The sequence below is a fragment of the Adiantum capillus-veneris genome, chromosome 30 (genome assembly GCF_014529385.1).
Source record: "Adiantum capillus-veneris isolate H3 chromosome 30, ASM1452938v2, whole genome shotgun sequence".
In the NCBI taxonomy this organism is placed as follows: domain Eukaryota; kingdom Viridiplantae; phylum Streptophyta; class Polypodiopsida; order Polypodiales; family Pteridaceae; genus Adiantum; species Adiantum capillus-veneris.
In genome coordinates, this window is record NC_140960.1 from 21,695,947 (window position 1) to 21,840,125 (window position 144,179).

The following is a 144,179-nucleotide window of genomic DNA, read 5'->3' on the forward strand; positions in this document are numbered from 1 at the left end:
ATTGAGACACATCTTAAATACATAAATACTTGTGCATTTGCATCAAAATTCAGATCTCCATTCTTACATGATTTTTGTAGCAACTAGTAACCTTTACACATTAAAGCACCACATTTAGATTTTTTGAGCTTGCACAAAAATCAGATGAGCTTTGACACTACATTATCTTCTCTTGGAAATAGTGTACATGTGAAGCATGATGAAGTTATCCATTCTACCAAAATGTCATGGTAAGTTTCAAATTTGGCTGCGTAGATAATTAAAAGGCTTTATAAAGGTCATCATGGATGCAAGTTTCTGTATATGTGAAATTTTAGTACTTCATAGTAGTGTCCTCTCTTATCTTAGCGTGATACTTTTTTATTCTTTCAAAACTTTCCATAATGATGTATGAATCTCAAGAACCTAATTCTCACTTAAGCCTAACTTTTTTATTTTGGGAGAATCACTTACAACTTTGAAATTACAACACACCCAAACCCCGTAGGTGGAGGCAAGCCGACTCTAAAGGTGAGTCTTCCTAGTTGGATAAGGTTGGCCAATGGACTATAGGAACAACCCCTAAGAGCTTCATGTCACACAAGTTGTCATTGGGGTTTGAACCCAAGACCTTAGACACAAGGGGTTCTTGCTCTACCAACCAAGGTAGCACTCGTTGACAAGCCTAACTTTCTTGCTTTGAGAATAGGAGTGAAGACATCGATAATTAGTTGTTGAGTTTTAAATGAAACTTTTTATCCAATAAAATACAATTGTTTTCATTCACTAAGTATAGCTTTTAACGAATATGTCATTTGAATATATATGAAAAGTACTTTTGTAGTCAACTAATTTCTCATGGTAAAAGCTTGATCCAAACAATATGTTACTTTGGAAAAGATGTAGGGACATATCTACCATGAAATTACCATCAAGAAAAACTTCGATAAATGTGATATTCTTATAATAGATAAGTTTGGACCAATAAAGGATTATCAGAAAGAAGGCCTACTACTACTAAAAGTAATGATTTCTTTCCTCCTTGGGTGGTTTTGGGACAGCAGGTCAAGATGAATACACTTGGTAGATGTACAACAATAGATCTTCTTTTACATAAATGGTTTATAGGGAGCATGTGTAGACTTCAATATGGACATTGAACAATCAAAGGTCGACGACAGACTTAGCAATTCACATATGCATTGTTCAAGCCCCTTTCACTCATGAATACCCCCTTTCTTCCTTCTCTTACTTAGAAATTTCACTCATTGCCTAGTCCCTTTCCCAACAAAACAGCCATTATTCAGGCCCCCACCTTCATTCTCTTCTTTCAATGATGGGCTTTCCTATCCATCTTTTTTTTTTTCGACACACCAAAGGGCCCACATGGGTAGGTGCTTATCCCTTCCAAATATTAGCCATCTTTCATAAAACTCTAATGATTATTATGCTCGTGTCCATCTTTCATTCTTTTATAAAACTTTAATGATTATCATGCTCCTTTCCGCCTCACAAGACGTTTTCTGCATACGTGTATCTGGCTCTTAATAAGAATGAGAACTCACAAGGTTGAATTCACTATTAAAAAAAGAAGGGGACACTCAAAACACTTCGTCAAACTTATCAAAGCCAAGAGTTTCTTTGCTCTGAAAAGAGCATCGATTTAGCGAATGCATGTAAGATAATTGAAGTGCATTAATGATATGTAAAGCTATACATTCAGATCTAGCAAAAAGTGGATTAATCTAGCAATTGTACATAAAGCCTATTTAAGTGCATCTAGATGCACCACAAAGTTTTGGAGGGATCCTCACAATAATTCCCACATTGTGAGTTACCTCAACATCATGAGCTTCTATGAGGGAGGCACTGCATACCTAGCTAGGTGCAATTGGAGCAAGGGACCGCCGGCCCAATCGTACCTAGCTAGGTATGCGGTGCCTCTCGAGCAAAAGCTCATGATGTTATGCATTGTATGAAAAACACTGAAAAAGACTCCATTTTCTGATATGAGAAAAGTTCTAAATTTTCTTGTGATGAGAGGCTCGTGTCTTTTGCACAGCAATAAACCTAAAAAAAAAAGTATAATTTGTCCCCTCCGAACACGAAACACTCAAAAACATTTCAAAACAAGCATGAAACAGACAGACCAAATGTGTCTCAGATATTGTAAAAATTTGAGGTCTAATTTCAAATGTTAAAATTGATCATAAAATGCAGTGTGTGTAGGAGTTTTGTTATGCATTTCAAAGTAGTCATGACACATTTCCAATCGATTACCTTACACTCTCTTACCCCTTTTTTTCAGTTTCTCCTGAGCCACTTTCCTCTGTTTCTCCTTATCTCCAAGTCTCTCTAACTGCCAAGTTCAAGATCTCCTATTTGCCAATCCTTGCAATTTGGGAAGTTCCCCAATTTCAATTCTCCAAATTCTTGCTTCCCTCCATTTTTCACTTCCAATTCCCAAAAAACACTCTCTTCGACTACTTCCCAATTCTATGAATTATTATTTCCAAGTTGTCTCTAAACTGTTCAATTCTTGCTAATTTGATGCCATTTATAGAAGGAAAAACCTAAATGTAAACTCTGTATTATGTTTCTTGTAACATCGTGGACTCTATGCGTTTAATCTTCCCCTTTGAAACGCCTCGAAACAATGAAACACACAAAATGGTTCTTGTGACATGACCTAAAGATGTAATAAATCTTGCGACAAATCCTCAACACTTGCTTAACACTTAAATTAGAAATACCATTCAGCATTACACATCCTGGTCCCAAAATCTACACTACTATTGTGTAGTTAGTCCATTTCTTGAAGCTGACCAGATGGATCACAAACGAGTAGAAAATGGTCAGAAATGTATGCCACTCACTGGATAATAAAAGCCAGCAGTTGCATTAGAGGCACTCAGAGAGAGAGAGAGAGAGAGAGAGAGAGAGCAAAGACAATATTAATTTGCATGAAGAGCCAAAAAGACTTTCTGGAGCAAACAAAATACATCCTTTGATTGATACATTCCACTTCCAGAGGCGTAAAACATAAAAGAACTCGAGCGTGCCCACTGCACAGAAAAGCAAATTGGGAGAGTTTTGGACGTGCTCCAACTTCTCCTCCATAACAGAAATAAAAATGGAACTTACAATTAGCTGCAAAATAATAGGCTCGTATCAGAAGAGGCGACAAGTTTACAAAACCATAAGTTCAAAGAAACCTCAAGTTACCGACCGTAAGAACGATCAGAGAACAAGTAGAACATGGTAATCATTGACATTTTACCATTCAAGGACAAGATTTCAAGACAATTGTACAGATAACAAAATTAAGATACATTTTACCAAACAAAGAAAGAAACGACGCCTGCATACGAATTTAAGTGAAATTTTCTGATTTCAATTTTTTTTTTTATCAAACAATATCTGTTTTATTGATGAACACAGAAACAAAAGGAATAGGTAAAATAAATAAAGAAACGGTATCTCGAGTAATATACAGCTCGCTCTTACCTAACAAATCTATGGCCAAATGAGAAAGCCTAATCATTATGCCACCACCATTGCTAAGCAGGCCTTCCCTAATGAGCTTCTTTTTTCCACTTCATCAAATTTAGAGAATGCTAAACCAAACCTAACCCCATAGCAGCGAGCAAAAACTGTATAATGAGGATTGACATACCTCAGCCCTTCAACATCTTTCTCCTTTCAGCTGCTTTCAATTTTTTGATAAATTCTTTCTTGTCAACTTTTGCAAAAATCTCATCAAGGTCGTCAAAGAGACCCTCCCACTTATCCTGAAACGCACACAGGGATATCAGAGCTCAAATCTATAGCTTTGAGCAACATCAACAAAGATACCTTATAATCGTTGAACCAAGCCTCATCATAATCGGCCCTCATTGTAAACTCGCTGAGCGGTTCACGATACCATTTCTCCCCGTAGGTAACCGACTCCATGATCTGCTCAATTTCAAACACCTCCCAGGGACGCAGTCCAGGAATGATCTCCGCCAATTCTTTCCTGAGATAAAAAAGGACAAAAGCAATCACTCTCTCTCTACTCTAGATTTATTGATTTTATGCAAATGATGTATGCTGGTGAATGTGCACTAGGGGGTTTCCTTTCATCAAGCGACATTTTGATCCCATTAGCTTCAACGCCTCCTCCAATTACTCTCTGTTATAGAGAGAGAAAATCTGCCAGAATAACCTACCCGTGCCCTCCCAGCAAAGGTGACAGATTTTGCAAGGCTGTCAACTGCTCCATGATTCAACATTTAGTCAAAATTCAAAATTTAGTCAAAATGCTAAGGACAGTTTCCACTGAATAAATGAGATTGTTTTTGAAAACAAGAGCATTCATGCATTCTATCTAATAGCATTAAATAAGCAACAAAGTGATCTTCATGTGCATGAACGTATGTGCACAACCCCATCAAGAAGGGGGAAGGACCGAACCCAATGGAGAGAGAGAGAGAGAGAGAGAGAGAGAGAGAGAGAGAGAGAGAGATGGATTCCCTAGCAAGTGATGCCTTGCACTGCTGCTGCAGCAGTGTCCTGCCGTATACTGCATTCCTGAACACTGCCGCACGCCTGGACTGCACCTTTGCCACTGCAGCGCTACCTGGCTGCCAGTCGTTGCCTTACCAGCACACACTGCAGATGCTGGCTGCCACACTCCTCCACAGGCCATCTGAGGCAGTCGGCTAGCTGCAGCTTTTGCTTCTCTCCGCGCTGGTGGTGGTTAACCCCCCCCCCCCCCCCCCCCCCCCCCCCCCCCCCCACGCCCCACGCCCCCCAAAGACCACCTTCCCCCTATTCTTCCTCTTTTTTTAACCTGTTTGGCTGCTTGTTTTTCAGTGTGCTGCTTTTCTTTTTTATATTTGTTGTTTTTCCTTGCGTAGGGGTTGAGTGACGGATGTGTGTGTGTGTGTGTGTGAGTGTGTGTACCTGTGTGCGGGGTTGTATTTTTTTCCTGTTTCTGTGTTGCTCATTTTTTGTGTTTGCTCATATGTGGGTTAGGTGTGTGGTTGTGTTTGTGGGGATGTGAGTGGAAGCAGGTGGAGTTCGATGTGGATGTTTGAGTATCTTGATTCTCAGGTACTTTGCAACTACTAGCTGCTTCCTAGTTTTATTGAGTCACCACTCGGGGCTTTGTTTATGGACTATGGATCATTAGATGTATTTTCGTTCATATGGATTCTATCATCTTGGTATTTTGATGAGATTACAATTTACCATCTATGTCATATCAGTACTTTTATGAATTGTATTGCCTCTCGGGTCTCGTTTGTCGCATAGTGTGCAAATCATGATTGATATGAAGTTCTTTGTAGTATCATGTTAAATTTCAAAATATTTCGTTATGTATATTTGAGAGAGAACTGAAGCTTATAAATACTTATGAATATATTATCAAGTATCAACCGTATTACAGGTTTTTAGCTTTTTTTTTCTTTAAACATACGGATTTTATGTACCTAACAACTCAATCCATTCGGTACTACGTACATGGCCGACCAAATACGTATTGTACCTTGCGTACCTTTCCACCTTGTAGGCCCCAAAGACTAGCACCCCTTTCAGTATTTCTTTATAATTGAAAACCAACAATCCAAACACTTAGACCAAACTCTCACCAAGCTTTCCGAACCTGTCAAGGGCTGAAATTGCAGGTTTTTGACCCAATTTCGGTAGCATGACAACGCCAAAATCTCTGCAAGTCGAAAGTGCAAGTCTAAGACGGATTCCCTTGCATTTTAGAAGCTTTCTAGTGAGCTGTAAGTAAATTTCAGCGTGCTGTAATTTTGTGTTTCGGTCACTGACAGGTGCCCAAACTCCTATATGACCACCCCAAGACTACCCTGGTGTTATCTTGCAGTTTAGGTGCGAGCCCCTACACCTGCAAATAAACGCAGCAAGCTGCAAATCTCTGTTTTGGATCATTTTGAGCGGAGCAAACACGTCTATGAGTGTCTCAAGAGCTCCCGCATACAATGGGGTACTTCCCCTTTGATTTGGACAAGTTTTCACACAAGAAAACTCTCCTGTTTTGCAATCTATTGAGACTACGTACCTGTGAGGCATTAGCAATTAGCTAATCCGGTTTCTGTTTAGAAAGCTCTTGCCTTGGCAAACGCACATAAAGCCCACAAGATTGTACATAGTCATCAAAGGAGCCCAAATAGTGGGGCGTTACCATGTGTAAGGGGGAGAGAGATGCACGAGAGTAGAATCATCGTGCTACATGAGACAAGGGAGAAGGCAAGCTTTCCATTAAAGTTGTGAACCGGAAAATCCTCACACAAATCTGAAAAATTTAGCCCCTTCTCTCTTTTGGGTGCCCCCAACTGGGAAAAGACCTTCTAGATTGTGTGTTGACGAGCAGGTTGACCTCCTACTGACATGTGTCCACCATGCCCCCCTTATAGTTCAATGTCCTACACCCTCCCAACTTATGAAGTTGTTAGTGACTTGCCAAGTGGCCAAATTTCATAGACGCACACATGCTTCCATACTCATCAGATTTTAGTGCTAACCGGCCCAAACAATCACCGATTGACTAACCACATTCGCGAAGTGAGATGCCCATTTCACTCTAGACGTTTCACACTAGCCAAGCAATGTCCACTTGCACCTTTTCAAGGGTCCGGGGGAAAACAAGCAAAAATAAATAAATAAAAATATGTAATACACATGTAGAGAAGGCGACAGGAAAACCACCTCCTGGTGACATACCCACCCTTGAAATACTGCAAGCGACCTCGCTTGCATGCCAATAATACATGTTGTTACCTCCTGATATCATATATATTCTATGATGGGAATCAGACATATACATGCTTCCGAAAATGTAGCGTTATGCTACCACACATATATCAAACATAGGAGTCTTTTGGTGTACTCTCAAGTACAAACTGTTGCACTCAAATTCTGTATGGAAAGAGTAGATAACAGTTGCTTAACTACTCCTTTAAGCATCATGAACCATGCTCTCACATTGACCCATAGAGCTACATCAAGTCAATGTGGGTTCCATTTGAAAGACTTCAAGATATTATTGCAATAACTGAGGTGAATCAACCAATTGAGATTCTTCCATCAATATGGCATCCAATGATGGATAGTTCTTGAACTTCACCAAGTAGCGTCGTGCAACCTTTCCTCTAATCTTTCGTTCCTTATGTGCCAATATCTATTCAAGAACAAAATCTCATTCAATTCTTCCACTTCCGGCTATTTCTCATCAAGCATATTCTCTGGCACATCACCAATGCACACATTTAAATATCCTAACTTCAATAATAAGAAATTACTCAAAAACATAAGAAAATAGTCCATTTAGCAACAATTGGTCCTCTGTTTTCTTGAAAGTTTCAAACTTCATTGCTTGCCCACCTTCCTTGTAATCCTTAGGTTGATTGAAAGGAGCCAAATTGTCATAAACAAGTGCCTGTAAAAGTGGTGCTCCCAAATTGACCATTCCAGCACTTTGGCTATGGAAAACATGCCAAACCAAATTGTGTTTCAAGCATTCAAAATGACCATAGGCACCCTGAAAACCTAGTTGGACACCTATGTTCCCATACATAGAATTAATCATGCCTGGTTGTATTGTCCCAAACACATTTCCTACCATATAACCTTGCAAACCTTTGGAAGGTCCAGCCATAGCTCGAAACATTGAACCACCTCCAAAATCGCAAGGTTATGAAGTAGGTAATGGGAGGGTCCGACACACCACCTATTCATTACTCCCTTAACAATTCACAAATGGTTCCTGTCCAGATAAAGCAAATTGCTTTGGATCAATGGACATCGCTGGTTACTCACCCGCATGAGCTTTCCCCTTGAGCATCAAGAGAGCCTTGTGCGTATATGTGGGGCATTAGCCCAATTAGCTAATCCGGTTCCACTCTTGCCTTGGCAAACTCACATAAAACCTACAAGACTATACATAGTCATTTGAGGCGCCCAACTCGTGGGGCATATTTAGAGAAGGCAACAGGAAAAATACACCTCCTGGTGACAATTTATGTGCTAAATGTCTGTTTTTGAAAGCTGAAAATTATTGTTTTGCTGTCCCACACCGTGAGGGCATTGGTCTAGCCGGCTATAGTGGTATTAAAGCACAATTCATCTCTCTTCTACAAGCAATCCATCCAGATCGGACATATTATTTTCACCAATGGAGGATTCAAGGGAGATTAGCATCAATAAACAAGCGGGGAAGTATGAGGAAGTGGAGAACGAGGTCCATGGTAGTGATGAAGATGGTCATGAAAAGTCTCTTTACAAAAAAGATGAGAGAGAGGTAGAAGCACACACCCTGTTGGCACACCTTACATCATGGGATGTCTAGAAAGACTGCAAGGAAGAAGGCCAAAATGTCAAGTTTGCACTTTTCATGGTTACAAGGACAAAAAGAAGGCCTTTGCTTTCATAGAACAGTTTGACACACGTTTTTTGGGGGGAAATCTCACAGAAGCCTCCAAGGTTAGGAAGGCTACATGTTTCTTGAAGGGGTATGCTTAGCAGTAGAGTTCAACACTCCTTTTGCAAGGCTAAGTTCCCAGAACATGAGGTGAACTCAAGCAACTTATTGCATCTATGTGGTTGACACTATCCTTCGAAGCAAATACTCTCTCAGCATCGAACCAAATTCTTTGAAGAGAAAGATACCTTTAAAGATTACAATCATAAGTTGTGGAAATTTTATCTTCCTGTAGATTCTTTCCGACTAGATACTCTAGAAGAGCAGTTAGAAAAGTATTGTGGTGGGCTGCCTAAGGACCTTGGAGGCTATTGCCTGAAGCAAAAGGTTACAAGCATTCAACAAATCATGGCCCATGCTCACTACCCGTACAATATCCTTAGATGAAAGCTTACTTTATGAAAAACTGGGGGAGTGGCTTCGGCAAGAAATCATCGCACATGAAAAGACCTTTCTACAGATTGCTAAGCTCAAGGGCTAGTCAATTCAGTTGTGTTTGCACAGGCAATTCAAAGTTAATGAAAGTATGTGCAAAGATACATCAAGGACTCTATGGGGTCCGGTTTTTCTAACAAAGAAGTTTCTATTGGTAAAAGCAACAAATACATACTAGTGAAGGACTCTCATTTTGTTTTGAAAAGAAGGATCATGACATATCCAATAATTCTTCTTGAAATACTTAGTGGTTATACAAAGTATCTACAAGATTACAAAAAAAGTAAAAGGGTGGATCCTTCAAAATTATTTGGAGGTCGACCAAGTGTGACTTGGTGACACCGAGAATAATTTGGATAGAGTGGAGGGTGAATTGGCAAATAACCCTCAGGTTTGGGATCTATACCTTATGCTTTGAATGCTTCTCTGTTTTCACAAGCATCTTGCATTTATGTTTTATAGCTAGAATCGTGATCTACACAAAAAGAGCTTTCATTTGATACCCCATATTAATATTTCTTTTTGTTAGAAGTTTTCCAAAGGAAGGTTCTAGAAGATATTCTAGAAGGAGGACACTTGTTGTAGAGCTTTTAAAAAGGCAAGACACTTGTCACACATGCCTCAACCTTTTTGACAGGTGGCTTGACACTTGTCCCCATGTTACCTTACTTATTCTCTTTGTTCATAATTCAACTCCACCTATAACTTCAGCCTCTTCCACCCTCATTTGAGCATCATCTACTTCTTGAATTTTCACTCTATCTTTAGCCCAAGAAGCCTCTACGCTATCGACATCATCTCCCTCTACATCTATCCTTAATTTCTCTCCAAGTAGACGTTTCTCTTTCTCTCTAGCTTGCTGATTTTCAGGGCAGCAAAATTACAAATCAGAAAATTCAGCTCTACTCTTGAACTTCAAGCTCTTTTTCTCAACATGAATGCAACCAAGGATTAATTGAATCACTCGACTTCAAAATCAGGCATTTGCATATCCACGCAATTTCTACATTATGAAGTTAGCAAGATGTGGTGTTTTATTGGGCATGCCTTGGTTCTACAAGTACTATGCCAAGCTCAACAAAAGAGAACAAAAGATTCAACTGAAGCACAAAAACAAGGAGTTATTGCTGGACTTGAATATACCAACAAATCCAAGCGCGTTGGCGACTTAAAAATAAATCCCATAATCCTTGGATTGCACACATGAATCATGAATGATTTATTTTATGAAATTTCTATGAATTTATGACAAAAAATGATGTCATCCAAGCATCATGTCCTTTTATAGGCATCGGCTATGATATTGGCCACATGACAGATTTGCAGATGCATTCGAGGTGTTTGTAGCTAGCTTATCCCTTTTATGCACACTACCATCACGACAATGAATGCATGACTGGATAATCACTCACGAGGTTTAATTTGGGGAAACGTTGTGTTAATGTTAAGATGTGTGAACATTCTAATCTTTCTTTTGCTATATCTTGCAATCAAGAATAATTGCTTTGATTTTAGAGGACATGTGTGTGACAAGATTTAGGGTTACGGTTTTTGTGTTGAGGTCATAGACGGAACTATTCATTGCATTTGTTTCGTCTCTCTCTCTCTCTCTCTCTCTCTCTCTCTCTCTCTCTCTCTCTCTCTCTCTCTCTCTCTCTCTCTCTAGATTCTCTCTCTCTCTCTCTCGATTCTCTCTCCTCACTATAGAGTGCCGAGTTTCTCTCACTAAACTTGATTTCATATTTTCCCTCTCTAGAATCTCTTGATTAGTAGAATTTTCTTTTTCTCTCTCCGAAAACAGAGATTTCTCTCTCTAACAAGTGAATTTAAAAATAGCATTAAGAAAAGCTCTTTTTTGGTTTTAAGAGAAAACTATTAGTGGCAAGAAAAAGCCAGGAGGGGAAAGGGAAAAGGAAGGGGGGGGGTGTCGGGGCGGGGGGGGGGGGGGGGGGGGGGGGGGGGGGGGGGGGGGGGGGGGGGGGGGGGGGGTTGTGCAACCCTTTGGGGCATCACTTCACACAAAAGACTTGCCGATTGTGACTGCGTGGTTGCTTGAGGACATACTCTCAGATTTCAGCTCTCCAAATGCCTATATCAGAAGAGCTCTAATCTATTAAAAATTCCGGAACCGGGACGCTAAGAGTGGTAATTCAAGGCCACCATCCTGCTTCGACATCGTCTCTCTCTTTCCCTTCACTTTCTACAATTGTTTAAAGTGATAGTGTTCCAGAGTGTTGCAAATTGTAGTCGTCTCTGTGTTTAAGTCCAAGTCCTTGTCGGGAATGATTACAGAGAAGGCGGTAGAGGCCAACACAAGCTCCTCCAATTGGGTTAGATAGGTTGAAAACGCAAGGATCCACCTCTTTAGGTTGCTCTCCTTCAACAAAGCAAGCCACCTGCTTCTCCTTAGCCCATAGGATTCCCGGGTACCTTCATGTAGTTTTGATAGAGATGATGTTTGTCACAAACTGTTGATGTGTCAAACCACTGAAGAACGGAGCCAACCTACAGATCCCGGCTGTAACAGACTTAGACACTCCAAGTCGAGAATCTACCGCGACACCACAATAAATCACTTCAAAACAGTACGCAGTTCACAGTTGATTCGACACTGGCCCGACGGAGTTTCGTGCCTAGAGATGTTGGCCCCAAAGACTGGCGCCCCTTTCGGTATTTCTTTTTGTATTAATCTGCAACTCAAAGTACAAAGGAGTGGTCAGGACTCACTCTCAGACTCTGCATCCAGATGCTCTGAAAGGGAGAGCCTAGGCCACTAATAAATAGGTGTACAAGGGATGCTAAAAGCAGAGCCCAAAAGCTTCAAAATCAAAGCCTGTCGAGAGAGAGAGAGAGAAAAGAGAGAGAGAGAGAGAGAGAGAGAGAGAGAGAGAGAGAGAGAGAGAGAGAGAGAGAGAGAGAAAAAAGCAAAAAAGCGGCCTCTCTCTCTCTTTCTCAAATTGCATAGCCCAAAGCCAAAAGTTGCCACAAACTGCCCTACTTTATTCCGTACACTGCTGCTACGTGTCAGCTCCGGGTTTTGCGCCGGAATTTGCGGGACCCTGTCCGTACGACAGTGCTACGTCAGCATTCAGCCGGATTTCGGGGCTTGTTCCATGCCAGCACTGGGTTGCCATTATGTGTACAATGTGGCCACGTCACCAGTTTGTGACATGTCCCCCCCTTGAAAACATTGTAATCGCCCTCGATTATGCCTGCAAAACAAACAAAAGCCATAAATTGTCTTAGCAGACACTGACTGTTAGTAGCGACGCACTAGGAACACACATCTAGCACATGTACCAATCAACAGTCACATCACACGACATCACAGGACATCACATGACAAATCACATTCAACATTCGTTCGGATCTCAGACCATGATTTATCGGCAATGCAATTAGCAATCGCATCTACATCCACTCAGAACCTCATAGATGCCCGATTGACTAATCCCTATTGCAACCATGTCTATCGAGATCATTCAGACCAAAAAATGTTGCAGTCATTTCGTCTATCAGTTCCTGCACTTAAAAAAGTCAAGAACAAATCAATTTCATATTTTCCAGAATTCCATTTCATAAAGTCATACAACAGAATACTGTCAGCTCTTAGTATCCCTGAAGCTCAAAGAGACATCAGTGACTCTAGTATTCAAAAATCGAGGCATCTGTTGACAAAGGAGCGGAGTAACTCCCCTACTGTGCAAACCCACTGCACCAGATATCCGGCCAAGTTGAATTCGGGGTTCCATTTGGAATAGACTATGCTAAACCAAAAGCTTCAAGGTAAAGTTTCACAATCTGAGGAGTATTTGCTAGGTCCTCCTCCTCCATCCACTTCGCATCCAATGCAAGATAGTTCTTGAATTTAACCAAGAACCGCCTTCTCACTTTACCCTTATTCTCTCTGTCCTTATTTGCCAATATCTGTTCAAGAACAAGGATCTCCTCGTTTTCTTCCACTTCGGGTTGCTCATCAGGCTCCCCATCTTCGAGCACATCACCTTTAAAAGGCTTCAGGAGACTCACATGAAATGCATTGTGAATCCTCCGAGTGTCGCGCAATTTCAGTCGGAAGGAGACATCATTGATCTTTTCGGAGATCTAAAAAGGTCCGTAGTATCGCATACTAAGCTTTGGAAAAAGCCTCTCCTTTCCCTTTTTCTTTCTCAGGCGTGCCTTCTCAAAACGTAAGAGCACCCAATCATTCTCCTTCAATTTCAAATCGCAACGATAGCGATCTGCTACCTTTTTCTGTCTTTCCTGAGATTCTGCAAAGCCTCGCGGACCTTGGCAAAAGCCGTGTCCAAGTCGCGCTTGTACTCATCGGCTTCAAAGATCTTATCTTTTGTGCTTAGGAAGGGTGGAACCTTCGTAACACCTTCAATAATCTCAAATGGCGCCTTCCCCGTCGAAGAGTGCATCGTGTTATTGTAGGCAAATTCCACCAAAGGTAGATACTTTTCCCATTGAGTCTTCTGATCAGAGATGTAAGACTTCAATAAATGTAAAACCACTGAATTGGCAATCTCAGATTGCCCATCAGTCTGCGGGTGGAAAGATGACAAGAACTGCAACAGCATGCCAATGTTCTCCCAAATTGCCTTCCAAAACAAACTCGTGAATTTGGGATCCCTTTCGGAGACAATCGTTTCGGGCATGCTATGTAATCTGAAGATCTGGGCCACAAACAATCTCGCTAAGTGATCCGGCTTGACTGTTTTCTTCATTGGAATGAAATGAGCCTGCTTGCTAAATCTGTCAACAACAGTCCAGATACCATCGTGACCACTCTGAGTTCTCGGGACATCAAAAATGAAATCCATTGCAATACTTTCCCAGGAGCGGGTGGGTATGGGCAAAGGCTGTAACAATCCCAGTGCTTTATGCTCTGATACCACTGTAACAGACTTGGACAATCCAAGTCGAGAATCTACCGCGATACCACAATAAATCACTTCAAAACAGTACACAATTCACAGTTGATTCGACACTAGCCCGGCGGAGTTCCGTGCCTAGAGATGTTGGCCCCAAAGACTGGCGCTCCTTTTGGTATTTCTTTTTGTATTAATCTGGAACTCAAAGTACGAAGGAGTGGTCGGGACTCACTCTTAGACTCTGCGTCCAGATGCTTTGAGAAGTGAGAGCCCAGGCCACTAATAAATAGGTGTACAAGGGAAGCTAAAAGCAGAGCCCAAAAGCTTCAAAATCAAAAGCCTCTCTCTCTCCTCTCTCTCTCTCTCTCTCTCTCTCTCTCTCTCTCTCTCTCAAATTGCGTAGCCAAAAGCCAAAAGCTGCCGCAAACTGCCCTGCTTCATTCCGTACACTATTGCCACGTGTCAGCTCCGCGTTTTGCGCCAGAATTTGCGGGACCCTGTCCGTATAGCAGTGCCATGTCAGCATTCAGCCGAATTTCGGGGCTTGTTCCATGCCAGCACCGGGAAACCATTCTGTGTACAGGGTGGCCATGTCACAAGTTTGTGGCACTGGCCGAGGGGCCTAAACCCTAAGAGAAGCAACAGAAGCAGCAGAAGAAGTTTTACCAACTTGCTAAGTCTTGCCGAGTGGCCTATGTTTAAAGAAGAGTTCCCACCAACTTATGGGACCCCGTTCGATGGGGCCCAGGGGACCTAAAGACATTAAAGTAAAGCGGACACGCATACACACTCAATTTTTGGCATGGAAACTGATGATGTGACACCTACTGTACGGACCCCCAACAAAACGCACTGACTTGCTAACGTGGAAGCCTGTACGGATTTCCGCAATAGCGCTGACATGATGATGTGGCAGTGTACGGATTTCCACACAACGCGCTAGCAGCTTTTGGGCACTAGTGCTTTTTGGGCAGATGCTTTTTGAGTTTCAAGCTTTTCATGTAATTGCTTTTCAAGCCCAAGGGCCTTTAAATATGTGTAGAGGGCTCAATCTCTAGCATGCTTCAGTGTGAAAGTGCAGGGATTGGAGTACCCGCATTGTACTCAGTTGAAGCAATATAAAGAAATTCCGAAAGGGCCGCCAACGTTTGGGGCCAGTATTCTCTCGGGTGGAATTCCGCCACTCCGTGTCGCGTGTGCTCTCTCTCTTTCAGTTCAGTTGTTATTGAAGTGCTAAAAGTCTATTCAATCTGTTCTCTTCTATTGGCATGTGGTGTCTGTCTTGTGACAATGTTCCCCTTCTTGTTCTCACGACGACGTACAAGGACAACTTTCCCCCTCTTGGTTTACAAAAAAATGTAAATGTTAAAAGAGCTGAGAGACTTCTTTCAAAATCCAAGATATACTTTTTGGTGGTGATCGGCTTTATACATTTATCTTGAGGTTGTACCCTTGAAATGTTTGCTTGAAAAGAAGATTGTATTTCGTTGTTTGGGGGGAGGGGGGGGATGAAATGATGTATTAACGTCTTCAAGAGGCCAAAATGACCTATGAGACCAAACCGGTCAATCTGATACCATGTCTCGGTACCAACAAGAGATGCTAAAATGAATCTAAGAGTGCTACTAGCTGGAACTGGGTGAGGTATGTGTTATCACTGATACAATGGGTGCCCAGTACAAAAGGGTGATATAATGCATCATGAGTCTATCCTTACTCTGGATGTCGAGAAAGTATGGCTCAATCCTCTGTTGCAGCTCCTCTCCTTAGTCGAGGGCGTCTCAATCTCCCTAGCTCTAATGCTTGGTCAATGAGAGTACAACGGGTCTGAGTATGAGTTGAGCTTTGCAGTGGTGGTTGCTCCTCTATCCATCCAGTGTCTGGTGTGAAGAAAACGGTGATCTGCCTCTGGGATTGTCTCTCTTCAGATCTCCTCAGTAAATTGTCTCTGTTCTGTGTAACTCAAGTATATACATTCCAAGGCATCTCTAGTCCTGATAGCTCATGACTCTCGAGTCTGGAGAAGGGTCCGAAGCTGTCTCTAAATAGACACTGAAAGCGACACTGTATCTCGTAGTACACTGTGCACTGACATATATAATGCATCTCCGTCTCTGGCTCTATATGGCATAGGCGGCATATCGTGCTGGCTGTTGGTATCCCTCTGAATCTACCAATCCCAATCTCAAGTTGGTAGGAAGATGTCCGTATTTGACCAATGGCACACCGTAACCCATAAGATAGATGTAAATCCATAAAGCTCGGCCGAATCACAAACCCATCCCTTGTGAGTTGGAGAAGATGCTCTTTGTAGATAGCCATCTTGGTACCCAACTCCTGTGTCGTTTCTATCCATGTCCTCCTGGTGTCCACTTGGGTCAAGTCCTCGCAAATGACTCTAGTAATCTCCACCCGTGTAAGAGGTAGCAATGGTGCATCAAGGGAGTACTCGAAGGGGATTAAGTTATCCATGTTGAAGCCATGTATTTGGAACCATGATGACATATGTGCTTACTAGCATGATGTGTCCACCTGTAAAGCTAACTATCTGGAGGACTCGAGGGCCAATATGGCATATCTATCTCTGGTAGTATCCCATAAGCTGTGCATAAAGGAGATTGATCTAGTAAGCGCCTCTATCTCCATGGGGGGGCTACAAACTCCGCTCTAATGATCTCATGTGGCACGGAGGCCTTGGCCCTAATCAACCGAGAGATCATAGATACCAAGGGTCTCTGTTAGGTGCAGCGGAATGAATGTTGTATTTTCTCAAGATTAGTGATCTTTATTGTTCAAGGTTCCTTTTAGTTCTTTAGGGAAAGAGAGAGCTTTCCGTCTTATGGAGAGTGCTATGATCACGAACAAAGTGAATGGATTGTGCGTGCAAGTGAATGAGAGTGAGAGAAGGAGAGAGAAGAGATACGACACCGAGAGGTTGTAAAACCCTCCTCCGAAGGCCCCACTCTCGTCGGCGAGAGTGGTCTACTTTGATTGCACAAAGGTGTACATGCGAATGCAATGGACTGATGCAATGGGACTATGCCGGTGATGACGACGACGACTCGATGGCTGAAATCTGTAGGCTTCTAATCGCTGAATTCGGGGACTGTTTCGGTGGCTGAAAATGACTGTTTTGGCTGAGTTTTTTTGGGCTAAACTTGGGGGATCATCTGCAATTGAATGGGGGCTGATCTGCTACGGTTCTATATGCTGAATTCTGCGTTTTGTCAATGCTGAAATCTGCAGCTCTCTTAGCGTTACTGTTGGCTGAAATCGCTGAGAAAGACTGAGGTCTTGCTGGCGTTTTTGCATCAAAAACACTGAATGAAAATGGGGCGTCTTGGCAATGAAAACGCTGGGCTGAATGGCCTGTGGGAAGTCGCTAGCAATGCCAATCGACGGCGAGGCTGAATGCTGTGGGGAAAACGCCAAGGGAGAGACGGGAGGTATGGCGATGGGGGGGGTACTGCTGAGAAGTTGCCTGTTGAGTGGGAACCTCCTGCTGCCTTTTTTGCCAGAAAGTGCTAACTTGGGTTTGCTTATATATTAACTTAGCAAAATTGCCCTACCTACTTTTGTTGGAAAGTCACTTAAACATAATAAGTGAAAATCCCAATAAATAGGAAAATAGGTTAAATGCACTAGAAAATTCCCCTAACTGATGCTACTGGATTCTGATGGGAATTCCGATGATCATGCTGTGTGCAACCGGAGGATATGCATCTATGCTAAGTCACCGGGCATGCACGGTCTACAAATAGACTCACAAAAGTGCCAGATCACTGCTAATCTAGACTGACTGAACACTGCTGTGGTGTAGCTTGTCCACGGACACATAGGGTTGGGATGTGTCACGTGAAATCCCCTCCTTTTCAAAGTGAGGTACTGGTACCGAACTGTATGGCGTCGAGGGAGATCGCCAACAGCATTCGGAATCCTGAAAGGGACTCTTCGCCGGCCCACTCTGATGTGTGGGTCGTGCGGTACTTGAACTTCATAAAGGTCTGCAACGCTTGCTTCTTTGGGCCGCGCCGAAAACGACACAAAGTCTTCTGTGGCTCCTTCCTTGCTTCAACTTCATCTAGAGTCTTGCTTCTTTCGTCTTCAAGAATCTCCATGGCTGAAAATTCCTGAAACCATCTCCAACACAAAACCATGAACATACCTATTCCATGTAAAGTGAAGGAAAAAAATCGTGTCTTCTCTAAAGACTGTGTATGCAATGCAGATGAATATAGAGACGGAGTTACAACCCGTTCATCAAACACATGCAAACAATGCGCTCGAATCTTTTCTGTTTGATCGAAATCAATAACTGTGGCAAATCACAATGGAAATGCCCATGCTTGGTACTCATACAATCATGTGCTCGTTCAGAAACTGTGTCATGCCAAGGAAGAGACATAGAATGTGACTTCCCGACATACAAACTTTTCAACTTTCATGCACAATTATACATTCGTGCTCATCCATGAGAGAAACGTGCTCAATATACACTATGTCATGCCTAGGAAAAGGGATCACATAACGATGCTGACTAAAATACAGGAAACCTTCACGAATGAAACACTCGAACAATACGTGCGTATCAATCATGTGAACAAATAATACATCCTGTGATGGTTCTTTGGACCAAGGCTCGAGAGCCAAGATCGGTTCGTCTTGAATGATCGAATCGTCCTATGGGGGTTCTTTGGACCTCGACTCGAAAGCTAAGATCGGATCTTCGTGATTTATCAAAATTACAACAAGGTTAGCTTCGCTAGGAAAAGCATCCACTAACACATCATCCTTGTGAACAATCACATCGTGTTCATGCAATTCATCATGCTTGTCTTTTCCATCCAAATCATCATGCAAATCATCATGCTTCTCATTCTCATGCAAATCCTGTGTGTCATGCTGTGGAGAAAAAGAGATGGAGAGAAACTCCTTATCCCGAATCCTGTCAACCTTGTCCTGCATATTAGCAATGAGCGATGGAGAAGAAGTATCCACTCCATGAAAGACAATAGGAGAATCACTGTCGGCATTGAGAGTTATGGTGTTAGCCGCAAATTTTATGACAGCATCAGTCTCACGAAACCACTTAATGCCTAAAATCATATCACATCCTGAGAGAGGAGAAACAACAAATCTTCTAGTGAAGGCGGTCTGTTGGATTGCAAACAACACATCAAGGCATTCCTCGGTGATGAGAGCGTCCATACCAGGACGAAAGCCAGAGACCTCGATAGGAGATCTCGGACTAACTTCAAGGCGGGCTTTCTCAACAAGAGAGGAACTGATCAAATCATGCATACTACCTGGGTCAAACAATATGACAAAACGGTGCCAAGACGTACGACCATAACATTTAATGAGAGAATCATCAATGGGAGGGTCCTGAGAAACTTTGGGCACAATCGTGTTATCATTCATTACATTGACAGATGTAGTGGGTGCTGTGGGTTCTTTAGATTCATTCGATTCAAGCTTAGGACATGTTCTTTTTATGTGACCCTTAATGTGACAATGAAAACAACGACCTTCCTTAGAATACGTGCTTTGTTCTTCCGACGTGATATATCCTCCTACAATTCCTTGTGCTACCTTTTCATCTGGAGTAAGCTTAGGTTTAGCAGTTGTGTTAGCCTTACCCTTAGATTCATTGGAAGAATTCTTTAATGAGAAACTGTTGGAAGATTGGTGAGAAGAGTTATCATTCTTACCGTTCTTACCGTTCTGAGAGGTCTGCGAGGTACTTGTGGAAGTCTTGTTCTCCTTAGGCTTTCCCTTGTTGTGCTTCATCTCCTGTGCGAGAGCAATCGCTACCGCCTTGTTGAGATCGATTGGATCGAGTACCTCGACATCGTACTTGATATACTCATCCAATCCAAAGAGAAAAGCCTCTTTGGGCTCATCATCCGACATGCGTAATTGGGTACCTAGCTGCAAAACACGATTAGAAAAAGACATAACCGGCATACCATTTTGCTTGAGAGCTCGCCGATCGCCATTCAATCGTGCAAGGTACTGAGGTGGCATAAACCGCGCCTTGAGCTTGTCTTGAAAATCAGCCCAACTAAAAGAGAGGAGCGTGAAATCGTCGGCTGCCTCTAGGTGCGCGGCTAGCTGTGCCTCTTGCCAAGCGTGGTACCAATTAATGGCATCACCGGCAAGGTACATAGCTGTCGTCAAAACTTTGCTATTGCTTGTCTTCTTAGTTGTCGCAAAATAAGCATTAAATTGATGCAACCAAGAATGAATAACTGTAGCATCCATCTTACCGTCATACTTACTGAAAATCAACTTTTCTGTAACTGGGTTGTTGGAATCCGCATCTTGGCTTGCACCACGAGAGGAACTCCCATGATCTTTGGGTGGTTTGGTCTTCAAGGCGAGAACTTGGGCAAGCAATTCTTGAGTACGAAGCTCTCGTCGAGCTTCACACTCGGCCTCCAATGCTGCGTGTCTTGCTGCCGCTTCTTCATTCCTGAGTTCTTTTCTTTCTTTTCTTGCGTCGAGCTCGCGTTCTAAAGCAAGGCGCTTGTCTTTCATTCTATCCATCATGGCCATCATTTGCTTCATCATTGCCTCCATAGGGTCTAGTGTAGATGGCCAAGGGGGAGGGTTGGAAAAATCTCCCGGTGAGGAGAATCCTTCGTCGCCTCTCTCATGCTCATCACCTAAATGCGAAGTATCCATGCCGCTTCGGGTGACGACCATGCACTATGATCTTGGGGTCTTAAGCTCGCGAGGAACTTGGGTTCTTGAGGGTCTTGAGGTTCTTGAGAATCTAGGGTTCTGGAGGTTCTTGAGGTTCTTGAGTCTTGAGGGTCTTGGGTTCTTGGGGTTCTTGAGGTTTTCTTTCGCTTGCAAATCGCGATCTTGGGGTCTTAAGCTCGCGAGGAACTTGGGTTCTTGAGGGTCTTGAGGTTCTTGAGAATCTAGGGTTCTGGAGATTCTTGAGGTTCTTGAGTCTTGAGGGTCTTGGGTTCTTGGGGTTCTTGAGGTTTTCTTTCGCTTGCAAATCGCGTTGGAGAAGGATCTTCTCTTCACCCGAGTTCTACCCTTTTCTGCGGACGCACCCCTTGGCGGCCTTGCGCTCACATCAAGGTTGCTTTTTCCCACCTCACGTTGATTGGCCGGCCGCTAAGTGCACGGTCCGCTCTCAATGAGTGAAAAGAGACACAAGGGGAGGCTGGACAAGTTCTTCTTTCTTGGGATTCCTGTCACTCTTCAACAAAACACGATTAGGAATCGCCACGCCCAAGTAAACTTGGGTTCGTGCGATCACAACAAGCAACAAAAAAAAATCTTGTGGTTCTTGTGGTTCTTTCCTCGAGTAATGGGGAACACTTCCAGAGCTCTGATACCAATGTTAGGTGCAGCGGAATGAATGTTGTATTTTCTCAAGATTAGTGATCTTTATTGCTCAAGGTTCCTTTTAGTTCTTTAGGTAAAGAGAGAGCTTTCCGTCTTATGGAGAGTGCTATGATCACGAACAAAGTGAATGGATTGTGCGTGCAAGTGAATGAGAGTGAGAGAAGGAGAGAGAAGAGATACGATACCGAGAGGTTGTAAAACCCTCCTCCGAAGGCCCCACTCTCGTCGGCGAGAGTGGTCTACTTTGATTGCACAAAGGTGTACATGCGGATGCAATGGACTGATGCAATGGGACTATGCCGGTGACGACGACGGTGATGACGACGACGACTCGATGGCTGAAATCTGTAGGCTTCTAATCGCTGAATTCGGGGACTGTTTCGGTGGCTGAAAATGACTGTTTTGGCTGCGTTTTTTTGGGCTAAACTTGGGGGATCATCTGCAACAGAATGGGGGCCGATCTACTACGGTTCTATATGCTGAATTCTGCGTTTTGTCACTGCTGAAATCTGCAGCTCTCTTAGCGTTACTGTTGGCTGAAATCGCTGAGAAAGACCGAGGTCTTGCTGGCGTTTTTGCATCAAAAACGCTGGCTGAAAATGGGGTGTCTTGGCAATGAAAATGCTGGGCTGAATGGCCTGTGGGAAGTCGCTAGCAATGCCAATCGACGGCGAGGCTGAATGCTGTGGGGAAAACGCCAAGGGAGAGATGGGAGGTATGGCGATGGGGGGGGTACTGCTGAGAAGTTGCCTGTTGAGTGGGAACCTCCTGCTGCCTCTTCTGCCAGAAAGTGCTAACTTGGGTTTGCTTATATATTAACTTAGCAAAATTGCCCTACCTACTTTTGTTGGAAAGTCACTTTAAAATAATAAGTGAAAATCCCAATAAATAGGAAAATAGGCTAAATGCACTGGAAAATTCCCCTAACTGATGCTAATGGATTCTGATGGGAATTCCGATGATCATGCTGTGTGCAACCGGAGGATATGCATCTATGCTAAGTGACTGGGCATGCACGGTCTACGAATAGACTCACAAAAGTGCCAGATCACTGCTAATCTAGACTGACTGAACCCTGCTGTGGTGTAGCTTATCCACGGACACATAGGGTTGGGATGTGTCACGTGACAGCCTCTCCATACCTTTCCAACCATTCTGACCTACAGAGGTCCCCAAACCTAAACCCCATAGAGCATAGCTGAAGCTACTAAGGTATCAAAGAGCCAAAGTTTTGTTCCGGGTTGCTAGAATTGAACCTGCAGACACATCCTCTCCAATCCTCCCAAGGCCGCATACGCTCGGGTCAGTCTAGTCTCTGTTGCTCTCTTCAAAGAAAACCTTGGCCCAGTGAAGACTACCCCAAGATAAGTATATGCATTTGTGTACTCCACGGCCTCCTGACCATAAGTGAATGTAGGAGATGATCTCCTGATCCACTACGGCATGGTGTTAAACACGATAATCTTGGTTTCTACCGAGGTTTACAGACAATCACTATCCTCTGCAAAGCTATGTAATGCATCCAGCTGTCGTTGCATACCCTCCAGTGTGTCACATATCAACACCATATCATCAGCATATAGCGACAATGGAATCCATTTCCCTGCCCCAAAAGAGAATCCTTTGAATCGGTCCACCCAGTAGTTTCTCTAATTGAATTCCCCACCTGGCGTAACTTCCCATATGCTACCTTACCTGCTTCTGCTGTCTTTAAAGCATATGGCCACAACTGGCCCTTTGCACCTGTACCTTCATCATCTTCCTTACCACAAACTTGCAACCCATATGTAGCTGCTTCCACAAGAGCAACATTATGATGTATTTCCTCAACTATCTTCTTCATTCCGCCTCTGCCAAATTTCAAGCGGAGAATTTCCCCTGTCGCCCTAAGATGAAACTTCTTGTCTTTCCAAAAAACCACACTCTTCTTATAAGCTTCATCAAACTCATTACACTCTCTCACATACCTGTGGTCTTCACTATCACACAACATGCATCGATCCCAATTTTTACGTGGTGGCTATGCACCTCTGTCACCCTCTTTGTCAATGTAATCAAACACCTCATCTACAGACATACCAAAGGACAATAAACAACCTTGTTTCACTCCAACAGTGGAGTGCACTAAATCAGATATCCCTCTGGAGAGTGTACATGTCCCACCATTGATTTGTATAGAGCCATGATCCCCCAAATCAACTCATTGGGCACTCCCATCTCCTGTAATTTGCGCATCGATCTGCCTCTAGGCACCATGTCAAATGCTTTTCAGAGATCCACAAAAGTACAATAAATCTATCTCCCATGAGCCCTACCCTCCCCGATAATGGCTCTAAGTGTCAAATACGGTCAAGAGTGGAGAAGTCTTTCTTGAAACCGGCCTGTCCCACTGCTCGTATGCCCTCACTCTCAGCCCATCTGCTCAACTGTTGCTCAAGGACAGATGCATACAACCATGCCAATGTGTGTCCAATCGTAATGGTACGGTAATTTCTAGGCTCCGTAGGATCACTTGACTTGAAGATAGGCACAATAGTAGATAGTCTCCGAGTCCCATGTGTCTAGACCCGCACACGTGACACGATGGAACAGGACTACAAGAACATCTGCCAACGTATCTCTAGCATGTATAAAGTGCTCTGCTACTAGACCATCATGATCATGTGCCCTCCTGGTCCTCATCCTATCAATGGCCGTCTTTATCAGCTCAGTGGTAAAGAAGGTACTTGTAGATGGGCATGGCTCAGGAGGATTTGGAAGGGGTGTCTGTCCAAGGACCGTGTAGGGGAGTGCTCGTGAAAGAGACGCCATGCCTCTCCTGAGTCTCTGTTCAAGAACAACTGGTATAAGTCTCGCTCCATCTCAGAGAGAGAGAGAGAGAGAGAGAGAGAGAGAGAGATGAAATGTTATATAAATGTCTTCTAAAGGCCATATTGAACTATGAGACCAGAGAGTTTCATCATGGTGAATCTGATACAAGGTCTGGATAAAAAGAAAGAAAGAAACCAACTAAACAAAAACACTACTAGAGCTGTAAAAGGGGAGAGAGAGAGAGAGAGAGAGAGAGAGAGAGAGAGAGAGAATCTAGTATCAGCTTAGTTGGTTGAGTTGAACACCTAGAACCATGTTCTCAAGAGAAACAAACCAAGGTGCGTTATCAATAAAGCATGTTTGCAAAGTGAGTAACGGGGCAAGAGATAGTCCCGATTGAGCCTATGATAACCCGATTGCTGGGATAATCCCCCCCCCCCCCACACACACACACACACGCGCGCGCGCGCGCGTGTGCACGCACAGAGCAAAGAAAAAACGTACGTCTTCCAAAAAACACAATGTCTGATGATACGTACCGAACCTCATAAGGAATAAATTTATCTGGCATAATCTTGTTATCATCTTCCAAAATTCTAGTAAGCTCTGAGCCACCTGCCCATAGGAATAGACAATGACTGGGAGTGCGCTCTCCAGGCCAAATTCCACCATTGAGCCTCAAAACAGCCTTTTCTTTCTCCTTTTTCTCAAGAGCCTCACTCTGTAGCTGTTTATAGCTTTTCCTCTCATGACCCTTCTTGGGGCCAAAAATAGGTAATCCTCTTGTAATTCTGTGGATAAAATCAAGCCCAGCTAAAGCAAGGCTCACTGGAGACGAAATACAAGTAGTTAGAAATGTGAGAGACAAACAAATACGTGCCATATACACAGCAGCAAAAACAACATCCTCCTTGCTACAACTTTACTCCCAATCAAGAAAGTGGGCCAAAACCATACAGAATACATTGATTACAAGTTCATTCACTTAACTTGGTCAGGCTTCAAGGGTGGAAAGAAAACAAAAAAAATGCACACCTTCAACTTAAAAAAAGTGCAAGTTATTAGCTCATGATAGTAACCGTCCAGTAAATTACGTACTCCTTAAGTCTGTCATGCATATCAGGCTGTTACTATTAAACCTATCTGGCCACTGAATTTGGAGGCAGCAAGACAAATGACAGGACATCCCCTGCCAAAATACTTCCACCACGGTGCAGATAACACAATCCAAAAAAGTATTGGGGCATTGAGCTGTATTACATGTCCACCAATTTCTAACAAGCTAGTTAGCTGTTTTCGCCCACACTAGGGAGGTGAAAGGGGGCCTAAAAAATGATCCATTCTTTAGGCAACCCCTTCTTGAGGCTATCCTCAATGATACCTACTCATGCATTACATATAGGGAGTAGCTTTAAATCAGCCGACCTCCTCACAGGCTGTCTCCTGTTCTACTTGAGCTTCTCGCATAGTAGACTTATTTAGAATAATGGAGTTAAATTTTAAAAAGAAGCGCCAAACTATATCAAGCACTTCGATTACACAAGATTTCTTTGGGGCATCCCACCTCTGTTGACAAACTGCTTTGATGCTTCCCATTTAAGCAAGAGAAAGTAAAGTGTGCACCACCTCTCAAGGCACACTGAGGTGCAATTCCCCCCCATGGGTTTTCTCCAACGTTATTCTGCAGAATCTCCCCTTCAAGCAGCGTTGCATGAAGTTTAAGGCACATGTTCAGAATCTTGAATCTCAGTGTGAAGACGTTAGAGCAACCTAATATGCATCAACTGTTGGCATTTTTGAATTACGCCTTACATTGAAAACTGAATCAACCACCTTCCAGAGCAATCAGCAGAGATTTAATTTTCACTCTTCCATTGCTTTCTTCTCTTAAGTTTATTCCTCTCCTTCCACGGGTTAATAGCACGCAAGCCAATCCTTAAGAAAAGTAGAAAGTTCTCGCCAAATTGACAAAACCTAATAGTCATACCTTAACACAAACCAACGAACAATCACTTCAAAGTCCCAAAAATAAACGTTCTCCTCAAGCCTTGGAAGTAAGTCAAATAAACCATTCATAAAAACAACATATGCTAAACCAAGAGTCCAGTGAAATTTCATTTTGAGCAGTCACTATCCAGCTAATTCTACTGAAAAAGCAAAAGCAAAAATGTAATTGCAAAAGCCTGCAAAAGCCATGATACTTACTATCAGGTCCGTCAACACATTGCTCAACCCCATAGACCATGCTGATAGGGGCCCATTCATCCATGTCATCACCCCATATAAAGGTATTTCGATCAATAACGCCGGCAGCCCATGCAGTTTTCATATTCACAAGTTCCATGGGCCCCCTTGTTCTTCCCAAGCGATCCTTGTAATACCATCCACCTGATCTCATTGTAACTGCATACAAGCAGAAAAACCTTTTATGAAGTGTCCCTAGCATATGACCCATCTAAGAAGAGGAGCGCAAGAAAACAAACAAAATCTCTCTCTCTCTCTCTCTCTCTCTCTCTCTCTCTCTCTCTCTCTCTCTCTCTCTCTCTCTCTCTCTCTCTCTCTCTCTCTCTCTCTCTCTCTCTCTCTCTCTCTCATAGCACACACACACACAGCATCGACGGAGGTTGCATCAGAGGATTCGGATCACTTTGGCCCAACATGAACGACACCCGTCAGGCTATTGACCATGGAGGAGATTGATGAGATCCGCCAGCGACCGATGCTGGATCTTTTGTGATCTGTGATTTAGCTATCCCACCTATCTGCTTAGATCACACCTAGCTGTTTCAGATTCCATAGCATTTTATTCTGTCATTTTTGTTATTGACTTTGTATCAGATCCACCACATTGTAACTTTCTGGTCTCATAATTCATTCTGGCCTTCTGAAGACGTTAATGTAACATTTCATTTCATTTCATCTCTCTCTCTCTCTCTCTCTCTCTCTCTCTCTCTCTCTCTCTCTCTCTCTCTCTCTCTCTCTCTCTCTCTCTGTGTGTTTTTTTTAGAAAAAGTCAGGGCTGTATATTACTGAGTACAAAATAATCCCAGCGGAAGCCAAAATAGCCTATCTCGTGGGGTGTACAAGCTGAATGTAAGGAGGAGAGCCACTATAGTGACTACTCGACTAGAACAATCTCATGGTGGTCGGTGTGAGGACTGGAGGAGAAACCACTGAGGGGGGGCATAATGCCAAGTAATCTGACCACCTGTCAGTGTGAAGAAGAGTGGGGATCTTGCCCAACGCCTAAGGAAGGCAAATCGACGAGCCTCGGCTACTCTAGATGTACCGGAGGAGGAATCCCACTGCCAAATCACGGTGTGAATGATGTCCAGCCAAATGGCAGTGAGGATATCCTGAAGCAGCTGTGGAGCCGCACTGAGAATGTGAAGACAACGAGCTCTCCAAATATTCCATAGTGTAATACTAGTGATGACTGAGAAAACTACATCACGTGTCTGCGTATCTCCCTGCCAAGCAACCTGTGGTAGCATAGCCAAAGTCCCTCATTGATAACCAGTGGACGTAAGCATGAAGGCTGGATCTGTGGCTGAGCCCTCGTAGCAAAGATGCGGGCCGGGCATCAGCATCATCCATGAGACAGATCCCCAAGTAAGAAATCCATGCTGAACACCTGTTCTGCTGAGTAGAGAGCAAACTGCAAGCCACACTACATGGGAAGCTGAGCATGACCAAAGACAGTGGGCAGGTGACTCAAGTTGGTGCAAAGGGCAGCGAGTACATAACGGATCATGACCCATAGTAGCTAGCCAAGTCCCAACTGGTAGTCCCGCATGAGCAATCATCCACATGAAAAAGGAAATACGACGAGCAACATGTAAATCCCAGATGGCGAACCAAAACTGCTGCAGATAGGCATGGGAGAGGCCTGAATGTAACAAGAAATGCATACGAGTGGGCTGCTGTGGTTGCTGTCTCATCAATGCTAATCTTCCAATCCTGACAATGTACTCAAAGAAGGATACAGGTGCACCTGTGGGGTCTGAGTGAGGCCAATGCCACTCTCCTGGGTCCAAATAAAGCTGCGATAGGGCACGGCCCTCCCACACCCAAAGCCTCCAAAGTGCAGCATCAGCGGAAGCAAAACGGGGGTCAACACAACGACGCTTCCCGCGTGAGCCAACTACTCGTATGGCCTCCCATCGAGCGCCAGGGGAGAGAAGTAGTGGAGAAGTGGCAGCATATGTCAATCTAGCATGAATCCCTTGAGAGTTGTCAGTATCAACTGTGAATAGCATGGTGTCCAAACGAACTAATAAGAGAGTGCTCTGGTCAAAGAGGCCTTCCCAGCCACAATGAGGGGGCATCTGAACCGTGCCTCGCATTACTGCATCCCACTGTGAAGGAAGGGCAGAATCAATCTCAAGCAGTCTGTCTGGCACCCCGCGACCAATGTCATAATGTTCTGCTACAAAATCTGCATCCAGCATACGTGTCTCATGAAACAACTGCATAGAGGCAGCAGGGCCAGAGTCCCAAGCAGCCCAATCAATGTGAGTCCTCTCTCCAAGCTGACGAGGTGGATTAACCGAAGAATCAAGAACTGTGGCATTCCAAATGAGAGGTTGGCGCTCAATCTCCTCACGACATGAGGGAGGTCAGCGTACGATAGCCCGTCTCATGGAAACCCAAATCTGAATGAGGGATCGGAGAAAGGGTGAGAGGGTGGAAGTGAACAAGGGGGCATCCGTAAAGAGAAAACGATACCCTGAATGCCAAGTATGACCGTCTCTAGTGCCGAGTCGTGGAGTCACTGTGCAAAGAGCAGCCTGAAGAAGCATCTTCCAAGGTTCTTGGCCGGGAAAAAGACCCCAAACAATAAGCTTGGTAAGAAGTGTGCGGCTCTGTAACTCTGGATCAATAATGCCAAGGCCTCCCTCTGACCTAGGACGAATGATCGTGGACCAGCGAACTCGAGCACGAGTATCAATAGTCCCATCTGTGCCACTCCATAAAAAGTTCCTCACTAGTCGGCGGAGCTGAGTTATCACACCGGAATGTGACATCCAACAAGAATCCGTATACCATACTGTAGCCAGAATGACTTGGTTGGCGACCAATGCACGGCCAGGCAATGACAGATGACGTGAAGACCAATGGCATAGCTTCCTGCGAATAGACTGTAGTACGGGTGCAAACTGCTGCTGTGAGGAAACATCAAATCCAACCTGGAAGCCCAGATATCTGCATGTCTGACCCGGCGGCAGCCATGTGAAACCATTAGCTACCCCCCCAGTAGGTATGTCATCACTGCCAACCAATAACCCATAGGATTTATGCCAGTTAATACGTGCACCACTGGCAATGCAAAAAACCTGTAGGGCCTCCCGCATTGCATCAAGAGCGGGTAGCAAATAGCGCAACATGAGCATAGTGTTATCAGCAAACTCTTGATCGATAAGGTCTGGAGCTGTAGGGACTGGCATGGTCAAGCCACGAAATGCACGACTCTGAGCACGAAGAAAGTCAGACATAGTCTCTCCCACAAACAGATACAGATATGCTGCTAAAGGACATCCCTGACGGAAAGATCGAGAAAGCTCAAAACAGCGACTGACACGGCCACAATAGTAATAGCGCTGCTGGCAGTTCTGAAAAGAGCGGAAATACCTGAAATCCATCTCAAAGGGAAACCCATCCTGGCTAAAGATCCTTCGAGGAAGTCCCAGTCAACACGATCGTATGCTTTCTCGATGTCAACGATGAAAAAAGCGAGAGGTTCAAAAGATGATCTTGCCCACTCTACTGCCTCATAAAAAGTGAAGATATTATCCAGGATGCATCGATCCATGACGAAGCCTATCTGAGAAGTATGAATAATATCTGGTAGGAACGGCCGCAAGCGATGGCTGATCAGTAACGCTAATATCTTATAGACCGAAGGGAGTAAGGTAATAGGTCTCCACTGTCGGAGCTGAGTGGTGTCACCCCCCTTCGGAATAAGAGATATGAGACCTGAACAAAGAGCTGGATGCATATATCCTGATGCAAAGATGTCCTCACAACCGCGAAGCAGTGGTATATGCAATACATCCCAATATGTCAAAAAGAAGGCTCTAGTGAGACCATCCTCGCCTGGACAGGAGGATGGATCAAGACTCTATAGCAGCATGGAGCTCTGTAAGTGTGAAGGGTGCCAACAAGATCTCTGCCATAGTGTCTGTACAACGATGTCGAGTGTGCTACCAGATCTGCTCACCGGCAAGTAAAACCTCAAGAGTGCATACATCAGCAGTGAACACTGTCTCAAAATAATCCGCAGACATATCAAGAATAACATCAGGATGCATATGAAGTGTCCCCTGAGCATCGCACAAAGTCCGCAGAGTAGTGCCAGGAGGGCGTTCTTTATGCGCCGCGCAAAAGTCTTTATTCATGCGATCAGCTTTAGCTATCCAATGAGACACTGAAGCATGATGCGTGAACTCAGACCTAGCCTCCTGTACGCGATGAATCTCTTCGGTGAGCTCTGTCTGTCTAGCAGCAAGATAAGCATCCTGAGGCCACTCCTCAAGCAAGCGTTGAGTGGAACCAAGATGGGTGTGAAGATCAGACTCGCGTACTCTCAACTGACGATGAATGAAGCAGTCTGGTCACGGCAGTAAATACTAGACTGAGAAATGCAATGAGCAAGAAACTCTCCAGGGGGTCCACAATAAGAAGCATCCGTGGACCATAAGTCACGAATCTGCTGCTGCAATACTTGAGCGGTGAGAACACTGTCAGCGATGCGGCAGCCTCGTCTCTGAGCAGAGGATCTGGTGAAGGAGATAAACAATGATGTGGGAAAATGATATGAGAGGCTGGTCCCTCTCCATATAGTAGTAAATCCGCCTAGAGCTGCTGCCCAAGGGTCTATGTAAAAACGGTCAAGTCGCTCTAATAATCTCCCCTGCTGTCCCTGAAACCCCCAAGAGTAATGAAGAGCAGCAGGGTGATGACCAAAAGAGGGTATGTGCCAGGCGTCAACACCTTGAATAGCTAGAAGAAATCGATCCCAAGCTGGCTCCTCATCGGGAGAAATGGATGATAGAACGGGAGGTGTGGTGGCTCGCCAATCAGAGTCGCTCTCAACGTTGTTGAAGTCACCTCCAACAACCCAAGAGTCTACAGCAGGTAGAACAACAGCCAACGAGGACCAAAAAGTAGCCCTCTCCCGAGGGGTAGTGGGTGCGTAGACTGACATAAAACCAATGATAGATTCCCGAATCCGAATAGAAACATAAATTGCTCTGCGGGGTACTAGTGTGCCATGCTGCTGAACTGAGGCCCAGTAACGTGGCCCCACTGAGATGCATACACCACAACTCTGACCATGAAGGCCCAGAGCAGGCTCCCAAAAAGTGCGAGCGCTCGATGGCATGAGATTGCCAAAAGGAGTGGCAATCTTATGCTCCTGTACTAGTAGTATATCCACAGTGCCCACTACATGAGTGTGTAAATCTCTGCGAAGTAAAAGCTTAAGGGACCCTTTTACCCGAGAAGTCTGTAAACCATTAGCATTCCAAGAAAGTACATGTAAAACCATAGACTGCATGAAAGAGTAGGTATAGTATCTGACTAACTGCGCATCTTCTTGGAGGCAGCTGGACCATCCAAGGGGTGAGCTTCAGGCGGTAGGAAAGCAACCCGCAAGCCCTCTCTAAAATATGGTGTCTCATTGCACCAACTGCGAACCTCAGCTTGTTTACATTGCATTACCGATGCTGCAGCCTTGACACCCCAAATGTGCATAGACATAGGAAGCACCACATCTGAGGATACATGAATGACCATAGGCAATGAATAGCAAGCATAAACATCACTCCACTCCATAGCACCAATACATGAAGGATAGTGAGGAGACAAAACATCGGGGGCAGAAGTAGACAACCATAAATGTAGCTGAGCCATAGTCTGGGCGTGCACAAAATGGAGAACCTGATCCTCGGACCATTCCTGAGCAGCATGGAATGGAAGGAAAAAGGAATGCGTAGGCTGAGAGCGACTGCCAATCAAAGAAGGAACACAACCTGGCTTGTGATGCATAAGGTAGAGTTGTACCCGCAATGGTCCGTCTGAGTCACCGCACATCTCAGCTCGATGAGTGCCCCAGGAAAGAGGGCAAGAGCTGAGAAAACTGCGTGGGACGTAAGTATGAGCTGCTGAGGGAGGGGGGGGACCAGAAGGTGGAGGGGGGACAGCAAGGACAGGAGGAAGAGGAGGAGGAGGAAGACATAGTAGCGGAGAATGATCCATCTGCATGGAAATAGGGACCTCGGGAAGAGGAGAAGGAGCGGGCGGGGGAACGGCACGTGAAGGAGGAGCTGGTAGTAGAGGTAAGTGATCCTGTGCTGAAGAGGAAGAATGGCGAGGAGAAGCAGGGGGTAATGGGGTGGTGGAAACTTGAGAGGGAGCAGGAGAGTTAACTGTGGGGGCTGCATGCGGTGAAGGTTGCTGACGAGGACGGAATGAATGGTTACGACCCACTTTCTGCCATGCATTCTCAGTAGGAACTGAAGCAGAGGGAGGGACATGGGGGGTCGGAGCTCGAGGAGCACCTGCAGGCTGTCGAGGTGCTCGAGTAGTAGCAGGAGGAACCGGTTGTTGACGCTGACCACGTGACTGAGCATGAGTGCCAGGAGCTGGCTTTTGTTGTCGCCGATGGCGGGGTAGAGTGGGGCAATCTCGTGCCAAGTGTCCCATCTCGTGACAACGTAAGCACTGCCCTAGGCGACCAGTGACTACCATTCGGCAAGAGTAGTCTCGATCGCGCACAGCCACAGTAACTGAATCTGGTACTGAAGTATCCCCAAACACCAAGACCTGAATGCGAGGTGGACCAGATGAGAAGATGCAGGATCCTGGAACTACAGTGCCAAAGTGAGCAGCAATCATCTGAAGGAGATGCTCATCAATAAAATGAAGAGGCATATCCGGGAAGGAGAGCGTCAGAGGGAATCTGGGAATAAGGTGTCGCCTGTCAAACTCCTCAGTAGTGAACTCAAGATACCACCTCGTCAAGTATATCATCCTGCGATCAGAGAGTATCGGAGAGCGAGCCAGGAGAGCTAAGGCAGCGGCGGGATCTGAAAGACGTACCATGAATATGCCTCTGCCAAGGAATGTAAGCTCCGAGATCCGTCCCTGAGTAGTGCCCAATGCAGTCTGACACCAATCACGTATAGAAGATCGAGGTGGAGACTGTCCAATCATCCGGCCAACCAAGGCATGCTGTGCCAAGTGTTGTACTTTGGAGTCAATGCGTGTCAACAGGTCGCCAGTACAGTCCACGCGACAGGCAAGTGGTGATGGAGCGCCGTGTGTAGCACTCGAGACCGGCAAAGCCGCCATGAAGAATGGGCGAAACTGGCAAACGGGAAAAGCACGACCCGAATTACTACTCTCTCTCTCTCTCTCTCTCTCTCTCTCTCTCTCTCTCTCTCTCTCTCTCTCTCTCTCTCTCTCTTCTAGCATATCTGTCTCTAGTAGTATCTCACAAGCTGTGCACAAAGGAGACTGATTTGGTAAGCGCCTCAATCTCCATAGAAGGGGCAGCTAGCATGGGTGCGGAGGCCCTACAGAAGATCCCCAATTCTGCACCGCATACAACATAGCTGAGGCTACTAAAGTAGCAAAGAGCCATAACTTTGTCCGAGGTTCCTGCAACTAAACCTGCGAACACATCCTCTCCAAGCCTCCCAGGGCCGCATAAGCTCTAGTCAGTCTAGTCTCTGCTGCTTTCCCCAAAGAAAACCTCGACCCAGTGAAGACAACACCAAGGTAAGTGTATGCATCTGTATACTCTACAATCTCCTCACCATATGTGAAAGTCGGTGTTGATCTCCTGATCCACTCTGGTGTGGTGTTAAACACCATAACGTTGGCTTTACCAAGGTTTACAGACAATCCACTATGCTCTGCAAAACTAAGTAATGCATCCAACTGTCGCTGCATACCCTCTGGTGAGTGAGAAATCAACACAATATCATCAGCATATAACAACAATGGGATTCGCGTCCCTGCCAGCTGAGCACCTCTATCACCCTCTCTGTCAAAGTAATAAACACCTCATCAACATACATACCAAATAGAGTAGGAGACAATGGGAAACCTTGTTTCACCCCAATGGTAGAGTGAACTAAATCAGATATCCCCTCCGGGGTGAGTACATGTCCCATCATTGATCTGTATAGAGCCATAATCCCCCAAATCAACACTATGGGCACCCCCATCTCCTGTAGTCTGCGCATCAATCGAGCTCTTGGTACCATGTCAAATGCTTTGCGGAAATCATAATGCTACAATAAATCCGTCTCCCATGTGACCTGCCCTCCTCAATGATGGCCCTGAGTGTCAAAATATGATCAAGAGTGGAGAAACCCCTCCTAAAACCGGCCTGGCCCTTTGCTCGTACACCCTCACCCTCTGCCCAATTACTCAACTGCTGCTCAAGAATGGATGCATACAACCGTGCCAATGTGTGCCCAACCATAATAGTGTGGTAATTCCCAGGCTCTGTAGGGTCACCTGCCTTGAAGATAGGCACAATAGTAGACAACCTCCAAGTCTCACGTAACCCCTCACACATGGCACGATTGAACAACACTGCAAGAACCTCACCAGCATATCTCTAGCATGTATAAAGTGCTCTGCTATAGACCATCATGATCATATGCCCGGCTGGTCCTCATCCTGTCAATGGCTCTCTTTACCATCTCAGTGGTAAAGAAGGTGTTGGTAGGTGGGCATGGCTCGGTAGGATCTGGAAGGGGTTCCTGGAAGGGGTTCCTGTCCAGGAACTATATATAACGATGTCGCATACTGGCCCCACACATCAGGAGAAGTAATCACTGGGGGAGGGGAGTGCTCTTCTCCACCTCACAGGAGATGGGTTTGTCATTCGACCCAGCTACATGGATACACATGTCTCATGGTTTGCGGTGTGCCATTGGTCAGATACGCACATCCTCACATCAGCTGGAGATTGAGACTGGTAGATTCAGAGGGATACCAGCAGACAACACGATATGCTGCTTATGCCAGCTAGAGCCACAGGCGGAGATACATTACATATGTCATTGCACAAAGTACTATGAGATACGGGGTCGTTTCCACTACTTATTCAGAGAGGGTTTCGGTCCTTTCTCTAGGGTCATGACTTATGAAGATCAGAGATGTCTTGGGCTATATCACTTGAGTTACACAGGTATAGAGACACTTTACTCGGGAGAGATAGAGAGAGAGTCCCAGAGACAGATTACTGATTTCTTTTCACTAGATATGGGACAGCCAGAGGAGCAGCCATCACTATAAAGTTCGGCCCACACTCATTCGACCGCTACTGGCACTCTCATCGACCGAGCACTGGAGCTACGGAGATCCAAACGGCCACGATTGAGGAGAGTAGCTACACTGCATCGACGGAGACTACAGCAAAGGATTCAAGCCATACTCTCTCGACATCCAGAGTGCAGATGAGGATGGATTCTAGTAGTAGTATCTTTGTTCTAGTTCTTTTTTGTACCCTTCTTATGTACCCAGACATGGTATCAGATTCACTATTTTGTAACAGATTGGTCTCATAAATCATTTTGGCCTTTTGAAGACGTTAATATAACATTTCATTTCATTTCATTCATCTCTCTCTCTCTCTCTCTCTCTCTCTCTCTCTCTCTCTCTCTCTCTCTCTCTCTCTCTCTCTCTCTCTCTCTCTCTCTCTCTCTTTTTTTTTGGGAAAAGTCAGGGCTGTATATTACTGAGCACAATATAATCCCCAGCGGATGCCAAAATAGCCTATCACGTGGGGTGTACAAGCTGAATGTAAGGGTGAGAGCCACTATAGTGACAACTCGACTAGAACAATCTCATGGTGGTCTGTGTGATGAGTGGAGGAGAAACCACCGAGGGGGGGCATAATGCCATGTAATCTGGCCACCTTGAAGTGTGAAAAAGAGTGGGGATCGGGCCCAGCGCCGAAGGAAGGCAAAGCGACGAGCCTCAGCTGCTCGAGATGTACCTAAGGAAGAATCCCACTGCCAAATCAGGGTGTGAATGATGTCCAGCCAAATGGCAGTGACGGTATCCTGAAGGAGTTGTGGAGCCGCACTAAGAATGTGAAGACAACGAGCTCTCCAAACATTCCATAGTGTAATGCTAGTGATTACTGAAAAAACTTCATCACGTGTCTGAGGATCCCCCTGCCAAGCAATCTGTGGTAACATAGCCAAAGTCCCTCGCCGATAACCAGTCGAGGTAAGCATAAGAGCTGGATCTGTGTCTGAGCCCTCGTAGAAAAGATGTGATCCGGGCGTCAGCATCAACCATGAGACAGAGCCCCAAGTGAGAAATCCATGCTGAACACCCGCTCTGCTAAGTAAAAAGCAAACAGGTAGCCACACTACATGAGAAGTTGAGCATGACCAAAGACAGTGTGCAGGTGACTCAAGTAGTCGCAAAGGACAGCGAGTACATAACAGATCATGACCCATAGTAGCTAGCCAAGTCCCAACTGGAAGTCTTGCATGTGCAATCATCCACATGAAAAAAGAAATACAACGAGCCGCATGTAAATCCCAGATGGCTGACCAAAACTGCTGTAGATAGGCATGGGAGAGACCTGAATGTAACCCAAAACGCATACGAGTGGGCTGACCTGGGTGCTGTCTCATCAATGCTAATCTTCCAATTTTGACAGTGTACTCAAAGAATGATACAGGTGCACCGGTGGGGTTAGAGTGAGGCCAATGCCACTCTCCTGGGTCCCAATAAAGCTGAGATAGGGCACGACCCTCCCACACCCAAAGCCTCCAAAGTGCGGCATCAGCGGAAGCAAAACGGGGGTCAACACAACGACGCTTCCCGCGGGAGCCAACTACTCGTATGGCCTCCCATCGAGCGCCGGGGTAGACAAAGTGCGAAGAGGTGGTATCATATGTCAATCTAGCATGAATCCCCTGAGAGTAGTCAATATCAACTGTGAACAGCATGGTGTCTAAACGAACTATAAGAGAGTGCTCTGAGCAAAGAGGCCTTCCCAGCCACAATGTGGAGGCATCTGAACCGTGCCTCGCATGACTGCATCCCACTGTGAAGGAACGGCAGAGTCAATCTCAAGCAGTCTATCTGTCACCCCGCGACCAATGTCATAATGTTCTGCCACAAAATCTGCATTCAGCATACGTGTCTCACGAAACAACCGCATAGAGGCAGCAGGGCCAGAGTCCCAAGCAACCCAATCAATGTGAGTCCTCTCTCCACGAGGTGGAGTAACCAAAGAATCAAGAACTGCATCATTCCAAATGAGAGGCTGGCGCTCAATTTCCTCACAACATGAGGGAGGTGAGCGTATGATAGCCCGTCGCATGAAAACCCAAATCTGAAGGAGCGATCTGATGAAGGGTGAGAGAGTGCTGGTGAACAAGGGGGCATCTGTAAAGACAAAACGATACCCTGAATGCCAAGTATGACCATCTCTAGTGCCGAGGCGTGGAGTCGCGGTGCAAAGAGCGGCCTGAAGAAGCATCTTCCAAGGTTCTTGGCCAGGAAAAAGACCCCGAACAATAAGCTTGGTAAGAAGGGCGTCGCTCTGTAATTCTGGATCAATAATGCCAAGGCCTCCCTCTGACCTAGGACGAATATCTCTCTCTCTCTCTCTCTCTCTCTCTCTCTCTCTCTCTCTCTCTCTCTCTCTCTCTCTCTCTCTCTCTCTCTCTCTCTCTCTCTCTCTCTCTCTCTCTCACACACACACACACACAAAGAAAGCACATCGCTAATTCTCTTTCACTTTGACCCCCTATAGGAAACCCACAAGGTGCTCACCTACAGGGAAGTAAAACCGATACCACCGTTCGAAGGAGAAGTACGAGGCTGCTCGAAGGCATAGAACCTGTAGAGAGCTAAAGCCCATCAGAGACTAAGATAAATCCTGTAAGCTGAAACAATTGTAACACTAAAGGAAAAACTCCTCCTAGTGAGGATAAAAGTGCTCTAGCAACTAGGTGGAGAGCTAAGAGGAGAAGATATCCACACATGCCTCTGGAAGATAGGCCCTCGTAGCTGTCGAGCGAAGAGTCCTCCAGGCTCCAAGTGGTAAGGGGGCAGCTATGCTACCCAAGACCGCCAGGCAACCGAGAAGAAACTAAACCAGCAAGGAGGAGGATGGGTGGGAAGAAGCACCGGTGGACACTTGACAGAGCTGCAGAAAACCATCACCCTGCAAAGCCATGCATGCATGCACAACACTCAAAACACAAACACCCAAACCTACACACACAGAGACACACGTTCCTGACACACACACTAGAATGAGGAAATTATGAGCCAAGTGACAAGCTTCTTGAAAAGGGTCTAATTCAGCTTAGCACATCACCTTATTGTTCACCAATACTTCTCGTAGGTGTGTGTTTTGTCTATGTGTGTGTGTCTTTTTTGGTTCTAGTCCGGGGTTTTGTGTGAGTTCTTGTCTGCTTGCGGTTTGGTTTAGGGCTTACTTTGTAAGGTGGTTGGTTCAGTGGCATGCCTCCAAGAATTCAATCAATCGTATGATCTTTAGGTCGCTAAGGAGGTAGCTTTCTAGGCAAACCCTCAAAGAAACAATCAACTTGAGCTTGCAAAAATTCTTGTCGTCCTTTCTCTAAGCTCAACATATTTGACGTCTTATTTTCATTGAGTTTATTCAAGTAGATGAAGTAAATAAAAAGACTAGATTTCATTAATTTTGAAACGGCCGAAGCCGATACAAGTGGGACAGACTCCCCTTTTAATTTTATATCAAGAATAATTTCCTTGCGCTTCTCATTCTTCAACGTGGCCTTTCTTGCCTAATAGTCGGCCACGACGTTGTTCTTGTGGTACCACGGGATCCCCAAAAGGACGTCACACCCCTCTAGAGGCATAATGTGAAAGTCCTCGTGCCCTAAATACCCCTCGCGAAGTTTTCCTATGATACCTGTAATGGCAACATCCCGCTCTAATGCCGCTAGAACTACCTCCATCGATGCTCCCATTTCTTCTGGTGTGATTCCAAGCCGAGCAACCAATTCAGTCGGGATGAAGTTGGCCTTGGCTCCTACGTCAAAGAAGATAAGGACTTCCTAATCACATACTTTGCCCCACAATCTACAGAGCTCCGTACTCTCGCGCATCTGTTTCTGGTTAGTCCCCACAAAATCTAGAGCCAGTCTTGCCTTTGTCTTTCCTTTCGTCGCATGCTCCTCTACCGCTTTGGAGCTCTCTGGTTTGTCCTTTGCCGGACCATTTGACGCTTTGTTAGGACATTTCACAAGAATGTGTCCCTGTTCTCTACAACCGTAGCATTTTCCCTCTTTGTAGTACTCAACACGCTGCTCAGCTTACATCCAAAGGCCGGTTGGCTTCTTCTTCTTCTATTGCTTCTTCTTCTTCTTGTTACCGTTGAATGGAGTTGGTCCCCTTTGAGCGGGCATTGGCCTGTCCGTAGGGTACGTCAGTGTGTCGGCATGCATACCAAATCCCTTCTTGGCATGAGCCATAAGTCTATAGATAGAGTCTGCCTTCTTTTATAGACAATATCACCCTATCTCCTTGGGAAAAACCACAACAAAACCAATCAGCTTGTTGCTTGAAGGTAATTTTCTTAAAGGAGAGAGTCTAGTATAAAGGTATTCCAAAACCTCTAACAATAGTCGTCCACGGTATCCTCCTTACACTCCCAGTCCCCCAATCAATAGTGCATTAAGTGGCTATCATCCACATGCGTCCTAGGTTTATATGACCTTCCATAGTTCCAACAGGCATGACCAAAAAGTCTTGAGCTACAAACCCGTTGTCATAACTGACAGAAGTGTGCCAGATACCAAAAATTGCAGTTTTTTATTTGTTGACACCCTTGACTTGGATAGTACTCTCAGATAGGGATGACTTTCCCAACTGACACCACACCCCATATGACAACAGATTATATTTAGCACCCGTGTCTAAAAAGGCGTTATATAGCACTTTCCCATAGGCGCTATTTAATTCAATAGGGTATCGTAGAGGTGCGCCAGAGTCCAACCAAACATCCTCTGTTTCAACATGGAATGCATGTGTAACTCTAAGGTTGGCCTCTCGTTGGCGTCTTATGCGTTGTTGTCGCTCCTTAGCCTCGGCTTGATGATTCCAAGCTGAGATAACATCGTCTTCATATTGTTCTCTGAGCCATGCGGAAGTGAAGATGCGTTTGAATTTTATCCACTTTGTAGGTGCTTCCTTACGCAAAAGTAAGGTCCACCACCAAGTCTGGGCATTCCCTTTCAATTAAGAGGACACTCTTTGTACTTTAGAATGTTCAAAAAACGTCCTCCCGAAAAGACAATGTTAAATTGTTGTATGGAGCAAGAGCTCTGTGGGTGTCCTTATAGCCCGAAAAGTGTCAAACTTGAGTGTTTGCCCACCCTCTCTAAAATCCTTGGTCTTCCCGCCTTTCTTCTCTAGATGGTCAAACTAGTTCAGACGGTACCGATGTCTTTGTTTCTTTCCAAACATTGACTCATTCGAATCAGAACTGTCCGAGGACAAAGTATCCTCGTCAAAACTCTCAAAAAAATTTTGGATGCTTCCAAGGTCTCTTATGGGATCTGAATTCCTGGTTCGTTTGTTCTTCTTGCTCTTTTGAGTCTTTCTCCACTTCTAGTGCTTCCCGTCCTCCTCGTTGGAGTCGACGGAAGAGGAACTCTCCATCTGAAGATGAAGACGAACTAGGGTCATCCGCAAAGTGTACACATTTCTTGGATTTGCTAAGTGCCTCAAACGTAGATTTCTGACCCAAGTAGCCGGGATAATCTGTTGCGCGACTCTACTTCTGAGAGTTGTTCGAAGCTTTCATTACTTTAGTGACCGTTGCTCTACACCGTTGTCAAATTCATCTTGCAAGTACAATTTTCGCTTGTCTGCACTGGGTTCGCTTTCTGTTTCATTGCCAACTTGAGAGGTGAGTGAATGACAGCCTGCCATCCCGAATAAATCTCGTCAAGTGGGTGATTCTTCGGAAACTTTGCGTACTCTGGATCCTCGGCGTACTTGAGCATTTGGTTGGCGCAAATGTCCACTTGCAATTGACGTTGGGATTGCATCCTCTCGAGGTTACTTGGCGGAAAAGGGCCATTGTTGGCTCCCGATTCCTCAGACTAACTTCCGCTAGAACCTTCGTTGATCTCTTCACTCGTGCAAGAAGATGGAACAATTTCCTCCCTGCCAGATTCACTGTCAGAATCCATGTGTGTTGCAGAAAAGGGATCTGATCCAAAGAATCGTCTGAGCTCTGATACCGCTATGATAGACTTGGACAGTCCGAGCCAAAATTATACTGCAACACATGTGAGGGACTGCAAATAACTATGCAAAAATTGAAGAGAGAGAGAGAGAGAGAGTCGACACGCCACGACGGAGTTCCGTGCCTAGATGCACTGGTCCCAAAGACTAGCGCCCCTTCTCGATATTTCTTTATTATTATGCTTCGCAAAGTACAATGTCTGAGGGTCCTCCTCTTAGTGCTCCCAAGCCAAATCTGAGCAGAAGTGAGACCCTCGACACACTTATAAAGGTCCCTAGCCAAAAGCGGTTACATGAGAAGCTATGTTCAAAAAGAAACTCGCCAAAAGCTAGCTCCCCAAAAGCCTTAGTGCAAAATTGCAAAAATTTATACAGCTACCACATCATCAGCACATATCGTAGAATTTTGTACAGCTACCACATCAGTAGCCTCCACCCAATTTGGATTCCTACTTTATTTTAATAAGGGTTTAGGCCCCTCGATCGAAGTCTGGAAGTTAGTAGGGTTAGGTTCCCCCTTGTTGGGCCACTCGACCGGCACTTGCAAAATGTTGAAAAATTCTACTCCTTCCATTAGGTTTTAGGCCCCTTGGCTGGGTCCTACCCATTCGGCCATGCCACATCATCAACTTGCAACACATGATCTCCTCTGGACAGAGCCTACCACTCTAGCAGGCTGCCAATGGGTAGTCGATTGTTCAACAGATGGAACCTCAACCTAAAACTCCAATCTAATGTGATGTCCATGTTGGCCAGTCTCAACAATATTAAAGACTAGAATCCTCTATTGAGTAGAAATCGGGTCTCCCAAACGAGGATGGAAGTACACCCGCCATCCTTGATGAGAGAGTAAAAGAGCATGTCCCCCGATGAAGGCATGACAATCAAGAGAAATAGCCTCATCAATCTCTCTCATACGCGTAGCAACCCCTTTGCGGATCCCGTAGGTAGCTCCTATAATATGTGCCTCAACCAAAGAAGCATCTGACTAACGCATAGTTACAATCTCTCTCATACGCGTAGCAACCCCCCTGCGGATCCCGTAGGTAGCTCCTCCGTTCCCCGTTCCCATCCCAATTTCCCGTTTCGAATCCCCATTCCGTGTTTCGGACATGAGTATCCGAAACAAGGAATGGCATTTCATGCATGTTGCTATTTCGTGTTCCCATTCTAATTGCCCGTTCCGGGTAAATATGGACCAACGGTGTAAAGAGCATGCTGGCCCGTCATCCCATCTAGCCCAACTGACGGCCTTCTGAATCTGTCACATATGCATTCCGTACAAGTGGTTGCCTCGCTACCTCCTCGACACAAGAAGGCCGGTGTCGAATCAAAGCAAGACATAATTTCTTCCAAATCTGCAACAAGCAACGCATAAATGGTGACAAATGAGATGTATCCAAGGGTGCATCTCTAGAGGTGAATCTGACTGTCGGGCGTTCTTGAGCACCAAACAATGACAATATCCAGAGATACAAAACAAGAAGAGGTATAGCATGGTGCAAAAACTGTTTCCAAGGCTTCGCCCTTTGAAACAATCTATGTATTACAAGCTTGGCAAGCAGTGCCTTGCTTTGCATCTAAAGATCAGTAATCCCCAATCCTCGCTCCTCTCTAGGCAAAGTGATTGTGTCCCAATGTACTCGAGGTCGAGTGTCAATAGAGCCATCTAAGCCGCCCCACACAAAGTTGCATACAAGGCGTCTCAAACGCACCATGATGCCAGATTGAAGAGTCATGCAGGATGTGGTGAACCAAGCCATCGCATGAAGAACCTGATTCACCACAAGTGCTTGGCCAGCCAAAGATAAATGCAAGGATGAACAATGGCAAAGTTTCTTCGTAATAGACTATAGTACACGTGCAAATTGCTTCTCAACTGACACGTCAATGCCACCATGGAAACCCAAATATCTGCAAATCTGCCCTTTAGTAGCCAAGTGAATGATCGTGCGCACCCCACTAACAACCTCATCCACTCATACAAGAAAACCAAAAGACTTGTGCCAATTGATGAGGGCACCACTAGCCAAGCAAAAGGAAGCAAAAGCATCACACAAACTGTCCAAGGTGGGTGTGTCATATAGTACAAAGAGCATAGTGTTATTTGCATACTCCTAATCCAACAAATCTAGCAAGTCAACCAAAGGTATATTAAGACCTCTCAACTGTGGGGTCCTATGGCGCAAGAAGAGACACATGGCCTCAACAAAGAACAGACAGTAGGCTGCCAAGGGACATCCTTGTCGGATAGAATGAGACAAAGGAAAACTCCGTCCAATGTGGCCTCTAATCATGACAACGTCTGAAGCAATACGGTATAATGTAGATACACCTTTGATGCACTGCAATGGGAAACCATAGTTACAGGGAATGGCCATTTTCATGTCCTCGTTCCCCGTTCCCCTCCTAATTTCCCGTTCCGGATCCCCGTTCCGTGTTTCAGACGTGAGTATCCGAAACAGGGAATGGCATTTCATGCATGTTGCCGTTCCCCGTTCCGATTTCCTGTTCCGGGCAACTATGTGGGAAACCCATCCTAGTGCCCCCAATCTACTGTATAATAAGCCCTCTCAACATCAAGAAGCATAAGCACTCTAGGGGGGTCTGTCTAACGGGCCCATTCGATTGCCTCGTAAAAAGTGAAGATATTATCCAAAATAAGTGTTCCTGCACGAAACCTGTCTGTGAAACATGGATGAGATTCGGCATAAAGGGTTTCAAGCACATACTAATCATGTGAGCAAAGATCTTATACATGGTAGACAAGAGAGTGATCGGTCTCCACTATCGGAGGGACGATGTATCTCCACCTTTTGATATAAATTAAATAAGTCCCGAGCACATAGAGGCAAGAATCACTCCTATGTCAAATATGTGTTGTAAACCTGAAACCATAACAGGACTAAGTGCATCCGAGAACTGCGAGAAGGGGGCTAGTAACGTATGGCGCATAGCCTCTGTAACCACATGTTGTACATGAGACCAAACCTCTCCTCTGGTACATAAGCTGACTAGCCGTAAACAAAAGCTCAAAATAATATGGATCTATGTCAAGGACCTCATCAGGATCCATATGTAACCTGTCTGCAGAATCGCGTAAGGCTCTACTAGAAGTCGCCTTGGGACGCTCCCAAAAGTGTGTGAAGATGTCCTTATTCATCATATCTTCTTTGGATATCCATGTCAAGACCGAGCATGATAGGCCAATTCTGATTTCTCCATCTGAATGTGACTGTCTCTCAAAATTCAACCTCGCCCTCACCCAAAAACTCGTCTCTTGGAAACTCCTCGAGCTTTCCGCATATGCAACTCAAATGGTCCGGTAACTCACGTTCCCTGCGGAACAACAAACCTCGCAAGACGCAATGATGCATGTAACCAAACGGGACGTAGGATCTGCACAACTAGTGTGTGTCCAAACTTCTTGAATCAACTCAAGCAATGAACCATCCTCTAAGACCAATTTAGGTATGCGTGGCATACAGGAAGTCTCAAATCTCAAATGCAAAGAAACTGGGGCATGATCAAAGAACAATATGCCAGGCCACATTGTAATTGTCCCACCATGAGATTCGCCTAGGCGCCCACATAAAATATATCTAGTCGCTCTAACAGACAACCTGACTGCCTTCTAAAACCCAACAAAAACTGCAATGACTGGAGTGCGAGCTATATAAAAAATATGCCAGGCATCTATACCAAAAACTACAAAAAGAAACTTGTCCCAAGCATCTCTCTCACACAATGATACGTATGGTTAAGATGGGGGCTGAATGGCTCGCCATTCCTCAGTGGTCTCTACATTGTTGAAATCACCGCCAACAATCCATGAATCCACAGTTGGCACTAGATTCACAATCTGTGCCGAAATTCGTCTCTCTCCTAGGCCAAAGTGGGGGCATAGATGCGCATCACACCAACCAAGGTGTCATCAATCTCTAAAGTAATCCACATCACTCTACCATGTACCAAAGTACCATGGTCACGTACACAATGACGCCAACAAGGTCCCGCAGAAACGCATACACCGCTGCTAAGAGTATTGTTGTCCAATCGCAGTTTCCTAAAATGTATGAGAATCCCCAGGTAACAACTTGCCACATCTATGATAATTGTCTATACATAACTTGTACTGTTGCACAAAGTATATCCACAACTCGATCTACATGAGAGCGCAAATATCTACAAGCAAATTCTAAATGGGACCAGCGACGCTAATGTGATGCAAGCCACTTAGCTCAAAGCATACATCAACCATGACAATAGCTAGAAGACCGAGGATCAGTGCCGAGCCCTCTTGATCCCTTGCCGAAGGCGTGGACCAAGAGCCAATGGAAGCGCATCCTCATCATGTGGTAGTGGTCGTAGGAGCTATCCTAGGGCAAAGGAGCGAGCGTCTGTAAACCAATAACCAAAGTAGTTTGAATAGCATCCTAATGCAGAGACTACTGCCGACTTCGACCATACTGGCATGGTGCGCGAGATCGGGGTAGTAGAGTCCACAATCAAAACCAATGGTAAACAGTAGCACTCCTCTGTATGTAGCCATTGTATAGCTCCTATGCTCTGTGCCAGTCTATCTGTAGCAATGCATGATGAAATGCAGCCTGCCCAAGTCTAGATACCTTGCAAGGTGTGGCAAAGAACAAAATCCATCATTGAAACCTCTCTCCATGTTCATAGCCACTTATGGCCACATTGGCCCTTAAGTGGGAGATTGTTGGGATAAAGGCCTATGGCTACCGGCCCATGACTACTAACTCACTAGCACTATTTTACCCTTCTCATATATACAATAAAGGCAACACACACTCTCCTTCTAGTGTGTTGTTTCCCCCAATTACTCCTTTCTCTTCTTCTTCCCCTTCCTCCGTGCCAATAAAAGATAGGGAGGAGAGCATGGGACTCTGCCTACTACCTAGAAGAGAGCATGCCTTTTGTGCACGTCGTAAAATGTACAGCCGAACCAATAATGGACCAATGCTATCACCGTTGTACTCAGCTCGAGAAAACTACCAAGCTACTGGCGCAAAAGTTATGAAGGATCGAGGAACATGAGGGGGGTGGTGGGACGCACAGTAGAGGTGGAGAGGATGAAGTGCCATGGGTGATGGTGCGTGGGTTGGGGTGGGTGGTAGGGAGTGATGGTGTTGCAGTGTCAGTGGGTGGGTGCGAAAGGGGAGAAGGGGCTGCTAAAGATGGCAGAGGTGAGAAGTCAGTCTCCAAAGACAAATGTGAGGTAGTCCAAATCAAATGCCGCGAAGTAGAAGGTATATCTCCGGCTAAGTAGCTGAAACATGTGAGACTATTGGGGAGATGAGTTGTTGAGGTGGTGGGACCGTGGGGTGGTGTAACGGGAGGGCACCACATGCCAACAGAAAAGAACAAACTTTAGACGCTTCAATACAATTGAATTGAAAAAGAAACACTGCACACGAGACACGAAGTGGCGGAGTTCCACCCCAAGAGAGCATAGGCCCCAAGCTCTGGCGCCCCTTTCGGTATTTCTTTATGTTGCTTCGACCTCGTAGAACACTTGTGGCTCTACTCTGCATCTGCACACGATAGAATGCCACAATTCATATTTAAAGGCCCTTGGCCTACCAAAAGTAGTTTACATGAAAAGCATCGAATCCAAAAGCATCTGGTCCCACAAGCTGCCAGCGCAATTCGCGGAAGTCTATACAGCTTGCCACATCATCAATCCACACAAAACATCGGCACCCGTAAAACTGCCACGTCATCAGCATGTCGGCACGATTTTCAGTCTTTCCACATCAACATCAACTTCGCAAGTTGTTTGTGTGTTTTAAGTCTGCTTTATTTTAGGCCCATCGAACAGGGTTCTAAGTTGAGGTTGGGTTAGGATTATTGTATTTTTAGGCCACTTGGCAAGAATCTCTAAGTTGGTAAACCCTTCTTCTTCTTCTGCTGCTTCTGTTAGGAGTTTAGGCCCCTTGGCCACGATCTGTAGGTTGGCTAGGGTTAGGCTCGGGGAGCCCTAACCTCTTGGATCTTCGATGGCTTGACACGTCAGCAATTGGCGACGTGGTGTTGCAGGAGGTTGTGCCTGTCGAAAGGTATGACGACAAGAGGCCTTCTACCAACCCTTCACTACAACCTCGGGTGGGAGATGTTGTGGCTCAAGGCGACAAGGAGGGTGGGAAGAGCAGTCTCTCACATTGTGCCAAACTGATGGCACCTAAGACATTGATCCAGGCGATCGGTAACCACCAACCTCTAGAGCAAATCCTGCTCTATGGTGGGATCACAGACTCGTATTGTATTTGGGAAATGGGTGTCTCCTTGTCCGATCTTTGCAGCCAGTGAACCTAGTATAACCAGGCCCCACCTAGCGGCTACACCAATAACACAACCTGAAAGTGGACCGGGAGCGATGGAGAGAGGGACCGAAAAACGAGGAATCTGTTGCTGGCAATCAAACTCCTCAATGTCCAAGTCTAGCGTCCAACGCTCTAAAATCAACAGTAGAGTCCCTGCGACAATAGGAGAGCAACAACAAAGAGACTTGGCACAACAGTCATCTGAAAGCTACACCTAAAAGATGCCACAGCCCAGCATAATGAGCTCCAAGAGTCTGCCTTCAGAGCCACCGAAGGCAGACTGGAGCCACTCTCGAATACGCCGTGTGAAGGGGAGAGTCCCACCATGCGTAGGTAATGTCTAGTGGCCGTCTCAATACTGCCTAGGTCCTTCGTTGTCAGGTCAAGGATGCGTGGGCACTCGTCCCGTGACACTCGGTGCAGGTGTGGTGGCCGCCATGGAGCAAGAACTGTGTAGGTAGAAGTCCTAAACCTCTCTCTCTCTCTCTCTCTCTCTCTCTCTCTCTCTCTCTCTCTCTCTCTCTCTCTCTCTCTCTCTCTCTCTCTCTCTCTCTCTCTCTGTGTGTGTGTGTGTGTGTGTGTGTGTGTGTGTGTGTGCATTAAGCACCCCCACAGTAGTTCAGTCTATACTCATCGTACAAACCACATGTCCAAGCTCTCTCTCTCTCTCTCTCTCCTCTCTCTCCTCTCTCTCTCTCTCTCTCTCTCTCTCTCTCTCTCTCTCTCTCTCTCTCTCTCTCTCTCTCTCTCTCTCTCTCCTCTCTCTCTCTCTCTCTCTCTCTCTCTCTCTCTCTCTCTCTCTCTCTCTCTCTCTCCTCTCTCTCTCTCTCTCTCTCTCTCTCTCTCTCTCTCTCTCTCTCTCTCTCTCTCTCTCTCTCTCTCTCTCTCTCTCTCTCCTCTCTCTCTCCTCTCTCTCTCTCTCTCTCTCCTCTCTCTCTCTCTCTCTCTCTCTCTCTCTCTCTCTCTCTCTCTCTCTCTCTCTCTCTCTCTCTCTCTCTCTCTCTCTCTCTCTCTCTCTCTCTCTCTCTCTCTCTCTCTCTCTCTCTCTCTCTCTCTCTCTCTCTCTCTCTCTCTCTCTCTCTCTCTCTCTGTGGAAAAAGTCAGGGCTGTATATTACTGAGTACAATATAATCCCCAGCGGATGCCAAAATAGCCTATCACGTGGGGTGTACAAGCTGAAGGTAAGGAAGAGAGCCACTATAGTGACAACTCGACTAAAACAATCTCATGGTGGTCGGTGTGACGAGTGGAGGAGAAACCACCAAGGAGGGGCATAATGCCACGTAATCTGTCCACCTGTAAGTGTGAAAAAGAGTGGGGATCGTGCCCAACGCCGAAGGAAGGCAAAACGGCGAGCCTCGGCTGCTCGAGATGCACCTGAGGAAGAAACCCACTGCCAAATCAGGGTGTGAATGATATCCAGCCAAATGGTAGTGAGGGTATCCTGAAGGAGCTGTGGAGCCGCACTGAGAATGTGGAGACAACGAGCTCTCCAAACATTCCAAAGTGTAATACTAGTGATGACTGAAAAAACCTCATCACGTGTCTGAGAATCCCCCTGCCAAGCAATCTGTGGTAGCATAGCCAAAGTCCCTCGCTGATAACCAGCCAAGGTAAGCATAAAGGCTGGATCTGTGCCTGAGCCCTCGTAAAAAAGATGGGGGCCGGGCATTGGCATCAACCATGAGACAGATCCCCAAGTAAGAAATCCATGTTGAACACCTGCTCTCTCTCTCTCTCTCTCTCTCTCTCTCTCTCTCTCTCTCTCTCTCTCTCTCTCTCTCTTCTCCCCCCCCCCCCCCCCCCCCCCCCTTTGTGTGTGTGCATTAAGCACCCCCACAGTGGTTCATTCTATACTCATCCATCGTACAGACCACATGTCCAAGCTCTCTCTCTCTCTCTCTCTCTCTCTCTCTCTCTCTCTCTCTCTCTCTCTCTCTCTCTCTCTCCATGGTCGGCCTCACCATAGACAAAGTGAAGGAAGTCGAAGAAAAAGTCACTCAAGTTCACACGATCGCACTCGCCAAAGTGGAAACTTGTGTAAAGACAGAACTGCGGGAACGTCAGCTTCAAGAAGAGAATGCCCTCAAGCTTCGCATTGGAGGGCTGCCCCAAGCATGGGACAAGTGCAATCAAGACTTCTGCAAATTGATTGACATCCTCAACGAAACTCTTAAACCGGTCCATGTTGACTACGATGTGGTAGAATGTATCGTCAACAAGTTCAACACCAAGCGCACACCTAGTGGACATGCCATTCTTTAGTTCAAAGACAAAGAGGAACGGCTCCGACTACTCCAGCAATCGCGTCTCCTTAAAGACACCAGGTTTTGGATCGCTGAAGAACTCACCCCGACACAAATCAAGCACAAAGGTGAAGAGCTGAAAAAAGTGCGTGAAGCACGAGCCAACGGCAAGTGGGCCGTATATCGCGGAGGGAAGGCCATCATCCAGGAGTTTCGAACTCCTAAACCGGCCCCTGCCCCATAGGACCTTAGGCTTTGTTTTTCTTTTGATGGACCCTCAGTCCCTAACTGATATGTATCGATTGCCCTCACTTAGAAAAAGCAATTGTAATGTTTTGTTTTTTGGTCCCATGGGTCATATCTGACCTCCGAGGACGATAATTCAATCTATCTATCTATCTATAAGAAAGAGGCTGAATTTTGTGTACATAAGAGACCTCTGGAGATGCACAATGGTCTATCACCGAGAGGAAGTACAAAAGTGGGCTAGCAAGGTGTGAACTATATATACATCAAGGTGGCCTATATGATGAATGTAAAAGGAACCACTGTGGGGATGCATGTGATGTGGCCATGATCTCGACGAAAAAGAACTGATGATCTCGCCCATCTGTGAAGAAAGACGCATCGACGCTGCTCCGTTGCCCTAGAGGAGCCGGCTAAAGAATCCCACTGACTACGAAGTCTATGTAGCAACTCTGTCCAAATAGTTGTCAAAACATTGAACGTAATTGACAAGTCAGATCATGACCAATGACTGCTGACCAAGTGCCTATAGGCAATCCAACATGTGCTATCATCCACATGAAAAAAACATATCCTACAGCTAATCTGGAGGGTCCAAATGCAAGACCAAAATTGTCGCTGGAAAGCTAGGAAGAAACGTTGATCCTGCCACACCTCTAACTGGCATGGACGACGGGTGGATGCCGGGTTCGCAAAAGAAGCCTCCTCCCAAGGGAGACCGTGTACTCAAAAAAGGATAGAGGGGCGTCATTATCGCTGAACAAAGGCCAGTGCCACTCTCCAAGACCCGAGTCCAACTAAACAAGGGGCTTGCCCAACCAAATCCATAGTCTCCAAAGAAGAGCCTCGTCAACAGTGAAAACAGGGTCGACACATGTTCTCCTCTAGAGAGAGCCAACCACTCTAACAGGCTACCAATGGGCAGTTAGCCTCTGATTGGGTGAAACCTCACCTGGAAAGTCCAATCTGATGTGAAGTCCATGATGGCCAATCTTGGCGATGGTAAATCCCTTGTTGAGCAACAATCGGGTCTCCTGAGATGGGATCGAAGTACACCCACCATCCTTGATAGGAAGGTAAAGTAGGCATGCCAACCGGGTGAACGGCCTCATCAATCTCTCTCATATGCGTAGTAACCCCTCAGTGTATCCCGTAGGTTGCTCCAATAACCTGTGCCCCAACCAAGGAAGCATTTGACCAATGGCGTAAAGAGCTTGTCGGTCCATCTTTTCGTGTAGCCCAATGTCACCAGCATGTGACTACTACCTATCCTTTTTGTTGATTTCTTTCTTATTATTTATTTATTCACTTTTTGGAAACACCCCTCTAGAAATCTAACTGCCCTGCATTGCATAGTTAGTGTGGAACTGTCAGAGGGAGTCCAGGCCTGAGGGCAAGAGAGCACTAAGGTTGGACAAGGACTATGGTTAACCAAAGTGGGGTCATTGACTAGCCAAAGTGGAATCCTTTGCTACATAGGCTACATTTCAATTCTTGATGTGGCTACAGTGTACAAAGAGGGTCAGATGACCTACAAAGATACAATGGCAGCATCTCCTACTAATTTAGGAAATTGCTATTTTGGACCTGAAAATGTGTTTGCATCATTAGCTCTGGAATGACAAGAGGAACCAGTTGAGATATTTTTAGTCGGGAATGCCCAAAGTCGGAAAGTGTGCCATGTGGCACTCCCAGAGCATTCTGCTAATCCTGGCCAAAGAGGGGGCACCTAAAATGAGAGAGGAGACTCATTTGCAGCTTTGTCACAGGTTGAGAGCTATGGAGTGCTTCCTTTCCCTCTTATGTTCAGTACAGTGCCAGGAGTGATGCCCTGCACGCTACGCACTGGTCTCTCTATCCCCTATGAGCACTATGTTATGCCCCTCTAGTGGGCTTTTCATTTGACCAATGTACAATTATGTGGGTTCATGCGCGATTGCCGAGGCAAGAGCCTCTTGCACAGGTACTGGATTAGCTAGCGGCGAATCCCCCGCAGGTACAGGTGAATTCGGAGAGGTTTCACGTGCGAAATCCCGTCCGATTCAAAGGGCAAGTAGCCCTATAGGTGCGGGAGCTCGAGGACTTGCTACGGATGCGACCGGCACGCGAAACGGAGCCCGAAACAGTAAATTACAGCCTGCTGTGTATTTTTGCAGGTTTAGGGTTTCCGCCCTAAACGGACCCTAATACCCCCAGGAGGTTCGGGGACGCGAGGGGACCGCAGTACAGGTGATCTGGCGCATTTTCGGGGCAGAAAAAAGAGAATTCAGCGTGCTGCAGATTCTCGCCAGGTTTTGCAAAGTGTCCGTATGCGTCGGGAAAGTCATCTAATGCGTGGGGATACTGACTGTGAAGGGTCCTAGTACAATTATGCTGCCGAAATCGGGCCAAAACAAATGAAATTCAGCCCAGATTGTGCGGGGCAGCTTGTAGGGAACCACAAGCTGCCCCGCACAATCTGGTGTCGGTCTTCTCATACAGGTGCAATCTAGCAACTTGTATCCCTTTCCCCTTTGTTGTGTCTTGAAAGTACAGGTAAAGTGGGCGCCTATTTAGGGGCCAATCTGGTGTCGGTCTTCTCATACAGGTGCAATCTAGCAACATGTATCCCTTTCCCCTTTGTTGTGTCTTGAAAGTACAGGTAAAGTGGGCGACAAATTATATGGGTGAAAGCAAATAAAGTTTAAGTCTAAGGTCTACTGCCCTTTTTGGATTTAACAGGCCGGTTTCACCCAATCAATGTGAGTCCTCTCACCTAGCTGACGGCCTTCTACATCTGTCACATATGCATTCCATACAAGTGGCTGCCTCCCTACCTCCTCGACAAAAGAAGGCAAGTGTCCGATCAAAGCAAGACGAAATTCCTTCCAAATTCGCAACAAGTAGCGCATAAATGGTGGAAAATGGAACGTATTGAAGGGTGCATCTATGAAGATGAATCTGATGGTCAAGCGCCAGATACCCGTAGCATCTAGAGATCCAAAACGAGGAGAGGTATGTGACAAAGCATGATGCAAAAACTGTTTCCAAGGCTCTACCCCTAGAAACAATCCGCATACTCTGATCTTCACAAACAGTGCCTTCTCTGCATCTCTAGATCAATAATCCCCAATCCTCCCTCCTCTCTAAGCAAAATGATTGTCCCCCAATGAACTCCTAGTCAAGTGTCAACAGAGCCATCCATGCCACCCCACAGAAAGTTGCGTACAAGGCGCCTTAAACTCGCCACGATGCCCGAGTGAAGAGTCATGCAGGATGTGGTGAACCAAGCTGTCGCAAGAAGAACCTGATTCACCACAAGGGCTCTTCCAGCCAAAGATAAATGCAAGGATGACGGAGTGTAGCAACGGGCGCAAACTGCTGCTCAACGCACACATCAATCCCAACCTAGAATCCCAAATATCTGCAAGTTTTCCCTCTAGGAAGCCAAGTGAAAGTATCCTGTGTACCCAACGAACATCTTCATCTACTCCTACTAGAAAGCCAAAAGACTTGTGCCAGTTTATGAGAGCACCACTAGCCATGCAGAAGGTGCCAAGAGCATCCCGTAGACTCTTCAAGGTGGGTGTGTCGTATCAAACAAAGAGCATAGTGTCATCAGCATATTCTTGATCCAACAAATCTGGCGAGTCAGCCAACCATAGCAAGACCTATCAATTGTGGGGCTATGTGACGCAAGAAGAGAGACATGACCTCCGCAAAAAAACACAAAGAAGTAGGCAGCCAGGGAACATCCCTGGCGAATTGAACGAGACAGAGGAAGACCGCGTCCAATGTGGCCCAGAAACAGTACGGTATAATGCAGATGTACCTCGATCCGCTGCAAGGGAAAACCCATCCTCTGAATAGTGCCCTCCAAGAAACCCCAATCCACTCTATCATAAGCCTTCTCAAAATCAAGAAGCATGAAAGCTATAGGCTGATCTGTCTGACGAGCCCACTCGATTGCTCTATAGAAAGTGAAGATGTTATCTAAGATACAGCGGTCCTGCATAAAACCTGTCTGCGAAGCATGGGTGAGATTGGGCATTAAGGGTTTCAAGCGCATACTGATCATGCGAGCGAAGATCTTACACACAGAAGACATGAGGGTGATCGGTCTCCACTATCGAAGGGACGATCCATATCCGCCTTTTGGTATAAGAGAAATAAGTCTTGAACACATGAAGGCAGGCATCTCTCTTGTGTCAAATATGTGTTGTAAACCTGAAAGCATAACGGGGCTGATAGCATCTCAAAACCTCAAAAAGAATTGTCTAGTCAACCTCTCCTCTCCATGGAAAGAGGCACTATCCAGGCCAGTCATTGCGTCATGCATCTCCTTGTAGAGAAAGGGGCTAGTAACGTATGACACATAGCCACGGTAACCACAGGTTGTACATGAGACCAAACCTCTTCTCTAGCACGTAGAATATCATATGTAAATTGATCAGCACTAAACAAATGCTCAAAATAGTCTGAATCTATGCCAAGGACCTCATCAGGATCCGTATGTAATCTATCTGCAGAATCACGTAGGGCTCTAATGGAAGTCCCCTTGGGACACTCTCAGAAGTGGGCAAAGAAATCCTTATTCATCCTACATGCTTTGGATATCCATGTCGAGACCGAAGCATGATAGGCAAATTCGGATTTCTTAGTCTGAACGTGACTAAGAGTCTCTCTGGTGTCAACCTCACACTCACCCAGGAACTCATCTCCTAGAAACTCCTCAAGCTGTCGGCGAATGCAACTCAAGCGGTTCTATAGGTCACGCTCCCTGCGAAACAGGCATCGTCGCCGCTCTGCAATGGTCTAACTGCAAGCCTCAAAGGACGCAATGATGCATGTAAGCAGATGGGACATTAGATCTCGAGAAGCAGTGCGTGTCCAAACATCCTGAATCAAGTGAGACAATGAAGCATCCTCTAACATCAAGTCAGGTATGCACGATCCACGTCTAGGCATAGAGGAAATTTCAAAACTCAAGTGCAAAGAAACAAGGTCATGATCAGAAAGCACTATGCCATGCCAAATCGTAAATGTACCACCATGGGATGTTGCCCATGTGCCCACATAAAATCTGTCTATTCTGTCTAGTAGATGACCTTATTTATTGCCGTATAAAACCCCATGAAAACTACAATAATTGTGGAGTTCGAGCCACAGATGAAATATGCCAGGCATCCGTGCCAGAAACTGCAAAACAAAATCTCTCCCAAGCATCTCTCTCACACGGTACTACATATGGTAAGGATGGTCTCTACATTGTTGAAATCACCGCCGACAACCCATGAATCCACAGGAGGCAATGCATGTACAATCTGTTGCCAGAACTCAGCTCTCTCCTCGACTGAAGTGGGGGCATAGATGCACGTCACACCAAACGGGGTATCATCAATACGTAGACTAACCCACATCGTTCTACCATGTACTAAAGTACCATGGTCATGAACACAATGGCGCCAACGAGGTCCCACAGAAATGCATGCACCAATGCAAGAGTATGTATGTCCAATCGCAGTTCCCAAAATGTATGAGAATCCCCAGGCAGCAGCTTGACACATCTGCGATAACTATCCATACATAACTTGTGCTCCTGCACAAGAAGGATATCCGCATCTCGATCTACATGAAAGTGCAAATCTCTAGGGAGCAAATTCTGTCTGGGACCAATGATGCTAGTGTGATGCAAGCCATTGACATTCCAAGTGACAATATGTAAATCCATGTGACAACCAATGATGAATCTGGAACCTCGGAAGCATACATCAATCTTGTCAACGGCTACAAGACTGAAGATCAATGCCATGCTCTCTTGATTCATGGACAAAGCCGTGGAACAAGAGCTAAAGGAAGCGCATCTTCGTCATGGAGAAGTAGTCGGAGCAGTTGTCCTGGAGCAAAGGAGCAAGAGTTGTAAACCAAGAACCAAAGTAGTCAGAAGAGCATCCCTGAGTGGAGACTACTGTCGACTCTGACCATACTCGCATGGGGGGAGGGATTCATATAGTATCATCCACGAACAAAACCGACGGCAACGATAGCAATCCTCTGTATGGAGCCATTGTATGGCTCCTATGCTCTGTGCCAGTCTGTCTGTAGCAATGCATGATGGAATGCAACCTACCCAAGTCTAGATAGCCAGCAAGGTGTGGTGAAGACAAAATCCATAACTAAAACCTTTGTCCATGTCGCTATGTCAGTAAAAGGTAGGGAAAAGAGCATGGGACTCAGCCTACTACCTAGAAGAGAGTATGCCTTCTGTGCACATCGTAACATGCAGCCGAACCAACGAACCAATGTTGTCACCGTTGTACTCAACTCTAGAAAACTGCCAAGCTGGAGGCGCAGAAGCTATGAAGGATCTAGGAACATGAGGGGGCGGTGGCAGGGGCTAGGGCGCACACTAGAGGGTGGCGAGGATAAAGTGTTATCAGGTTGTACGCACACACACATAACGAATCTGATAGTGGAAAAACCCATGAGATATTCAACGGAAAAAACTACCATTGATGCAAAGTTACAAAAGATGGGTGATACAATAAAAGCTAGGAGCAAGGGAGTGAGGGAAGAAAGTAGTAGACAGTTGAAGCAGAAACAGGCCACCCTAACGTCGAGAGGAGGCTAAAAACTCCACCAAAGAATCTCCGATAGCCAACTCCAGATCCCCAAGGCCGTATACAACGATGCATCCAAGTAGAAGAGACGTCACCAGTGCAAGAAGACTTTGCACCAAAATCGGGTAGAGAGATAGCCTCTAGCCATCCCTCTGAATGATCAACACGACTATGACATTCTTCAACCTGCAAGTAGAAGCAATATATGGTCCATATCTGAAGGCGAGGCAGGAACCGCCCAACAAACCCGCCAGTCCCCACCCACCAAACCAATTCCAAACCTAAATCACCAATCAAACAGGAGAAAAACCAAAAAAGAACAAGCAGCAAACAGGCAGAATAGGCTAACATACACGCACACACACACCTCAAACACAAGCAGTCATGCAAAACGTACTCACTCCAAGCATATGCAGATCCACAAGCACAAGCATCACACACAAAAGAAATAAGACGCTTACAAGCAGATATCTCTCTCTCTCTCTCTCTCTCTCTCTCTCTCTCTCTCTCTCTCTCTCTCTCTCTCTCTCTCTCTCTCTCTCTCTCTCTCTCTCTCTCTCTCTCTCTCTCTCTCTCTCTCTCTCTCTCTCTCTCTCTCTCTCTTTTTTTGGAAAAATCAGAGCTGTATATTACTGAGTACAATATGATCCCCAACGGATGCCAAAATAGCCTGTCACGTGGGGTGTACAAGCTGAATGTAAGGGGGAGAGCCACTATAGTGACAACTCGGCTAGTACAATCTCATGGTGGTCTGTGTGAGGAGTGGAGTAGAAACCACTGAGGGGGGACATAATGCCATATAATCTGACAACCTGTAAGTGTGAAAAAGAGCGGAGCTCGGGCCCAACGCCGAAGAAAGGCAAATCGTCGAGCCTCGGCTGCTCTAGATGTACCTGAGGAAGAATCCCACTGCCAAATCAGGGTGTGAATGATGTCCAGCCAAATGGCAGTAAGGATATCCTGAGGGAGCTGTGGAGCCGCACTGAGAATGTGAAGACAACGAGCTCTCCAAATATTCCATAGTGTAATGCCAGTGATGACTGAAAAAACTTCATCACATGTCTGAGGATCCCCCTGCCATGCGATCTGTGGTAACATAGCCAAAGTTCCTCGCCGATAACCAGTCGAGGTAAGCATAAGAGCTGGATCTGTGTCTGAACCCTCATAGAAAAGATGCGGTCCGGGCATCGGCATCAACCATGAGACAGAGCCCCAAGTGAGAAATCCATCCTGAACACCTGCTCCGCTAAGTAAAAAGCAAACTGGTATCCACATTGTATGAGAAGAGGAGCATGACCAGAGACAGTGGGCTGGTGACTCATGTAGTCGCGAAGAACATCGAGTGCATAACGGATCATGACCCATAGTAGCTAGCCAAGTCCCTACTGGAAGTCCTGCATGTGCAATCATCCACATGAAAAAAGAAATACGACGAGCCGCATGTTAATCCCAGATGGCTGACCAAAATTGTTGTAGATAGGCATGGGAGAGACCTGAATGTAACCAGAAACGCATACGAGTGGGCTGCTCTGGGTGCTGTCGCATCAATGTTGATCTTCCAATTCTAACAGTGTACTCAAAAAATGATACATGTGCACCGGTGGAGTTAGAGTGAGGCCAATGCCACTCTCCTGGGTCCCAATAAAGCTGAGATAAGGCACGACCCTCCCACACCCAAAGCCTCCAAAGGGCGGCATCAGCGGATGCAAAACGGGGGTCAACACAACGACGCTTTCCGCGAGAGCCAACTACTCGTATGGCCTCCCATCGAGCGCCGGTGTAGACAAGGTGCGGAGAGGTGGGAGAAAATGTCAATCTAGCATGAATCCCCTGAGAGGAGTCTGAATCAACTGTGAACAGCATGGTGTCTAAACGAACTAATAAGAGAGTGCTCTGAGCAAAGAGACCTTCCCAGTCACTATGTGGAGGCATCTGAACCGTGCCTCGCATGACTGCGTCCCACTGTGAAGGAATGGCGGAGTCAATCTCAAGAAGTCTGTCTGTCACCCCGCGACCAATGTCATAATGTTCTGCTACAAAATCTGCATCCAGCATACGCGTCTCATGAAACAACCGCATAGAGGCAGCAGGGCCAGTGTCCCAAGCAGCCAAATCAATGTGAGTCCTCTCTCCAAGCTGACGTGGTGGGTTAACCAAAGAATCAAGAATTGCATCATTCCAAATGAGAGGCTGGCGCTCAATCTCCTCACGACATGAGGGAGGTGAGCGTATGAGAGCTCGTCGCATGGAAACCCAAATCTGAAGGAGTGATCGGATGAAGGGTGAGAGAGTGCTGGTGGACAAGGGGGCATCCGTAAAGAGAAAACGATACCCTGTACGCCAAGTATGACCATCTCTAGTGCCGAGGCGTGGAGTTGTTGTGCAAATAGCAGCCTAAAGAAGCATCTTCCAAGGTTCTTGGCCGGGAAAAAGACCCAGAACAATAAGCTTGGTAAGAAGGGCGTGACTCTGTAATTCTGGATCAATAATGCCAAGGCCGCCCTCTAACCGAGTTCGAATAATCGTGGACCAGCGAACCCGAGCACGAGTATCAGTAGTCCCATCTGTGCCACTCCATAAAAAGTTCCGCACTAGTCTGCGGAGCTGAGCTATCACTCCTGAATGTAGCATCCAACAAGAGGCCATATACCATATTGTAGCCAGAATGACCTGGTTGACGACCAATGCACGGCCAGCCAACGACAGATGACGTGAAGACCAATGACGGAGTTTCCTGCGAATAGACTGTAGAACGGGTGCAAACTGCTGCTGTGAGGAAACATCAAATCCAACCTGAAAGCCCAGGTATCTGCATGTCTGACCCGGCTGCAGCCATGTGAAACCATCAGCTACCCCCCAAGTAGGTATGTCATCACTGCCAACTAGTAACCCATAGGTTATGCCAGTTAATACGTGCACCACTGGCAATGCAAAAAACCGTCAAGGCCTCCCGCATGGCATCAAGAGCTGGTAGCAAATAGTGCAACATCAGCATAGTGTCATCAGCGAACTCCTGATCGATAAGGTCCGGAGCTGAAGGTACTGGCATGGTCAAGCCACGAAATGCATGACTCTGAGCACGAAGAAAATCTGACATAGTCTCTACAACAAACAGATACAGATATGCTGCTAAAGGACATCCCTGTCGGACAGATCGAGAGAGCTCAAAACTGCGACTGACACGACCACCAATAGTAATAGCACTGCTGGCAGTTCTGAAAAGAGCGGAAATGCCTGCGATCCATCGCGAGGGGAAACCCATCCTGGCTAATGATCCTGCAAGAAAGTCCCACTCAACACGGTCGTATGCTTTCTCAAAGTCAAGAATGAAAAAAGCAAGAGGTTCAGAAGATATTCTGGCCCACTCTACTGCCTCATAAAAAGTGAAAATATTATCCAGTATGCATCGATCCATGACAAAGCCTGTCTAAGAAGTATGAATAATATCTGGTAAGAACGGTCGCAAGCGATGACTGAGCAATAACGCTAATGTCTTATAGACCGAAGGGAGAAGGGTAATAGGTCTCCACTGGCGGAGCTGAGTTGTGTCACCCCCTTTCGGAATAAGAGATATGAGACTTGAGCAAAGATCCGGATGCATATATCCTGATGCAAAGATGTCCTGACAACCGCGAAGCAGTGGTATATGCAATACATCCCAATAAGTCAAAAAGAAAGCTCTAGTGAGGCCATCCTCTCCTGGGCAGGAGGATGGATCTAGACTCTCGATAGCAGCATGAAGCTCTGCAAGTGTAAAGGGTGCCAACAAGATCTCGGCCATAGTTTCTGTGCAACGGCGTCGAGTGTGATGCCAGATCTGCTCACGGGCAAGTAAAACCTCAGTAGTGCATACATCAGCAGTGAACAACGCCTCAAAATAATCTGCAGACATATCGAGAATAACATCAGGATGCATATGAAGTGTCCCCTGAGCATCGCACAAAGTCCGAAGGGTGGTGCCAGGAGGGCGCTCTTTATGCGCAACGAAGAAGGCTTTATTCATTCGATCAGCTTTAGCTATCCAATGAGATACTGAAGCATGATGAGTGAACTCAGACCTAGCCTCCTGTACGCGACAAATTTCCTCTGTGAGCTCTGTCTGTCTAGCAGCGAGATAAGCATCCTGAGGCCACTTCTCAAGCAAGCGCTGTGTGGAACCAAGAGGAATGTGAAGATCAGACTCATGTACTCTCAACTGTCAATGAATAATAGCAGTCTGATCGCGGCAGTAAATACTAGACTGAGTAATGCAATGAGCAAGGAACTCTCCTGGGGGACCACAATAAGAAGCACCCGTGGACCATAAGTCACGAATCTGTTGCTGCAAAACTTTAGTGGTGAGAACACTGTCAGGGATGCGGCAGCCCCGTCTCTGTGCAGAGGATCTAGTGAAGGAGATAAACAATGAGATGGGTAAGTGATCTGAGAGGTTGGTCCCTCTCCAAATAGTAGTAAATCCACCTAGAGCTGCTGCCCAAGGGCCAATGTAAAAACGATCAAGTCGCTCTAATAATCTCCCCTGCTGTCTCTGAAACCCCCACGAGTAATGAAGTGTAGCAGGGTGAAGACCAAAAGAGGGTATGTGCCATGCATCAACACCTTGAATAGCTAGAAGAAATCGATCCCAATCTGACTGCTCATCGAAAGAGATGGATGATAGAAGAGGAGGAGTGATGGATCGCCAATCAGAGTCGCTTTCGACATTGTTGAAGTTGCCTCCTACAACCCAAGAGTCTACAGCAGGTAGAACAGTAGCCAAAGAGGCCCAAAAAGTAGCCCTCTCCCGAGGAGTAGTGGGTGCATAGACTGACATAAAACCAATGATAGAGTCCTGAATCCGAAGAGACACATAGATTGCTCTGCCAGCGACAAGGGTGCCATGCTGCTGAACTGAGGCCAAGTAACGTGGCCCCACTCAAATGCATACACCGCAACTCTGTCCATGAATGCCTAGAGCAGGCTCCCAAAAAGTGTGGGCGCCGGAGGGCATGAGATTGCCAAAGGGAGTGGCAATCTTATGCTCCTGTACTAGTAATATATCCACAGTGCCTACTACATGAGCGTGCAAATCTCTGCTAAGTAAAAGCTTGCGGGAACCTCTTACTCGAGAAGTCTGTAAACCATTCGCATTCCAAGAAACTACATGTAAATCCATAGTCTGCATGAAAGAATTGGTAAAGCATCTGACTAACTGCGCATCTTCTTGGAGGCAGCTGGACCATCCAAGGGGTGTGCTTCGGGCGGTAGGAAAGCAACCCGCAAGCCTCCTCTAAAATATGGCGTCTCATTGCACCAACTATGGACCTCAGCTTGTTTACATTGCATTACTGATGCTGCAGCTTTCACACCCCAAATGCACATAGACATAGGAAGCACCACATCTGAGAATACATGAATGACCATAGGCAATGAATAGCAAGCATAAACATCACTACATTCCATAGCACCAATACAGGAAGGAAAGTGTGGAGACAGTACATCCGGAGCGGAAGTAGACAACCATGAATGAAGCTGAGCCATAAATTGGGCATGCACAAAATGAAGAACCTGATCCTCAGACCATTCCTGAGCGGTATGGAATGGAAGGAAAAAGGAATGGGTGGGCTGAGAGCGACTGCCTATTAAAGAGGGAACACAACCTGGCTTGTGATGCATAAGGTAGAGTTGTACCCGCAGTGGTCCTTCTGAGTCACCACACATTTCAGCCCGATGAGAGCCCCAACAAAGAGGACAGGAGCTGAGAAAACTGCGTGGGACGTAAGTATGAGCGGCTGAAGGAGGGGGAGGACCAGAAGGTGGAGGGGGGGGAGCAAGGGCGAGAGGGGGAGGAGGAAAAGGGAGAGGTAATAGCGGGGAATGATCCATCTGCATGGGAATAGGGATCTCGGGAAGAGGAGAAGGAGCGGGCGGGAGAACGGCAAGTGAAGGAGGCGCTGGTAGTAGAGGTAAGTGATCCTGTGCTGAAGAGGAAGAATGGCGAGGAGAAGCAAGGGGTAATGGGGTGGTGGAAACTTGAGAGGGAGCAGGAGAGGTAACTGTGGGGGCTGCATGCGGTGAAGGTTGCTGACGGGACGGAATGAATGGTTACAACCCACTGTCTGCCATTGAAAATGGCTGAATTGCAAAAACGCGAGGGCTGTTTTGGGCTGAAAACTGTCTACTGGCAGATCTGCAACAAGGTGGCACTTGTGGCAAGGATCTGCTACTAGATCGGGTCGGATCTCACGAGGTTAATGGCTGAAAAGCAAAACCACCAGGCTCTGAGACTATGTCACACCAAGGAAGAAACATATAAAAGCGATTGACAAAACGGACAATCGAGAAACAATGTGAATTCCTTGAATGCAAACTTTTTTTCTTTTCGAGAGTGATCCGCATACATCTGTGCTCATCCGTAAGTGAATCATGTGCATCGTACAATACGGCATGCCTGTGAAAAGGGAACACATAAAGACGGTGACGAAAATACAAGAACCTGTCACGAATGAGAAACTCGAACAATGCGTGCTGACTAATATGAGAACAAACAATACTTCCTAAGTAGGTTCTTTGGACCTCGACTCGAGAGCCAAGATCGGTCCTGCTATACTAATCGTATCTGCAATGAGGTTAGCTTCACTAGAAACATCATCATTCAAACCATCATCCTTGCAAACAATCACATCTCTATCATGCAAAAAATGTGTGTCGTGCTTCGGAGAAGAAAGGACTTAGAGAGTCTCTCCTTCTCATGCTGCTTTTCAAGCTTCGCCTGCACATGAGAAATGAAAGGTAAAGAATGAAGACCCTCCTCACCACGAATGATCATGGGAAAGTCACTTTTGGTATACAAAGTGAGCGTATTGTCTGCCCAATCATAAGAGGGTTATGTTCACGAAACCATTGAATGCCCAAAATCATATCACATTCTGAGAGAGGAGACACAACAACTCTTCTACGGAAGGAAGCTTGCTGAACAATGAATAACACATCACGGAACTCTCTTGTAATGAGAGAGTCCATACCAAGAGCGAACCCCGACACCTCGAGAGCAGTTGTTTGGCTAACCTCCAAGCGGGCTCTTTCTACAAGAGAGTCACCAATCACATCATGAATTGCCTGAATCAAACAAGATCACAAAACGCTGACCCTTCACATGACCATAACACTTCATGAGAGACCAGCAGCTAGATGATCATTAAAAACTTGGGAGACACGAGTGTTCTCATTTATCGCATTAACAGAGGATGTGGGTTATTTAGGTTCGTTAGATGCTTTCTTAGGACAATCTCTTTCCATATGACCTTTACTGTGACAATCGAAACATCTTTTGTCTCGTGCATATTCGGCTCGTCCTTCAAGAGTTCACCAACCTCCTACAAATCCTTGAGCAGATTTTTCATCAAGCGTCAACTTAGGGTTTTCTTGACTTTTAGCTTTTCCTTTTCCCTTAGATTCATTGTGAGAATTATGTGCTTGAGAAATAGAGGAAGATTGATTAGGAAAATTATTGTTTTTCTTACCGTTCTTGCCATTCTACAGGTTCTGAGAATTCTGAGAGGTACTGTGAGAGGACATATTCTCCTTAGGCTTACCTTTGTTGTGCTTCGTCTCCTGTGCGAGAGCAATCGCTACCGCCTTGCTGAGATCTACTAGGTCGAGGACTTCGACATCAATCTTGATATACTCGTCCAACCCAAAAAGGAATGCCTCTTTGAGCTCTTTATCCGATTTGTGTAATTGGGTGCCGAGCTTCAAAACATGGCTAGAAAAAGACATAACTCGCATACCATTTTGCTTGAGATTGCACCAATCTTCTTTCAATCGGGCTAGGTACTGAGGTGGCATGAACCGCTCCTTGAGCTTATCTTGGAAGTCGGCCCAATTGAAAGAAAGCGGCACGCCTTCCTCTGCTTCCTCTAGGTGCACGGCCAACTGTGCCTCTTGCCACGCTTGATACCAATTAATGGCATCACCGGCAAGATACATGGCTATCGTCAAAACTTTGCTATTCCTTGTTTTCTTAGTTGTCGCAAAGTAAGCATTAAATTGGTGCAACCAAGAATGAATAACATTTGCATCCATCTTACCATCATACTTACTGAACGTCAACTTCTCACTGACTAGATTGTTGGAGTCCGCATCTCTACTTGTGCTATCTGATGAACCACCCACATCCTTGATTGGCTCGGATTTCGAGGTGAGTACATATAGGACCAACGCTTGCATGCGTTGGTCTCTTTGCGCCTCACGCTCTAATTCCAAAGCCGCTCACTTTCTTCGGCCGCTATGCGTTGAGCTTCGCGCGCTTGCTCGTGCTAAAGCTCTATAGCTGTCCTACTTCTTCGCGGTCGCGATCCATGGTGGCGCGTTGCGTCTCTTGTTGTAGCATCATGTCCATCATCGACTTGACCAAAGCCTCCATAGCATTTGGTGCAATCCGTGGTGAAGATGGAGATGGGGGAGGATCGGGGAACAATCCTCCTGGAGTAGAAACTTCTTCTTCTCCAAATCCACTCTCATCACCTTCACGCAAAGTATCCATTCTGCTTCGGGTGATAATCATACACTGAGATCTTGGGTACTTGGGTTCTTGAGGGACTTGGGTTCTTACGGTTCTTGGGTTCTTGAGGTACTTGGGTTCTTAGCTTGCAGTCGGTGTTTGAGAAGGCTTTTCTCTTACCCGAGTTGAACTCTTCCCTGCGGACGCACCCCTTGGCGGCCTTGCGCTCACACCAAGGTTGTTTTTCCCCACCTCACGTCGATTGACCGGCCACTAAGTGCACAGTCCGCTCTCAATGAGTGAAAAGAGGAACAAGAGGAGGCTGAACAAGACCTTCTTTCTTGGGTTACCTGCCACTCTTCAAAAACACGATTAGGAATCGACACTACCAAGTGGACTTGGGTTACATGCGGCCACAACAAGCAAAAAATTTATGTGGTTCTTTCCTTGAGTGATACAGAACACTGTCAAAGAGCTCTGATACCAATGTAAGGTGCAGCGGAAGTGAATGTTGATAGTGCTCAGGATGAGTGCTCCGAACTGTACTCAAGGGTTCCTTTTACTTACGGAAGGGAGAGCCTTCCATTCTTCTTAGAGAGAGAGTGCAATGATCACAAACAAAGTGAATGCTACTGTGAATGAGAATGCTGAGAATGACAGAGAGAGAGAGAGAGAGACGACACCAGACGGTTCTCAAACCCCCCTCCAAGGGCCCCCCTTTCTATGGCGAGAGAGGTCTACGCTATAGATTGCACAAATCTGGTACAATGGTCTAGATGTTGTGAACTTGATGATAACAATGTCGATGACGACGATGGTGATGTCTTGAAGTCCGGGATTTGCGACGAAGGTGCCGTCATCAAGATAGGGATCTGCGATGACGATGATGAAGGTGTCGTCGTCAAGATAGGGACTTCGATGACAATGACAATATCGACAACGATGATGGTGTTGACGACGACGGCATCAAGCTGAAAACTGAAAACGCTATATGCTCTGCTGAGGATTTGGTAGTGTGGCGACACTACGGCTTGGATCTGCAACTGCCAAGTCGAACTATGGCTGAAAATGCAAAAAGCTGGCTGATCTGGCTGAATTACCAAAACGCTAGGGCTGTTTTGGGCTGAAAACTATCTAATGGCAGATCTGCAACAAGGTAGCACTTGCGGCAAGGATCTGCTACTTGATCGGGTCGGATCTGACGAGGTTAAGGGTTGAAAAGCAAAAACACCAACCTGTTTCGGTTGAATCTGCTAACGCTAGGTTGTTTGCTGAATTCTGAAAACCCCAGGCTGATCTACTGAAATCTGGAAACGCCGGGCTGATCTAGGTCTTCTTCTTCTTGAGAAAACGCTAGGGCTCCTATTGAGGTGCTGCCTGACTGCTGAGTGCTTGCCTCCTTGTGTCCCTGCTTCTACTGGGTTTCTTTTATAATTCCTTAGCAATTTGCCCTCCTTACTTTTCCAACAAAAGTCACTTAATAATAAATAAGTGAAAAATGTGTACTTTGGCAAAAAGGGTTCAATGCTCTAAAAAATGCTCATGCTTGGGTACAGAATGTCATGCTAACGATCCTGCTATGTCCAATCAGAGGGTATGCAACTATTCTAAGTTCCTGGACATGCACGGCCTGCGCACAGGCTCACAAGGGTGCCAGAACACTTCCTGGGCTAACCTGAACCCTAGAACTAGGATAGCTTGTCCACATGCACAGAGTTATATGTGCACATGACACTCAACGGTACCCATGAGGTACCTCCAGATTGTCAGCAGCATAAAAACCGGATTCGTGGCAGTGGCATGCATCAACCATGAAACTGCTTCCCACGTGAGAAAGCCAAACAGGCCCCTTACTCTGGACATAAGTAATGCAAGAGCTCTCCAAACAAGGAGTGATGTGAAGCAACTCCAAAGGCAGTGGTTGGGACTCTCTCTCTCTCTCTCTCTCTCTCTCTCTCTCTCTCTCTCTCTCTCTCTCTCTCTCTCTCTCTCTCTCTCTCTCTCTCTCTTTTTTTGGAAAAAGTCAGGGCTGTATATTACTGAGTACAAAATAATCCCAACGGATGCCAAAATAGCCTATCATGTGGGGTGTACAAGCTGAATGAAAGGAGGAGAGCCACTATAGTGACTACTCGACTAGAACAATCTCATGGTGGTCGATGTGAGGAGTGAAGGAGAAACCATTGAGGAGGGGCATAATGCCAAGTAATCTGACCACCTGTCAGTGTGAAGAAGAGTGAGGATCGTGCCCAACGCCGAAGGAAGGCAAATCGACGAGCCCCGGCTGCTCTAGATGTACCGGAGGAGGAATCCCACTGCCAAATCAGGGTGTGAATGCTATCTAGCCAAATGGCAGTGAGGATATCCTGAAGCAACTGTGAAGCCGCACTGAGAATGTGAAGACAACGAGCTCTCCAAATATTCCATAGTGTAATACTAGTGATGATTGAGAAAACTACATCACGTGTCTGCGTATCTCCCTGCCAAGCAACCTGTGGTAGCATAGCCAAAGTCCCTCATTGATAACCAGTGGAGGTAAGCATGAAGGCTGGATCTGTGGCTGAGCCCTCGTAGCAAAGATGCGGGCCGGGCATCAGCATCAACCATGAGACAGATCCCCAAGTAAGAAATCCATGTTGAACACCTGTTCTGCTGAGTAGAGAGCAAATTGCAAGCCACACTACATGGGAAGCTGAGCATGACCAAAGACAGTGGGCAGGTGACTCAAGTTGGTGCAAAGGGCAGCGAGTACATAACGGATCATGACCCATAGTAGCTAGCCAAGTCCCAACTGGTAGTCCCGCATGAGCAATCATCCACATGAAAAAGGAAATACGACGAGCAACATGTAAATCCCAGATGGCGAACCAAAACTGCTGCAGATAGGCATGGGAGAGGCCTGAATGTAACAAGAAATGCATACGAGCGGGCTGCTGTGGTTGCTGTCTCATCAATGCTAATCTTCCAATCCTGACAGTGTACTCAAAGAAGGATACAGGTGCACCTGTGGGGTCTGAGTGAGGCCAATGCCACTCTCCTGGGTCCAAATAAAGCTGCGATAGGGCACGGCCCTCCCACACCCAAAGCCTCCAAAGTGCAACATCAGCGGAAGCAAAACGGGGGTCAACACAACGACGCTTCCCGCGTGAGCCAACTACTCGTATGGCCTCCCATCGAGCGCCAGGGGAGAGAAGTAGTGGAGAAGTGGCAGCATATGTCAATCTAGCATGAATCCCTTGAGAGTTGTCAGTATCAACTGTGAATAGCATGGTGTCCAAACGAACTAATAAGAGAGTGCTCTGGTCAAAGAGGCCTTCCCAGCCACAATGAGGGGGCATCGGAACCGTGCCTCGCATTACTGCATCCCACTGTGAAGGAAGGGCAGAATCAATCTCAAGCAGTCTGTCTGGCACCCCGCGACCAATGTCATAATGTTCTGCTACAAAATCTGCATCCAGCATACGTGTCTCATGAAACAACTGCATAGAGGCAGCAGGGCCAGAGTCCCAAGCAGCCCAATCAATGTGAGTCCTCTCTCCAAGCTGACGAGGTGCATAAACCGAAGAATCAAGAACTGTGGCATTCCAAATGAGAGGTTGGCGCTCAATCTCCTCACGACATGAGGGAGGTCAGCGTACGATAGCCCGTCTCATGGAAACCCAAATCTGAATGAGGGATCGGAGAAAGGGTGAGAGGGTGGAAGTGGACAAGGGGGCATTCGTAAAGAGAAAACGATACCCTGAATGCCAAGTATGACCGTCTCTAGTGCCGAGTCGTGGAGTCATTGTGCAAAGAGCAGGCTGAAGAAGCATCTTCCAAGGTTCTTGGCCGGGAAAAAGACCCCAAACAATAAGCTTGGTAAGAAGTGCGCGGCTCTGTATGAAACCGGCCTGTTCAATCCAAAAAGGGCGGTAGACTTTACTTCAAACCTTGATTTAGCTTTCACCCATTATTAGTCGTCTATTTTACCTGTACTTTCAAGACACAAGAGAGGGGAATGGGATACAGATGCTAGAATGCACCTGTATGAGAAGACCGACACTAGATTGGCCCCTAACTTAGGCGCCCCTTTCGGTATTTCTTTATTGTTCAAAAGAGGGAATAAACGTTGTGGTTCCCTACAAGCTGCCCCGCACAAACTCGGCTGAATTTCCACTGTTCCAGCCCAATTTCGGGAGCATAACTGTACTAGAACCCTTCACAGTCAGTATTCCCACGCATTGGCCGACTTTCCCGACGCATACGGGCACTTTACAAAACCTGGCCAGAATCTGCAGCACGCTGAATTCTCTGTTTTCAGCCCTGAAATTGCACCAGATCACCTGTACAGCGGTTCCCTTGCGTCCCCGAAACTCCTGGGGGTATTAGGGTCCGTTTAGGGCCAAAACCCTAAACCTGCAAAAATACACAGCAGGCTGTAATTTACTGTTTCGGGCTCCTTTTCGCGTGCCGGTCGCATCCGTAGCAAGTCCTCGAGCTCCCGCACCTGTAGGGCTACTTGCCCTTTGAATCGGACGAGATTTCTGGCGTGAAACCTCTCTGAATTCACCTGTACCTGCGGGGGGATTAGCCGCTAGCTAATCCAGTACCTGTGCAAGAGGCTCTTGCCTCGGCAATCGCGCATGAACCCACACAACTGTACATTGGTCAAATGAAGAGCCCCTCTACTGCCAAAGGGGAGAGAGAGGGCAGTGCGTAGCGTGCAGGGCATCACTCCTGGCACCACACTGTACATAGGAGGGAAAGCAAGCACTCCATAGCTCTTAACCTGTGACAGAGACTTGCAAAATGAGCCTCCCAGCTATAAATCACGTTTTTGCCTTCTCTATAAGTAGTAAACTGGCCTCAGAGTGCCAAGTGTTACTCATTTGTGCATTTTCCCGCTTTAGACCCTCGGGTCTAAAAATATCTCACCTGCAGCCTCTGTTGACTTGGCCACAGAGTAACAAAATGATCCCCATGTCAAACTGCACGTAATGACGCGAAGACATTTTCAGGTCCCAAAATAGCAGTTCCCTAAATTTTAGGAGATGCTGCCATTGTATCTTTCTAGGTCATCCGACCCTCTTTGTACACTGCGGCCACATCCAGAACTGAAATGTAGCCTCTGTAGCAAAGGATTCCACTTTGGCTAGTCAATGACCCCACTTGGCTAACCATAGTCCTTGTCCAACCTTAGTGCTCTCTTGCCCTCAGACCTGGACTCCCTCTGGACAGTTCCACACTAGCTATGCAATGCAGGGCAGTTAGATTTCCCGAGGGGTGTTTCCAAAAAGTGAAAGTAAATAGATAATAAGAAAGAAATCAACAAAAAGGATAGATAGTAGTCACACGCTGGTGACATACCCCCCTCTTGAAATCTCAAACGTCCTCGTTTGCATCTATGTCGTACATGCCTACTGTCAACACTGATGTATTCAACACCTGTCGACACATATACGACACATACATGCTCATTGTCAACCCTGGTGTATTCAACACCTCGTCGACTCATGTATTGCCTGCGTGTGAACCCTGTCCCAATGACATAGTGGTAGCTGCGCACTCTGCCATTGCTTTGAGTCACTAACTTTCCAATGACAAAATGGTAGCTGCACATTTTGCCACTGTCTTATAGTACACGTTGGATCCCGTAACACTTTCGAGCATACCCAAACCGACAGTTTAAGAATGCAGTTACACATGTACTCTTCAATAGAAGCAATCACTGTATCCTTGACAAACTGACAAGAAATACTCACTTCTATAGCACTAACCAAACTTTTGGACATTCCATAAGAGCAATTGCCAAACTGACAATCTGTACAGCTCTAACATTCATGTAACAGGTATTTGATTTGAGCTCACTTTAAATACCATGTACATCATTTGTTTCATAAGCCATTGTCACACTGACAATCCATTTAGCTTTGAAACTCAAGGGGTCAAGGTAGGTTGCAAATCGAAGGCTTCCAGGTAAAGTGATAACACAGTTGGTGACTCTGCAAGTTCACCTTCTTCCATCCACTTAGCATCCATTGGTGGATAGTTTCTGAACTTTACCAAGTAACGCCTAGCAACCTTGCCTTTCACTTTCCTTTCTTTGTGTGCCAAAATCTGTTCAGGGACCAAGATCTCGTCAAGTTCCTCGACTTCCGGCTGATCTTCAGCCGGCATATCTTCTGGCACAGCACCCACATAGGGTCTGAGAAGACTCACATGAAACGCATTGCGAATCTTCCAACTGTCAGGCAATTTCAGCCTATATGCAACATCACTGATTATGTCGCAGACTTGAAAAGGCCCATAGTAACGCATGCTGAGCTTTGGAAACAGTCTTTCCTTGCCCTTCATCTTCTTTAACCTTGCCTTTTCAAAGCGTAAAAGCACCCAATCACCAAGTGAATATACCACTTCACGACGGTGACGATCAGCTGCTTTCTTTTGTTTTGCCTGAGTCCTTTCTAAGGCCACTTTGACCTTCTTGTACATTTCATCCATGTCCTGAACATACTTATCTGCTTCAAATATCTTGTCCTTTGTATGCAGTATAAGAGGAACTTTCTTGCCACCTTCAACTATCTCAAAAGGTGCCTTGCCAGTTGATGAATGCACTGTATTATTGTATGCATACTCCACCAATGGCAAATACTGCTCCCACTTTCCTTTATGCTTTGACACATAGCACTTCAGCAGATCTAGGACAGTAGAATTTGCCTCTTCTGATTGCCCATCTGTTTGAGGATGAAATGACAAAGAGAATTTGAGCGTGGTGCCCATATTCTCAAACAAGCCTCTCCACAACAAACTTGTCATGCGTGGATCACGGTCGCTAACAATCGACTGTGGCATGCCATGATACTTGAAAATATTGCTCATAAACAAGCGTGCCATCTGATCTGGCTTTATCTTCTTCCTGACAGGAATAAAATGAGCCTGTTTGCTGAATCTGCAAATAATGGTCCAAATACCATCGTTTCCTGTCTGCGTTCTCGGAAGATCAAAGATAAAATCCATAGCAATACTTTCCCATGGTTTATCTGGAATAGGTAGTGGTTGCAATAACCCTGGTGCCTTTTGCCTGTCAAACTTGACCTTTTGGCATATTAGGCATTCTCGCACAAAGGCATCCACATCCCTTCTCAATGTAGGCCAATAGAAGAATGTCTCAACCGCTTTAACTGTAGCATCAATACCACGATTCCCTGCATACGGTGGGACATGACTCTCTTCCATAACTTTGCGTCGCAATGGCTTTGTGACACACAATCTGCCATGCATCATCATGAACCCGTCTTTAAGAAGATAGTGTTCATGACGTTGTCCTTGCATTAGCTGCTCGAAGACCCTTGCAAAATCTTCATCATTTGCATACCGTTCTCTCATATCATCAAGTTCATGATGATAAGGAATCGACACAGCTGAAATTTGTGGCTTCCTTGACAAGGCATCAGCCACAACATTCTTCTTGCCTTCCACATGCACAATCTGAAAATGAAACATGGACAAGATATTTGCCCATCGCATATGCTTCTCAGATAACTTTGTTTGTGTCAAGAAGTATCGCAAGGTCTGATGATCCGTTTGGACAATGAAATCTGCACCTAGCAGGTAGTGTTTCCAACTTAAGAGCGCATGAATCACAGCCAGTAACTCTTTCTCATAGACCTGCATGGTCATCTCTGGCCCTTGCAAAATTCTGCTCTCGTAGGCTACTACCCTGCTATCTTGCATTAGCACTGCACCAATGCTACTACCGCAGGCATCACACTGGACCACAAATAACTTCCTAAGATCTGGCAACACAATGACTGGATCTGAAGTCATCTTTTCCTTTAAAAAATTAAAAGCTGAAATCTCTTTCTGTGTCCATCTAAAGGTGACTGCTTTCTTTTGAAGAGCATGTAAACGTGAAGCAATCTCAACGAAATTTCGGATAAACCTTCTGTAATAGGAGCATAGTCCCAAAAAGTTCGGACATCATGCACCGTCTTCAAATTTGGCCATGACTTGATCGCTTCAACTTTTGCAGGATCCATTCTGACACCATCCTTTGAGACAATGTGTCCCAGAAAGTGAATCTCTTCCAGAAAAAACTCACTTTTCTTTGCATTGATGAGCAACCTATGACTGCGTAGCTCTTTGAGCACAATGGCCAAGTGATGCCTATGCTCCTCTTCATTCTTTGAGTAGACTATCATGTCATCAAAGAATGTACCAACAAACTGCCGGTGTGGACGGAAAATTCTGTCCATCATCCTATTGAACGTAGCAGGAGCATTTGTGAGACCAAAGGGCATCACTAAAAATTCGTAAAGGCCAAACGTCGTTCTAAAAGTAGTCTTGTGCACATCCTAAGATCTAATGCGGATCTGATGGTACCCACTCTTTAGATCTATCCTGCTAAACATAGCTGCTCCTTCTAATTTGTCCATAATATCATCAATTCTAGGTATAGGAAACCTATTCTTGATGGTATTCTTGTTCAGTCCACGGTAGTCGATGCACATACGCCATGAGCCATCCTTTTTCTGCACCAACAACACTGGAGAACAGAATGGAGATGAACTGGGCTGAATCAGCCCCTTTTCTAACAGCTCCTGTACTTGGCCCATTATCTCTTTCTGCTGAGCCGCACTAACCCTGTACGGAGGCTTATTTGGTGCGCTACTGCCTGGCACCAAATCTATCGCATGGTCCTCGGGTCTCTCTGGCGGTAATTGAGACGGTAATGAATCGGAAAAAGAGTCACTGTACTGTTGTAAAAACATTGACCTTTCTTTATCTAGCACAGATAAATTTGATTCATCACAATCTGACACTTCACGTGCAAAAACCAAGTACGCAGAAAGATGCTTTTTCATTACAGAAGTAATAGCAGAAGCTGATACAGTAGGAATAGACTCCCCTTTAAGCTTTACATCCAGAATGTGAGTCTTTCCCCTGCTCTGTACAGTGATCTTTTTGTTGTAGGCATCCATGATTCCCTGTACACGAAACAACCAAGGAATACCTAACAACACATCACATCCGTCCAGTGGCATGATGTAAAATTCTTCAGCATCTACATAGGACTGGATATGTAGACGCAACTTTCCAATGATGGGTGTCACAGCCTCTGTATGGCCAGGACATGCCAAACCTGCCTCTGCTGTATACCCATCTCTTCGTGTCTGATTCCCAACTTTGAAGCCAACTATGGGGACATAAAGTTGGCTTTGGCACCTGGATCAAAGAAGATAAGCACTGTTTGATCCCTGACCTTTCCCCATGCTCTGCAAAGCTCACTTGCATCTGAATTTGGCTTGTCGCCCACCATATCTGGCACTAGACCAGCCATGGGCTTCTTTCCTTTCTTGTCTTCCTTGTCATCAGAATCAGTTGGCCTTTTCTTTGTAGGACAGTTGTAAGCAATGTGGCCAGGCTGCTCACATATAAAGCATTTGTTCTCTGTCCTCAGGACCTTTTGCTCTTCTGACTTGCGAGGAAAACGTCTTTTCCATTTCTTTGCTGGTCCTTTTTCTGATTCAGCCGAAGCTTTGCCTTTCCCTGCATTGGCTGGCTCCTGAGTCACTTTAGGAACCTCCTTGGAAACATACTTCTTCGCTGAATTTTTCTTGGCTGATCCTTCCTTGACGCCAGTGTTAAATTCACAATCTTCTCCCTTGAGCAAACCATTGCCAGTGTTTGCTACCTCGATGAGCTGCGTCAAAGTAGTGACTTTTGTCTTCGTACAGTACTTTCTCAATCCTTTGGGTAGGCCACAACAGTATTTTTCAATCTGTTCTGTCAATGGCACAAACCTATAGGAAGTTACTGGAAGTAGAGCTTTCCAAAACTTCCGATTGTAATCATCCAGATTTCTGCAAGTGGCAGCATTTAGCTGGTGCCATTCTGTCATGACATCTGCTTCAAAGTCATCAGATAACCATGCTGCTGCAAAAATCTGCTTGAAGTAAATCCATGCGGACGGAGCTTGCCCTTGAAGCAATAAAGTTGTCCACCATTGTCCCGCATTCCCTGTCAAGAAAGTGGCTGCCTTGCGGACCTTTGAAGCCTCTGTAAAGTTTCCCCCTGCATAGGCCTTGTCAAGCTGCTGGAGGAATGAAAGAGCCTTCTTCCTGTCATCAAACCCTGTAAAGGTCGTGAAAGACACACCTTTGCCACCTTCTTTGTACGGAGTTGGCCTCTCCAGCGGCGTTAAATTGTCATATGGAAGTGACTGAAACATGGGAACACTATTAGGGTTCATCTGTGTTCCTTGGCCGCCATTAACTTGACCTGGAAATGCCATATTTGGCTGCTGATTTGTAATTCCAGCCATACCAAAATTTGCCTGTGACATCCCAAATTGGCCCTGAGTGCTCTGAAACCCTGGTAGCATGCCCGTGACACCATACATGGGATTAGGCATCATCGTTTGAGCACCCCCGAACACTGTTCCTGGCGTGTAAAACTGATTTCCAGGTGCATGACCAGCCATGCTCTGGAATACCGATCCACCTCCAAAATAGCCAGGGTGTACTGAAGGTGGTGGGAAGACTTGTTGCATAGCCTGTAGGTTGCTTCCATGCCCATTAGAACCAGCTATAGGCTGCTGAAAGGTGGCGGGCTGAACTGGTACAGCTTGAAAGACTGGCATCTCAGCCACCTGTTCTTGCACCTTAGGCACAGGTTGTGGAGACTGCATGTTCTCCGTCAAGTGTATAGGTGTTTCCATTGACTGTGCGGTATGAATCACCTGTGCTCGAGCCTTAACAGGCTTTTGAATATGATCCAGTGACCCAACTTGCTGAGACGGAACAGGAGGTTGCAGAAAGGCTAAAAACCTCGGATTCTGCATTACTTGTGTGAACATAGCCACAGCAGTAGCCAACTGGGTCCTGAATATATCATCATCTGTCTGTGGTGGTCTTGAGGACTCACCCACTTCATGTGTATGTTGACCCTATGAAGAGGAAACCTCTTCAGTCACATCATCTGGTCTGTCAGCCATAATTGCAATTCCCTGTGTCTGGTCCATAATCCCCTGTGTCTTCAAGCCCAAAACTGACCAAGGCTCACTTCTATGGGAAAAAGTGATTTAATCCCGTCGATGGAACCATGAAACCGGCCTGTTCAATCCAAAAAGGGCGGTAGACTTTACTTCAAACCTTGATTTAGCTTTCACCCATTATTAGTCGTCTATTTTACCTGTACTTTCAAGACACAAGAGAGGGGAATGGGATACAGATGCTAGATTGCACCTGTATGAGAAGACCGACACCAGATTGGCCCCTAACTTAGGCGCCCCTTTCGGTATTTCTTTATTGTTCAAAAGAGGGAATAAACGTTGTGGTTCCCTACAAGCTGCCCCGCACAAACTCGGCTGAATTTCCACTGTTCCAGCCCAATTTCGGGAGCATAACTGTACTAGAACCCTTCACAGTCAGTATTCCCACGCATTGCCCGACTTTCCCGACGCATACGGGCACTTTACAAAACCTGGCGAGAATCTGCAGCACGCTGAATTCTCTGTTTTCAGCCCTGAAATTGCACCAGATCACCTGTACAGCGGTCCCCTTGCGTCCCCGAACCTCCTGGGGGTATTAGGGTCCGTTTAGGGCCAAAACCCTAAACCTGCAAAAATACACAGCAGGCTGTAATTTACTATTTCGGGCTCCTTTTCGCGTGCCGGTCGCATCCGTAGCAAGTCCTCGAGCTCCCGCACCTGTAGGGCTACTTGCCCTTTGAATCGGACGAGATTTCTGGCGTGAAACCTCTCTGAATTCACCTGTACCTGCGGGGGGATTAGCCGCTAGCTAATCCAGTACCTGTGCAAGAGGCTCTTGCCTCGGCAATCGCGCATGAACCCACACAACTGTACATTGGTCAAATGAAGAGCCCCTCTACTGCCAAAGGGGAGAGAGAGGGCAGTGCGTAGCGTGCAGGGCATCACTCCTGGCACCGCACTGTACATAGGAGGGAAAGCAAGCACTCCATAGCTCTTAACCTGTGACAGAGACTTGCAAAATGAGCCTCCCAGCTATAAATCACGTTTTTGCCTTCTCTATAAGTAGTAAACTGGCCTCAGAGTGCCAAGTGTCACTCATTTGTGCATTTTCCCGCTTTAGACCCTCGGGTCTAAAAATATCTCACCTGCAGCCTCTGTTGACTTGGCCACAGAGTAACAAAATGATCCCCATGTCAAACTGCACGTAATGACGCGAAGACGTTTTCAGGTCCCAAAATAGCAGTTCCCTAAATTTTAGGAGATGCTGCCATTGTATCTTTCTAGGTCATCCGACCCTCTTTGTACACTGCGGCCACATCCAGAACTGAAATGTAGCCTCTGTAGCAAAGGATTCCACTTTGGCTAGTCAATGACCCCACTTGGCTAACCATAGTCCTTGTCCAACCTTAGTGCTCTCTTGCCCTCAGACCTGGACTCCCTCTGGACAGTTCCACACTAGCTATGCAATGCAAGGCAGTTAGATTTCCCGAGGGGTGTTTCCAAAAAGTGAAAGTAAATAGATAATAAGAAAGAAATCAACAAAAAGGATAGATAGTAGTCACACGCTGGTGGCACTGTAACTCTGGGTCAATGATGCCAAGGCCTCCCTCTGACCTAGGACGGATGATCGTGGACCAGCGAACTCTAGCACGAGTATCAATAGTCCCATCTGTGCCACTCCATAAAAAGTTCCTTACTAGTCGGCGGAGCTGAGCTATCACACCTGAATGTAACATACAAAAAGAAGCCGTATACCATACTATAGCCAGAATGACTTGGTTGGCGACAAATGCACGGCCAGCCAACGACAGATGACGTGAAGACCAATGGCATAGCTTCTTGCGAATAGACTGTAGTACGGGTGCAAACTGCTGTTGTGAGGAAACATCAAATCCAACCTGGAAGCCTAGGTATCGGCATGTCTGCCCCGGTTGTAGCCATGTGAAACCATTAGCTGCCCCCCAAGTAGGTATGTCATCACTGCCAACCAATAACCCAAAGGATTTATGCCAGTTAATGCGTGCACCACTGGCAATGCAAAAAACCTGTAGGGCCTCCTGCATTGCATCAAGAGCGGGTAGAAAATAGCACAACATGAGCATAGTGTCATCAGCAAACTCTTGATCGATAAGGTCTGGAGCTGTAGGTACGGGCATGGTCAATCCCCGAAATGCATGGCTCTGAGCACGAAGAAAGTCAGACATAGTCTCTCCCACAAAAAGATACAGATAGGCTGCTAAAGGACATCCCTGACGAAAGCTTAAAACTGAGACTGACACGGCCACCAATGGTAATAGCACTGCTAGCAGTTTTGAAAAGAGCGGAAATACCTGAAATCCATCTCAAAGGGAAACCCATCCTGGCTAAAGATCCTTCGAGAAAGTCCTAGTCAACACAATCGTATGCTTTCTCGAAGTCTAGGATGAAAAAAGCCAGGGGTTCAGAAGATGATCTTGCCCACTCTACTGCCTCATAAAAAGTGAAGATATTATCCAGAATGCATCGATCCATAACGAAGAATGTCTGAGAAGTATGAATAATATCTGGTAGGAACGACCGCAAGCGGTGACTGATCAGTAACGCTAATATCTTATAGACCGAAGGGAGTAGGGTAATAGGTCTCCACTGTCGGAGCTGAGTGGTGTCACCCCCCTTCGAAATAAGAGATATGAGACCTGAACAAAGAGCCGGATGCATATATCCTGAGTCAAAGATGTCCTGACAACCGCGAAGCAATGGTGTATGCAATACATCCCAATATGTCAAAAAGAAGGCTCTAGTGAGACCATCCTCGCCTGGACAGCAGGATGGATCAAGACTGTCTATAGCAGCATGGAGCTCTGTAAGTGTGAAAGGAGCCAACAGGATCTCTGCCATACTGTCTGTACAACGATGTCTAGTGTGCTGCCAGATTTGCTCACGGGCAAGTAAAACCTCAGGAGTGCATACATCAGCAGTGAACACTGTCTCAAAATAATCTGCAGACATATCAAGAATAACATCAGGATGCATATGTAGTGTCCCCTGAGCATCGCACAAAGTCCGCAGTGTGGTGCGAGGAGGGCGTTCTTTATGTGCCGTGAAGAAGTCTTTATTCATTCGATCAGCTTTAGCTATCCAATGAGACGCTGAAGCATGATGCGTGAACTCAGACCTAGCCTCCTGTACGCGACGAATCTCTTCTGTGAGCTCCGTCTGTCTAGCAGCGAGATAAGCATCCTGAGGCCACTCCTCAAGCAAGCGCTGAGTGGAACCAAGAGGGATGTGAAGATCAGACTCACGTACTCTCAACTGACGATGAATGATAGCAGTCTGATCACGGCAATAAGTACTAGACTGAGAAATGCAATGAGCAAGAAACTCTCCACGGGGTCCACTATAAGAAGCATCCGTGGACCACAAGTCATGAATCTGCTGCTGTAATACTTGAGTGGTGAGAACACTGTCAGGGATGCGGCAGCCTCGTCTCTGAGCAGAGGATCTGGTGAAGGAGAGAAATAATGATGTTGGAAAATGATCTGAGAGGCTGGTTCCTCTCCATATAGTAGTAAATCCGCCTAGAGTTGCTGCCCAAGGGCCAATGTAAAAACGGTCAAGTCGCTCTAATAATCTTCCCTGCTGTCGCTGAAACCCCCAAGAGTAATGAAGAGAAGCAGGGTGATGACCAAAAGAGGGTATGTGCCAAGCGTCCACACCTTGAATAGCTAGAAGAAATCGATCCCAAGCTGGCTGCTCATCGGGAGAAATGGATGATAGAACGGGAGGTGTGGTGGCTCGCCAATCAGAGTCGCTCTCAACGTTGTTGAAATCACCTCCAACAACCCAAGAGTCTACAGCAGGTGGAGCAGCAGCCAAGGAGGACCAAAAAGTAGCCCTCTCCCGAGGGGTAGTGGGTGCGTAGACTGACATAAAACCAATGATAGATTCCCGAATCCGAATAGAAACATAAATTGCTCTGCCGGGTACTAGTGTGCCATGCTGCTGAACTGAGGCCCAGTAACGTGGCCCCACTGAGATGCATACACCACAACTCTGACCATGAAGGCCCAGAGCAGGCTCCCAAAAAGTGCGGGCGCTCGATGGCATGAGATTGCCAAAAGGAGTGGCAATCTTATGCTCCTGTACTAGTAGTATATCCATAGTGCCCACTACATGAGTGTGTAAATCTCTGCGAAGTAAAAGCTTAAGGGACCCTTTTACCGGAGAAGTCTGTAAACCATTAGCATTCCAAGAAAGTACATGTAAAACCATAGACTGCATGAAAGAGTAGGTATAGTATCTGACTAAGTGCGCATCTTCTTGGAGGCAGCTGGACCATCCAAGGGGTGAGCTTCAGGCGGTAGGAAAGCAACCCGCAAGCCCTCTCTAAAATATGGTGTTTCATTGCACCAACTACGAACCTCAGCTTGTTTACATTGCATTATCGATGTTGCAGCCTTGACACCCCAAATGCGCATAGACATAGGAAGCACCACATCTGAGGATACATGAATGACCATAGGCAGTGAATAGCAAGCATAAACATCACTCCACTCCATAGCACCAATACATGAAGGATAGTGAGGAGACAAAACATCGGGGGCAGAAGTAGACAACCATAAATGTAGCTGAGCCATAGTCTGGGCGTGCACAAAATGGAGAACCTGATCCTCGGACCATTCCTGAGCAGCGTGGAATGGAAGGAAAAAGGAATGCGTAGGCTGAGAGCGACTGCCAATCAAAGAAGGAACACAACCTGTCTTGTGATGCATAGGGTAGAGCTGTACCCGCAATGGTCCATCGGAGTCACCGCACATCTCAGCCCGATGAGTGCCCCAGGAAAGAGGGCAAGAGCTGAGAAAACTGCGTGGGACGTAAGTATGAGCTGCTGAGGGAGGGGGGGGGGGGGGGGGCAGAAGGTGGAGGGGAGAGAGCAAGGATAGGAGGAAGAGGGGGAGGAGTGTCACAAAGTGATGACGTGGCGGACAGCAAAAACCCTAATTTCTGCCAGAAACCCTAAAATTCCTGCAAACCCTAATTTTTGCCAAAAACCCTAAATTCCGGAAATCGCGGAGGCGGATTTTTTTATTTTTTTTTATTTTTTTTTAAAAATGGAAAATTATGAGCGACGCGAATTTTGCTTTTGCTTTTTTTTTTATTAAAAAAAAAAGAGAAAAGACTCTCTAAGAGAGAGAGAGAACTGATGCTTTTGATTTTAAAAGCTTTTGGGGCTCTGCTTTTGGGCATCCCTTGTAACCTTTAAATTAGTGGTGAGGGCCTTACTTCTCAGGGCATCTGGACGCAGAGTCTGAGAGTGAAACCCTAACCGCTCTCTTGTACTTTGATGATTGATTAATACAAAAAGAAATACCGAAAGGGGCGCCAGTCTTTGGGGCCAATATCTCTAGGCACGGAACTCCGCCGGGCCAGTGCAAATCTATTGTGATCTGTGAATTGTTTTGAAGTGGTTATTTGGTGCTGTCGCGGTTGATTCTTGACTTAGAGTGTCCAAGTTTGTTACAGTGGTATCAGAGCACGGCCGATTTCTCTTCTACGGGAAATCCGATCCCCGAAATTTTTTTTCCGCGGCACCTATGGCTTCAGGCAATGATCAGTCGACTCCCTCTGCATCTGGAGATGCGGGCTGGGATCACAACGAAGATTCAGGCAGAGAGTATGGCCCGCCTCGGCCTACTCAGGCGGAGCAAAGAGAGATGGAGCGTCGTCAATTGATTGGTGATGCAACAAAGATGATGCTCAATTTTGCCAAGGACCCGAAGATGGCAAAATATATGAATCAGACCTCTTTGGAAGAGGTACAGACAGAGTGGTAGAGAACCACAACACCACTCCCGAAACCCGCTCTCAAGAAACCTTCTGCCTCCAAGAAATCTACGGAGAAGGAACTGGAGAACGTGGTTCATGCACGGATTGCTCAGCTTTTTGACGCGCAAACGAAAGCCAAAAAGCACGGCAAAAAGCAGAAGAAAGGCACTGACTTCCCGGGATATTTGGGTCGTCAATCGACATTCGATAAAGCAAAGAAACTGAAGAAGCGCGTCAAGTTTGCAGGCCTACCCAGTTCTTCTTCTTCTTCTGACAGTTCTTCTAGCTCCTCGGATTCAAGCGAAGAAGACAGACAACGTAAAAAGCGAAGCAAGAAGCAACGCTTTGGAAAGGGCAAGCAAAAGGCAAAGAAGGCTAAATCTCGCCCAGTGAGTGACACTTCTACAGAGGACTCGTCTACGGACAGTTCAGACTCTGACAACGGAAACTTTTATGCGAACAAGAGGAATTTTTACAAAGCCAACCAGTATGACTTTCTCGAAGATAAAAGCAAGAAAGTTCGAGAGTTTAAGGAAGGTGGCCAAGCACTTAAGTTTGATACTTTTTCGGGATACTCCGATGCTTCGAAGGCTTTGTCTTTTATACAGCAGTTTGACATCGCTTTCGCGGGAGGACACTATTCAGAGCACTCCAAGATTCGAAGAGCTGCCTCTTATTTTAAGGGGAATGCTCGCACTTGGTGGTCCACGCTTCTATTAAGCAAGACTGTGCCGGTTACATGGCTGAAATTCAAGAGGCTTTTTATTTCTTCTTGGTTGACTCAAGAGTTTGAGCGAGATATACGAGCTGCTTGGAACCATCTCCGGATGACCAAGAGCGATACAGTGAATTCTTACTGTGAAAGATTCTGGAACTCTTTTCTACCTGCCTCTTCATTCAAGAAGATCTCGTTCAGAGAACAAATTGAGCGGTTTACATTGGGTCTACCTACAAAGATCCGAGACCACTGCTTGGAACAGAAGTCAGCTTCTATTCAGGAGTTGATGAGTCATGCGAAGCGGGGCTTTGCAATTCACTCTGGCAGTCTGACCTACCCCACAGATGAGGTCATGACACAACGAACCGGACAAACTTCTGGGAATGAAAGTAGAAAACGAAAGAGCAACCCAGAGAAAAAGGATGCACGACCCAGACTTACTCATCAGGAGCGGACTCGCTACATCAGGGAGGGGAAGTGCTTTGGATGCGGGGAAACTGGACATATCTCCGCGAAGTGCCCTAAAAAGGCACAGAAAGAACAGAATGACAAGGACGACGAAAGGCCTGAGAGTTCGAGAGCAGCTGAGGACCGTGTACGAAAAGGCAAGATGAAAACAGGACTGGTTCCAGATTGTGTGGGTACTGATCCCGACACCATGGATGAGAGTACAGAACTTTGCCGAGCTTGGGGCAAAGTGAAAGATCAAGAGGCCCTGATTTTCTTTGATGGAGGAGCCAAGGCCAACTTCATTTCACCGGAATTGGCGGCGCGGCTCGAGATTACTCCCGATCGGATGGGACCATTTGCAGAGGCAGTTCTAGCGGCACCCGGCAGGGACATAGCCATTACACCTGTCATTGGCAAACTTCGGTTGCATTGTCAGGGGTATTTGGGGCATGAGGACTTCTTCATAATGCCTTTGGAGGGTTGTGATGTTCTCTTAGGGATTCCCTGGTACCACAAGAACAATGCCGTGGTCGATTATCGGGCGAGAAAAGCGACTTTGACTACAGAAAAGGGCAGAACAATTGTACTTGATATTAAACTAAAGGGCGAGTCTGTCCCTATTGTATCGGCTTCGGCTATTTCAAAATTAATGAAATCCAGTCTGTTTGTTTACTCGATCTTTATGAAAGAGTTGAGTGGTGATGATAGGACAAATATGTCTAAACTTGATAAAGAACGCCAAGATTTTCTACACTCTCACGCCGATTGCTTCTCAGAAGGCCTGCCAGGAGAGTTACCACCTGCTCGTCCTGAAGATCATACCATTGATCTGATACCTGGTAGTACACCACCGAACCGGCCACCCTACCGTGTGAGCCGAGCACAGAATGAAGAGATTATGAACCAAGTGAAAGACCTCTTGGAAAAGGGTCTTGTCCAGCCTAGTACTTCACCGTATTGCTCTCCAGTATTGTTGGTTTTGAAGAAAGACGGATCTTGGAGAATGTGCATCGATTATAGAGCTCTCAACAAAATCACCATCAAGAACAGATTTCCAATTCCTAGGATCGATGATATACTCGACAGGTTACAGGGATCCTCATGCTTTAGCAGGATTGACTTGAAGAGTGGATATCATCATATCAGAATAGCACCGGGAGACGTCTACAAGACAGCTTTTCGGACGACTTTTGGGTTATTTGAGTTTTTGGTGATGCCTTTTGGCTTAACCAATGCTCCTGCGACATTTAACCGGATGATGGATAGGATTTTTCGAGAGTATAGGCTATTTGTTGGCACTTTCTTTGACGACATCATTGTTTTCTCCAAGAATGAGGCAGAACACAGAGATCATCTGCTTCAAGTCTTTCAGGCATTACGAGATCACAAGTTAGTGATCAATGCAAAGAAAAGTGAATTTTTCCTACCAGAGATACACTTTTTGGGGCACATTGTGTCAGCAGCAGGAGTGCAAATGGATCCGGCCAAGATAGAGACTATCCGTGATTGGCCCGACTTGAAGAATGTCCATGAAGTTAGAAGCTTCTTGGGACTATGTTCGTACTACAGGCGGTTCATACGAAAGTTTGCAGAGGTTGCTTCCCCTTTGCATATCTTGACACAGAAAGGAGTACCTTTTTCGTGGGGACCCACAGAGGTGACTGCCTTTCAGACATTGAAAGAGAAATTGACTGCGGGACCTATTTTGACTTTGCCGGACTTGCAGAAGTCATTCGAAGTATATTGTGATGCTTGTGGTCGTAGTCTGGGTGCGGTCTTGATGCAAGAAGGCCATGTCATAGCTTACGAGAGCCGTTTGTTCTCTAGGCCGGAGATGACAGCACAGATCTATGAGAAAGAGCTTTTGGCGGTTATCCATGCTCTTACTCAGTGGCGGCATTACCTACTCGGAGCGGATTTTACTGTCTTTACAGACCATCAGAGTTTGCGCTACTTCTTGTCACAGAAGCAGCTTTCGGAAAAACAGATGCGGTGGGCGAACATCTTGTCACAGTTCCACTTCCAGATTGTCCATGTGCAGGGACAGAAGAATGTGGTGGCAGATGCTTTGTCTCGGAAACCGTTGGTTCTGGCTATTTCCGCGATACATCATAGGAGCTTCGAGGATATGGTCGATCAGTATGCCACAGATACAGATTTTGCAGATATTTTCACACGGATACGGGAGGGGGAGATAGTAGCTGGATACTCCCTTCGGGAAGGCTACTTGATGAAAAAGACTATGTTGTGCGTTACACAGCCGTTGAGGGAAAAGGTTATGATTGAATGCCATTGTCCACCTTTTACGGGTCACCGCGGCATTGCTACCACCATGAAAGGGGTAGAGAGATATTTCTTTTGGCCGAGACTCAAGAAAGATGTGGAAGAGTTTGTGCGCAGTTGCTTGGTATGCCAGAAGGTTAAGTTTAATAGGCATAAAGCACAGGGATTGTTACAGCCTTTACCCATACCCACCCGCCCCTGGGAAAGTATAGCGATGGATTTCATTTTTGATCTCCCGAGAACACAGAGTGGTCACGATGGTATCTGGACTGTTATTGACAGATTTAGCAAACAGGCTCATTTCATTCCAGTGAAGAAAACAGTCAAGCCGGATCACTTAGCGAGACTGTTTGTGGCCCAGATTTTCAGATTACATGGCATGCCTGAGACAATTGTCTCCGACAGAGACCCCAGATTTACGAGTTTGTTTTGGAAGGCAATTTGGGAGAACATTGGCACGCGGTTACAGTTCTCGTCATCGTTCCACCCGCAGACTGATGGGCAATCCGAGATGGCCAATTCAGTGGTTCTAGATTTATTGAAGTCTTATATCTCAGATCAGAAGACTCAATGGGAAAGATATTTACCTCTGGTGGAATTTGCCTACAATAACACGATACACTCGTCGACGGGTAAGGCGCCATTTGAGATTGTTGAAGGTGCTGCGAAGGTTCCACCCTTCCTGAGCACGAAAGATAAGATCTTTGAAGCGGATAAATATACGCGAGATCTGGATACGGCTTTTGCCAAGGTTCGCGAGACTTTGCAGAAGTCTCAAGAACGACAGAAAAAGGCAGCGGATCGCCGTCGTCGCGACATGAAATTGAAGGAGGATGATTGGGTGCTCTTACGTTTTGAGAAGGCACGCCTACGAAAGAACAAGGGAAAGGAGAGGCTTTTTCCAAAGCTTAGTATGCGATACTACGGCCCTTTCCAGATTACTGAAAAGATAAATGAAGTCTCCTTCCGATTGAAACTGCCAGATACTTGGAGGATTCACAATGCATTTCATGTGAATCTCTTGAAACCTTTTAAAGGTGATGTGCCTGATGATGGGGAGCCTGATGAGCAACCCGAAGTGGAAGAAAACGAGGAGATCCTTGTTCCTGAACAGATTTTGGCACATAAGGATACGAAGAATAAGGGTAAAACTCGAAGGCGGTTCTTGGTTAAGTTCAAGAATTCTCCTGCACTTGATGCGAAGTGGATGGAGGAGGAGGACCTAGCAGATACTCCTCAGATTGTGAAACTTTACCTCGATGCTTTTGGTTTAGCATAGTCTACTCCAAAAGGAACCCAGAATTCAGCTTGGCCGAAGATCTGGTGCAGTGGGATGCACAAGAGGGGAGTTACTCCACTCCTTTGTCAACAGATGCCTCGATTTTGATACTAAAGTCACTGATGTCTCTTTGAGCTTCAGGGATACTGAGAGCTGACAGTATTCTGCTGGATGACTTTATGAAATGGAATTCCTGATTATGATACTGATTTGTTCTTGACTTCTTGTGAGTACAGGAACTGATAGACGAAATGACTGCAGCATTTTGGTCTAATTGATCTCGAATAGACATGGTTGCAATAGGGGTTAGTCAATCGGACATCGATGAGGTCCCGATTGGACCTAGATGTGATTGCTAGCTACATTGCCGATAAATCATGGTCTAAGATCCGAATGAATGTTGAATGTCATGTGATGTCCTGTGATGTCTGGTGATGTCATGTGATGTGACTGTCGATTTTGTACATGTGCTAGATGTGTGTTCCTAGTACGTAGGTACTAACAGTCAGTGTCTGCTAAGACGGTTTATGGCTTTTGTCGGTTTTGCAGGCGTAATCGCGGTCGATTACAATGCTTTCAAGAGGGGGGTATGTCACAAAGTGATGACGTGGCGGACAGCAAAAACCCTAATTTCTGCCAGAAACCCTAAAATTCCTGCAAACCCTAATTTTTGCCAAAAACCCTAAATTCCGAAAATCGCAGAGGCGGATTATTTATTATAAATAAAAAAAAAAAAAAATCTGGAAAATGATGAGCGACGCGAATTTTGCTTTTGCATTTTTTTTTATTAAAAAAAAAAGAGAAAAGACTCTCTAAGAGAGAGAGAGAACTGATGCTTTTGATTTTAAAAGCTTTTGGGGCTCTGCTTTTGGGCATCCCTTGTAACCTTTAAATTAGTGGTGAGGGCCTCACTTCTCAGGGCATCTGGACGCAGAGTCTGAGAGTGAAACCCTAACCGCTCTCTTGTACTTTGATGATTGATTAATACAAAAAGAAATACCGAAAGGGGCGCCAGTCTTTGGGGCCAATATCTCTAGGCACGGAACTCCGCCGGGCCAGTGCAAATCTATTGTGATCTGTGAATTGTTTTGAAGTGGTTATTTGGTGCTGTCGCGGTTGATTCTTGACTTGGAGTGTCCAAGTTTGTTACAAGGAGGGAGAGGTAGTAGGGGTGAATGATCCATCTGCATGGGAATAGGAGCCTCTGGTAGAGGGGGAGGAGCGAGTGGAGGAACAGCGGGTGGAGGAGGAGCTGGTAGCAAAGGTAAGTGATCCTGTGTTGAAGAAGAAGAATGGTGAGGAGAAGCAGCTGGTAAGGGGGTGGTGGAAACTTGAGAGCGAGCAAGAGAGGTAACACTAGGGGCTGCATGCATTGGAGGTTGCGGAGAGGACGGTAGGAATGGTTACGACCCACTGTCTGCCATGCTACCTTAGTAGGAGCCGCAGCAGAAAGAGGAACATGGAGGGTCGAAGCTCTAGGAGCACCTGCAGGCTGAGGAGGTGCTCGAGTAGTAGTAGGAGGAGCCGCTTGTTGACGCTGACCACGTGGCTGAGCATGAGTGCCACGAGCCGGCTGCTGTTGTTGCCGATGGCGTGGCAGTGTGGGGCATTCTCGCGCCAAGTGTCCCATCTCGTGACAGCGTAAGCACTACCCTGGACGGCCAGTGACTACCATTCGGCAAGAGTAGTCTCGATCGCGCACAGCCACAGTAACTGAATCTGGTAATGAAGTATCCCCAAACACCAAGACCTGAATGCGAGGTGGACCAGAGGAGAAGATGCAAGATCCGGGAACTACTGTGCCAAAGTGAGCAGCAATCATCTGAAGGAGATGCTCATCAATAAAATGAAGAGGCATATCCGGGAAGGAGAGGGTCATAGGGAATCTGGGAATAAGGTGTCGACTGTCAAACTCCTCAGTAGTAAACTCGGGATACCACCGCGTCAGGTATATCATCCTGCGATCAGAGAGTATCGGAGAGCGAGCCAGGAGAGCTGATGCAGTGGCGGGATCGGAAAGACGAACCATGAATATGCCTCTGCCAAGGAATGTAAGCTCTGAGATCCGTCCCTGAGTAGTGCCCAATGCAGTCTGACACCAATCGCGTATAGAAGATCGAGGTGGAGACTGTCCAATCATCCGGCCAACCAAGGCATGCTGTGCCAAGTGTTGTACTTTGGAGTCAATGCGTGTCAGCAGGTCGCCAGTACAGTCCACCTGACAGGCAAGTGGTGATGGAGCGCCGTGTGTAGCACTCGAGACCGGCAAAGCAGCCATGAAGAATGGAGGAAACTGACAAACGGGAAAAGCACGACCCGAATTGAATGCTAGACACTTTCTCTCTCTCTCTCTCTTTCTCTCTTTCCCTTGCTGGTGATTGAAAGAAGACGCGATTAGGGTTTGGGACAGTTAGGGTTTTCTGATTTTTAGGGTTTCATGGAATTAGGGTTTCTGAAACTGTTAGGGTTGCAGGGCATTAGGGTTGCGCTGGCTGCAGAGCACGCGCAGGCAGCAGAGCATACGCAGGCAACAAGGGCGTGCAGGCAGCGAGTGCAGGCAGCAGAGCATGCGCAGCCAGCAGGCTGAGCGCGCGACGGCAGGGAGGAGGGCGCGCGGCAGGGCAGTCCAGGTGCTACGGCAGGGAGCAGGGCGCGCAGCAGGGCAGGCTGCAGATTCGCCTCTCTCTCTCTCTCTCTCTCTCTCTCTCTCTCTCTCTCTCTCTCTCTCTCTCTCTCTCTCTCTCTCTCTCTATATATATATATATATATATATATATCCCCCCCACCTATTCCTTTAGGCCCTTCCTTACCTTGATGCGAGACACTGCCCCCAAGCTCCGGATATTGTCTTAAGAATTCTAGGGTCCTCTCCACTTCAGGGGGTGTTAGTTGAGGCAGAGGCTCACCCTCATTCACTCCCACGACCCCCCCCCCCCCCCCCCCCCCCCCCCCCCCCCCCCCCCCCCCCCCCGCGTTGGATAGAAGTGACCCTCCCGTTTCGGGGTCATCATCCTTTCCCTCCACATATTCCCCGTTGGATAAAATATCGACACTATCGACATCGTCCACGCCTTCAACGTGGTCGACCGTCTCGCAGCCTCCTTGTTCCCATCCTTCCTTGTCCTCCTTAAACCCAAGCCAAGGATCAGTTTTCATCAGGCACCGCATCGAACCAGTTATTTTGTTCTTCCTTATGGGTTCCCCATAACCGAGCCTTAGCCCTTGCACTACTCTTCCTGTAGATCTCCTCCTAATAACAACATCGCGATATCCTTGCAACCGTATAATGTCGTCTAACGCATCCCCAAATTGGTTAAATGGGATCGGTTCTATCCCATTCGCATCTACATACAAGATATAATCCTCGTAGAGACCCGAGCATTGGCACCTTCTTTGCTCCTAGTGGGATTTCGGCCCCCGGGTCATACCTCACTTTTTTTGTTACCCACTCTATCAGCCCTGAGCAATCCGCCCCGCCTCTGGTTAACTCGTTAAGGGCTTCTACACTGTGACCTATCCGCGTCTTGTTGGGCGGCATTCCCAAGGCCCAGGTAACTAGCCCGTTGGCGCCCCCCTTGAGCATTTCAATAAGAAAGGGATTGCTACGTGTCACCGTTCTGGGTGTTTGTATAAAGAGGAAGCGTCTCCTCCCCCCGCTAGATCGGTCCACGTCGGGCCACCTCCAGTTGACCGTAAATAAGGAGTGGGCGCCGGGCTTAACCGACATAGCGGGCCTCCCTTTAACCTCCACTGTTACCCTCTCGTTGAAGAGCAACCTTTTTAATATGCTGGCGGCCGCATTACTCGATTGTCAAGTAACATCAGGGAAGAGCAGCAAGTTCTTTCCTTCTACAAGTGTCCGCTCAAATCGATTGGCTATCCAGCTCACGTCTAGGCTCTCGCACCTTTCCCCTAGGATGTACTCCAAGAGCGCCGTTAGGGTCGACTTCCCCGTGGCCCCAGGCCCCCACAGAAAGAGACTGAACTGCTCTCGGGTATCTAATGTAAAGACTAGCCTTAGGAAGGCTCTCAACAAGTTTAGCTTTAGGACGTCTCCATCCATCAGGTAAGGAGGAAGCTTTTCTAAATGGGGGTCATTGGTGTACACATATCCACCTCAATACCCACATAGCTTGTGCAGACCCACAAGGGGCTGGGCGGGTGTAACAGCGGCCCTGACTCGTGAGGGACGAGGACTCCGTTGAGAAAGGGGAGCCCTGCATCAACCGTCCTAGCCCGCTTAAGGAGCCGGCGCAGGCGCTCCTCTACTGATTTAAAAAGATGTTGAGAGCTCATTCTCTTCCTTTGGGGTCGTGTGAACGCGGCCCCCATCCCCTTCCATCTCCTCCTCTATCTTATTGAGCATCTCGTAAGCCCATCCGGGCGGGCTATCCCACCTTTGATTTTTATATTCATACCACTGTTCATCTGAAAGCATGTAGGCCCGGGTATCCTTAAACCGATCGGCCAGTAACACCCCTTGTGGGCGTCCAGCTCGGCCATTTCTCTTCTCTCTTCGCCCGCCTGTTCTTCTACTCACTTTTCAAGGATCCTCAATAGGTCGAGCTCCTTTTCCTTTTCAAAAGGGGGGTCGCAAAGATATCGATCTTGAAAGAGGAAGGTCTCCTTTTGCATAGCCCGGTTACCCATCACCTGCCCGTAAAGAGTGTTCCACCGGGTACCCTTAAGAATAGGCGCTCTAACGTCAACTGCGCAGCCCTCTTGGGCGGGCCAAAGAGGACGCTGGAACACGCCTAACACGGCAAGGGGGGTCCTCTTATATACCTCACGGCCCTCTCCCAAGATGGTTATTCTCCCGTTGGAAAAATACTCCACACAAGCGCCTGCTGAACACAAACCGCCCTTCATAGGTTTCTCCCAGAGGGGAATCCCTCGCCCCCAACGATGAAGGCCACCTGAGGGAGTCCTTTCCTGTATAAAGGGACCGTCATCCCCAAGGTAGTTTCTAATTGCGCACGCAATAAAGGGGTCGTCCACATCTATGAGGCCGATTCTCTGAGGGAGCGAACCCACCTCCAGCCCTATAGATCCTCTAGGATATGGAGCCCTTACTGCACAATCTCCCACTAAATCTTTTCTGAGAACCATCCATTCTTTATCTGCTGGGAGACGTTGTTTTCCCTTCTGGAAAAACAGGTGGCACCCGCAGTTCAAAAGGTCGCAAATCAACTCAAACTCTAAAAATGACAGGGGAATCAAGCATTGAGCCAGTGGCCCCCCCTATGTTCTATCAACCATTAGTTACCTCCCTCCACCTGTTTTATGCCCGGTTAATGAAATCCCATGCAGAAGGCGGTTGAGAAATGGATGGGCACGATCTTCCCGCGCCGCTTAGGATCCAGTTGCCGTGCCCTCCTTTCCGCCTCTGGGATTTTTACATATCGTAGGATCATGACCTCTTGGTCCCCCTCAACGCTACTTGCAACCGGAAAAATAATTGGGGTGACCAGGGACCTCTCAAGGATCTGGGCTTGTTGGATTATTTCGGGTGCTTTGTGGTCAGGGCGGTCAAACTGGTCATAGGCCTCAGCTACGCCTCCAAGGCAGAACGTCTTTGTAGCTTTAGACCCCTGGTTAGGAATAAGGCTAACCTCAAACAACTCTTCAGTATTCTGAGGCCCCTCAAACTTACCGTACTTGCCCACCAAAGGTATTTGGTAACTGGTTACCGCTCGCAAGGTAAAGGGTCATCCTGTACCATCTTATCTCAGACGATTGCACGGGAAGCAGCACCGTCTCAAGCCAATGGGAAATAAAAGAGTATGCAAAACACCTAAGGTTGGATGAACCTAATGGCCAAGGAACCACCTCAAAATCCATTCTTAAGGGATATTTCACTGCACTGGTGGCACTCTTTAAGCCGTAGTAACCCGTGACTGTTATTACCTCGCCCTTCTGTAGTCTAAGTGGAACCTCGTCAAATCGGTCTATTGGCATATCTTATCCACCTTTTAAGGGATATATAGCTGATTTCTATTACTTGGAAGATCCCTTAAAACGCCCAAATGGCGCCGATTCTAAGGGTAAGTACATCACTATTTACAAAGCAGGCCCAAGGGCAAGGAATTGGAAACTGTAAGAATTGATACAAGTAGCCACATGGGCAACCTGTAGAAACTAAAGGCCATGGTAAAATACCTCTCCTAGAGAGAGTTAAAAGTGCCCAAGCAAGCTAAGTGGAGAGCGGATGACAGAGGCACTTAACCAAAAGCACACTTTGCAACTATATATCAAAAAACTAAACCACCAAAAGCCACCAACGATGAAAAGGAAAAGGAACATCCACAAAGAGCTCGACATCAAGCATATGCCCGCCAACTTGTATCATCTGACAGCAAAAGCAATGGATAACACACCAAGTCAACTACCCTCTTGCAGGTGCACCAAAACTATAAGCCCCGTATACGGTGTTTGCATTTCCTACACTCAAGGCGCACGGTCCTACGCGCAATGGCAGGTCCTACACTTCCCTGAATGAGAGAAGCATCCTTGGGCGAAACACTACAACACACACTCAAACACTCAAGAGGAAAAAAAATTCCAAAGATTAGCAGATTAGTGCAAAATCTTCAAAGCTTTGATACCAATGTCAGGTGCAGTGGAATTGAAATGGTGAGGATCTAGGTTTCCACTTCCACAAATCTTTTACTTCTTTTCCTTGCGTTAGTGATTCCTTTTAGCTTGAATGATGGTTCCTTTACCTTTCCCTAGAGAAAGGGAATGAGAGAGAGCGGTAGAGATGTGTAGCGTGAAAGAGAAGGAGAGAGAAAAGGAGAATGACAGTCGATGGGGTCCCAACCAACCCTCATAAGGGCCCTCCACACCGTTCTCGATGTGGTATTTGCTTTAAATTGCGTAAATGGAATGTACACACATGCAATACCTCAAGTGTAGACTCTATTGACTCGAATGGAGAATGTCGCCTCTTCAAGATGAAGCACCTCCGGGGCTGATTTGATGCACCTTTAGATCCTTCTCGATGTGGGATTGGGGATGGCCACCAAGGGGTAGATCTAGGGCTGAATGTAGCAAACTTGGACACCCCAAGTCTAGATTCTACCACGACACAGCAGAGATTCACTTTAAAACAGTTCACAAAAGACGACACGACCCGGCGTAGTTTTGTGCCAAGAGGTATTGGCCTCAAAGATTGGCGCCCCATTCAGTATTTCTTTTTATATTAATCTTTGAGCAAAGTACAACTCCTGTGGGTGCTTACTCTCAGACTCTATGTCCAGATGCTCTGCAGAGTGAGTTGGGTTCATTATAAACGTTATAAGGGATGCTAAAAGCAGAGCCCCAAAAGCTTCAAAAGCAATAGTTCCCAAAAGCAATTGTCTCCAAAAACTGCCAAAAAGCAGCCAGCACAATTTCCGAAAATCTGTACACTGCCACGTCAGCATGTCAACGCGTTTTGCGGAGAATGCCACGTCAACAGTCAGCGGAATCTGCGGGCATCCATACAGTTTGCCATGTCAGCCTGTCGGCACATTTTACGGACCTGTGCCACATCAGCAAGGTGTGTCCGGGCTGCCATGTCTCCAGTTTGTGACATACCCCCCTCTTGAAAGAATTGTAATCGCCCTCGATTACGATTACGCCTGCAAAAACAGACAGAGGAGGTTAGTACCGACGCACTAGACACAGCACATCTAGCACATGTACCAATCAACAATCACATCACCGGACATCACATGACAAATCACATTCAAATTCATTCCAAATCTCAGACCATGATTAATCGGCAACATATTTAGTAATCGCATCTAGATCCAGTCGGGACCTCACAGATGCCCGATTAACTAATCCTTATTGCAATCATGTCTATAGAGATTTATGAGACCGAAATTGCAATCATTTCGTCTTTCAGTTCCTGCACTCAAACAAGTCAAGTACAAATCAATCAATATCATTTTCATATTCGGGAATTCCAGTTCATAAAGTCGTACAGCAGAATACTGTCAGCCCAGCAGTATCCCTGAAACCCAAAGGGACATCAGTGACTCTATATCAAAAATCGCAGTAATCTGTTGACAAAGCAGCGGAGTGACTCCCCTCTTGTGCATGCCCACTACACTAGATTCACCCATGCTCAAATCTGGGTTCTATCAGAGTAGACTAGGCTAAACCGAATGCTTCAAGGTAAAGTTTCACAATCCGAGGAGTATCTGCTGGGTCCTCATCCTCCATCCACTTCGCATCCAATGCAGGATAGTTCTTGAATTTAACCAAGGACCGCATAATCACTTTACCTTTAATCTTTCTATCGTTATGTGTCAGTATCTATTCTGGAACGAGGATCTCCTCGCTTTCCTCCACTTCGGGTTGCTCATCTGGCTCCCCATCATCGGACACATCGCCTTTAAAAGGCTTCAAGAGACTCACCATAAAAAGCATTGTGAATTCTCCAAGTATCGGGCATCTTCAATCTAAAGAAGACATCATTTATCTTTTCTTTTATCTGGAAAGGTCCATAGTATCTCAGGCTAAGCTTTGGAAAAAGCCGCTCCTTTCCCTTTTTCTTTCTCGGGCATGCCTTCTCAAAACGTAAGAGCACCCAATCGTCTTCCTTTAATTTCAAATCATGACGGTGTCGATTTGCTGCCTTCTTGTGTCTTTCCTGAGATTTTGCTAAAGCCTCCAGAACCTTGGCAAAAGCAGTGTCCAAGTCCCTCGTGTATTGGTCGGCTTCAAAAATCTTATCTTTCGTGCTTAGGAAGGGTGGAACCTTCGTAGCACCTTCAATAATCTCAAATGGCGCCTTCCTCGTCTAAGAGTGGATCGTGTTATTGTAGGCAAATTCCACCAAGGGCAAAAAAATTTCCCATTGAGTCTTCTGATCAGAAATGTAAGACTTCAATAAATCCAGTACGACTGAATTTGCAATCTCAGATTGCCCATCTGTCTACGGGTGGAAAGATGACGAGAACTGCAACCGTGTGCCAATGTTCTCCCAAATAGCCTTCCAATACAAACTTGTGAATCGGAAATCTCTGTCAGAGACTATTGTCTCAGCCATGTCATGTAATTTGAATATTTGGGCAATGAACACTCTCGCTAAATGATACGGCTTGACTGTTTTCTTCACTGGAATGAAATGAGCCCGCTTGCTAAATCTATCAATAACAGTCCAAATACCATCGTGCCCACTCTGTGTCTTCAAGAGATCAAAAATGAAATCCATAGCAATACTTTCCCAGGGGCGGGTGGAAATGGGTAAAGGCTGTAACAATCTCTGTGCTTTATGCCTGTCAAACTTGACCTTCTGGCATACCAAGCAACTGCGTACAAAATCGTCCACATTCTTCTTGAATCTCGGCCAAAAGAAGTAACGCTCCACATCTTTCAAGGTGGTGTCAATGCCGCGGTGACCCGCAAATGGCGGACAGTGGCATTCGGTTAGAACCTTTTCCCTCAACGACTGTGTAACGCACAAAATCGTTTTCTTCATCAAGTAGCCATCTTGTATGGAATATCCCGCTACCACCTCCCCATTTTGTATTCGTGTGAATACATCCGAAAAATCTGGACCTGTGGCGTACTGATAGACCATGTTCTCGAAGCTTCTAGGATGAATCGCGGAAATAGCCAAGACCAACGGCTTCCGGGACAAAGCATCTGTCACAAAGTGATGATGTGGCTACCGAGAGCAGAAACCCTAAAACCTGCAAACCCTAATTTCTGCCAGAAACCCTAATTTCTGGAAACCCTAACCCTAACTGCTGGCTGAAACCCTAAAGTGGCTGAAAACCCTAAAACAGGCGGCAGAAATGCCACGTGGCAGCAGTACGGACCTCCGGATTTTACGGCGCTGAAAAAAGAGCAGTTTTTGGGCGAATGGTGAGGCAGCTCCTCTCCCTTTTGTTCTCCAGTCCTTTTAGTGCAAAACAAAGATGGTACATACCGAATGTGTGTGTACTAATACATAAAGAAATACCGAAAGGGGCGCCAGTCTTTGGGGCCATTATCTCTAGGCACGGAACTCCGCCGGGCCAGTGCAACTCTATTGTGATTTGTGAATTGTTTTGAAGTGGTTATTTGGTGCTGTGGTGATTGATTCTTGACTTGGAATGTCCAAGTCTGTTACAGTGGTATCAGAGCACGGTCGATTTCTCTTCTACGGGAAATTTGATCCCCAATTTTTTTTCCACGGCACCTATGGCTTTTTATCTGCCTTTCCGTCCACGTTCCTCAGACGACGACAAGCCTGAGAGTTCGAGAGCATATGAGGAACGTGGACGGAAAGGCAAATAAAAAGCAGAATTGGTACCACATGGCGTGGAACTTGCACCGAATCAAATGAATGAAAGTACAAACTTTGCCGCTTTTAGGGAAAAGTAAAGGATCAGGAAGCTCTTTTGAAGGAGCCAAGGCCAACTTCTTTTCACTTGAAATTGGCGGCTCGATTTGGAATTACGCCCGACAGACTGACGCCACAGGCGCAAGTAGTTCGACTGGCACCCGGATACCGGATGTTGCAATTACACCGAGCATTGGCAAACTTCGTTTGCAATGACAGGGATGTTCAGGGCACGCGAGTGACGTTCTACTCGAAATCCCTTGGTACCATAAGAACTACGCCGTGGTTGACTACCGGGCCGAGAAAGCGACTTTGACAAATGAAGGGCTCAGAGATTGTACTTGATAAACTTCAGTTTCTTTACTCATTCTTTTGGGAGAGAACTGAACGATGGATAAACGTCGAATATGTTTTGACCTAAACAAAAGAACGCCAAGATTTTTCTCCACGCTCATGCCGATTGCTTTTTAGAGGGCCTGAAGATCATACCATTGATCTGATACCTGGAAGCACGCCACCAAACCGGCCACCTTACCGTATGAGCCGAGCACTGAATGAAGAGATTATGAACCAAGTGAAAGACCTCTTGGAAAAGGGTCTTGTCCAGCCTAGTACTTCACCGTATTGCTCTCCTTGGAAAAGGGTCTTGTCCAGCCTAGTACTTCACCGTATTGCTCTCCAGTGTTGTTGGTTTTGAAGAAAGACGGATCTTGGAGAATGTGCATCGATTTTAGAGCTCTCAGCAAAATCACCATCAAGAACAGATTTCCGATTCCTAGGATCGATGATATACTCGACAGATTACAGGGATCCTCATGCTTTAGCAGGATTGATCTGAAGAGTGGATATCATCATATCAGAATCGCGCGGGGAGACGTCTATAAGACAACTTTCCGGACGACTTTTGGGTTATTTGAGTTTTTGGTGATGCCTTTTGGCTTAACCAATGCTCCTGCGACATTTAACCGGATGATGGACAGGATTTTTCGAGAGTACAGGCTATTTGTTGGCACTTTCTTTGATGATATCATTGTATTCTCCAAGAATGAGGCAGAACACAGAGATCATCTGCTTCAGAGATACACTTTTTGGGACACATTGTCTTAGCAGCAGGAGTGCAAATGGATCCGGCCAAGATAGACACTATCCGTGATTGGCCCGATTTGAAGAATGTCCATGAAGTTGGAAGCTTCTTGGGACTGTGTTCGTACTATAGGCGGTTCATTCGAAAGTTTGCAAAGGTTGCTTCCCCTTTGCATATCTTGACACAGAAAGGAGTCCTTTTCTAGTGGGATCCACAGAGGTGACTGCCTTTCAGACATTGAAAGAGAAATTGACTACGGGACCAGTTTTAACTTTGCCGAACTTGCAAAAGTCATTTGAAGTATATTGTGATGCTTGTGGTCGTAGTCTGGGTGCGGTCTTAATGCAAGAAGGCCATGTCATTGCTTACGAGAGCCGATTGTTCTCAAGGCCAGAGATGACAGCACAGATTTATGAGAAAGAGCTTTTGGCGGTTATCCATGCTCTTACTCAGTGGCGGCATTACCTACTTGGAGCGGATTTTACTGTCTTTACAGACCATCAGAGTTTGCGCTACTTCTTGTCACAGAAGCAGCTTTCGGAAAAAGCAGATGCGGTGGGCGAACATCTTGTCACAGTTTCACTTCCAGATTGTCCATGTGCAGGGACAGAAGAATGTGATGGCAGATGCTTTGTCTCGGAAGCCGTTGGTTCTGGCTATTTCCGCGATACATCATAGGAGCTTCGAGGATATGGTCGACCAGTATGCCAGAGATACAGATTTTGCAGATGTTTTCACACGGATACGGGATGGGGAGACAGTAGAGGGATACTCCATTCGGGAAGGCTACTTGATGAGAAAAACCATGTTGTGCGTTACACAGCCGTTGAGAGAAAAGGTAATGACTAAATGCCACTGTCCACCTTTTACGGGTCACCGCGGCATTGCTACCACCATAAAAGGGGTAGAGAGATACTTCTTTTGGCCGAGACTCAAAAAGGATGTGGAAGAGTTTGTGCGCATGCATAAGACACAGGGATTGTTACAGCCTTTACCCATACCCACCCGCCCCTGGGAAAGTATTGCAATGGATTTCATTTTCGATCTCCCGAGAACACAGAGTGGTCACGATGGTATCTAGACTGTTATTGACAGATTTAGCAAACAGGCTCATTTCATTCTAGTGAAGAAAACGGTCAAGCCGGATCACTTAGCGAGACTGTTTGTGGCCCAGATCTTTAGATTACATGGCATGCCTGAGACGATTGTCTCTGACAGAGACCCCAGATTTACGAGTTTGTTTTGGAAGGCAATTTGGGAGAACATTGGCACGCGGTTACAGTTCTCGCCATCGTTCCACCCGCAGACTGATGGGCAATCTGAGATTGCAAATTCAGTGGTTCTAGATTTATCTCAAATCAGAAGACTCAATGGGAAAAGTACTTACCTTTGGTGGAATTTGCCTACAATAACACGATACACTCTTCGACGGGGAAGGCGCCATTTGAGATTGTTGAAGGTGTTGCGAAGGTTTCACCCTTCCTAAGCACGAAAGATAAGATCTTTGAAGCGGATGAATACACGCGAGATTTGGATACAGCTTTTGCCAAGGTTCACGAGACTTTGCAGAAGTCTCAAGAACGACAAAAAAAGGCAGCGGATCGCCATCGTCGTGACTTGAAATTGAAGGAGGATGATTGGGTGCTCTTACGTTTTAAGAAGGCACGCTAAGAAAGAAAAAGGGAAAGGAGAGGCTTTTTCCAAAGCTTAGTATGCGATACTACGGACCTTTCCAGATCACTGAAAAGATAAACGATGTCTCCTTCCGATTGAAACTGCCAGATACTTGGAGGATTCACAATTCATTTCATGTGAGTCTCTTGAAACCTTTTAAGGGTGATGTGCCTGATGATGGGGAGCCTGATGAGCAACCCGAAGTGGAAGAAAACGAGGAGATCCTTGTAAAGGTAAAGTCCGAAGGGGTTCTTGATTAAGTTCAAGAACTATCTTGCATTGGATGCGAAGTGGATGGAGCAAGAGGACTTAGCAGATACTCCTCAGATTGTGAAACTTTACCTCGATGCTTTTGGTTTAGCATAGCCTACTCCAAATGGAACCCAGAATTCAGCTTAGACGGAGATATGGTGCAGTGGGATGCACAAGAGGGGAGTCACTCCGCTCCTTTGTCAACAGATGCCTTGATTTAGATACTAGAGTCACTGATGTCTCTTTGAGCTTCAGGGATACTGAAAGCTGACAGTATTCTGTTGTATGACTTTATGAAACGGAATTCCTAATTATGATACTGATTTGTTCTTGACTTCTTTTAAGTGCAGGAACTGATAGACGAAATGACTGCAACATTTTGGTCTGATTGATCTCGAATAGACATGGTTGCAATAGGGGTTAGTCAATCGGACATCGATCAGGTCCCGATTGGATCTAGATGCGATTGCTAGCTACATTGCCGATAAATCATGGTCTAAGATCCGACTGAATGTTGAATGTCATGTGATGTCCTATGATGTCTAGTGATGTCCTGTGAGTCGTGTGATGTGACTGTCGATTTGGTACATGTGCTAGATGTGTGTTCCTAGTACGTAGGTACTAACAGTCAGTGTATGCTAAGACGGTTTATGACTTCTGTCGGTTTTGCAGGCGTAATCGAGGGCGATTACAATGCTTTCAAGAGGGAGGTATGTCACAAAGTGATGACGTGGCTACCGAGAGCAGAAACCCTAATTTCTGCCAGAAACCCTAAAACCTGCAAACCCTAATTTCTGCCAGAGACCCTAATCTGCAGAAACCCTAATTTCTGGAAACCCTAACCCTAACTGCTGGCTGAAACCCTAAAGTAGCTGAAAACCCTAAAACAGGCGGCAAAAATGCCATGTGGCAGCAGTCCGGACCTCCCGATTTTACGGCACTGAAAAAAGAGCAGGTTTTGGGCGATGCAATTTGGCAGAGAGAGTGAGAGAGAGAGTCCATTGCTTTATTTTAAAAAGCCCTATAGAGGGTTTGAGAAAGAGAAATTTTTAGCTTTTGATTTAGAAGCTTTTGGGGCTCTGCTTTTGGGCATCCCTTGTAAACAAATAAATAAGTGGTTTAGGGCTCACTCTGCATAGCATCTGGACGTAGAGTCTGAGAGTGAAACCCTAACCGCTCTCTTGTACTTTGACATTGATTTAATACATAAAGAAATACCGAAAGGGGCGCCTGTCTTTGGGGCCAATATCTCTAGGCACGGAACTCTGCCGGGCTAGTGCAAATCTATTGTGATCTGTGAATTGTTTTGAAGTGGTTATTTGGTGCTGTGGTGATTGATTCTTGACTTGGAGTGTCCAAGTCTGTTACAGCATCTGCCACCAAGTTCTTATGTCCATGTACATGGACAATCTGGAAGTGAAATTGTGACAAGATGTTAGCCCACCGCATCTGCTTTTCCGAAAGCTACTTCTGTGACAAGAAGTAGCGTAAACTCTGATGATCAGTGAAGACCGTAAAATCGGCTCCGAATAGGTAATGTCGCCACTGAGTAAGAGCATGGATAATCGCCAGAATCTCTTTCTCATAAATCTGTGCTGTCAATTCCGACCTTGAAAACAATCGGCTCTCATAGGCAATGACATGGCCTTCTTGAATTAAGACCACACCCAAACTACGACCACAAGCATCACAATATACTTCGAATGACTTTTTCAAACCCGGCAAAGTCAAAATTGGTCCCGTAGTCAATTTCTCTTTCAATATCTGAAAGGCAGTCACCTTTGTGGGTCCCCACGAGAAAGGGACTCCTTTTTGTGTCAGAATGTGCAAAGGGGAAGCAACCTCTGCAAATTTTCTAATGAACCGCCGGTAGTGAGAACATAAGCCCAAAAAGCTTCTTTCTTCATGAACATTCTTCAAATCGAGCCAATCACGTATAGTCTCAATCTTAGCAATCTCCGGTAAGAAAAATTCACTCTTCTTGGCATTGATTACTAACTTGTGATCTCGCAATGCCTGAAAGACTTGTAGGAGATGTTGTGTATGTTCTACCTCATCCTTGGAGAAGACAATAATGTCATCAAAGAAAGTGCCAGCAAAAGATATGTACTCTCTGAAAATCCTATCCATCATTGGGTTTTAAGTCGTTGGAGCATTGGTAAGGCCAAAAGGCATCACCAAAAATTCATATAAACCAAAACTCGTTCGAAAAGCTGTCTTGTAGACATCTCTTGGTGCGATTCGGATCTGATGATATCCGCTTTTCAAATCGATCCTGCTGAAACAAGAGGATCCCTGTAATCTGTCAAGAATATCATCGATCCTCGGAATCGGAAATCTATTCTTGATGGTGATTTTATTGAGAGCTCTATAATCAATGCACATTCTCCAAGATCCGTCTTCCTTAAAACCAACAACACCGGAGAGCAGTAGGGTGAAGTACTCGGCTGGATAAGAGCCTTTTCCAAAAGGTCTTTCACTTGATTCAAAATCTCTTCATTCGGGGCTCGGCTAACACGCTAAGGTGGCTGGTTCGGTGGTGTGCTTCCAGATATCATATCAATAGTGTGATCCTTAGGACGAGATGGTGGCAACTCGCCTGGTAGGCCCTCAGAAAAACAATCAGCATGTGTGGAAAAACTCTTGGCGTTCTTTTTCGAGGTCAAAACATATTCGACCTTCAATCATCATTCAGTTCTCTCCAGAAAATCGAGTATAGAAACTGAATTTCATCAAGTACAATCTCTTTGCCCTTCATTTGTCAAAGTCGCTTTCTCAGCCTGATAGTCGACCACGGCGTTGTTCTTGTGGTACCAAGGGATTTCTCGAAGGACATCACAACCTTCCTAAGGGCATTACGAAGAAGTCCTCGTGCCCTAAATACCCCTGACATTGCAAACAAAGTTTGCCAATGATCGGTCTAAAGGCAACATCTCCTCCGGGTGCCGCTAGAACTACCTTCGCATGTGGCCTCAGCCTGTCGGGCATAATTCCAAGTCAAGCCGCCAAGTCAAGTGAAAAGAAGTTGGCCTTGGCTCCTCCATCAAAGAAAAATGAGGGCTTCCTGAACTTTCACTTAGCCCCAAGTGCGGCAAAGTTTTGTACTTTCGTTCATCTGATTCGGTTCGAGCCCCACGCAATGTGGTACCAATTCTGTTTTCATCTGCCTTTTTCTGCCACGTTCCTCTGCTGCTCTACAACTCTCTAGCCTGTCTTTAGTCTGTTCTTGTTGTGCCTTTTGGGGGCACTTTGCGGAGATGTGTCCAAATTCCCCTCAACCAAAACACTTCCCCTCTTTGAGATAGATAGCCCGAGTCAGTCAGGGACGTGTATCTTTTTTCTCTTTGTCCTCGGAACTCTTTCTCTTTCTACTTTCATTGTGAGAGGTCTATTGGGTTCTCTGAGTCAAGATCTCATCAGTGGGGTAAGTCAAATTTCCTGAATGTATCGCAAAACTCTGTTTCGCATGACCCATCAATTCTTGAATAGAATTCGACTTTTGTTCCAGGCAGTAGTCTCGAATCTCTGTAGGGAGTCTGCAACAAAACCGCTCAATTTGTTCCTTAAAAGAGACCTTCTTAAATGAAGAGGTTGGTAGAAAAGAGTTCCAAAATCTCTTGCAATAAGCGTCCAAAGAATCTCCCTTGGTCATCCGAAATGATTCCAAGCGGTTCGTATATCTTGTTCATACTCCTGAGTCAACCAAGAAGAAATAAAGAGCCTTTTGAATTTCAACCATTTAACTGGAGCTTCCTTCCTCAGAAGAAGAGTGGACTACCATGTTCGAGCATTTCCCTTGAAGAAAGATGTAGCCCTCCTAATCTGGCAGGTCCTGCGAACAAGCTCACAAAATTTCCAGTACTAATCCTCCTATCTAGGAGGAAGGGGAAAACTAGGTCTAGAAGTCGATGAAGGATGTCCACGTGGCACACAGAGCCATGTGCACATGACATCCGCACCCTTCTCTTGGGGCTTCTTGAGACCATCCAAAACCTTCTTGACATCTGACAAAGTAAGGAGTTGCAAAAACTCTACAAATTGAGTCATATCTGTTGAAGCTCTTCTTCGGTGGTTCTCCCTTGACTCGTCATGGCTCTTCCCGTTTCTTCTCTAAATCGTCCTCCTTTGCAAAGCAACAGAGGTGACTCTAATATCACTCTCTCAAACAGAAGCGCGCACAAACAATTAATAGGTTGAAAATGAATAGAATCTACCAGAAAGAAAAGGGAGAAAATCAAGACAGTATTGGGGTGTCACGAGGACGTGGCAGTTGTTAACTATGTCACGAGGACATGGCAACTGCTAACCTTAGTTGTTGGTTTCTTTCCAATGATTTTTGAGACCCTCCTTTTGAAGTTGCAAATGGTCGGACATTGTATGGCCAATGTGAACGGTAGTTTCACCTGCAGATGGGAAGTTGGTCGACACTGGAATTCGTATAGTAAGAGGATGTCTAGGCTCAGTGCAAGATCATGTAGGTCCCCTCGTCGCACTTAGCAAGTTGGTGGATACTAGGAAGTGAACTCAATAAAGGCATAAAGTCAAGGTGGGATCACCAACAGAAAGTATCCGACAATTGGGCCACATTGCACTTTTGGATGCGGTCCTAATGAGGATAGATGGTCAGATGACCAGTGGGAGCCCAACGGAAGCATCTCCTAAAAATTATGAAACTGCTATTTTGGGCCATGAAATGCGTTCGCGTCATTACCTCGGAATGACAAGGGGAGCATTTTACAACTCTACCGCGAAGTCAACTTGGCAACCAGTCGGGAGATTTTTAGGCGGTAACCCTGAAACGGGAAAAAGCTTGTAATCGCGCCAAGTGGCACAATTCTGTGCGCTTGCCTCATACAGAAAAATGGGCGCTGATTTTTAAGCTGGGAGAGGCCTCATTTTGCAGTTTGTCACAGGTTAAGAGCTATGGAGTGCTTTCTTTCCACTCTATGTACAGTGTGGTGCTAGGAGTGATGCCCTGCACACTACACACTGCTCTCTCTCCCCTACATGCAATTATGTGATGTCCCACGAGAGGGCTCTTCATTTAACTGATGTACACCTATGTGGTTTTATGCTTTTGTGCTGAGGCAAGAGCCTCCTTGAGCAGGAACAGGAGTAGCTAACTGCTACTCAAGCAGGCACCGGTGAGGGTGATAACCTCACTCTACAGGTGCAATTTCAGCGCTGGTTATGCACTGTATTTTGACTGTTTTTCAGCCATACGGATGTCAGAACCATTGGGAACAGTGCCCCACTGACAGAGGATAGTTCGGGGACTGTTTAGGGCTGAAAACAGGGCAAAAACCACTACATACAGCAAGCTGAATTTACTGTTTTTGGGCAGAAATCAGAGGGTTTATGCTAGTGGAAGTGAGTTCCAGCAGGGGAATTGGCTTCACGCAAGTTTTGGGGCTGTTATGCTGCCGAAATTTGGCCAAAACAAGTGGTATCTAGTTGGATACAGGTAAAAAAACCAAGGACTCTACTTTGTAACTTACCCTCTCAAGGTATAAAGAAATACCGAAAGGAACGTCAATTTTGGGGCCTGCAGGTTGTCAACATCTGCTTGGAGCATTCTAGCTTTCGAGCCGTGTGTGTGCTTAAGTGTTAATTCCCATCGCAGGTTTCCTTTGCACGTTGTGTGTGTGTGTGTTGTCTAAAGTAAAGAATTCCGGGTGAAAGCCAAAGCCTACCGCCACACGGGCCGGTTTCATGGGGACCAAAAGATGGGTTGGTCCCCCGCCTTAAAGAGAATCTTTATTAACGGGGAGAATCTTTTACAAGCACAATAACGAGAGTAAACCCCTCCGTTCTACATCTCAAACTCAATGGTGGTTACCTTCCCGTTCGGGGACTAAAGAGACTAGTTCTCTTCTAAAGTAATCTTCCGGTTTTCTCTTAGAGCACTCGAGCTCTGCAAACCGTCTCGAATTCCAGAGCGTAGGCCAAAGCCTCCTCGATCCGTTCACAAAGGTAGAGTTACCTGCAAAGCACAAACACAATAGCAAACACTGGCAAAACTCATACAAAAATCATCACCTATTGTTCTTGGCACGGAAAACAACTTCCAATCACAAACTCGTCACATGAACTTGCAGTGTAGTCACAATAGGATTCTCCTCAGACTCTTCTCACAAGAAGGGCGCCTGCTAGAAGTGGCGGGTGACAGCTTACCTTCATAGGCTCCTGGAGCTGGCAGAAATAGAGGCCGGTAGAATAGGAAAAAAGGAGACGATTCTGCCACATTTAGCAGCCAAAAAGGGGGCGCCTACTGAGAGAGAGGGGGTGTTTCCTTGCTGCCCACACCAAGAAAGGAGGAGAGGTTGATTGGCTATCTGAAATGGCCAAAAGAGTGGGCGCCCAATTTTGGGCTTGTTTTTAGCAGATGGGCTGCCCACGTATGAAGTGGGCAGCCGGGCAAATTTTAAAATGGTATGAACCTGTTCAAAACTCAATAAAAACTTATGAGCTGAAAGCAATGATTACACAAACACACCCAATCGTCCCTGGATGCAATCTCATGCACATATGCGATGCAGACATGGACTCCTTTACAAGAAAACATTTGCTTTCCTGGAAGCACTCAAAAAGCAACCTGCTTTTCTAGAAAGCATCTACAATTCTTCAAAGCTTCTTAGAACCCATCGTACGCATAACTCATACTCAATTTGGATTTCCTCCTCAGACCATGGAATATTACCTAACCGATGCTCTCGTCACTTATCCTATGACGCATCGGGAATATCCATTACTTGGTCTCTCCCATCATATGACACGTTCCTGATGGCTTTCTCAATCTTGTAGATCTACAGTTCCTAACTTTACAATTACAAATTTAAATAGTCCTAATTTCATTAAATAGAAATTACTCAAACAATAAGAAAATAGCCAATTTAGCAACACCAACCCCCACCCTAGCATTGGTGTCCAGACAGGAACTACAAAGGGTTCATAGTCCCAAAGTGATCACATGAGAGAGCCCACAAACATACCCATGCTCCTATTTATGAGAGTCAATAACCGCCCTAATCTAACTGCCTTGTTCACATTGACCTCATTGCTCAAGTGCCCATCTTGATGTCTAGGACTGTAACACACCTCTACACCTCAAATGTAGTAGATACTTCACCCATTTTGAGCACTTGGTAAGTACCCTAGCAAATAGGCTTACATTGAGCCTCATAATAAAATATACCCTCCTTGCCTGTCCTCAATTATCACTATTGTACCCAACTATTCAGTGAGGAAATAATTGTTGTATTATCGTGATGTCCAAAGGCCTCACAATTGTGCAAGTACTTCTTTATATGCCAGTTTAGAAACGGCAAGCAAACCTCTCTCTCTCTCTCTCTCTCTCTCTCTCTCTCTCTCTCTCTCTCTCTCAGCAAAAGTCACAACAGACAAAATCAACTTGCGTGCAACCAACTGAATACATCTCTGCCTGCATGAATGTGAAAGCATGCACATTGCTAGTACTGACTTACAATCAGCATAGCGCTTGTCCAACCACTTGTATCCGAGCATTTGTTGGATGTCATTGGGTTTTTCAATTGGGTAAGGGCGTTGGCGGTAACCCCAAAGACCAAAATGGAACTGCTTGAAGAAGTCCCAAAAGGTAGCTTGTGCCTGTTCAAAAGACTTGATTGCCATGCGAGGCATGGGAAGGCCAGACACGGGATGAGGCACATGGGGAAGAGATTGCCAGAGCTTGGTGTCCTCAGGACGGTAAGGTCGAGAGTTTCGTGCAATTGCCTCTGCATTCTTCTTCTCTCGTCTATGCTGTGCCCGCCGAAGCAACTGAAAGATTTCAGCCTTTGGGAGCTCCTCACGAACTCTTCTCTCTCGGGCTGCTGCCTCCGGTGTCGAGGGGGGCTTGTTTGTGAAGAAAGGACTTCTCTTGCGCTCCTCCTCCACGCCAGGGAACTTCGTGTAGTCTGGTCTCAACTCAGCTTCCAGCTTGTATTGTTCCCATCTCTCTTGCCATGTTTTCTCGTGTGGAGGGCCGACGATTTTCTCCAGGGAACCAATCTCGTGCTCCTCGTCCTCGTCCTTCTTCTTCCTGAAGAAGAGGAAGCCCATCTCTGCGGTACAAGTCACGCAGCAGCTCGCTCTATCACCGAGCTTAAACCCAATCCAAACTGTTATCAAACTTCAATGACTGAGTTCAAGTCCTAAGAACACCTATAAGCTGCACTACATAAAAACCTCCATTAAGCGTGGGTGGGTAAGTGATTGCAATCCCATAAAACTGCTCGAAGCGATGCTTCGAACGTCTATAAAAATTTATTTCAAAAAAAAGCGAGCCACCTATGGTTCAACCCTTGTGACATGCGGGTGTGGGTGTGAATGCAATCCCATAAAACTAGTTGATGCTTTGCATCAGATTGCAAAAGAAGACCTCCATTATAACATAATAGACCAAACTCATTAAATGACCTCCTAAAGAAAGATGAAAGGAAAAGCAAAATGGTTATTTTGCTAGTTATTCATTTTATTTTATTTTTAGGTGAAAATGATGTTTCACCAAGAAAAAAACTTTAAATGAAAGAAAATGTTAATACTCAGGCCCACCATTCTTTGAAACTACAAGCTTTCAGCTCAAGTGAAGGAAAGATCCAAAGTTTGCTCAATGCCTAGCAAAATCCATCTTATTGTCCTATACTACTGAATCTCCTCCCAAAAAACACAAATTCCAAGACCTTCTCTTTAGATGGTCGATAAGCAAGAAAATCAAAGCGTCTAGTCGGTCGCCTTGGAGGAGTTATGGGGGTTGCAATCTCAGTGTGCTTTCCCCGCCATGCAAAAGTTTTGTTGCAGGGTTCTCCTCTTCTTCCTTCAGCACCCCCCTCTATCCCTTTATATAGGCCTCCTAGGTTGGATATTTCTACCTCTAATTATTGAACCGCTATTTAAAAAGATGAAATGAACAACATCAGACTTCAAAAGACCAGACAAGAAAGTCAGACAGATAATTGAATTAAATTGAAAGGCTAAATTCAAACAGTATGAACTGAGATAATTGAAACTTAGATACTCAAATTCATGAATGGTTCAAAAGTACAAATTTGGAGGTACAAATGATACTACATTTAGTGCTCAGTTACAAGATGGTACAAGCGTTCCAACAAACCATGTTAGATACAAAACGGCTTCAAAAATGATCGACCCGAATTCAAACTAATGGGTCCTATTTATAGGTGACCATACTGGGTTTTGATTCACTGTGTAGTTATACAAACTCTAGTGACTACTGGTAACTCCACCAAGTAACATGTAAAGCGGTTTTTGCGTAGACAAGCACAAAAAGATATACAAGCATAGTATATCATAACCTGTCAAAAAAACCTGATTGATGACAGTGGCCTTAGTCATGCATGAGAGGCATCAAACGATTGGCATCCAATGCCAAGCTTGCATCAAGAATACCATAAACCACATGTAACATTTAATGGTCTAGAAACTTGTGTGTAGCGGAAAATAACATAGAATAGATTCCTAATGAGCATACCAAGAGTGCTTGGATGGCGAGAGCAACAAAAGCATAACACCTAGTTAGGTAGGCATGAACAATACTTCAAAAAGAGAAAGAAATTAAGCTATTGACAACAACTGAGGACCGGATTTATATGGAGTCGGTCAAAGGCTTTGTATTATAGGTTTCCACCATCAAGGGAGACATTTTACAATACAATACTTTGTGTTCCTTCAATAACTTGCTGGTGCAATGAGATGGAAGCTTTAAGCACCAAGCTCACACTTGTAAAACACAACATCAATTCCCTCACGGTCCCAGACCCAAGACCTCACACACCTTCGAAGATGGTGAGAGCTAGCGGGGTTTGAGGGTAGATCGAGAGGAAGAAGGAGTATTCTTATGAGAAAGAAGTATGTCTCCTCACATAATCACTCATAATAGCTTAGCATAGCTTGGTAATTAGCATGGTAGAGGAGATGAGCATGCATTGGAGCTTGGCTCTTGGTTGGATTTGCATCACAAAGCCAAGAGTTGTTGGTGTAGGCCTCCCTTCTCACAAGCTTGGAGTAGATGATGAGCTTTCCATTAAAGCTTGAGAAGGAAATATTCTTCTTTACTCCACACATGAGATTGTGTGAGTGTGTGTGTGTGTGTGATAATGCCTTGCCAAAATCAGCCCCCTCTCTCTCTTGGTCAACCCCTCTTGCTTTTTACTCATGTTAGCATCGTATTGGACCCTGCAAAGCTTAGCCAATGACAATTAAGAAGCATAACTAATAGCCTTGGGACATGTGTCCCCCTTTTCCCTTTTGTGAGAGCTTTAGGTATTTAAATTATGCAACTTAAACTCTCGTTGGACCCCTTAGTCTTCTGGCCAATAGAATCAGGCAAGCCATTGGGCTGTTGAATGCTCATTGGACCCCTTGGGAGACTGTCCAATAGTCTTCTAGAGAGCTTAAAGTCTATTGATTCTTTTATCAAGTGTTTTTAAATGAATTAAACTAAATGTAGTCTAGCCTAATTCTCATCGGTCCACCTCTATGGCCATCCAATAAGATTTGAATGCACCTTGGGGGCAACTGACCTAGGGAGCTGACATGTGTCCACTATGCCCTTTGTGTAAAGGGAGCTTGCAAGTGTGTGTGTGTGTGTGTGTGTGTGTGTGTGTGTGTGTGTGTGTGTGTTTCTCTCTCATCCCCTACTAAAAGAGCTCGCCCCCTCAAGGATAGGGATGTGGGAAGACTTTTGAGTCTTCCCACAAGCATCCAATTTACCTAGAGTTTGACCATTCAACATAACCTTTGAATTTTGGAACCTTAGCATTTTGGAAGTCTTAATGGGTTGAACCTTAGGTTCTTTGAAGCCCATTGTTGCACATTGCTCTTTTTCAGATGACCCCCCTTTGGATCCCTATTTTCCCTCCTTTGGATCCCTACTTTGATCGGTCTGCCGGCTTAACCAATATTCTAGCTTTTTCTCCCTTGGTACTTCCCCGTATTAAATGATCAGTTTAACATGAGAAAATCATTTAGGAGGATTAGATATTAGTTATTATGACATTACCTCTCTCTTGAAATCATAGTCGTCCTCGACTATGGGGTAGAGAAGATAAAGCCTAGTCATTAGTCATTTTCCTTAGCGGGTAGAGGATCCCTATTTTACCCTATGACATCGTTCCAGAATGGATAACTAATCCATTTGGCGCTTGAGAGCCTAAGATGCCGCAAGCATGTCTACGCATTAGTCCTATCAATTTTCCACAGTAGAGGGACAAGCTCTACTTGGTGTTTGGAAGAAGTCGTCTCCGCAAACTTGATCCTAAGCATGCATACTTCTTAACATTTGTGTACATTAAAGAAAAAGAGAGTGTTGTAAGACCAAAACTTTGTTCATTTTAAACATTTTTACATTTGCTTACTCTAGGGAAGCAATGTAAGCATTGACAAGGTTTAGGTTATCCTTTAATTGTATGCCTTGTATCCATCTAGCATCTTCAAAAAGCATAGTTCTTAAACTTAATAAGATACCGTCGGATAATCTTACCGCCTCTCAATACCTTGTCTTCATGTCGAAGAATGGATTCGGGTTGCAACACCCCTCTTGGTCCTCGATCTCCGGTGGGTCTTTAATAGTTGGTTTCTGAGGTGGCTCTCCTTTGTAAGGCTTTAATAGGCTCACATGGAAAGCATTGTGTATGAGCCAATGACTGGGCAACTTGAGTTGATAGGCCATCTCATTGATTGGTCTAAGAATTTGGAAGGGACCATAGTACATTTTTGCTAACTTAGCATAGTACTTTTAGTGTACCGTAGGATTCTTGCCCATCGTGTGTCTTGGGAAATTTAAGCAAGACCCAATCATTTTCTTTAAAGGCTTGGACTCTTACGTGCTTATCAGTAGTAGCAGCCTTTTGCCTTTGCTGTGAATAGAGATAGCATCCTTAATCTTTTGGAAAGATTCTTGTAGGTCTCGGCTATACTCATCTGCAATGAAAATCTTCCCTTGTACCTTAAGTAGCAGGGGACTTCTGGATCTTCCCTCAATTACCTCGAAAGGTGCTTTTCTCGTGGAGGTATGTACAGTATTATTGTAGGCATATTCCATTAAGGGTAAGTACTTCTCCCATTGGGACCTTTGATCTACTTCCGTTACGTAGGCTTTTATTAGATCAAGAATTGTTAGGTTAGCTATCTCACTTTGGCCATCCGTTTGCGGGTGATAGGCCAAAGAGAAGCTTAGCCTTGTCCCTAAATTCTCAAGGAAACACTTCCAAAAGTTGCTAGTCATTCTAGGATCTCTATCCGACACCATGGACATTGGCAAGCCATGGTACTTGAATAGTTGTGATATGAAGAGACTTGCCATTTGATGGGCTTTGATAGTCTTTTTTACAGGTATAAAATGAGCTTGTTTGCTAAACATGTCTACTATCGTCCATATTCCCATGGATAGACTTAGGCAACCCAAAGATAAAATCCATGGATATGCTCTCCCATGGTGAATTAGGGATTGGTAAAGGTTAAAGCAATCCAGGTTGCTTCCCTCTATCAAACTTTGTCTTTTGGCATACCACACATTTAGAAACATACTCTTGTATGTTTGCTTTCATGGCATGCCAATAGAAATATGTTTCTATCCCTTTTAGGGTAGACTGAATCCCTCTATGCCTTGCATAAGGAGGAGCATGAGATTCATACATTACTTTCTCACGTAGTGAGTTAGTAACGCATAGTCTATTGCCATAGAGAAGATAACCATCTTGTAGAGTAAATGGTTCCTCAAACGTCACATTGGACCTCAAATGGCTTTGAGAGATCCGGCAGTGTAAGCACAGGTTGACATATAAGCTTTTCTTTAAGCTTCTCGAAAGCACTATTCTCCTTGGCAGACCATGTATACCTAACTTTTTTCTTTGTTAGGTCATGTAATGGTCCCACAATTTGTGAGAACTTTTATATGAAGCGTCTATAGTATACACACGTACCTATAAAGCTTCTTAGTTCATGTAGATTCCTTGGATTAGGCCATCCTTTTATTATCTCTAGCTTTGATGGATCCATTTGGATGTCATCTTGAGAGATAATGTGACCTAAATATTGAATCTCTTGTAAGAGAAACTCATTTTTCTTTCAATTAATATAGAGTTTATTCTCTCGTAAGACTTGAAATATTTCTTGGAGGTGTTGCTTGTGTTTGTCTAGTGAATTAGAGTAGATGATTATATCATCAAAGAACACTCCAGTAAAGGTTTGCAGTGAGGCCTGAATAGCTTCTCCATCAAGCGGTTAAATGTGGTTGGTGCATTGGTCAAGCCAAAAGGCATGACAATATATTCGTAAAGACCAAACATAGTGCGAAATGCAGTCTTTATAATGTCTTGATCAACTATCCTTATTTGACGGTAGCCACTTTTTAGGTCAATCCTATTGAAGTAGGTCGACCCTTGTAGCTTATCAAGTAGGTCTTCTACCCATGGAATGGGAAATCTATTCTTGATAGTGATCCTTTTTAGTGCTCTATAGTCGACACACATACGATAGGTGCGGTCTTTCTTTTGCACTAATAACACGGGTGAACAAAATGGAGATGAGCACTTGCCTCATAATCTCCTCTTGTTGAGCTTGAGAAACTCTACAAGGAGGTTTATTAGGTGGTGAAACTCCAAGAAGTTCAATTGCATGGTCATTATTGCCTCATTTAGAAGGTAGTTCACAAGGGATGTCGTCAATAAAAACATCTAAAAATCCCTTGAGAAAATTGGATCATTGTAATTCATTGTGATTGTTTATATGTTCTTTTGCTAAAGCATTAGGTTCATTTTGAGAATCTTTAATAAAAATCATGTACACGAAAATAGCGCTATTTATTGACTTATTGAAAGCTTTTGTATATACTCAAGTGCGTGCACGAGAGAGAGTGTGTGTGTGTGTGTGTGTGTGTGTGTGTGTGTGTGTGTGTGTGTGTGTGTGCATCAATGGAGAAGAGAGAAGAAGAGAGGAGACACAAATTTGGGTGGACTCCAAACACAATAGTGTTAGGGTTATGAGTCCTTATTCTTTTATGTAGAATGAATGGTCAGTGTTAGTTCTCGGTTAGTCTCCGACCGCCCAACACTCAGGCGTGGCACATTGGGCTTTACCACCCCAACAACCTCCCACTTAAAGGTAATGTTATAGGAGATGAAAACCTTCCATGGGAGAAAAAGTGAACTGAAGATTGAAATTAAAATGTATTTTTATCGGAGATAAACACCTTATATAGGTGGAAAAGCTAAAGTAAAGCTCGCAATAGAAAAAGCTCTAATTTTCTAACAAAAAGCTCTAAATGAAAAGCTCACATTTTTATCATCCTCCCTTTACGCTGGGGTGACAATGTATATATACATACAATACAGGTAGACAATGACCATGATCATCTACCCAATGCCCATGAGTGCCAGACAATGTGTAAACGCTCTAAAGATAAGCTTTTTGTTAGAAGATCAGCAGGATTCTCAGCGGTGTGAATCTTGGCAAGCTGCAAGCGCTTGTCCTCGAGCACCTCACGAACGAAGTGATGCTTCACATCCACATGCCTTGTCTTTGCATGAAACACTGGATTATTTGCCAATTGTATAGTGCTTTGGCTATCACAATGTAACAAAGGCATCTCAACATTGATTCCCAAGTCTCCCACCTGCCGACCAAGCTATATAGCTTCCTTGCAATCTTTTGACCTTCTCTTGTCCAAGTATCCTGCATAATTTGTATTCGTGTAACCCATTACACATGCTTCCTTTCTTCCAAAGCAAATGCACATGTCTTTTGTACCATTCAAATATTGCATAACCCCTTTCACTACCTCCCAATGTTTCTTGCTTGGATTTAACATATATCTGCTAACAACTGCCATTGCAAAAGCAGTATCAAGACGTGTAGCGATCATAGCATACATCAAACTCCCAACTCCATATGAATGGTCCATATCGGAATGTTTGTAGCCTTGAGAGAGCACGAACGAGTAGAATTTACGATACCACTCCCTTGATGACTGTTTTAGATCGTAAACTCTTTTCAAACTGACACACCAAGTCTTCATTGCCCTTCTCAGCAAAACCTTATGGCTGCTCCATATAAACTTCTTCTTGAAGATCACCATGCAAGAACGCCGTCTTGACATCCATTTGGTCAAGTTCCATGTTGTCTTTAGCAACCAACGCAAGTACACACCACAGAATAGTCATCTTGACAACTGGAGAAAAGATCTCATCAAAGTCAATACCCTGTTGTTGCTGCTTAAATCCTTTAGCAACAAGTCATGCCTTGTACTTAGGTTTATTATCATGAGGTGTAATTTTTTGCTTGTACGCCCATTTGCATGGTAATGCCTTTTTACCTTTAGGCAACCGTACCAAACTTCCAAGTTTGATTCTTATGCAGCGAGTCCATTTTTGATTGCATAACTTTATCCCACTTTGCCTTCTCATCCATTGACATGGCTTCCTTATAGCAGGAAGGCTCTCCACAATCTGTCAACATAATGTAGTCCAATGTGGGAGTAAATCTATCAGGAGGCCTTGAAACTCTTATAGACCTTCTAATAACTGCTTGAGCGGGTTGTCCCTCAACAACATCTTGTACTACAGGAGGATTCTGTACTTGTTGTCTGACATTAGGCACTTCATCCCTATTGTGGACAATTCCATCTTCTTGGAAGATAACTCTCCTCACCTCCACTGTATGCACAGGCTTCTTATGCATCTTTTCTTCATTGAAGTATAGGTCATTGCTACGAACTATCTTTTTAGCTTCAGGATCCCATAACAAAAATCCCATCTCGCCAGGATTGCCATAGCCAAGAAATATGCATTTCTTTGACTTAAGAGCCAAGTTGCTTCGAAACTCCTTTAGAACATGGAAATACGCTTCACAGCCAAAGACTCTAAGATGCTTGTAAGAAGGTGGCTTCCCAGACCAAAGCTCTCCAGGTACCTTCTAATCTAAAGCCTTGTTAGGAGATCTATTAATAAGATGGACAGCATTTGCTAACGCTTCCACCCAAAATCCATTATGCAACTCTGCATTAATGGTTAGACAACATGCTACGTAACTTCTCTTGTATGGTATGGTTCATCCTCTTAGCAACACCATTTTGTGGAGGGTTATATGGAGTAGTAAACTCTCTTTTGATGCCTTTGGAATCACAAAAATTCTAAAAGGCTTTAGTGACATACTCACCACCATTGTCTGACCTTAAGCACTTGACTTTCTTGCCATACTAATTCTCCACTAATGCCACAAAATTCTGAAATTTTGAAAGAACTTCATCCTTCTTCCTGAGAGGATATACCCACACTTTCCTTGAGAAGTCATTGATGAATGTAACAAAGTACAATGAACCTCCCATTGATACATTAAGCATAGGTCTACACACATCACTATGCACTAACTCTAATGGCTCACTTTTTCGAGTGCTTCCCCTTTCGTGTGGTGACTATGTTTGTTTACCATAAAGACAATGCTCACAAACTAAAAAGTATGAGAAATTGAAGCCAGGAACATAACCAAAACGAGACAAGATTTCATTCCCTTTTGAGACATATGTCCTAACCGGCGATGCCAGAAAGAAACACTTGGCTACTCGATTACACAAATTACATGGTTTTTAACATTGGATACATGTAGCATGTACAAAGTCTCAGACTTTGAACCGTGTGCTACCACTAAATAACCTTTGGTGATCTTCCACGAACTATCACCAAATGTGCAGTAATATCCTGCGTCATCCAATTGTCTTGTACTAATCAAGCTTTTGGTAAGCTTCGGCACATGTCTCACATTCTTGAGCATGAATGAAGAACCGTTCTAAAATTTTAGCTGCACATCGCCGACACCAACTATGTCGCAAGCAAAATCATTGCCGAGACGAACACGACCTTTATAGGCTGCATTATATGTACTGAACCACTCTCTGTGAGGAGTCACATGAAACGATGCACCTGAGTCAATAACCCAATCCTGTAAAGCACAATCATTAGTGGCAACCAAAAATGTTGAATCCATGGCAAATGTGAGATAAATGTTTCCATCAGAATCTTCAACAAAAACATTGTTGATCTCTTCAATCTTTATACTGCCTTCCTTAGTCTTGCCTTCTTCCTGCTTCTTGTCTTTACCTTTCTCTTGTTTCCATTTTCAACAATCTTTCTTCATATGACCCTTTTTGTGACAATGGTAGCACTTAATGTCTTTTCTACTACGAGATTTTCCTCTTTGATTCTGCTTGCCCTTTTCTTGTGATCGACCACAAACAAACGAGAGCATTGCTAGTACCACTAGAAGTATCAAGATTCTTCCTACTAACCTCTTCAGTAAGCAAACTGCCCTCAACATCAGCACATGTTAAACCATCAGGAGGTGTTGAGTTACTTATGGCTGTGAAAAAAGTATCTCAACTTCCTGGTACTGTAACTAGCAAGAAGATTGCTTTGAGCGAATTGTCAAAATTGACTCCCTGCACAGAAAGCTGTCTGAAAATTGTGTTGAACCCATTGAGATGGTATGGGTGTGCCCTAATTCCTTTTCAAATCAATTAACTTTTTTAGTCAATAAACCTGTGATGCTGCAGTTTGCTTCTCATACAGGTCACATAACTTTTTCCACAGCTCATAGCTAGTTTTTTCCATGTTCACATTGAAGTACACATTCTTTGACAAAGTCAGCATGATGGTGGACCTGGCAAGCTCATCCAACTCCTCCCAATCATACTCATCCATATCCTCAGGCTTTATCCCCTTCATCTTGATCGGTCGGATCTGCTTCTTCTGTACTAAGACATTGTAAATTTGTTCCTTCCAAAATGGAAAGTTAGTGCCATCTAACTTCTCAATGTTGAACAAAGAGTTCTCTGATGATGAAGGCATCACTCAACAAGGAACAAAAGTGATAGATCCGCTGCACTAAAGAAGATGATAGAAAACCTGAAAATTTTGGTAGAGTCTCCCTTGCAAAACTGACTTCTAAACCCAAAACAAATGTGTACAAAGACTGAAATGCTAATCAAAGTGGCTAAATTGGCAAGATAGAATCTCAAAGAACTGTCACTGTCAGTGTCTCCAACTCTAGAAGAGTGTCTCTGACCAACTGAACACTGTCAAACCCATACGCATAAAGATGACAGCAATGCCAATAATGGCGGGTCAGCAGATGCACACCAATATTGTACTAACCGCATAAAGATACATCTTATGTCGATGCCGAAACTATGGGGATGTTGGGGGACTCGCTCCAAAATCTGTATCACCGAAAGGATCTCCACATTTGAGAATCCCCTAGCTCAATAAAACCTTACCACGATCCTCAACAATAGGCTTTGCATATTTCCATCATAATACATAAACCGCATAAGATCTTACATCAACCACAGAAACCCTTTTCTATAACTGCTGCGGCGGTTTGTCTGATTTAACAGACCCTCAAGATCATACATCAAATATGCACGTGACAGAGATTGCAAAAGAGTCTGCAACAAAAACCTGTACGCAGAAGAACCGACGAAAGTAGACCACCTTGCTGCCTGAACTGAATATCTCTCAAATTGTGAAAAATTTGCAAAAACTTCCTTTTGTAAAGTTGTAGACCACGCAAAAATGGTTGGGAATTCCTGGAATGGACATGAAAGAAGCCGTTTTTACAGGTCAAAACAGATCTGGAAAAACGTGCTACAATTTTTGCTGCTTCTCTATCTGCTTCCCCACTGAGCTCCAATGGTGCTCCCAATCCCTGAGCTCTGATACCAGTTGAAGTGCGCATGCGAGAGCGTGTGTGTGTGTGTATGCAACAATGGAGAAGAGAGAAGAAGAGAGGAGACACAGGTTTGGGTGGACTCCAAACACAATACTCTTAGGGTTATGAGTCCTTATACTTTTATGTAGAATGAATGGTCAGTGTTAGTTCCCGGTTAGTCTCCGGCCACCCAACACTTAGGCGCGGCACATTGGGCTTTACCACCCTAACATGTACAATGGGTATGGTGTTACCCAACTCCTTAGCATCTATGTACATATCGTTTTCCCTGAACCTAAAGCAGATTTGGGTTTCATGGAATTTAACATTGGCAGCCATGCGATCAAACCATGGTACCCCTAGGATTACATCCTCGTGCTTGAGAGGAGAGATAAAGAAGTCCTCTTTGTCCACATAGCTTTGGACATGGAGCCTCAATTTCCAAATTAAGGGAGTGACTGGAGCTTCTTGCCCCTTGAAAGCACCATCGGTGGGTAGGACATCTCCCATCTCATAGGCTTGGATGTCTAGCTTGGTGGCCAACTCTATGGATATGAAATTATGAGTAGAACGAGGGTCAAAGAGAATAAAAACATCATGTTCTCTTACCTTTCCCCAAGCATGAAATAAAGGAGATCCTTTGTGGTGAGCGTCCTCTTCTTGGATTTTGACCAAGGTAGCTCTAGGAGGCTCATTTTGTGTATTCTTGTGGGGACAAGCACGATAGGCATGCCCTTGCTCCCCGCACTTCAAACAACGGTTATATTTACGATAACGCTCAAGCTCTTCAGGAGAGGGTTTATTTTTGCCTTTATAAACTCCCTTCTCCTTAGCTTTGTTGTTGTTGGAGTTGCCTTTAGGAGAATTTTGGAATGTGTCCTTCCTCTTCGGCTCGCTATGGGGTGACCTCTTCCTCGCCTTTTTCTTCCCTTGTTCCTCCTTGTCCACACCATCACTTTTTTCATGAGGAAGAGGATGAAGAAGATGGAGAAGAGGGTGACCTCTTTCTCGCCTTTTTATTCTCTTGTTTTCTCTCGTCCCTCTTTGAATTATGGTGTGGAGAAGTGTGTGATGGTCTTCTCCGTTTAGGGGGTGTTGGAGAGCGTTTTGCCCGCCTTCTTCGTGGAGCCATCTCCGTCGAGGTGGCAGGAGACTCACTACTTTCTCGTTCTTTCAGTGGGGGCTCTACCATTGAAACTTGAGTTCTCCTTTGGGAAGGAGATGCGTCGTCAAGTAATAGATTTTTGAGCCCTTCATGCGGATCCTCTTCTTCTTCTTGAATTGCAGAGAGGCCTCTTTTGAAAGTCTCAGAAGGAGGCTTCCTAGGTACTCTCTCTTCTTGGTGGGGAGTTTGGAGAATCCCATGAGCACGTAGCTGTTGTTGCACTTCACTTTGGAGGGATGGATTGCCCATGGCTTGTTGAAGCCTAGAAAGAAGGTAGTTAACAAGCATAGGGGCATCATTAGTAGCCCACTCATTAGCAAAATCAAAGCTATCAACATTAATTTCACTCTCTTTATTATTGTCAGCCATTCTAACAACTTTTAGGTGTAAATTTTTTTAGGTGTACTTTGGCACTTCAAGCCCTAGTTGCTACCCCTCTTTACCCCTTTAGAAAATCACTCAAGCTCCTGTACCCGTGGCTTGAATATCATTAATTGCAAGGAATAGAAGAGAGTGTATTTCAACACCAAAACAATACATGCTCTTGTTAAGCTTCTAATAGCTCAATATTGGTTAAGCCGTAGGCAAGCCCCTAAGGACTCCACTATTAGGACCATAGCTCTCAACAGTGATGCCCCATTATCTGCATGAAGCAGGCGCACTGCAAGGCTGAAAAATCCCTATTCTACTTACTCAATTGCAATTAATAATACGAACCATTTATAGTCAGCTTGAGGACCTCTCTTCTTGAGCAAGAAAAGAGAAACCTTGTGCTCTGATACCGATGTAACATTTAATGATCTAGAAACTTGTGTGTAGCAGAAAATATCATAGACATAGTGAGCATTTTATTAGAATAGATTCCTAATGAGCATAGCAAGAGTGCTTGGATGGAGAAAGTAACAAAATCATAACACCTAGAGAGAAGTTAATCTATTGACACAGTTGAGGACCGGATTTACATGGAGCCGGTCCCCCTCCAAAAGGCTTTGTATTATAGGTTTCCCCCATCAAGGGAGACATTTTACAATACAATACTTTGTGTTCCTTCAATAACTTGTTGCTGGTGCAATAAAGATGGAAGCTTCAAGCACCAAGCTCACACTTGTAAAACACAACATCAATTCCCTCACGGTCTCAGACCCAAGACCTCACACACCTTCGAAGATGGTGAGAGCTAGCGGGGTATGAGAGTAGATGGAGAGGAAGAAGGAGTATTCTTACGAGAAAGAAGTATGTCTCCTCACATAATCACTCATAATAGCTTAGCATAACTTAGTAATTTTCATGGTAGAGGAGATGAGCATGCATTGGAGCTTGGCTCTTGGTTGGATTTGCATCACAAAGCCAAGAGTTGTTGGTGTAGGCCTCCCTTCTCACAACCTTGGAGTAGATGATGAGATTTCCATTAAAGCTTGAGAAGGAGAGAGACTCTTCTTTGATTCACACATGAGATTGTGTGTGTGTGTGTGTGTGATAATGCCTTGCCAAAATCATCCCCCTCTCTCTCTTGGTCGACCCCTCTTGGATTTCACTCATGCTGGCATCCCATTGGGCCCTGCAAAGCTTAGCCAATGATTGAGAAGCATAAGTGATAGCCTTTTGACATGTGTCCCCTTTTCCCGTTTTGTGAGAGCTTTAGGTATTTAAATAATGCAATTAAACTCTCATTGGACCCCTTAGGCTTCTAGCCAATAGGAATCAGGCAAGCCATTGGGCTGCTGAATGCTCATTGGACCCCTTGGGAGATTGTCAAATAGTCTTCTAGAGAGCTTAATTTCTATTGTTTCTTTTATCAAGTGTTTTTAAATGAATTAAACTAAATGTACTCTAGCCTAATTCTCATCAGTCCACTTGTATGGCCATCCAATAGGATTTGAATGCACCTTGGGGGCAATTGGCCTAGGGAGCTGACATGTGTCCACTATGCCCTTTGTTTAAAGGGATCTTGCAAGAGTGTGTGTGTGTGTGTGTTTCTCTTTCATCCCCTACTAAAAGGGCTCGCCCCCTCAAGGATAGGGATGTGGAAAGACCTTTGAGTCTTCTCACAAGCATCCAATTTACCTAGAGTTTGATCATTGAACATAACCTTTGAATTTTGGAACCTTAGCATTTTGCAAGTCTTAATGGGTTGAACCTTAGGGTCTTTGAAGCCCATTGTTGCACATTGCCCTTTTGCAGATGCCCCCCCCTTTGGATCCCTATTTTCCCTCCTTTGGATCCCTACTGAACGGTCTGCCAGCTTAACCAATATTCCTTCTTTTTCTCCCCTGGTACTTCCCCATATTAAATGATCAGTTTAACATGAGAAAATCATTTAGGAGGATTATATATTAGTTATTATGACACCACATATATTACAATGAGCTGTATCAATTTGCATAGGCTCAATCTGTTTGCATCAAGAATACCATAAGCCGCATATAGTACAATGAGTTGTATCGATTCGCATACACTCAATATGTGTGTTGATAAGGGCATAAAATCATGCTCAATATCCAGAGCAATAACAAAGCATCTGAAACACATAAACTAGTGTGTGCACGTAAGCACTCACAATGCTCAAGTCACTAGAGCATCCAACCGAGGCATGTACAAAGCATACACATCAGGTATGCATAACAATTGTAATCATAAACATGTCACTCCAATGTAACACTAATTTGTATCGATGAAAAACCCATCTCAAAATTTGCACTTACATCCACAAATGCAAGCTCAAATAGATCCTAATGAGCATTCTTGAGTGGCATACATGTCCAAACACTTACAGTAAATTTATGTGCACAAAATTCTAGAATTTTAAATATCATTAACACGTCTAGAACACGCCAAAATCCCAAACTAAACCATTGGATCATGTCAATCCAAATCCGTAAGAGAGATAAGCTAAAAAAAATGTGCTTTGGGACCCAAAAATAGAAAATTGACCTGCCAATAGAAAGTTCTCTGTGAAAACTTATAAGAATTTTGATCACATTAGTGTGTTTGGAACATGCCAAATCTAGACCCACCACGCCAATTGTTGCCTCACACTTGGCTATGGAGATTGAATTTCCACCTTTGGTATCCTCGCCAATGCCTCAGATCATTGGATCACATAAATCCGAGACTAAAGCCCAAAAGCAGAAACATGACCTATTGATATCTATTTTTCATGCTTCTTCTCTCACAAAATAAGCCAAGGGCTTACTCATTAAGCTCTACAAAAATGCAAGATTCGTGTTATGAAGCTCAAATGTTCACTTCCTCTTGAAGACCGCTTAATCTTCTTCACTGAGCACCGTGCCTCTTCGCTCCATTGCCAACGCCACCGCAACCGTAGCTCTGATACCATTTGAAAAAAATGATTGTGCAGGGATGGAGAGCATGAGAGATAAGGGAGAGAGAGAGAGAGAGAGAGAGAGAGAGAGAGAGAGAGAGAGAGAGAGAGAGAGAGAGAGAGAGAGAGAGAGAGAGAGAGAGAGAGAGAGAGAGAGAGAGAGAGAGAGAGAGAGAGAGAGAGAGAGAGAGAGAGAGAGAGAGAGAGAGAGAGAGAGAGAGAGAGAGAGAGAGAGAGAGTTGGAGCACATGCACAATAGTCGTGCAACTTCTTATTCTCTATTATCCATAGAGTATTAGATAATGTGCTTGTGATGGGTTTTAGTAAGGGGATAGGCAGCCGACCATGTTTGATCGCCTAGCCATAGCGGCCTTTATCCCAATAACCCTAAATTCCAAGTAAAGAGTAGCTCCTTGATGAGCAGATGTATAGTGCAAGCCCAAAGCATCTTAGTACTCAAACTTTTTAGAAATTTGGAAAGTCACAAGAAAATCTTTAGGAATAGAATTCTAAGAATACACGTTGCTCAATATGGAAGGACTATTCTGAGGAAGATGCAACTTAGAAAGATGAACCCTCTCTAGAGAAGGTCTACTCTCATTTCTTTTTGAGATAAGAACATCAAGCTCCCATTTACTTTTTGCAACAATGAAATATGGTGTATCCATGCCATTACAAATAGTGTAAGGCACGTATGGCACGGCTCCAATTGTTGGAACCATCGTTAAATCCAAGGGTGTATCACTCTATTTGTTTTACATGCATGCATGGCTTGCTAGTATGGTGGGATTCTTTCCACTAATGATTGTTTACGCTTTTGCTATACCATCACCTACTCTACTTAGAAAGAGTTGAGGCTGGTAAGTTTGCTTGTGATCATTGTATATGTCTACAACGATGGGCACTTTACATATTTGGCTCTATGCACATGGTGCAGCCAATATAGATGACATTTTCTAGGGGTCGCAAGTAGGCATGACCTAACTATCTAGCAAAAAACTCATGGGAGGACATGAACATAATAAGTGTGCCTCAAAGTAGAGAATAAGTGCGCCTCAAAGTAGAGGATCTCTTGTTTCAACACCCAAAAAAGTTTAGAATGACTACCTTCTTTGGTGTCATAGACATCTTTCTCTTCTATTTATGAAGAGATAAGATTCTTTCATGATCTAGTTGTAAATAAGATTCCAACTTGAGAAGATTTGTTGCTTACTTGTAGCAGTGATTATGTCCCTAGGAGTGGTATTTTTAGGGGCATGACCTAGCTAATATACAATCACTCCATAGGTGTTGATGATCACATTTTGATCTCATCACAATAGTACTTTCAAGGACAAAAGTCCTCAATATGCCAAGGGGAAGTGGACAAGTTCAACTTTCCAAGTTGATTCCAATCACTATTAGACACGGTAGACTATGTTGGTCATTGTTGGCTCTAGTTTGAGCAATTTTTATACAAAGTCTAACCAAGGGGTTTGACATTACAAGATTTTAACCCAAGGGTTTGGATTGCAAAGGCGACACATTACTTGATTTTCACTAATCTTTCAATTAGTGTTACCAAGTCTTCTTAGGTTTGAGATTTGGTCATGTGCATTTGACTAAGGGTAAGTGAACACTATGTTCAACCTCAAGGTATGCATATGATTTGGTTTTATTTCATCTTTTAATATTGTTTGATTGATTTTTCTAAGAAGGATGTATAATCTTGAATGCTTTCATCCATTTTGCTCTTCAAAGACATGACAAGGTCATGTAGGAGCAAAGAATTTTGGGCCGTAGTATCCCAAATACATTTTTACATTATGCAGTTAAGGACCTACATGGTGGGGTTTTGTTTGGCACATTTTGTCACCACATGAGGAGCAACATGATCTAGGGACTCATGGAATTTGGTTTAACCAATGTGGAGCAAAGTTTATGAGGGTCCCTGTCACTCATGTCACTGAGTGTTTACAGTTACCTCCACGCACAGGTACATCTCGTACTTGATGGATGTCATTTTTTTGGGACATCCTTATATGAGAAATATTCCACATGCGGAGAATATGAGTCTCTGGGAATGATAGTGGTGCTTTTAATTTCAATTATGTGTCACGATAGAGTCCCTAGGGGCTGGTCGCATACGTTTGTTAGACCATTTTGAGCACATCATATCAAGAACAATTTCAGTGGCCAGAAAGTTGTTGGATACCTAGTAAAACTTGTTACGGTTACAAGTATTGTTGTGCAACCTTAATGGATAGTTGTTCACACATGTAGCAAGCTATGTTTGGTAGTGAACATGTTTTATTTGGTACATAGATGTGATAAATATGTTAGCATGGCTTTCACATGGAACGTATTTGGTTCGTTCCATGTGGGTTGTGAGCATAGTGTTAGCCATAAGCATTGGCAAATATGTTCATGGATATGCAGGTTTGCATTTGTCTTTGCTAAGTTCATGCACATAGGTTATGAGCCCTAGTGTTTAGCAAAGGTGGATTTGGAGCGGTATACCAAGAAACCCCGACCCTCAGTTGGATTGATCTCTAGTATTTGCTTTTGATTGAATAAATTGAATGTACACAATGCAATACCTCAAATGTAGACTCTATTGACTCAATGGGGAATGTTGCCGCTACAACTCTTCAAAATGAAGCACCTCTCGGGCTGATTTGATGCACCTATGGATTCGTCTCGATGTGGGATCATTGATAGCCACGAAGGGCTAGATCTGGGGGGGCTGATTTACACCAACCATATTTTGGGTCCGAGGAGTACTTCATCAATCATTTTACACATGTGTCAACCTGCGTTAGTATTTGTATTCATCACTCTCAAGATTTCCCTCCAAAAATTTTCCAAAATCTTTGTTGGTTTCTTCAGTTCCCATGCTAGGTCTTGTCTTCTCTTCGTGTCCCACGTGACCCATAGTCGTAGGGGTGTCACCTCTGTCGGATTCTCCACGAGAACCCATGCGTGCTACAAAAGGGATCAGATCCTCTGTAGAAGAAGAATCATTATAAGATTTGATACCAATATTATAGGCTTGGACACTTCAAGAGAAAAATCATTAGCAACACATGAACAAAAACTGCAAAATCATAGAGCTTGGAGAGAGAGAGAGAGAGAGAGAGAGAGAGAGAGAGAGAGAGAGAGAATCGACATGGCATGACAAAGTTTCAAGCCAAGACACATTGACCCCAAAGACTAGAACCCCTTTTGGCATTTCTTTATTATTTCTCTTTGCAAAGTTCAACTCTCAAAGGTCCAACTCTCTCCAGAACTCTACGTCCAGAGAGAACTTTTGACCCTTATCCCGTATCATGGATTATGATTATCATAGGTGCCTAGATCTCTTCTTGTTGGAGATCCGTAGACTTAGAGAGACTACCCTTAGGAGCAGAGGACCTACACATAGAGGATCCATACAGAGCTAGATCACTACTTTTTATAGATCACTACTACTTGGCCGCTCATGATTCCCACGAATACAAGGATCTTGACAACGTAGATGAGATCTACATGGAGGATAGAGAGGATCATTGAGCGATATTGAACATGCACCCCCTTGAGGGTTGACCATGGAGGACATTCAAGCCATATTACAAAGACCTATGAAAGAGCTCATGGGATGATCAACATTGCCTACTTCCCCCATTGTGCACCTCATTAGCCCTCATGTGATTGTACCCCTTCCCATATGTTTTGAGCTGATGTATCATGTGATGAGGATGTTGATGATGATAATGGTGTTGGCTAATCTTACATACCTACCTACTCTAGGTACCCTCAATTATTTTTATCTTTATGTTCCCCTGACTAAAGACGTTCAATATAACATTTAATTTCTCTCATGCCAGTGCTTCTGGTAGTAAAAGAAAGAGGGAAGATTTCCTTTTATAGAGATGGGAGAGTAGTGATCTTAGATATATGCACCACTTAACGGGAATAAAATTAAGATAGCTGCATGGAACTGCAATGGATCTATGAGATTGGATGTAGGGACAACTTCAACGAGAGGGACATTATTTTTTACTCAGAGACACCAGGAGCCTAGATAGAACCTACCACATGTTAGTGGATATAGATGGGAGAAAAGGTAGCAGCCCCCCCATGGAGACAGAGATGCTTACCAGACCAGTCTCCATTATGCATAGCTTATGGGATACTACCAGAGACAAATATGCCAAATTTGCCCTTGAGTCCTCTAGGCAGTTAGCTTTATAGGCACATCATGCTTTTACTGCATAGATGTCATCATGGTTCTAGATACATGGCTTCAACATGGACAACTTATCTCCCTTCTGGTACTCCCTTGATGCACCATTGTTGTCTCTTACACACAAGTGAAGATTACCATACTCTTTTTCTAGATGTTGACACAGTTGGACACTAGGATGACATGGATAGAGTGTAGGGGATCCGGAGATCCGTGTGGAGTGGTGAATGCAAGAGCGGGAAGGAGAGAAGGGGGAAGGGGATGAAGCACAACACAACAAGGTTTGGGTTAGTGGAGTAGGAAGTGAGATGTAGTCAACTCTCACTTTCTCTCCCTATATTCATTAGAGAGTAAGTGAATAGGGGGTGGTTCTCATGGACACCTGGCCTACACCCCAACAACCTCCCACTTGAAGGCCAGGGTGTCCAATAGAGGCGTCAGCATAGTCAGTCTATACAAAGTTGATGAAGCATCGTTTAGGCTTCATTCTACACCCATAATCTCTATGCAGTGTGTAAACCGCTCCGAGCCTAAGCTCTTTGTTAGAGCACCCATGGGGTTGTCGTCAGTTGTGTGAACCTTGACAAGCTCAATGCGCTTGCCAGCCAATACATCTTGTATGACATGGTATTTGACCTCTATGTGTTTTGACTTTGAGTGAAACACCGGATTCTTTGCCAAAGCAATGGCACTTTGACTATCACAATGCATTAGTGGAACCTCGTGAATGCCCAAATCTCCCACTAGAAAACCTAACCATATGGCTTCCTTGATGGCGTTAGATGCAACAACATACTCTACCTCAATGGTAGATGAAGACGTGCACTCTTGGAGACACGATCTCCAAGAGATTTGACATGTACCTACTAACCACTCCCACTGCATGTGCAATGGCTGGTCTTGTGGCTATCATAGCGTAAATCAAACTGCCAACTGTTGAAGAATATGGCACTTTCACCATTTCCTCTTTCTCAGCATCTATCTTGGGAGAATCTTCCTTGCTGAGTTTTAAGCATGCTTGCATTGGGGTATTCAATGACTTCCCCCCCTGCATACTAAAACGTTGCAAGACCTTATGGATGTACTTTCCTTGAGATAATTTAAGAATTTCACGTTGCCTATCTCTCTTGATGTGCATGCCAAGTAAGTGATTGGCATTTCCCAAGTCTTCCATAGAAAATTAGGTGCTTAGCATCTCTTTCAACTGATTGATCTCATCAATTAATTTTCCTACAATGAGCATATCATCTACATACAAGATCATGATTATTAAAGAACCATCGTTCAACTTTCTTGTGTATAAGCAATCATTCTCTTGACTCCTTATGTAACCTTGAGATTGATACAAGATCATGATTATTAAAGAACCATCGTTCAACTTTCTTGTGTATAAGCAATCATTCTCTTGACTCCTTATGTAACCTTGAGATTGCATGAATTTGCCGAATTTTCGGTACCACTGCCTTGAACCTTAGTTGAGGCCATAGAGTGCCTTTTTTAGTCTACAAATCAATTCTGCCCTCGTTGGCTTTTGAGTGCCTTTTTTAGTCTACAAATCAATTCTACCCTCGTTGGCTTTTGAGTTTCACATACAAAATCCTCTTGCTGTTTCATGTAGACATCTTCATCTAGATCCCAGTTAAGGAATGTTGTTTTCACGTCCATTTGGACAAATTCCATGTCCTGGATAACAACCAAACCAAGCACGGTGCGAAGTGTAGTCATCTTGACTACTTGAGAGAAAATCTCGTCGAAATCCACACCTTTCCGTTGCTTGAAACCCTTGGCAACTAGACAAACCTTGTACCTAGGCTCGAGATCTCCCGATGTATACTTCTTCTTGTATACCCACTTATAAGGTAAAACATGTTTTCCTTGTGGTAAATCAACCAAATCCCATGTCTCATTAGCCACAATCAAATGGTGTTCCGATTGCATAGCCTGCTCCCACTTAATGCTATCATTCAACTGTATAACTTCTTTATAGCAGGTTGGCTCTCCAGCATCAGTTACCAAAATGTGGTGTATACCCGGCTCAAACTGCTCGGGCGCACATGATACTCTCACAGAGCACCCTGCATGGATGCATAAGAGGAAAACCAATCTCTATGCAGTGTGACATGAAAACTTGCACCAGAATCAAGAATCCAATTGTTTGTGTAACCCTCATCCTATGCAACCAAAGCATCTGGAGTGAGATTCGAAGTGAAGATGAGAACATCTGAGGGACCTGCTGTCACCTCTACATGAATCACTAATAGCATAACATTCATCACTGGAGGAGGAGCATCCTCTACTGCAGTGGTAGGCATGGGAGACTCAACCACATTGGTCTCCTCAATCTTTATCGTACTTTTGCCTTTGCCAGAATCATATTTCTGCATGTTTTTCTGGTATCTTAAGAAACAGCGACAATCCTTTTTGTAATGATCCTTTTGATGGCAACAGTAACACTCGACATTTTTGGCACTGCGCTCTGTATTAGAGTTCTTGTTTCTGCTTGGACTACGAGGATTTTGCTCTCTACTTTTGGTTTTTTTCTTGTTCTTGTCACGACCTCTTTGCTTCGTTGAACTGCCAACCATATATGCATCTCCATGACTAGCATCTTCAGAAGATTTACGCCGAATCTCCATGACTAGCATCTTCAGAAGATTTACGCCGAATCTCTTTAGTGAGCAATGCATTTGTGACATCACTAAACACTAACTTGCCATTCAAAGCTAAATTGCTAATGGATGTGCAAAAAATGTCCCATGAACTATGTAGAGAGTATAGCAGGAATATGTACTTGAGTTCGCCATCAAACTCACTAAAGCCCTGATGTCAACTGACTGAGCAAAGAGTTGAACTCATTTAAGTGTCCATAAATTGTGCTACCTTCTTTCGTGTTGAGCTTCATAAGCTTTTTCATGAGAAAAATTTTGTTGGATGCACTTTTGCTCTCCCATGCTGAACATAAGCTATCCCATACAGCCTTGGATGTTCTCTTCCCTATGATAATGAAGAACACTGACTCTGCTAGATGTAGACGTATGGTAGCCATGGATTTTGCATCCAAAAGCTCCCATTGAGCCTATGTATAGCCATTACCCTCTGCACGCTCTTTCAATGATTCTGAAAGACCTTTGCTAGTCAAAACATCCTTCATGCCCTCTTTCCACATGGTGAAGTTGCTGCCATCGAACTTGTGGATGAAATATTCCTCCTTCTTTGAAGAAGAAGCCACCGTTGACAAGTTTGAGAGGTGCCCAACTATGTCAAGAAGCTGCAGAAATTTGGGCACAATAACCTTTGTATCGGCAACAAAATCTCAACCAAAATAGGCTCAAAAGTGCCAACAATGAAAGTCACGACTCGCGGGAAAAATCCAACAGAGTCTCCTTTGTATGAGGAGTCAAAACTCAACTCAAAAAAGCATAGAATGTGCCAACTGCACTAACTGTGCATAAAAAAACTGACATTGTCACTGTCAATGGACTACCATACACAGTGTCAAGCATAGATTCGCATAAAATACATCTCTTATGGCGAGGATACATAGTGGGGAACTCCAGCCACCTGTATCACCGAAGGTGTCTCAACATTTGAGAACACCCCATCTCAAAGAAAACCTCACTCTATCGACCCTCCTGAGGCTATGCAAACTCAAAGACACTAGTCACATTCTCAAAAGGGGCTCTTCCGCAACCGAGTCTCAAAAACGGCTGGGTAAACTTCCAAGACTAGCCAAATATGGCTCCACAAACAAATGTGCATAGACAGTATCCGCAACATGTGTACATAGAATTTGTAAGTGACAAAATCCCTACTCGCATCAAGCTCTCAAAAGAGAAAACGTCATTATAATTGTAATCACCGCGAAGACACCACCTATATGGCAGTAGCCCAAGTCTATGTCTCGGCCGGAAAATGTCCGTTGGTTGGGTCTCCAATGCATACACCACATGTAATGTTGATGCTGACAACTCTGCTTCCGAGTAGTGTGCTCGAGAAAAGCGTCTCTCAAAAGGTGGTTGATGTGGGCTCGAAAGTCCCGTGTAAAACTGCATGTCAATGTAGACTAAGAATGTCGGCGTCGATTTCCTGTCGCCGGATAGTAATGTGCTTGTCTAATAGCCACCAAAGGTGCTTGATGCGGGTGTCGAGCGTCACTCCTTTATGAGAGAGGTACCTCGCCCGTACACGACACAAGCGATGGAGTCTGCAAGAAAATGGTTGTCCTCGAAAACGCTAGTGTCAGGGTTGGATATGAAAAACCCACCGCGTAATGAGAGGTGTCGTAAGTGCCAAGTCGCAAGAATCGGAGTCGAGACCGATGTCGGTGTCAAGGACTACCTGAGAGTCGGTCTGCTTTGTTGAGGCCATCAATGTCAAGACCATCGGTGTCGAGGCTGCTCTTGCCGATTTCGGCATCGATATCAAGGTCGCCTCCCACTGCTGGATGGGAGTCTCCAATGCCGAGATGAAGCCCTGCTCTCTCTCTCTCTCTCTCTCTCTCTCTCTCTCTCACACACACGCACACGCGCGCACACACACACACACTCGCTTGCTCTCTCTCAAACTTACTCTCTTTCATTCTATCTCTCAAGCTCTCTGGCGATGAGAAAATCTCCGTCGCTCTCTCTCTTTCTTGGGTTGTCAAGGGTTTGGTGGGAGTGGGGGGCGGGTTTGTCGAGGATGTCGGAGGGCGATAGTGGGAGCGAGGCCTTACACACAAAGTGTAGTTGAATTTTTTAAATAAATTTGAATTCTTTTTTTACTACAGATTGTCAATATATTGAAGACTCTGCAGATTGTCAGACGAGAGTATGTGTATGTGTATATGTACTCGACCAGCAGTGGAAACAAGTGGGTGTGTGTGTGCTCGATTCTGCTGCCTGTCGATTCAAGCCTGGCTTGCAGCCACTTTTGACCTGTAGATACCCAAGCCAAGCTCAATTTTGTGCCTGCATCTATTGCAAGTTCCAACTCGCTGGTATTGAATTGCTTGATTCTCACTATTTGAAGTAGCTCGCAAGCATTCCAACTTGCTTCAAGCTCACAAAGAGCTTCGACGCCAAGACCTCCTGTAGTTCACTTCCTTCAAATGCCTTGGAGATACTGACTTTCCAATTTCTGAATGCCAGTGAAATACCGAGTCCCCTTGGTTGATTACCTGCTCACGGATTCAAGTTCAACACCTGTTCCACTCTCTGCAGAAGCTAACAAAGCTCCCCAAAATTCCCTCCTCTACTAAGATGCACGATTTCCTGTGCAAAGCTTCCAAGCTCTCTAGATTCCAAACCTCAACATGGAGAATTGCACACATGGTGTACCCGTGATCCGCCTGAACTCTGATACCAGTTGTAGGGGATCCGGAGATCTGTGTGGAGTGGTGAGTGCAAGAGAGGGAAGGAGAGAAGGGGGAAGGGGATGAAGCACAGCTCGTCAGGATTTGGGTTAGTGGAGTAGGAAGTGAGAGTGTATTTCACTCTCACTTTCTCTCCCTTTATTCATGAGAGAATAAGTGAATAGGGGTGAATAGGGGATGGTTCTCATGGCCACCTGGCCTACACCCCAACATAGAGCCGATACAAAAACTGGGCACAAAGATGGCTTTCTATAGAGAGAATCTTGTCCAACTCACAAGGGATGAGTTTTTGATTCGACTCAGCTATATGGATACACATCCATCTCATGGGTTATGGTGTGCCATTGGTCAAATATGGACATCTTCACACAGCTTGAGATTGAGACTGGTAGATTCAGAGGGATACCATCAACTACTGGCAGGATATACCATATAGAGCCAAAGACAAAGATGCATCATACATGTCACTACACAGTGTATTATGAGATACGAGGTCACTTCATTGTCTATTCAGAGAGGGATTTGGCCCCTTCTCCAAGTCACGATCTATCAGAACTAGAGACGACTTGGAGTGTATCTACTTGAGTTACACAGACACGAAAATAATTTACTCATGGTATTTGGAGAGACAATCCTAGAGACAAATTATAGATTTCTTCACACCAGACACTAGATAGATAGAGGAGGAGCCACCATTACAAAGCTCACCTCAACCTCACACCCGCATTACTCTCATTGACCGAGCATTGGAGATAAGGAGATCAAGACGCCCACGATTGGGGAGAGGAGCTTCACAACATCAACAAAGACTACAGTAAAGGATTCAAGCCATATTATCTTGACATCTAGAGTACAAATGAGGATGGATTCATCACCCATTATATCACCCTCTTGTATTGGGCACCCATTGTATCAGTGATCACACATTCCCCACGGAATTCCAGCTAGTAGCACTTCTAGATTCATTTTCATATCTCCTTTCTGATCTCAAACATGGTATGACATTCACCAGTTTGTAAGGGATTGATCTCTCTCTCTCTCTCTCTCTCTCTCTCTCTCTCTCTCTCTCTCTCTCTATGCATGTATATGTACATGCATGTGTGTGTGTGTTTTTTTTTGGGGGGGGGGGGGGGGGTAGAGGGGGGTGCTTACATGAGCTTCCATAGTGAATGATTTTTTGGGCGACAAAGTTCTCACACACTAGAATTCAAAAGGCTTTGAAAGGTCTGGTAATATTAGAGCCGATTGAGAGATAAGCTTTGCCTTTAAATTTTCAAAAGCTTCATTCTTCTTAGTCAAATCATACAATGGGCCTACTATGAAAAAAATAATCTATGAAGCATTTACAGTATACACAAATTCCTATAAAGCTTCTAAATTTGTGTAGATTCCTTGGTATAGGTCGTTTTTATTACCTCTCCAACTTTGTAGGGTCCATTCGGATTCCTGCTTGAGACATAATATGACCTAAATAATTAATCTCTTTTAAGAAAAACTCACTTTTCTTTTTATTAATGTAAAGCTTATTGTCTCTCAAGACATGAAATATTACCTGAAGATGTTGCTTATGTTCCTCATTAGACTTCGAGTAGATGATAATGTCGTCAAAGAACACTCTTGTGAAGCTTCGATAAGGTCTGAAGAGCCTCTCCATCATTTGATTGAAGGTAGACGGCGCATTGGTAAGTTCAAAAGGGAGTACCAACAATTCATATAGACCAATGGTTGTCCAAAAGGCCGTCTTATGAATGTCTTCATGCACTATCTTATCCGATGATAGCCACTTTTGAGATCTATTCTACCAAAGTAGGTAGACCATTGTAGCTTATCAAATAGATCTTCTATCTTGGGAACATGAAATCTATTCTTTATAGTTATCCGATTAAGCGCATGATAGTCCACAAATTTTTATAAGTAGCATCTTTCTTTTGTACTAGTAGCACGCGTGAACAAAATGGAGATGAACTAGGCCTGACCATCCTTTTTTCTACAAGCTCATTCACTTGCCTCATAATCTCCTCTTGCTGAGCCGGTGAGACTCAATAAGGAGGCTTATTAAAAGGTGAGATACCAGGTAGAAGTTCTATGGAATGATCATCTTGTCCCCTTTTGGGAGGTAGCTCCGTGGGAATGTCATCCGTAAAAACATCTCAAAACTTGCTAAGGAAACTAGAGAATCTAACTCCTTTTTAGTTTTATCTTTAACTTCATTAGGAACACATGCATCTTTCTTAGACTCCTTGACAAAAACCATGTAACAAGAAAGAGAGCTTTTAATTATTTTGTCTAAAGTTTGAGCATATACAAGGGGTATAGTGTTGCCCAAACTATTTACATCCAATGTAACATCCTTGCATTGATAGGAAAAGAGGACTCTTGTCTCAAGAAACTTCATAGTGGCAGCCATGCAATCAAACCATGGCGCCCCTAAGATAACATCTTCATGCTTGAGTGGAGAGATGAAGAAATCTTCTTTATCAACATAGCTTTGCATTTGGAGCCTCAGCCTCCCAATCAACAGAGTGGTTGATACCTCTTGCCCTTTGAAAGCTCCATCTGCTTCCTGTACCACATCTCCATTTTTCAAAGCCATGAATTCCTAGCTTGGTAGCTAGCTCAAGAAAAATGAAGTTGTGGGTAGAGCTAGGGTCAAACAATATGAAATAATCATGCTCTCTTACTTTTCCCCAAACATAAGAGAGTGGTGCTCCTTTGCAATGGCCTTCTTCTTTTAGAGCTTCCACCATGGTGGCTCTAGGAAGGTCATTACATTCATTTCTCTTAGGACATGCCCGAGAAATGTGACCTTGCTCTCCACACTTAAAACACTTGTTATCTTTACGGCACCTTTAAAGGTAACGTTCAATCTTTTCAGGAGAAATTTTATTTTTACTTTTGTAGCCCAATTTTCTTTTGCATTTCCTTTGTTGTTGTCGTTGTCAACCTTGGGAGAATTCTATGTTGCATTTTTCTTCCCCTTTGACTCAATTGATTCCTTGGCTTTTGTTGGCTTTGAGCCCTTCTTGGTCCCTTGTCGGAAATAAATCCTTGAGGTCACCATAGTATGATGTTTGACCTCCGTAATAGTTTTAGGTCTTTGTGAGTTGACATAGTCACTCATCTACTTAAATAGGCCAGCACAAAATTATTGATTTTGTTCTACAAAGTTTATCTTTTTGTAGACAATGGCTTTGAGATTTAACTGCCAAAACTTATCCACATACTTTGGATAGACTAATATAGGGCCATCTTCAAGCTTTTCCATTCCATGAGGATGCAAGGAATGGCTTTGTAATAGCAACCCTCAAAACTTTCCACGTCTTTGGAGCTTCACCTTGACTATGTAGGGCTACCCAACATTGATGGGCTAATGTTTGGAAATGCATAGAAACATTTTGGAGCTTTGAAGATTCCAAGAAATATTCATCTCTAAATCAGTGTCAAATTGTTGGATAAAAGCCATTACTTTATCAATTTCTTTGAAGGTTCCATCATAGGTAAAAAAGATGATGTTCTTTCCTTCCACCTTGAATTTCTTCAACTTACATGACCTCTTCCATTTTGCATAGCTCCTTGTAAGGGCTCTTCTCTCTCTTGGGTGGCAAGTCACTATCCTTTGTGTGAGAAGATGGTGATGATGATAAAGAGGAAGAAGGCGAAGATGGTGACCACTTTCTTTGCTTCCAATGGCTTGGATTTCTTTCTCCCTTCTTTGGATTGGCATGGGAAGTACTTGATGACTTCCTCTTCTTTTTGGGAGAAGTAGATGATTGTCATATCTATCGTCTTCTTGGGGCAACATTGCTTTCAGAGGTAAGTGGAGTGTCACTTTCATACATCTCACTTGAAATTTTAGGGCGCACTTCTTCTTCTCAAACAATTTTCCTTGGAGGTCCTTTTGGTATCTCCTCTTCATTACCAAAAGAGATTCCTCTTTTGAAGATCTCATTTGGAGGCCTCATATGAATTCTCTCTTCTTGGGAACTTGCAAAAACTTGGGCTTGAAGAGCTTGAATTTGTCTTTAGACCTTCGCTTGAAAAATAGGGTTTCCCATTGCTTCTTGTAACTTGTCAACAAGGTAGTTGACAACTCTGCAAGCATCATCAAATGCTATACCATGAGCCAAATCTAAGTTGTCAATATTAATTACATTCTCTTGATAATGTTGGCCCATAATTAGATGTCCTCATATGTGTATGCTAACTCTTTCCTTGGCACTTCCAAAACTTTGGCTACCACTCCTCTTATCCCTTGAAAATTAGCATTTGAGTAACTACACCCATGGTTTATAATATAGTTAATTGCAAAGAGTAGTGGAGTGGGTTTAATAGTACGAGGTTGGCATCACTTCCTATCGGGCAACTAATAGCTCAATAATGGTTAAGCCATAGGCAAGTCCCAAAAGCCTCCATTATTAAGACCAGATCCCGATGGTGTCCCCCGTACCTTGTAAACATGCATATCAACCAAGATAATAAATCCTACTCCCACTTAACCTTTTACAAATCCAACATTTCATAGATAACTCAAGGACCTCTCTTCTTAGGCAAGAAAAGAGAAACCTCTGCTCTGATGTCAAAGAATCTAGTACTTAAATTTTGCTAAATCCAAAAGTAAGTACTAGATTCTATGATAGTTGTGGTGTTATGGGCTTCAAAAGAGGGAGCACTAGAGACTGCAACACCTAAAGGAAAGCTTGGGCTAGTCAATCATCAATGGGACATAGTGCTTGCAGGTCAGCTGAGGACAACTTGGTACAGAATTTCAAAGGTTTACAACAAAAAATCGGCTATGGTTGCTTTGAGAAGGGAATTGTCTTGGCTATAACAATGCTATGGTACCAGGCACACAAAACCATCACATAGAATTAGCATAAGAAATATATCCAAATTTTGTGCACCAAGACAAAATGGAGTCCCCGTTGCCCGTTTCTCCATATTATTGGAGCGGATTCAGTAGGTTTTTTTGGAGATTTTGTTGCATGTAGATAATTTTCAAAGAAGTTTTTTGAATTCACAACAGTTTATGTGTGCTTCAAACAAGCTAAGATTACCGTTGATAACCTTGCTGCCCAACATCCATGGCAGCTTTAGATACATAGGATGGAATGCCATATTGCAAAGTACCAAAGCTTGCCGGAGAAAGAGGAAGGGCAAACATGGTTATAATTCAAGGGGCAACCGGTCCTAAAACCAACAATAATATTGGGGCACTAACACAAGGGGCAGACATTGGTAGTCAAGGGACCAAGGGAATTGAGTTCAAGAACACCACACATGGTGATACAACTAAACATTGAGGAGTAATCCCGTGTGTATATGGTCAGGGCGCTTGTTGTGATAAGATTTTTAGAAGACCACATTTTGGAACACACAATATTTTAAACTTAATAAGAGCCAAAAATATTACATGTTGTCATTGAAAGAAAACTTTCAATTTTTGAAGAAAGAACTTCTGCCAAACAACATTGTTAAACCACAAAGATGCATCGGGTTGTCAATCACAATAGAATGAACCTATGTAGAAAGATGCACAAGAGCAACCACTAACCAATAATCAACAATCAGTCTCATCAAGCATACGATCAATCCTCAAGGCAACTAGGCACTTACTGGTTTCTCAAATAAGCGAGTTCAAAATGCTAGAAACTCTAGAAAATTATAAAAAAGGGCTAATAGAACCTATCTAGACCTTGAAATCCCATCTTGAGCGGTACATAAATCGCGATTCATTGATCTATAGGTCAAAAAATCATAAAATCAAGTGGTCAAATAGCACCTCCTAAGGCTTAGAACAACCTCTTATCACTAAAGATTAGCATTTCCACTTGAAATATCACTAAACTAGCAAATTAAAGCTCACACAGCATAGTCACGAACCTTTTCCAAAATAACAATGAATACTCTCAAAAGATAGAGTAAGAGGAGACAAATACAAGGCACTTAACATAACTTGATTTGGATTACCCGATTGCAAGATATGTCTATTATAAAGTAGCTATTTGAAGTCGCATCTTCAAACGCTATCCCCCCTTCCTAGCTCGTGTCGTCCTTCACACAACCATGTGCAGGAGGCTAGTCGTTGTGTTGGTTGCCTATGAAGAGCTTCAAAACATCTTTTCAATCGATGACACTCTCCCCTTCCTTGAGTGATTTTTGCCTTTGTGTGTTCTGGTTGGTCTAGACATTTTTGGTCTTTGATGAATCCTATAAGGTACATTCAAAACTAATCGCAAACCAAGTGACTAAAATTTGCATATCTTTGTGGATGACCTTAACTTGAACATAAAACAAAATTAGACATAACTAGTGAAATCTCAATCCAAACTTAACCAGCTTCACCATAGGCATAGAATAATACTATCCACAAGTGCAAGAGCTAGCAAGTTAAGCTGAGGAAAAGGTACATGGAGCAAGATTCAATTATTTTGGTCAAAATGACTTTTGATGGTATAACTTGGTTCAGCATGATGAATAGGTCCTACGGGTACCACTTGTGTGCTATTTGGATTTTGGTTGGAATTTTGAGCTCTTGTTTGGGATTCTCAAGCCTTGGGTATAAAAGTTGGCTTTTGTTTTAGGGTTTTGGCTTCTAAACTAGGGAGAGATCCTAAATTTTAGATGCAAATGTTCTTTGGATTAAATATCAATTGTTGCTTTGTGATGGTACATGGATTGCGATCGAACTTTTTGGGAGGTTGGGAATGAGACTCATGAATTTTTTTTGGAGGTTGGGGATGAGACTCATGAACTTGCTTCTGGACATAATCCTAAGCCTATTGGTGTTCTGCATTTTTTGTCCTTGACTCTTGTTTGTAGCATTTTCTATGAGTAAATCCGGGCATCTGCAATTCCTGATCCTGCTAATACACAATCTTCTTAGGTAGATGAAACTTTGAGGTAGCTACTAGATCAATTCTACTGTATTTTCACTTCATCTTCTGCTGATTAGGCTCTAAAACTTTTACTATCTTTGAAACATAGCTTAAATCTATATGTCCCCACAATGATTCTTTGACCATTGAGCATTGGTAGCAAGTTTCTTATTGCTAATGTGCTATGTAGAAGGAATATGTAGGAGTATAGTGATGACTATTTTTAAATTAGGGTTTAAAACCTGGATTACCAAAGAGAAAAAAAACCTAGTTGGAGAAAAGTGCTTTTGGCATGCTCTTATTTGAGTTAAGCACTTGGAATTTAAGTCTGTTCATGCAAGGTGAACGCCTAGAAGAAAAAAATGAAGAGTGCCTAATGCAAGTGCCAATTAGAGATACTCTATATGCATATAAAAAAATGCTCAAGAAAAGCATGTGGTGCGGAAAATGAACTTGATGGATGCTTCAAGGAACAAATGTGGCATATGTGACATTTAGAGACGTTTCAATAGCTTTCAATTTTTCAAAAAGGGTTTTTGATGTAGAAGCTTCTCGACTCATATTTCACTATGCTCAATGCGTGCTTGTCTTTTGGACTTTTCGACTTCTCTTCACCAGACATAAAGTACATAGACTTTTGACTCTTATGCCCACTTGAACCAACATGAGTGACACAATGTAGATATGCTCAACTCTCCAGCTTGAGTAATACTTAGAATAGCTAAGACTCTTAGATCACAAAAAGTACTACTTGAAGCTTTGGAACTAATGCCTTGGTCATTTATCGGCTTAGTTGCTTGACTCTGACTGTTGTGTCATTTATTTTTAATGAAAATTTGGACTTACCTATTCAAGGCCAAAAACCCAATGACAAAGGTTCTTGAGATTTAGGCCTCTCTCATTGTTTTGGTCTTTGGATGCCACCATTTTGGCTGGTAAGTTGGCATATTCCAAATTCTCTTGGTTCTTTTGTTATACATTGGTAATGCTTTGTGAAAGGGATTTAGTGGTTGCAACAAGGATTGATGAAGCCTTTTGAAACATGTTAGGGTTACTCCTTGTTATACCTTTGCTTTATCTCTTTGGGAAGAGGTTGTAGATGTGGGTTGGTTCTCTATAACTAAGTTTCCTTCGGGAACCCACTTCGTTCTAAGTTCTTGCATGGCTATATTTTGCAAGTTCCTTGTCATCTTATTGACTTTGTGGACACTAGGATTGGGTATCCACATACGGCTATTACTTTTGTAAAAGCATTGATTTTGTACTAGAGGATAAGGGATCCATATGGAGGTTGTGTCACCCTTGGTTGTTGTTGGGTGGGCCTTTGGTTGGAGCCTTGTGCTTCATGAATATTCTTAGTGATCCCAGGTTGAGATACTACTTTAGGTAACCATATTTGAGTGTTACTATCATACAATCCTTGTGCCTTAAGTAGCTTGATTGGAATCATTTGTACTCCCACTTGACTTTGTTGGGTAGTCTGGTAGAGTTTTGACTTGGTACCCATACTTGTCGCATTGTTTAGTTCTTTGAAGGTCTTTTCTTCTCTCTTTTTTGGTTGCTTTTTCTCCTGATTGAGGTGTTTGTTGTCTTGCTCTCATAGCTCTACTTCTTCTTTGTTGAATGTTTGTCTTGGGATGAGTATTCCGGGCTATTACCTTGGGTTTTTGGCCCAAACATTAGTGTTTCTATGAAAGTAGCCTTGACCAATGATTGAATCATTAGATGCTATCCACCCTATGACCTTTGGTTGTTGAGGTTGTTCCTGTGACAATATACAAACTAGGTTAATGTGATCTTTGGATGCCAACACCTGGTTGATTCTTTTTGGCTTTCTTTGGACAGTGTTGAGATGGAAATTTTGTTTGATAAAATTTTTGCTTATGTTTCCATTGCATTGTTGATGGTCTGGCTTTTGATGTAGAACCTTCATGTGAGGTTTGGAGACTCGTTAAAGGTAAGGGTGACTTGCAAGGTTAATACACTTCAACATTTGATTTAGCTTTATATTTCTTAGCCATGGATGGTTGTGTCTTTTTAACATGGGCTTGAGTATTGTCATTGACTCTTTGTGTTGTTGTCCAAAGGAGATGTCTTCTAGCTTTCTATTAGGACTACTCTCTCTTTGATGTGATGGGAGTCTATTATGTAGCACCGACAAGTGTCCTTCATGGAGGGAGAGTGGGTGTTTATGAAGGTTCAAAAGCATTTAGAAAGTCTAAAACTGGCATGAGACCTAAACTTTCACCTAGGTATTGTGGTCTATTACAAATCCTTAAGAAGATTGGTGAGTGTAATTGGTGATGTTCATCTAGTTTTCTGTTAGGACGAGACTCTCTTTGATGTGATGGGAGTCTATTATGTAGCATCGACAAGTCTCATTCATGTAGGGAGAGCGGGTGTTTATGAAGGTTCAAAACCATTTAGAAAGTCTAAAAACTGGTGTGACACCAAAACTTTCATCTAGGTATTGTGGTCTGATACAAATCCTTAAGAAGATTTGTGAGTGTGATTATAAATTAGATTTGCTAGCACATTCAAGATTTCCCTTGTCTTTTATGTCAATCATTAACAAAAGCGGTTAGGATAAGCGATAAAGTTATTGATTCATATATTTTGGTTGACATAATTGAGCCAGGCAACTCAACCTCACGAGCCATAAAAGATTTTGGACCATTATAGCTCAAAAACACATAATCATGCTCGTTGAAAAGATAGGCCCGAGGAAGGTGCCACTTGGGAAAACATCACCGTGCTTCAAGTGAGGCAAAAAATGGACAAAGGTTAATAGAGCACGAGCAAGAGGGCGGTTTAGTGGCATCAAACTGTTGTAGGGTGCCCTAACATACGTGAATGATTCAAGGAATGTGTGGCGGAAAGTGACACAACATCAAATTCAGTAGGAAATTTTGAGGTGCTAACAGACTCTCAGGCAGAGAAGCAAGGCATGGAGGCTGGAGATCCGCCACGACTGCGAACATCCACTGTCGATGGCCTTCTCTAGGTGTGCTAACAAACTCTCAGGCAGTGCAACAAGGCGTGGAGGCTGGAGATCCACCGCAGTGCCGCTAGGGTAGGTTTCATGGAAGATGGAGATGAGGTGGGCAAAGGCACAAGCGAGAACGCTAAAGATATAGATGATTCCTAATGAGCATAGCAAGAGTGCTTGGATGGAGAGAGAGCAACAAAAAGCATAACACCTAGTTAGATAGGCATGAACAATACTTCAAAAGAGAGAAATTAAGCTATTGACAACAATTGAAGACCGGGAGCTGGTCCCCCCTCCAAAAGGCTTTGTATTATAGGTTTCCCCCATCAAAGGAGACATTTTACAATACAATACTTTGTGTTCCTTCAATAACTTGCTGGTGCAATGAAGATGGAAGCTTCAAGCACCATGCACACACTTATAAGACACAACATCAATTCCCTCACGGTCTCAGACCCAAGACCTCACACACCTTCGAAGATGGTGAGAGCTAGCGGGGTATGAGAGTAGATTGAGAGGAAGAACGAGTAGTCTTACAAGAAAGAAGTATATCTCCTCACATAATCACTCATAAAAGCTTAGCATAGCTTAGTAGTTAGCATGGTAGAGGAGATGAGCATGCATTGAAGACTGGATCTTGGCTAGATTTGCATCACAAAGCCAAGAGTTGTTGGTGTAGGCCTCCCTTCTCACAAGCTTGGAGTAGATGATGAGATTTCCATTAAAGCTTGAGAAGGAGAGAGAGTCTTCTTTGCTTCAAACATGAGATTGTGTGTGTGTGTGTGTGTGTGTGTGTGTGTGTGTGTGTGTGTGATAATGCCTTGCCAAAATCTGCTCCCTCTCTCGCTTGGTCGACCCCTCTTGGATTTTACTCATGCTGGCACCCCATTGGACCCTGCAAAGCTTAGCCAATGATAATTGAGAAGCATAAGTGATAGCCTTTTGACATGTGTTCCCCTTTCCCCTTTTGTGAGAGCTTTAGGTATTTAATTAATGTAATTAAACTCTCATTGGACCTCTTTGTCTTCTGGCCAATAGGAATCAGGCAAGCCATTAGGCTGTTGAATGCTCATTGGACCCCTTGGGAGACTGCCCAATAGTCTTCTAAAGAGCTTAATTTCTATTGGTTCTTTTATCAAGTGTTTTAAAATGAATTAAAGTAATTGTACTCTAGCCTAATTCTCATTGCTCCACCTCTATGCCCATCCAATAGGATTTGAATGCACCTTAGGGACAACTGGGCTAGGGAGCTAATATGTGTCCCTTATTCCCTTTGTGTAAAGGGAGCCTGTGTGTGTGTGTGTGTGTGTGTGTTTCTCTCTCATCCCCTACTAAAAGGGCTCGGTCCCTCCTCTTTAGGAGTCTTTGAAGACTTTGTGTACACGACCAAGCATCCAAATTTCCTAAGCAATGACAATTGGACTTAACCTTTGAATTTTGGAACCTTAGCATTTTGGAAGTCTTAATGGGCTGAACCGTAGGTCTTTGAAGCCCATTTCTTGCACATTGCTCTTCTGGAGAT

The 144,179-nt window shown here is 44.7% G+C and overlaps 1 protein-coding gene and 1 pseudogene across 2 annotated transcripts; both read right to left on the reverse strand.

The window, feature by feature from the left end:
• Positions 1-2,917: 2,917 nt before the first annotated feature.
• On the reverse strand, positions 2,918-108,162 carry LOC147417647 (histone-lysine N-methyltransferase ATXR3-like protein). Of its 2 annotated transcripts, XM_086507175.1 has the most exons (6): positions 107,496-108,161; positions 26,167-26,364; positions 24,501-24,789; positions 3,835-3,997; positions 3,656-3,770; positions 2,918-3,129 (listed from the first exon to the last, which is right to left on the reverse strand). In XM_086507175.1, exons 1-5 carry the CDS (start codon positions 108,088-108,090, stop codon positions 3,657-3,659), a joined length of 1,359 nt encoding a protein of 452 aa, XP_086363301.1. In that variant the 5' UTR covers positions 108,091-108,161; the 3' UTR covers positions 2,918-3,129; position 3,656. The 2 variants fall into 2 exon arrangements, with proteins under 2 accessions (XP_086363301.1, XP_086363302.1); XM_086507176.1 differs by lacking the exon at positions 2,918-3,129 and having other exon boundaries at positions 3,348-3,770; positions 107,496-108,162.
• LOC147417648 (uncharacterized) lies at positions 88,329-90,638 on the reverse strand (annotated as a pseudogene).
• Positions 108,163-144,179: the final 36,017 nt, after the last annotated feature.

What these genes read in the sequence shown, in the direction of transcription:
- LOC147417647 (XM_086507175.1), bottom strand. Translation starts at nt 108,090, where the DNA reads ATGGGCTTCCTCTTCTTCAGGAAGAAGAAGGACGAGGACGAGGAGCAC. An exon ending in GGACAAGCGCTATGCTGATT is followed by an intron (nt 26,365 to 107,495) that starts GTAAGTCAGTAC and finishes GCTTGTATGCAG; the next exon opens with TTACAATGAGATCAGGTGGA. An exon ending in CTTGGTTCAACGATTATAAG is followed by an intron (nt 3,771 to 3,834) that starts GTATCTTTGTTG and finishes TGTGCGTTTCAG; the next exon opens with GATAAGTGGGAGGGTCTCTT.